The sequence below is a fragment of the Lissotriton vulgaris genome, chromosome 2_1, assembly GCF_964263255.1.
Source record: "Lissotriton vulgaris chromosome 2_1, aLisVul1.2, whole genome shotgun sequence".
Taxonomy (NCBI): Eukaryota; Metazoa; Chordata; class Amphibia; order Caudata; family Salamandridae; genus Lissotriton; species Lissotriton vulgaris.
The window spans coordinates 396,185,348-396,309,467 of NC_141687.1; the positions used below are offsets into that span (position 1 = coordinate 396,185,348).

General features: G+C 44.7%; 2 protein-coding genes across 2 annotated transcripts in view; both read right to left on the minus strand.

Moving 5' to 3' along the window:
• Window positions 1-6,466, minus strand: part of ALS2 (alsin Rho guanine nucleotide exchange factor ALS2) — a 1,343,724-nt gene extending 1,337,258 nt beyond the window's left edge. Inside the window, exon 1 of the mRNA XM_086955258.1 lies at window positions 6,363-6,466. The gene's annotated coding sequence lies outside the window, so the exon portion shown is untranslated. The remainder of the gene's footprint in view (window positions 1-6,362) is intronic.
• Window positions 6,467-50,704: 44,238 nt separating this feature from the next.
• On the minus strand, window positions 50,705-115,736 carry LOC147730445 (uncharacterized). Its single transcript, XM_086954067.1, has 3 exons — window positions 115,713-115,736; window positions 104,954-105,838; window positions 50,705-50,728 (listed from the first exon to the last, which is right to left on the minus strand). The coding sequence occupies exons 1-3, from the start codon at window positions 115,734-115,736 to the stop codon at window positions 50,705-50,707; spliced, it is 933 nt and encodes a 310-aa protein (XP_086810193.1).
• Window positions 115,737-124,120: the final 8,384 nt, after the last annotated feature.

Consider the following 124,120-nt stretch of genomic DNA (forward strand, 5'->3'; position numbering starts at 1 on the left):
GAAGAAAGTCACTGACGATAATGGAGTTGTGCACTACCAGGATATCCAAGCGATAATAATGAAGCTCAATCAGTTTCTTCGTTGCAAAAAGTCTTTATTTGATATAATTCGAAAATGTAAAAGCAACAGCCAACGCGTTTCATTCTTAGAACTTCGTCAGGGCAATCAATAAATTGCGTAATGATCGTCTCGATCTATCATGCCTGAGGGGTCGTGGAGTATGGCAATCTTTCAGGAACGTGCGCCGCCTTGATAAGGGCCACGTTATGGAACTGTTGGTCAATCGTCTCCACGAGGTGCCGGGTATCTCCTGGAACCTCCTTTGATAAACAACAGTCCAAACTCTTGAAATGTGGGTCATTTGAAAGTGAGGCGTTGCAACAGTAAATGACACAAGTTTAATTAATACCCAGATATCATTCTTTTTATGTCTTGGGTGTTTTTCCTCAGCCCAACCTGAACTGTGAAATCAATCCTGTGCTTTCAAAAAGAGAACCCTGAAATCTCCAAGTTCAATTGCCGTATGTCTGGAGGCGTTTAGTTCTCCATGCAGAAGGTTTCGGCTTTCACCCTATAGTCTAGTCAAATTAGTTTAAAAAAATGGGCTAACCTAGAACTAATTGCAATACAATTTCTGTGAGTGGATTATTTTCCGGAGAAAAAGATATAAAATGATACCATACATGGGCATATAAACAGTTATACCCTATATATCAAATAATGGGCATCCATTTTGAAAAATCCGCCATATTGGATTAACGCGTCATGATAGAGTGGTAGACTTTTCACCATCGTTTTCTAAGGAAAAATTTCAATAAGAATCCACTCACAGAAATTGTATTGCAATTAGTTCTAGGTTCCACAACAAATTGACTAGTCTACTACTTCCCCAGTGTGTATGTAAACTGTAACATAATCTTGGCGGACTATGCTGCACTATTAGATGTTTGTAACACTACTAATAGACCCAGAGAGCATATTTTCCAAAGTTAATATCCATTGCTATTAGTTATGAATACTAGACTTGCTTCCTCTCTCTTGCTCGATCTGCATCTTCTCTTTTTCTGTCCCACTTTTTTTCTTATATTCCTTTGCTTTTTCTGTCTGTCTTTCGCTCCATGTTTTCTTCCCTCCTTCCACTTTGCCATTTTAGCATACGGGTTAACTGCTGTGTCTGGCATGCATGTGTGAGTGTGAATGTTCTGCAAAGAATTCTAGTCTTTTAGTCTTACAGTTTCAGATTTCGGGTAATTATGGTTCAGTTCCACAAAAGTTGTTAAGCTCTGCCAACCTAATTGTTGCTGGCACTGTGCAGTGGGGGCGTAGTTAGAAATATGTTTTCTGATACTGGTGCTCTGCTTGTTGTCTTTGGGCATGGGAGGCCACATAGTAGTAGAAACTTTATTCGGTTATTATCATTAAAACAACCATAAAAGTACAGTTAAAAAAATCACATCTACAATATATAAAAATGATCACGACAGAGTAGAAATGGGATTACTAAATTTCATACATGAAATTATTTTCGGAATCTAAAAACATATTTTTAAAACACAAACGGACTTAACAGTTAATATGTTGTCTAATTTCTGAATGGCTAAAAAAGTAGGGCGACACGGATTAACTTTCATGATCTCAATATGGGCACAATCCATCTTTTCCTGGGAGTTGTATAATACTTACAAAATAACAGAATATGAATATCTGATTGATCAGACAAGTCATCACAAGGGCATTTACTAAGTTGCCTTGACCAATTGTTCATTTCGGGAAAACTAAAAAGTCTAGAAAAAATGTTTAACCTAAGACGAGTTTATAAAAACCTTTCAAAATCACTCATTTGTAGCGTAACATATGGTTGCATATAACTACTAGTCATTGTTAATTGATGAGCAACCACTGTCTTTTTTTTCATTTCAGCGTTCGCTCTACAATCTCCCAGGTACATCATGTACAGATTTTTAAGTTCTTTCCTGGGAACATGACACATCAGTAAGGGATCAACATAGTAATCATGGTGGCCTATATTTGTAAGGAACACCTTTACATAAGATAACCATCCCATCTTACTAGCGTTATCTAGACTCATCGAGTCCCTCAAAATGGAGCGGTGAAAAGCGCACTCCTCGGTGGTCCACACCCTATGCCACAGAAGAACTGGTTGTACCTTAATAATATCTTCTATATGTGGTTGGCCAAGTTCAGCGTGACAAATGTATGTAGGGACACTGTCCGGGACTGCTAAAAGATATCTCATAAAAAGGTTTTCCACCACCTGCAATGATTTCACGTTTACATATCCCCATATTCCTGCACCATATGTAGCAATTAACACAGGTCGCTCTATAAACGATTAAAAGTTCCCTGGTCGTTTTTTTGCCCATCATCTTACTAAAAAATTTTAAGGCCATTATGGATTTACAAAATATCAACCTCCTTGCCTTTATTGCACTTTTCCATAAACCAGAGTGATCAAACAGTACGCCTAAATATGGGAAAGTTGGGGTAAAATTGAATGGTTTAGAATTAATGTACATAACTTTAGTAGATTGGAATCACAAAGCGGAAGGGCATTACATTCTCAAAGAGCCCTAAGGCCTTAGCGCTGAGATGGATATGGCAGCCACAGCACGCAGCACATCCATAATTGTGTGAGAAATTCTGTTACTGAACATATTGCCTTTTTCAATAAACAAGTCCTAACACTTTCATGAAGTTTCAGTAACTTATATTATACAACTGCTCACCAAGCAAAAATTTACAACCAAAAATGTTATTATTAATCACATAGGCGAAACCTAATCCATTAGCCAATGCTTGTTTGCCCTCTCTTTGTTCTACCCCCTTCTTGGGGCTTCTCCAGCTCTTTTTCCCCCTCTGCCCCCGGACGCTGCTTATCTGTCTTCCCGTCTCCTGCGCTCCCCTGCATCCTTTCACCCCTGCTCTCTTCCCTCTTACCAGTATTGCTAGTGCGAAAGGTAATCTGGTCCTCCTTCCTTCTACTGCGACCCTCAAGACTAGCCGCCGCTTGCTAAGTTGCTGCGCACTTTACCACACAACACCAAGGGAGCGTTCTCCTGCACTTCCTTTCAAGTGTTCATTCACCTATCCCCACCCAACACTCAATACACCCACACAGTCAGCACCCAACACCCTACTCACTCATACTCACACAGACAATCACCAACACAATACTCTATACTCACATGTTTACTCCTCAACACCTGCTCACTCACCAAGCACACCTCATAGATCAGGCACCTGCTGCACAACAATGCCCCGGATCTACTGTTCCTCAACAAAACCTTGCAGAACCTGCACTGGCACCCAACATCGCCACAGTCATACCCTTACCGTCTCCGATCCCCCTCTGCCTCCCCACCACCATCTACAAGGTCGTCAGGCAAGACAGACTTTACAAGCCCAGAGACAGAATCGGATCATCCACAAGAATGCCATCAGCTGCACCACCTCTATAGACATTGGTTGTTCAAACTCCACATTACAGCCAATGTCACCCTAGCAGCACTTTGATCTACAGACCCACAAGACCGCACTCCAACTTCACCAACACCTTCACGAACTTCGTCGCACTACTTGCTTTTGACGCACGCCTGTACATTCTACTCAGAGACCTGAACTTTCACTTGGAAGACTAAGTAGGCCCCCAACTTGAAACCATTCATTGAAGACCTTGAAAACTGGGGCATCACCAATGAGTAAAGGGATCTACCCATGTCGGCAGACCTCTGCTGGACCCTACTTTCACCACCTTCTACAAAATCCGAGCCAACAAGCCCAAACCAGTCTCCAAGACAGGCCACATTCTTGTCAAGTTCAGCCTCCCTGTTCTGTTCCAACGCACATGCTCCACTGCTAGACCAGTCTGCCAAAACCGAAGCTGAATCACTGACCAGGATTGGAACACAGCTCTCAGTATCGACCAACCTGAACCCAGCAATAGCTTCCCTATATCCATCAAGAATCTCAACAACTGGATCCTCTGCTGCACAGACTCTCTGGGTTTCCTCAAGCACAGCAATACAATGGGATTCAGACCCCAGACCAGTTGGTACAAGGATGGACTTAGGCTGATGAAATGCTACTGCAAACAACCAAAGCACAGATCGGGAATAAGCCAGTACGACATGGACAGGAGCACATTCAAATGCACCCTGTGATAATACCAACAAATTATCCAAACAACCAACCACGCAGGCCTAGCAGATCGCATAGACACCAGCACTAACAGAAGCAAGAGACCTCCATTGTGAAGGACTACACCTCACTAGCGCCTATCTCCAACTCAGCACCCCCTTGCAGGACCTCTGCAACAATCTCTCTTAAATCTTCTGCAACTAAATCACTGCCATTTACAGCACCTTCAGTCCGCAGCCAGATCTGACAGAGCTTGTCAAATGGTTCCCGATCTCATCCAAAAAACCAAAGCTAACTAAATGGCCCTTCATCACCCCCAGATGAAACAGCAGCCACCCCATAAAGTCCATCCACTGATGAGCCCCATCGGACCCCTGCCCCCACTACAACTACTGCAGAGCACTTCAACCCAGCAGCACAATGCTCACACCCATCCGGAACAACTCCACCTCTTCCATGATCTTCCCAGATGCTTGGAAAGATGCAGCTGTACTCTCCCTACTGAAGAAACCCTCCTCTGACCCATTTACCATGCCAACTCAGACACCTGTGGCCTCATTTGTGGAGTTCGGCAAGGATCCTCAATGCATACATGATCACTTTGGCTGGCATCATATGTTTCCATTGACAACAACGTCCTATCCTAAGCTGATAAAGCAAAACTCATTCTCTCCCTCACAGGCAAGACACCCAGCACACGGAACAAGTTCATTGTCTGCCAGACCGAAATCTCTGACTGGATGAATCTCTGACTGGATGAAGACCAACTGTCTGAAGCTGAACACCAACAAGACCGACACTGTGATCCTCTGAAAGAAAACTTCATCATGGGACTCCACCTGGTGGCTGACAGAACTTGGACCCACACCAACCTCGACCACCCACGTCAAGAATCTCATCACTGATTGGAAACTTGACAAGACTGCACAAGCCAACGCAGACACCACCTCATCCTTCCACATCCTGAAGATGATGAACAATTTTTTTTTTAATAGATCCAATTAGCACCTGGAAAATCGTCATGCACATCCTCGTTACAAGTAAGCTCGTCTACAGGAACACCCTTTACGCCAGGATCAACAAGCAACTCACCAGAAGATTGCAGACTGTTCAGAACTCAGCGGCCAGAATCCCTCTCAAACTCCATTGCCGCACTCACATCACACCACACCTCTAGGAACTCCACTGGCTCCCCATACATAATCACAATTCAAATTCCTCACCAACACCTGCAAAGCACCACATAACTCCGGCCCAGCATACCTCAACAAAACAAGCGCATCTACTTCCACAAAAACTCCAGACACCTTCACTCAAGAGGACTCCTATTTGCACACATCTCATGCCTATGGAAATCCAGACACAGCGGTCGTGCCTTCTCCTATATCACTCAAAGCATGGAAAGACCTGCTACTACAAATAAGAGTCTTAGTTTAACTTCTTGAATTCCACAAAAAGCTGAAGACCTGGCGTTTTGCGCAGTCCCTGGGCCCTTGGTTTGGCCAGACTCACACCTGCTCAGCACCGAATTACCCTCCTAGAATAGAATGTGCTGTAAAAAGATACATAGCATAAAAAAGGACAAATATGTCAAAACATTCATGAATACATGAATGTAACAAATATATAAAAGAATGTGGCTCGCTCTTCATTTCTCAATACGTAAAATGCTCTAAAAAACGTATTAACTATAACATCTTTTATTAACTGACAAAAACTGCATTTGTATATGTGCCAACATTTCAAATAAGCGTGTATATGTATATAAGCATGCAACATTTTTGAAAAGGGATACGGACCCTTCCTCACCTTGCAAAGCCCGCGAGCATCCTTTAAGGCAAGATCAGCCCTGCATCGAAAATATGACAACAATAATAAAATAAAACGTGATACTTTCAGCCAGCCCTGACTATTTATTCAACTTCACTTTGCAAGTTGGGAATTTCTGAGGCGGCACCTACAATGACAAAAATCACATCTGCACATTCTTGAATGCAACAATTGAGTTGGTTAAAAAAAAACGTACTGGCTGATGGTGTGTCACACTTGGCACGGGGCCCCTTGGCAACCATGAATACGTGTAAAATCTAATGTGTAAATTAGCTAAAACGCAGTCTTAAATTCGAACTAGTCATATGAAAAATAGTAGAACTAATCAAGATCATGAAACAAAACCGGATCATAAATGTGAACAGTTTACATACCATATCGATCGCTAGTCCGCTAGTTGCAAGTACTGTCCATAAATGCAGCCTGATGCCCGTTATTGATAATTTGTGTGTACTATCAGCTACTTCCGGGTCGCATTACAGCCAATACTGTGGCTCAGCACAATCTGGAAGTCGTTTCGCATCCGTCATATGTAAGATGATATAGGATTGGAGTATTGAAGGCACCTCAGCCAATCCTAGTGCGCGGCACAAAATTCCGAAGTGTTATTTGGCTGTGTAGTCCGCACGTGCATTTTGTGGTATGTAAACACTTTCTGAGTAGTCCTCAGCGGTCGAGTAGCAAACGTGAACAACTGACAGACGACAGTTTGTTTTTGACTGTCTCTGCTGCCCTCCACAATTTTGAAGGGGAGGTGGGAGGTGCATACATGCCAACATTTCAGAAGAGCAAAGTGGGAGAATTAAAAAAAAAATCGGGAGAATGGGGCATTGAATCGGGTTAACGGCATGTATGGGCTTTGGAAGTGGCTGCTGCAGGATCGGACATTTGAAACGTAAATGCACGTGTTTTTTTTTAACTTTCAGATGCACGGAGCGCAATGGCAGGCAGAGAGAGGGTGATGCAAGTGTTGTGCACTGGCCTGGCAGGATGCTGGCAGTGCATGCACTCCTCCTCCCCCTCCTGTGTGGCAGCCCGGGCTGTAACAGCTTCCCCGCGCACACACAGCCGCCCCAGTACTTCACACGTCTTTAAAAGACCATTCCCTTGTTAATGACGCTTTGTTGGTTTTTCACCCCTTCTAGAGCCCCTGCATCGCCACTCTGAATATTGCTGGAAGAATTGGCACCTTACACAATACCAAACCCTGTCTGCTAAAACCCCCGAGGAATCGGGTTTCTGCTTGCAGGAATCGGGAGGCGGGAGACTAACCTTGAAATCGGTAGTCTCACGCCTGAATCGGGAGGGTTGGCATGTCTGGAGGTGGGTGGTGCGATGGAACGGGGGTCATCAGCAGCTTGGCAATACAGAGCAGGGCTGACCTCAGGTGAAGAGAGTGAGTGTTGTCAGGATCCCAGACAACTGGTCTGCGCGGCCGGATCATGAGGACTGGTACAATTACGACGACCATATTAACTGCAGCTTTCCGTTTGGGGCGCGGGCAGGTCGGTGACTAACATAAGTGACTGGCTTGTTTAGCACTCCGTGAAAGTGAATACAAACTCAAGTTTATAGTTTCAAAAACGACGTAAATAAGAGAACTATGATTGAATCTTAACACTTTGGTATGGAATCTCAACCCTGGTCATCTTCAGCAGTTCTTTATTAGGGTCTCCCACATTACAGTGCATGCAGGCATCTGGCAAACTCCTATGAAAGTTTGTGTACTGTTGTAATTGTATTTGCATTTATATAGTTGTTCCAGGCTACTGCTAGACCTCCATTCCAGCTATGTCAGCTGACGACCTCAGGGGTTGGAAGTGGAGACATACTTAAGTGGTCCCACCTTATTCACCGGACCAAAATCAGGAAGTAGGAGTGGACATAAGCCTACACCCACTAAGGATGGTATAAGTTATGGCCAGACCCACAATTCTATGTCAGAACAGGAGGCTCCGATTATGCTTTTCTCATTTCTTTAATGAAATGCTCAGCAGCCAATAAGATAACTAAAAAACTACATTTCCCATGAACACTAGGAAATAACCATAGAGTCTACAGTATAAATGGTCCCAAAGTTAGTCCTTCCTCCTCTTTCTTTGCTGCTCCACAGCCAGTTAAGTGCTTTTTCTGATATTTCATTACCTTTGCTGTGATTGCATTTTTGTTTGGTATTTTGCTTACTTCGTATGCTGTGCCTTTAACGCTTGCTGTACGCTGTGTGTAGCGTCTTTGTGGAGCGCTTCGGCTTTGTTTGCCTGTGTGCCCCTTGCCGTTTCTTTATCTTGCCGCTTGTTCGGCCGGTGTTCCCGGGAGCGTGTGGTCACCTCCTTGAGACCGGGCGCTTCTTTGCGCCCTTGTTTCTTTCCGTGGAGCGGGAGCAGGGGTTGCCGGCTTCTGCGAGAGCGCGAGCGCTCTCGAGCCGGGTTTCAGTGCAGGCAGCCGTGTCGCGCATGTGCACTGGCTTTTGTTCCGGTTTTCTCAATCGGCCGGTTTGAGGAAAAGTCGCTTCAGCGTCAACGCCCACAGCCTGCTCAGAAATTAACCCCGTTTTGACGCCGGAGCTCTATTAAGACTTCGGTTGTTATCCTGTGCATAGGCTTTGCCTAGAGTGTGTTGCTTAATATCAGCAAGCCTTACTCCCTCCACGTTTGAACTGTTTTGAGCCTGGTTTTGGCCTGCTCTTTTGGCTTGCTGTGGGGTTTACTACACTCCCCCTGATTTGTGTCATTGGCACTCCATATTTTTCCTGTCAGTCATCTTGTGGGCTTTAATTATACACCTTGTGTATCATGGAAGAGTACTATGGTGAGGATGATGATTGCTATTATGAGGAGGATGATTCCGGGTCTCTAGAACATGATTTGGTCGAAGAATTGGACAAGGGTGTCCAACAGTCGGTTAATAAAGCGCTGGTGCGTGCCATTACTCCACTTAAATGGCACTTGAATAGATATGCGCAGCAACAGGGTTGGTTGCCGGCTGCGAAGAAGTCCGCCAAATCTCCCGCCAATCCTCACAAGTCTGATTTCCATAAGTTGGCAAAATCTTTAGCGGCTGAGGCCTCCAAGTCGTCTGCGCCTCAAGATACTGATGAGTCTGATCAGGTGCATACCTCAGCTTCGTCTGACCATGATGAGGCTCCTCCACGGAAGCGAGTCTGCAAAGAACATTTTGTTGATGCTCCTGAGCGTCCCCCTGTTTTGAACTTAGAGCCTGCTGATATTCTTCACCCTCATTCTACCTCTTGGCTGCCTTCTCCAGCAGTTGCAGCGTATGTTCAAGCTCATATCCGTCAGCCCTTTGACTCTGCTGTTAGAGCCCGGCTCTGTTCGGAATGCCCGAGGCCTGATCTCGCTGATCATCTGGCGGACAGGCCGGAGGTCGATCCTATGATGGTGACCTACTTGAAAAAGTACGCAAAGGACCCCAAGAAGGGCCTTGACAGATCTTGGCAATCTTGCCTAGACAAATTGCTTGATTTGCTTGGTCCTTTGACCAAGATTCTGGATCTTGGTTTACAGGCCAAGGAGGCTTCGGCTCTTGTGGACCCGGATGAACTGATTGAATGGGCGCAGAGGGCTGTATGCCAATTGGGAAATACCAATTGTGCTATATCTTGCGAGAGACGCTGTTCTATTCTTCTTAAATTGGACCCTAAACTGGCGGAACGCTCTACATCTGAGTCGGGTCCGGAGGCGCAAGGCCTTCTGTTCGGTCAGCCTTTCTTGAAGGAACTGACCAAATTTGTTTCGACCTTTAGTGGCATCGATAAAGCGCAGGCTTCCTTGCGACGCTCTATGCGTCCGGTTTTTACCAAGGTTGGACGACATCGTGGACGCTCGTTCGGCCGAGGTTCACATCAACAGTCCCACAGAGGAAACAACTCTCAACGTGGAAGAGGGCAAGACTCCGGTTATTCCACCAGATCGAATTTCTATCCCTCCCGCAAGGGTAGAGGGAATTATGGAAAAGGCCGTTCCGGAGGACAGCAAGGCCATTATCAAGATTCCAACGCTTCAGGTGAGCCTAATTCAGGCTTGCGATGTGACTTTGGGGGGCAGGATACAGTTTTTTCTCGAAAACTGGCGCATGATCTCCAGCGATGCATGGGTGCTGGAAACAGTACAGGGGTTCAAAATAAAGTTTTACCAGCCCCCGCATCAGACCCATCCTCCCCCTCCTTTAAGTTTTTCCCTTCACGATCAGGCTTGCTTCTCCGAGGAAATAGACGTTCTTCTCCGAAAAGGGGCGATTCTTCCAACCGTCCGTCATCCGACGGGGTCTGCCAGCTCAGTCTTTCTGGTCGAGAAGAAAGGAGGCGGATCTCACCTAGTTCTCAACCTGAAGGACTTCAACGGAGGGGTGGTATACCGGCACTTCAAGATGGAGGGCATCCATCTCTTGCTGGATCTCCTGCGCGAAGGGGACTGGATGGTCCGTCTGGATCTCAAGGACGAGTATCTGTCGATACCGATCTTCAAGCCCCATCGTCGGTTTCTCCAGTTTCAGTGGCAAGGAGTTTGGTACGAGTATCAGGTTCTCCCGTTCGGTCTTTCGTCAGCACCTTGGTGCTTCACGAAGCTAATGAGACCGGTTGTAGAACATCTTCGAGCTCGAGGTGTCCGACTGATTATTTATTTGGACGACATTCTCCTTATGGCGGATTGTCCGCTCAGGCTTCTGACGCATCTGGAGTGGTCCATCGGTCTTTTGCAGTCTCTCGGTTTTCTAATCAACATTCCGAAATCGGTTTTGACACAGACTCAATCCATCGATATTCTGGGTTTCAAGATAGACTCGGTTGCTTGCCAGCTCCTCTTGCCTGGGCAAAAGATTCGTTACATCAAGAGGGAATTGACCTCTGTTATTTCCAGACAGATTGTGTCATTGAGGTCGTTGGCACGTGTAGTAGGTCTGTTGGCGTCTTCTATTCAGGCGATCTTTCCGGGTCCTCTGCACTACAGAGCAATGCAGCGTCTAAAGATCCAGCATCTCCGGAAAGGCCTCAGGTACTCGGATCAGATTTCTCTGACGGAGGAAGTGAGGTGGGAGATGCAATGGTGGCTAGACCATATGGAGGCCTGGAATGGTCGAGCTCTCTTCGATGCGTCACCGGAGCTAGTGATAGAATCCGATGCCAGTCGCTGGGGTTGGGGAGCCCGATGCGGTCCTGTCTCGACGGGGGGTCGTTGGTCCCCTCAGGAGTTATCTCTCCACATAAACAGTATGGAACGCCTAGCAGATTCTTTTGCGATCAAGTGCTTCTCTCCCCTTCAATCCAGTTGCTGCATTCTTCTCCGGATGGACAACGTGTCCGCAGTCCGCTATGTCAACAAGCTGGGCGGGACTCGGTCCAAGGTGCTGGCGGAGATAGCCAAGGATTTTTGGCATTTTTGCCTGCAGCAGAGGATCACCGTTATTGCAGAGTATCTTCCGGGTATCCACAATCAAATTGCGGATTGGCACTCCAGACATCTTCGGGATTTCAGCGACTGGAGGCTTCACCCTCGAGTGTTCCGTTCCATTCTTCGGCGTTGGGGCCAGTGTCACATAGACCTGTTTGCTTCTCGCCTCAACACGCAACTTCCGCTATTTTACAGTTGGAGACCGGATCCGCTGGCCCTAGCCACGGATGCCTTTCTTCAGGCTTGGCCATCGACTCTGTGCTATGCGTTTCCCCCATTCATGATGATCCCCAGAGTTCTGGCTTACGTCAAACGGTTTCGAGCGGATCTGATTCTGATTGCTCCACTCTGGAGGGCTCACGCGTGGTTCCCGGTTCTCCTGGAAATGTGTTGTGAGGCTCCTCTCCTTCTTCCCCAGAGGTGGAATCTTTTGCTGGATCCTCTCAAAGATCCGCATCCCCTGATTCTGTCCGGCTCTCTCCAGCTGCTAGCGTGGCGAATCTCGGGGATCGCTGGACGATCCCAGGCATTTCTAGCGACGCTTCCAAATTCATTAGTGAGGCATGGTCTCCCAATACTCACAAACGATACAAAGGTGCTTGGCAGCGGTGGTGTGATTGGTGTGCTCAACGGGAAGTTGATCCCGTTTCAGCGGATGTCTCTTTGATCATTAACTTTTTGGCGTCCCTAGCCTCTTCAGGTCTGGCTTATAGGACAGTCAATAATTTTCGTTCCGCTATTTCAGCTGGCCACATCCAGATTAATGGCAAACCTGCTGGTGAACACCCCTTCATTTCCAAATTGCTTAAAGGTATTCGTCTCTCGAAAGCGCCCACTCCTAAATATGTCTCTTTATGGGATGTTTCCATCGTCTTGCGGTTCTTGGAGGCTTGGCCTTCCAATCTGTTGTTGTCCCGTAAACAGTTGTCTGCTAAGTTGACCATGTTGTTGTGCCTTGTCTCTTGTAAACGTGTGTCGGATGTCCGCGCATTAGATCTTGCGGGCCGCAGTTTCACGCCTGAGGGTGTTACTTTTCGTCTTTTTAGACGAACTAAGTCTAATACTACTTTGATTACGTATCCATCTTTTCCCACTCATCCCAACCTTTGCGTTGTGCAGTGCCTTAAGGATTACGAAGTAAGTACTGCTTCTTTACGTTCAGATATGCAGGGTCAATTGTTAATTGCCTTACAGAAACCATTTCGCCCTGTCACTCCAGCTACTCTGGCACGCTGGGTGCGTTGGCTCATGTCCGAGGCGGGCATTGATGTGTCTGTGTTTGGGGCACATTCTGCACGTGGAGCGATGGCTTCTAAAGCGTTCTCCATGGGTGTCACCCTTTTTGACATTATGAAGGCCGCAGATTGGTCTTCTGATTCGGTTTTCAAAATGTTTTATTGCAAACCAATTGATCATATTGCTTCTGTGGTGGTGGATCAGCTTTGAACAAGCATAATCGGAGCCTCCTGTCCTGACATAGAATTCAAAATTTGCAAACATACGTGACAAGAATTTTCAATTCTATTAAGGACAAGTAGGCGAGGATTATCCCACCCATTGTAATTGATTTGCACTGTTATTTGCTGTACTCTGTATTGATGCCGTTGCAAATCTCTCTTATTCCTTGTTTCCCCCCCCTGGATTGCATTTTACTTTCTTGCACTATTGGGATATTATGGCTATATATCTCTTTCAGGTTCAGACCAGAAGTAGAGTTTGCCGATTCCATCCGCCTGAGTTTAATCCCTTTCCTGGTTCGGGGACCCAGAGTTCTTCTACTGCCTGCTTCCAGTTCCTTTGGATTTCTGCGGCGTGTTTGGTTCTGTTCCTATTGGTCTTCGTTGGATTGCATTCTGGACTTGACCTGTTTCCTCAACAAAGAAAGAGGAGGAAGGACTAACTTTGGGACCTTTTATACTGTAGACTCTATGGTTATTCCCTAGTGTTCATGGGAAATGTAGTTTTTTAGTTATCTTATTGGCTGCTGAGCATTTCATTAAAGAAATGAGAAAAGCATAATCCTCGCCTCCTTGTCCTTAATAGAATTGAAAATTCTTGTCACGTATGTTTTCAAATTTTGAACTCTTCATAAACTATCAAGCCTTCTGAGGCCAGGGGCTCAAGGGTGGGAGGACCGACTGTAATGACTGTGTGTGAACTACAGACTAAGGATGATCAGGATTACTGGTAAGTAACCAGGCGTTGTTCTTAACGTCCTCATTCCAGTCATTTACTTGTGAGGAATAACACAGGGATAGAATACTGGTAAGTAACCAGGTTTTGTTCCTAACGTCCTCATCCCATTCATTTACTTGTGAGGAATATCACAGGTATAGTGGCCAAGAATCACAAGTCATAAATACTGCCAAAAATTCAATTTTTAATATTAAATCTTTCTCTAATAATACTGATTTCAATAGTTTGTGATGAACACTACCTTCGCCCTTCTCCCTGAATATTATAATGTTTTAGGAAGGTCTGAGGAGTTCCTCAGGTTCCTGCTTGACAGATCTCTAATAAGGAAACCCCTTTAAACACCTCTTGTGGACCGGTCATTGATTCTCACTGGTGGAGTAACATTGGAAGGCTCATAAGCTATTGAATTAGTTTCTCTAATCCTCCTCCTTATACTAACTCCAGTAGCCTTACATCCCTGGATGACACTCCCAAAGGTAACAAAAAGCGAGTTATTTATCTGAAGCTCTTGGTACAATCCGAGCACATCAATACCGCCGCCTTTTTAAAAAGAAATTGTTATTGCCATTTTGCAATTGACCGTAATCGATACATTACAACAATATTCAATGGTGCATACTCAGTGTTAAGATATACATGAGTTGATTACCTTCCACATTAGTCAGAAAGTTTTGTCTCTCTCTCATTGACAACATAGCTGCAGAGAGATATATTACATATCACATTATCCTGGCCTCAGTCCTTTATTTACTAACGTCTGACAAGGATTCCTCATGTGGGGGCTCGCAGATGTTACCCCGAAAAGCATTCCCTTTGCCCCATATCCAAGTCCATTTTTTGGGGCATCCCCTGTGGACATAGACTGATTTCTCTATTATCATTGCGTTGTCCATGTCACAACACCATTGGCGAGGGTTAGGCGTCGGACTCGCTCCCCAGTGCTTAGCTATATTTCGCTTCACTAACACCATACCCAGTGTTGCCCAGTCTTGAGCCATATGATTGAGGTGTGTAGGCTCCCAAATGGTAAGGAGACATCTCTTTGGTTCTGGCAGAACCGTAAGTCAACACGCCTTCTTTATGTTGAGCGTATTAATACGCGTTTCCTCATGAATAGAGGGATTAGCAACAAAAACAATGAAGAACAATTTCCTGCTCCCTGTGACACAAAGGGGGTGTCTTTGTCAGAAAACCTGTGTCAGTTCTCAAAATTATTCCATCTTCCAGACCCCTCAAATCTGGAGGTCTAAACAATAAGTCACCTAATTCACCAAACCTTCTGACGATGAGACTGCCACCAGAAATGCCACCTTTCATGTATGCCATGTAAGCTCTTCCATAGATGAGCGAGTCTCTCACAACTGTCTAAGGAAAAGACTCCAAACTGGGAGCTGATTGGTTTCCGTCATGGACTTTTTGGATGTCTGAGAGTACTTCAGTCAATAAATGTTCACATGGATCACTGTTCAGAATAGGAAGACTTGCGAATGAAGCTTTGTCCATGACTCCTGGTTGGGATCATGGCTCCTTTTAAGTCTGTTACTGAGTAGGATTAAAGAACACATGAAGGTTCCCGAGCCGTTTGAACAAATCAAAACTAGGTCCCTCATAAGCTTTCATTTACTATTTCATATAGCTGTCCGAAAGCCCTACATTCTGGTGTGCTGTGGAAGAAATAAAGTGTGGGATCTTGGCCCTGAGTTTTCCAGCTAAAAGAAGATCACCAGAACCAGTCAGTTTCTGCTGTAAAGCATATCCCAATATTCTCTGAGGGCATGAAGCAGCTCCTCAGAGATCTGTTATTTATAAGTATTTGCAACCTCCTTTTTTCTGGGAGGCCCGAAAATGCTCCACATTATTATTACCCTGGAGGAATAACTGCATGTTTTTGGTATAATGAAAAGTCAGGTACTCTAAAAATATTTTGTAGAGTCATTTCCATTGATGGGTGAACCAATATTGTACTTTAATGTAGCTTGTTTGCCAAAAATTTGAAAAAACATTTGTTAAGAGCATGAATGGCTATTGCGGCTGAGGTGTTATGAACAACCATGACTTCCGGAAAATGGAAGGATTTGTCAGTTAGGACAAGGAAAGAATACTCTCCAGGGATGCATCAAAACACATGTATAGCACTGTCTTCCCATATGTCTTGTGGCAATCCTGACCATATAAGTTATGAAGGACTGGTTTTTTTTCTGTGTTTTGACAGACATGGCATGTTGCAAGCATATTTTCCACCTACCAGTTCATCGTTAAGTGGAATCATAAGAAACTTTCAGTGGCAAGAATATCTCTGGCTTTCATGAGCAAGGTTGATGATCTGCTTTATGAGAACATGAGGGATGATCAGACAATTGCCCTCAGAACAAGTTCTCGCTTGTGGTATGTAAACTCAATCTGGTCATTGTAAATGGTGATTCGTTCCTTGAGGTTACAGAGTATGTGTTCGTTCTGCCTTCTCAAGGTCTTGACACCTTCAGAATTCAATCCAGTCAATCACTGTTGAAAGACTGGGCCTTCAACTGAGATTTTGATGTTGTAATTTTTGTCTAAAGCCACATGGCAAGCTTGTTGTATAATGTATCTGAGATATTTCTCAGCAATTGATGACGTGCTTCTATGGTTGCTAGCACAAAACAATAAAAGAGGGCAACAAGATTTCTCTGTTTTCCTAGCCTCTGGGTGATTTTGAATCTGTGTTCTTGCAGTCTCAGGCCCCAGCGCTTGACGGATGAAGACATCTTGGGCTTTGGGTTGCCAAAGATAGGCAGCAGTACTTAGTGATCTGTGATGGTTGGAAATGGTTTCTGATAGATGAAGAAATAAAAATATTTCGAGGCCCATACAATAGCCAATCTCTCATTCTCAACCAGCGATTTGGCTTATGAAGGATTCATCAAACTCTGACTGGCATGTGTTGGGATGCTTCTAGATCTTAGTTTCTTTATGCTAGAATAGGGCCCAGTCTAAAAGGGCTGACTTCACTATAATATCTTTATGTAGACCAGTATCAAATTAAGGTAGGTCATCAGACTCTGCCGCGCATGATCTGATTCCCTCAATGGCACCTCTGTGATCATTGGTAAAGCTGACCTTTCCTAGATACCATGAAAATAACTGATTTTGCCCCAACAATGACACTTGCTTTCAGTAGTTGGGTATGTGCCAAAAGGAGTACAGCCACTGCGGTGGCATGTTTTCTACACGTCTTTCACAAAAGAGGCAGCCACACTTGCGTCATTCTGATGTCTTGGTTGAGCCATGACTTTATCATGGAATGGTTCTGTGCATGTTGCTTAGGCCGTGGTGAAAGTGTCTCCTGATTGAGGGGTTCTTGTAATAGCTTCTGTCTGAATGTTAACAATTCACAGGTGAAGAACACGAAAAAAGTGATGGATGGAATTCTTGAATTAATATCAACTACTAGTAATTATTTGGTCTACATCCCAGTCCATCGTTTATCTACCCACTATGCTACATTAGTGGAGACCTAGGCAAATGCTTAACTGTCAATAATTTGTGATCTGTGTGCTTCTACGAAAGTGTAATTATCAAATTTGCAGTGCTTGAGAAACTATTCCAGGCATGTGATAAATGAGTCAATGGACTCCACAGGCTTCTGATCTGTTGACTTGAAGATGTAGCAATTATAAGCAACATTTTTCTTTTAAAGGATATGGGACTATGTCATTCTCAGTAATCTGAAAACGTATGTTTCTCAAACCAGAATTTGCACAGTGCTGCTAGAATAGAAATACTTGTTTGCTTAGTCTCTTCAATTGTTTAGTCTCTTCCTGAACTAAACTGAGCACCAAACTTATTCTCTCCTTCCGTTAAGTTGGTACCCTCTGCTTACTATGGCCAGTATAGAGCTACTGCGCCCACTCCCTCTTCAAATTACAGCCCCCATGGCCTCACCTGTGTGTTAATTTTCCCTCCTTTCTCAACTCCATCCACTGATGCACTCTGTGCTGCCTCAACTTTGTCAAGCGAGCCCCCGCCCCTATTTCTTTTCATCTGGCTAATTGCCCTATGCACCTAGGTATGTGCCTCTCCACTGTTCTCTGTTCTTCCTTTTCCTCCATCCTTAACCTCGTGTTACAAGTATTTTGCTGCTGCAGTTTACTACCGAGTTGTGTAACATTGATACTTTGTGTTACTTTGTTTCATGTAAAGGATACTTGCATCTCTTGTCTGTTCTGTTGACCATAGTGGCACTGTTTGCTAGGCTAATGTTAAAACAATGCAAACATAATACACTTGTCTGAAGTTGGTTTATGAGACAGTATCTCTATACTAGTCTAGCAATATAAATGCTGTATATACTATGATATACTAATGGATATATAAACTGACTTGGACTATTATGACAGCAGTAACTTACATGCGACAAGTGTTCTGCTATTTGGTATTTTCTCCCTGCAGAAGGACAAGTTCAAATTCTCACGCTGGCCACACATCATGTTTTCCTCGGACTCGGGGGACTTGTCCTTGGACCTGGAGGGCACATATTTTCATATACTTGCAAGGTTTTAAGGACCAATTGTAGATCCCACAAGGGCTTTAAGTTTTTACATTGATCAAACGAAGGAACACCTTGAGGATGATCAGCTTTTTGTGGGGCTCTCCCGGCAAAGTAAGAGAAGGCTTTGCAGAGGAGGACGCTGTCCAAGTGGATACTCCTCTGCATTAAGATCAGCTGTGCACTGGCCAGGAAGCCATAATCAGAGCGTAAATGCAGAGAGACACCATGAGTAATAATAACAGAATAGGAGTGAGAAGCATCTACTTTGCTCCATGTTTGATGGGTGTCTGTTTAGCCTTCATCTGCCTTAAGTGTTCTAAGAATGATTAAACCAGAAAGTATCATCAACCACTTGTCAGGAAATATACTTACAATCAACAAGTCAACAAATTTACTATTACTTCTCCAAGTAGCACTTTACGTAATACCTCCAACAGGAACACCTCACTGTAATTCCTTGCAACAACATTTACAGTTATACACACCTTGATGCACCATGTTCCCAGAACTTGCCTCTCTCACCAGTATAGTAAAATCATATTTCAGTTCTGACTACAGACACTTCATGACTCCTCACAGTCTACCCCGACACAAGGCTTGTTTCTCACCTGTCTACAGCTTCCCTCCGTATTACCTCCATTATGTAGCTCGCCCATCTTTTTCTGAATTTTGCTGCAGCTTTGTCTCACTCGTGTCAATCCTGCTGCTTTCGGTTTTCTCTATCACTTCTTTTTCAGCTCAACCCCACTCATCCTACATAATTTTCTTAGCCCATCAATGCAGTCATCCTGAAGCTTGCTTTTTCCCTCCCACTTCATCTTCCACCTCTTTCCAACTTCTCCCCAATCCTTCAACTCTTTACATATATCACATTTCTTCTTTCTTCTGACCACCTCTCATTTTGCAGCTTTCATTGATTCCTCACACCCCTCGACTCAAACCTTAGTTTCCTCACTTCATTATGTAATGACTCCCCTTCTCTCTCTCCAGGTAGGCCTTTTAGCAAGCGGTGGTGTTTGGGGGGAGGAGCGCAATGCCAGAAGAAACTACTACTGTATAAAAGGGGTTTCAAAGTTGTACATGGATGTGCCCCCACAGAACGTCTTTTAAATAGCATGTTGAGTTGCAACTTTAAAGAACACACCATATTAAGTTGTTAGTATTCTACTTTACAACTATTTTAGATAATCGTTGGAGAAATTACTTTTTAAAGCACAGTGATCCAGGAAACCTGGGCATTTTCAGGAGCTGTCTTTCAAATGCTGTTTTGAAAGCACCCATGACCAATAAAAATTATAAGACACTCTTTGTCTCGCTGTGGTTGTGTGCACAGTGCTTCCCTGTTGACAGGGCAAGTGGATGCAGTGCAGTTTAAATGCTGCACAAGGCTCAAGCGACATGTGAAAGAAAAGCCCCTCTGTGAGAAGTTGGCCTGGTATATTATGTCCACTATTCTAGTGGGCACCTTGCACCAGTCCAAACGACCCTTATTGATGGTAGGTTATAAAGTCAACCTTATGGAAAGCTATCCTAGTGGTAGCTGTGGAGAGCAGCCTTCAGGCTAAGACTTGGAGATGAGTTAAGCAAGTTGTTTTACCAATTGTAATCTCTTGAATGATCAAATGGAGGCACACCACACAAGGTATATATCAAATATATATGTATTTATTCTAAACACAACCCTCTGGACTCTTTATGAGGTCAGAGGTAAAAGTACAATGCAAGGAACTTAATTAGCATACGATCAGTTGCACAGTATATGTTATGCCCTAGGGGCCTCACTAACCATATACTAAAATAGTGTTAAACGAACAAGTTACAAAGTTACCGTTTAAGGGTACTTCTAGATGAACTACGATGGAACCCTTTTAGACTAGGACACTTCGAGAGTCAAGACCCACAGGAGCACCGGAGTACTCGTGTTACCTCACCCAGGGAAGCCAGGTGCATAGGTGTCTTTTGGTGTCGGGTTTCGTCGTCGATTCCAATGGCAAGCTGTGAAGAAGTGCTGCAGGCGACCAGAGGAAAATTGTCCGAGTGGATCCAAGGGTGTATCGGAGATGTGAAGAACCTGAAAGCAGAGGAGACTGGGTCACTAACCAGTGACCGGGAAGGCGATAGGAAGATGCCAGCCGATGTCGGGTGATTTCAGGTGAGAAGGTGAAGCTTGTCGTCAAACAAGAGGGAGTGTGATCAATTGATCGAACGGGCACCAATTACCACCTCAAAGGGGAGGTGGAAGGTCCAGTTACAGCGTGTGCCCGTGTGTAGAGTACTCAAACAACAAGCGGGGTTGCTGAACTGTTCCTGGTAAGAAAGGAGACTGGCTGTACCGAAGGTGTATGTTAACACCCTTGGGCATCCATTAAATTGGACATGTTTGCCTCACACACCCCGAGGGATGTCATGCTTCATCATCGGCGGTTGCTCCTCGTCGGGGAGGCGGTGCAATCCCCGACGGGCTCACCTCAAGGAGGGGCTCTTTAGCGGAGATCTTTTTGTCCAGCTGCCTGTTGATGAAGTGTGGGTATGTGGGCCAGGGCAATAGTATCCTGCAATGGAAGGGTGAGGTTTAAAATATAGTAGAGGGTCCCGGAAAAAACTTTATTCTGGAGGTCCTCCTACTATCGTTAAAAGAGTGTAGTTTAGTTTGTTGGGTCACGGAGAGTTACGTGCTGTGTTGCAAACTAGACTAATGTGAAGGTCGGTCAACATGTTTCTCGCTTGGGGATTTCCCGCGATTCTTCAGGACCTGGTGGGAGTGTGGGTGGGGGGTTTAAAACAGGGACATGCTAGTGTCATGAGCCTTGTGTGCTTTACCTCAGGGAAATCCTGTGCCTAAAGGTCTTGGACTAATAGCCACCTGAGTTATCGGCGGGTCGGTACAATAGAAGTTGCCTATAGTTTAGGCTCAAGTTATCCGTGTCCATGCTGAGTCACCTACCCATCACCTATTCGAGCTCGGCGGTGATGGGTAGGTGACTCAGCACGGACACGGATAACTTGAGCCTAAACTATAGGCAACTTCTGTTGTACCGACCCGCCGATAACTCAGGTGGCTATTAGTCCAAGACCTTTAGGCACAGGATTTCCCTGAGGTAAAGCACACAAGGCTCATGACACTAGCATGTCCCTGTTTTAAACCCCCCACCCACACTCCCACCAGGTCCTGAAGAATCGCGGGAAATCCCCAAGCGAGAAACATGTTGACCGACCTTCACATTAGTCTAGTTTGCAACACGGCACGTAACTCTCCGTGACCCAACAAACTAAACTACACTCTTTTAACCATAGTAGGAGGACCTCCAGAATAAAGTTTTTTCCGGGACCCTCTACTATATTTTAAACCTCACCCTTCCATTGCAGGATACTATTGCCCTGGCCCACATACCCACACTTCATCAACAGGCAGCTGGACAAAAAGATCTCCGCTAAAGAGCCCCTCCTTGAGGTGAGCCCGTCGGGGATTGCACCGCCTCCCCGATGAGGAGCAACCGCCGATGATGAAGCATGACATCCCTCGGGGTGTGTGAGGCAAACATGTCCAATTTAATGGATGCCCAAGGGTGTTAACATACACCTTCGGTACAGCCAGTCTCCTTTCTTACCAGGAACAGTTCAGCAACCCCGCTTGTTGTTTAAGGTGAAGCTTGTCTCTTCAGCCACAAGGACCAGGAGGTGTCAAGGATGACCAGGAGCTGGATTCGAGCTGTCCCACGAAGGATCTAGTTGACTGCAGTGTCGGTATCCAGATTGGACCCAACAAGCCTTAGCAAACGCAATCCACGCAAGATATTGAGATGGGCTTCGGTGCAGACCAGCAAAGTCTGAGGAACTCCTCCTTTGGAGGGGAGTTGGAGCAAGCAGAGCAACCCGGAAAGCTAAAGAACATGAAGATTGGTCTTCGTGGGGGCTCACTAGCCAACGGACTAGGAACAGCGAATACGCGTTGAGCTGAAATGCACAAAGCGGGCCCACGGGACACTCGTGGAGTTTAGGCCTCTGAGCTTCGGTGCAAAAGGTGCTCAGGGCAAGTGCTTCAAATACCCCAATGCACAACTTCAGGATACTTCGGGAAGTAGGTGCAGTAGCAGAAATGCAGGATGTCCAGGAGTTCCGGTCCCACGTCTCTCGTGTCCGCCACAGGTCTCAGCTTTGCTGGGAGCGCATGTCAGCATCAGAGATGTCTGGGAGTCCTTGTCCTGAGTCGCAGATTCTTCGGAATCCGGCGGGAGCCTTAAAAAAAATGCAGACCAGCAAAGTTACTGTTGGTGCCTGTTCGTACAGTGTGTCACTCCTTGACCACAAGGGAGATTTCTTCCGTCTTCTAGTCGATATGGAATGTCGAAGTTCCAGGTATTATGTATCAGAGTTTCGTCCAGGGTAATCTAAAGTCCTAGGGACTGGGGTTCTATACTTACAGCAAGTTTAGGGGTTGGACTAACTCTAAGGTCTCTTCTATGGGTGAGAAATGTATGGAGCAATCCCCAATGGGCTCCCTAAAAAGGGGCTCTTTGTCGGAGATCTTCTATCCAACTGCCGTACGGTGAAGTGCGGGTGTGGGGCGGTTGTAGTGTAGATGCTGTGATGTGAAGTAAAATAGGGCTAGGAGTACCTAGAACGACCACATTTTATTCTGGGGGTCTCACCTTAGCTCCCTGTGGACCATCACCTTTTTCTTAAGCCTTGCTTTTAATACTTTTAATTTTGCCCCCATTAGGCGTTCTCGCTAGAACACATTTAACATGCCTTGGAGTCACCGTGGAAAACTGTTGTTGGTGTTTGTGAACAAATTGCTATAGTTGTACCTTTTTCCCTTATTTGCCTTTTTCTCCCTCACAGGTAGATCCAGGCAGGTTAAAAGAAGACTTGGGGTAAAAGTGTAATCCCTGATTAGCCTTAACTTTGTTTACATTATTCTTTGTAGATAGCATCTTTTTCTAAGTCTTGAAGAATCGCAGGGTCAATATACCAGTAGCGAGAAACATGTTGACCCACACACTTAACAAGAGCATATTGACACGCCCATTATCCATGACAAGTGCCTTTTTATACTGATTTTAATTAGGACAGGAGATACCCAGAATAAAATGTGGTCGTTCTAGGTACTCCCAGCCCTATTTTACTTCACATCACAGCATCTACACTACAACCGCCCCACACCCGCACTTCACCATACGGCAGTTGGATAGAAGATCTCCGGCAAAGAGCCCCTTTTTAGGGAGCACGTTGGGGATTGCATTACCGCCCCAACGAGGAGCAGCCCAGATGATGAAGCATGACACATGAAAGGGTGTGTGAGGGCATTATGATCCAACACATGGATCTCCACTAGAACCCTTTCTAGAGAACAGTGAGATCCAGCCACTAGGTGTCTCCAACCAGCTATAGTTTTTAGAGAGGAACAGCATAATAATTCCCTTTTGTATTGCTCTTCTTGAGGCATCCTTTATGCTTGACCTACCCACTCCTCTCTGAGCGGGAAATGCGCCTCTAGTCCCCTATTTCTTGTTTGAGACCATATACAGGGGCTCACAAGGGTGACCCAGTAACCAATCCGGTATGTACCTAAGTACATGGAGTCCATTTTATAGAGAAAGCAGATAGACTGGGGCCCTGAATAGCAGGGTCCAGTCCAACTAAGTCGAAAACCAGCAAAATACCAGGCAAAAAGTGGTTGGTAACCATATAGTCAGATTTCCACCTTCCTACACCCTCTTCCCCTTCACATGCAACAGGCTCCCATTTCTTTCATTAGTGTCCAAATGTCTATCCTCCATGTCAGTGCCAGTGTCTCCATATCCACGTGTCCCTTCGACAGGTTCATTAGTATGTGTAGCCATGTCCCAGTGCCAATATCCCCATCTCAATGTTGGTGTCACTGTACCAGTATCCCTCTGCCAGTGTCTGTGTCTTCAGGTGAGATTAACTGTGCCAGTGTCAGCCTCCTTTTGTCTATGGATGTGTCCCAGTAGTAGCAGCCGACGTCTCAGTGCCCATGCTAATGTTCTCGAGTCAGAAATAATATTCTAGTGTCTTTAGATCCATATCAGTGCTCCATTGTCAATATCTCTTCATCACTGTCGTCCCATTAGTATCCATGTGTCTCTGTCTCTCCGTATCAGTGTTGGGACTCTAGCGTCAGCACCTCCATGCTGGTCCTCTTGTCTTTTTGTCACTTCCTGGTATTGGTGTCAGGATCCATGTGTCATTTAATCAGCAATCATATCAGAAAGTGTTGATAAAACAAAATTTTTATAACAAAAGTATCAGAAAAGAAATAACAGTGAGCAAACTTAGAGTTCATTTGAAAAAGTGACATTGAGGACAAATGTGCCTAGAAAACGTAACACACAAATATTAATAAATCGACATATTTGTGCATCACATTTAATTGCTGAATAGACGGCTCACAATGTAGTAAGCATAATGTATTACTAATGGGGTCTGTTTTGATCCCTTCACAATATGAGATCATCCTGGGGACTCGAAGTAGAATGAAACAGGAGCGTGCTGGGGGTGGGGGAGAGATATGAAAAAATCACGAACACTTAATTCCACCACACACACACAAGTACAGACACAAGTTGCTCTTTCTCTACATAAACAACAAAGGAACAATTAATCTCACTATACACACACAGGCACAGACATTCTCTGCTCCTTCACTACACACACAACAAACAAACAACTAATTCCACTACACAGAGACAGACACAGACACCCGCTTTTCCTTTACTACATACACAAACAAACATCATGGATCTGAAAGCACTTGGCTGTTAACTGTGTAGCACACTGCGTGTCAGAAAGGAAAACAAATTGCCACTACTACCAGCTTCAGGAGCCAGCTGGCTGAGGGCCCTTCCCCACTGTTTTATAAATACAAGAGCAGGACTCGTCTGCTTTGATGGCTGGCCAGCTTTTACGCGTGCCAGGTTTGCGAGGATGTGTTTTCTTTCTCTTTCTAGTAATGTTGTTCTTGTGAACAGTAAGGATTCCAAGTTGGCAGCCAGATTCTCTGAGGAGAAACATCCTTTTCTGCGTCAGAGCCGAAGCATAAGATCTGCGCGTGCGTGCTCACCATAAAGCAAAACTATGATATCATGTAGGCATAAATTAGCTGGGAGGATCTGTTTGGGTCGGACTGGGACCCAGACATGCCTGGGCATCCCGGAAAAAGTGGCCTACACTCGTGTAAACTCTGACAAACCGGCTATAGGTTAGTCTCACGAGCAGTGATCGATTGCCCACCTCACCTATCCGATCCTGCCCTCTATATGTGGCACGCAAATATAAACAGAGCTTAACGGCACAAGGGCATTTCCGTCACTGGCCATGGCACACTGGTATCATAGTTAAACACGTTTTAAATATGTTATTGCAAGCAGATTCCGCAAAAATAAAAGAAAGGAAAAACAACATGCCTAAACATAGCAGCCATATGTTTGGCCGGTAGGTGTACTCTTTATAAGTATAGGAATGTAGTATATGGTGTTACGGTAAGTTGAATTGTGTATCTCTTTTGATATTTCTTGCCCGTTAATAGAATGTATTGAATTGGAGTGTTGTCTATGTTCCAAACTCGCTGTGCTTGTATTTTGTTCCTTGTCTGGAATGTTGCTGGCATTCGTACGATCCAGCTTACTACTCTAGTTGTGCTTTATTGTTTCTCTAAGATTAAAACCTTTTATCTTCAAGTTATTGGATCTATCCTTCTTTGAATGCTACAAGGAACCCTTTTAAGTTGTAACGAACATCCCATAAAAATATGATTTTTATTGGTGCAACAATACTGGGTACTGTTGAATTTGAACTACAATAACCTGTAGAATTATTTTAAACAAGCGAAGATGGCTTAAAAAACATGAAAAATGAAAAGAAAAAAGGCAAAGTAATTTATTTGCCGACCAATGCTGGCACTGAAGTGCCCTTCTTTCTAAGCTGATGTGCACATCTAATCTAGCAAAAGGCTGTCACTCACAATGCGAGAGAACCAATGACCGAAGGGGGCTCCATGCTATTTGTTGTGATGGACAGTGTTGGAACGGAAAAGTCTTCCGCATGGTAATAGATGTGCACCTGAGTGCCCTAACTGTACTGATATCTGGATCCCTAATATTGATTTTTGTTGTCATAGGCAAACAAGGTTCATGTGTGTGCGCCATGACATAGGCCTATCTCACAAAAAATATGGTCTTGTTGGATCAGGAGGGGCCTCAAAATTACTGATCTTATAGTAGTGGAAGGCTACTGTTTTCACCAGGAGCAGCGCAGCACGAGGTTGTGGAGGAGTGGTGGTAGGAGCGAACAGGTCCTTTTTAGGTTGAAACCTACCAGACAGCACAGCTGTCTGGTTGCAAAGACATATGGGGACGTGCTGAAAGCTTCCCTAGGAATGCACTCAAACCATTACTTGCCATTGGCTTTGTGTTTTGTAAATCACATTTGATTTTATCACTCTCAAAGAGTATATCCTGTTTACCATCTCTCTGATTGGCTCCTTTTATTCTTCCTTGAATGCTATCTTTCTGGGAACTTGTTGTAAATAACTGGAATCCATCAAAGATCTCTTCTTGAGAAATAGAGTAGATATTTATTTAAGCACAGATAACAAACATGTAGCCCCTCATCTGGCCAGGCTCCAACTGTCTACAGCTGGAACACCAGATCAACCAGAGTATGCAAGGAACATTGACAGTATTCTAGAAGTGACACAGAACTAATGAAGTTGGAAAATAGACTAATTAAGAACAACATAAAATGGTATTTACAACACATCTCTCTCCCTTGATCACAGAAACTAAAGTGAATGAGGGAAGTATGAAAAATTGTTAACAAATGTAATCATTCAGGTAAGCTGGAGGATGACGAGGACTTGAGCTCCTGACAAGAACATTGGATAAGGAAGAAGATGAATCCTGAGACCCAAGATCTTGAATTTCTGATCCAAGACTGTGTGAGGCATCATCATCACCTTCTTCCCTTCTATTCCCACAAGTATTACTGCCCTGTGTGGAAAGCATATAACCATTGCTATCTATAGACTTTTCATAAGTGTTTGTGTCTGACTTTGTACTACATTTTCGATATAAAGCAACCCTGCGATAGTTCCATTTCTCCCCATTTTCGAGAAGAACAAAATGTGGATAAACACACTTAACTGCAATTGGACCTCTAAATTTTGACAAACCTCTACAAACATGTCCAGGTTTAACCTTGACAAGATCACCTTTTGAAATAGATAGTGACGGTGGTTAAACGAATAAACGGGAAGGAAGATGGCCGCCTAAAGAGAGAGCTCCACTGTGGGCGGACCCCTGACGAGCTCTCTCCACCTACCTGAGCACCAGGATCCTCCTTTTTGTGTCCCATCGCCGCCGGAATCTGTGCAGTCTGCCCTGGTGGCTTTCTCCAGTGGAATGCGGCAGTGCTTTCTGGTTTCCGGCATCACGGTGAGGTAGCCGGCTTCTCCTCAGACGCGCCTCGGGAGTTGTGTGTCACTGTAGCCGCACCTCTTCTCAGCGCAGGCCACGCCTCCCACTACCCCAGGGCCAAGCTTCCTACTATCGCAGGCCCCGCCTCTTCACACAACGAGGTCGCGCTTCCATGGAAACTTGAGTAGCTTTGCATAGCATTGTGTGACTCCTTAACGCACAGAGCTTAAAATACAGAGAGGTTTCTCCTTAGTATTACCAGCGGTGTCCTTTTAAACAATTTTTGGGCAAATGGCTAATTAACTGCCTGAGACACATGAAGGCTCCCTACTAAGGAACATTGCATTTATCTTTATTTTTGCTCATTGACTTATTTGCGCTATGCCTTGCTGCCTTAATTCTGTTGCCTAATATGTCATTCTGTGCAGGAAGAGGTAGCTTTATCGTACCAGCCATGTATCTCACATATGTTACCTCAGCCTGTTCCTTCATAATGTCTCTACAAGCCATCTCATTTGGGAATTCTGAGTGGAATATGCTTATATCCTCTCCTGTGATACCTTCTCAATTTTCAAAGGTGCACTTTCTAAGCTTATGTATGCCTCTGTAATTTGGGCATTGTTTTCATATACCTATTAAAACTTTTGCAGTTCTGATCATTTTCATGATAGTGCTTTGCTTATGGTGTTCTTTTGGCGCAAATTGTTCACTATTCCTGTATTGTACCTGCTTTGAGTAACAGGATAAGATATTTCTGTGATAACAGTATGGTGCCTTCTCATGTTGCTGAGCTCCCATTATGCAACCTTTATAGGACATTAATTTTTTCCTTTACTTTGTCCTTTGATGCACCACTGTTTTCATCACTGCTTCATATCGTCATATTCCATCAATCTGTTTTTGTAGGCCACTGGTGCAACCGTGTGTCACGATGTCTAACAACAGGAATGGTAGCAGAACGTCTAAACAATCACTTTTCACTGAAGTGGTGAAACAACCTCCTAATTTGCCAGTGAAAAGTAATGTATCCTCATCGCCTCCTCTATCCCAAGTTGTAACACCTCAGACTGACAAGTCGTTATCTGATACTATGCAACAAATCTTGCAGGAACTTTCTGGGGTCAATCGTCGATTGGAGGGGTTAGATATCACTATGACATCTCTGGCTGCAGAAACAAAGTCAATTAGCAGATCTCACTACTTTTCATGCAAGGAATTCTAGATATGGAGAGCCGTCTGGATACAGTTCAGAGTTCAGATCAAGACCTCCTTTTTTTGCATAGCAAAATTATTGATTTGGAAGACCGCAGCCGTAGAGACAATGTCCGTTTTTTTAGGTGTCCAGAAAATATCGAAAAGCAGGACATGAAGTTATTTCTCTATAATACTCTTCCCAATCTGACGGGTATCTCCTTTGCTCTTCCTCTTGAGATTCAACATGCCCACAGACTTGGTCCTCCACGTTCAGATCCTTCTGCGCGGCCAAGACCAATTATTGCTTGTTTTCTTCGGCATGACCACACTCGACAAATTTTGTCCACGGCTCGCTCACGTGTCTCCTTTCTTTTTCAGGGCCATACCATTCATATTGCTGCAGACTTCTCGAAAGAGACGAACGAGCGACGGAAGGCATTTCTCTACATGCGGCCTCAACTGCATCAAATGGACATCAAATATGGATTGTTTGAACCTGCACGTTTTCGTATCACCAGGAATGGAGACTCTAAAGATTTTTATGTTTATGACCCTATACTTTTACAACAATTTTTGGACAACATAAAATCCAACGACATGGAAACTCAACCCTCTTCTTATGACCAGCCTCCATCATTTACTTCTTCATCTCCGAACTTGCCAAAATCACACTCAAACACCTTTAGTGATTTCAGACAACGGGGTAGAGATCTCACTCGTCTGCATCGATCTCAGGATGATGAGGCTTCTACTCTGCACTCCGCCTCCACCCTTACTGATGCACCACAGAGAGACAAGTCTCGATCTCCTCTCAAAAAGTCCTCAGATACTGGCTGAATGCTCTTTTCGGGCTCACTAGCCCAGTTCAATTATTCATTTTAATGTTTTGTTGCATTATATAATGTAGTTACTTCTGCTTCATCTCCCATATTGCATTATCGGTATTAATGATACTGTGTTATTTTACGTTCGCACTGGTTCGCTTTTGAAGTGCATTTCTTCCTCATATTGTATTGCTTATTGTATGCTCAGGTTATAGCAATTGCCTCTTTCATGTATTTCCTCAGTCCTTCAGATGCTGACTGAATTCTTCTTTATTGTTCAAATATTTATTATTGTACTTTCTTATTTCTTGACTCCTATACTAAATTCAACTCCCTTTTTTTTTCTTTCCTGTTTCATGTTGCGTTCTCTACTCTGATGTTATTCTGTAAAACTCACTTCTGATATATGACGTTGCTCTCTCACTCTTTCATTTTCTGTTCCTATCCTTTCTCATCATACTTTTCTTTTAGATGTTTTCTGAATATTTTATTCTTTTCTTATTCATCTATGTATTTCTATGATTTCTTGATATGGATGCTGCCTATGAAATTCGTGAGTTGTACAAACGTAACGCACTCACATGTATCCACAGGATAACAGTCTTAGTACATACTCAAAAGTGAATTCATGGAAGGTAAGGAGTGAACAGACAGAGAAAGGAAATATATTCAGAAGATTTATATTTACTTGCACAAACTTAGGGAGATAAATGCAAACAAATTAATTCAAGCAAAAAGTCATGAACAGAGATAAACAATATTTTTCTCTACAGTTCATAACTAAAGACATCAACTCCAAGTGTAAACAGAAAAAGTACCAAAATTAATTAATAAAAAAGTGGTTGTAAATTTCTTTCGGTCTAAGGAGCAGTCGTCTTGTAGACCATCATCAGGACAAAATATTCAAATGTTGTAGAAACTCCCTGGAATTTCGGAACAAGACCGTATCGATATAGCAAAACACGGCTGCAAATATGGGGCAAAATGTCGGCCAAAAGATGGAATCTTGAATGTAGAATAATAAGGCCACAGCAGTTGGCCAAGTCTTCGATCACTATCAATTTGATGAGCGTAATTAATTTTCGAAAAAGAACCTCGGGCGGCGTCCTCGCTAGGCTTGCAGGTTTTTCAGTGAAAAACCTGCAAGCCTAGCGAGGACGCCGCCCGAGGTTCTTTTTCGAAAATTAATTACGCTACTTTTTTGTCCTGATGATGGTCTACAAGACGACTGCTCCTTAGACCGAAACGTCGACACCCTCATCATCTCTGGAAACATTGCATTGGCACAAATTTACAACCACTTTTTTATTAATTAATTTTGGTTATTTTTCTGTATCCACTTGGAGTTGATGTCTTTAGTTATGAACTCTAGTCCCTAAGTTTGTGCAAGTAAATATAAATCTTCTGAATATATTTCCTTTCTCTGTGTGTTCACTCCTTACCTTCCATGAATTCACTTTTGAGTATGTACTAAGACTGTTATCCTGTGGATACATTTGAGTGCGTTCTGTTTGTACAACTCACACATTAGATCAACTATCTCTTTAAATAAGTCCCTTGTAGCAACCTTTGACTTCAACCATACAGTGCCCAAGCCTACAAGGGTTGATTGGGTTTCCCCTGCCTATAACACGCCTATGAAATTCAACTGTTTATTTTGCTGACTTGTATTATATGACATAATTACTTTTACTTCATATTTTATATTGCAGTATCTACTCTAATTTCATTGAGCAATTTCACGTTAGCAGTCTTTTTCGCTTCTACAATTTATATCTTCTTCTTATTATGCTGTTTAATGCATGTTAAGGCCATAGTAATTCACATGTTGCATTTCCTTTCTGCTTTAGTGTTCTCCTTCATTTCGAGATACTAGTATTAATCAATTTAACAATACATATTTAATATCCTTAGTTATTTACAGGGTGTACTTTATACTGGTATTTAATTGTTCTGTGTGTCGTAGGTAAACTTTGTTCCTTTCTTTCTTATTTTTCTCCTTCCTCTTGCTTTATATACTGTATCCTACAATTTTTCCTCTCTCCTTGTATTCCTTTTTTCTTTTTCATATTCCTTATGTTATATATTATGTCTTTCTTCCTTCCAACATTGTCTGTCTTCTTTTTTTGCAATCCTGTCTTAATCTCTTATCATAGTTATATCATATTATAGATGTCAATATTCTTATTTCATGACTTTATATTACATAGTAGTGTGTTAAGGCTTATTATGGTTGTCAATATGTTACACTCAATACTTTGCATTTTTGACATTTTCAATATATTCCATACTATCCTTTATTAATTTGCTTCACATTTTCTTTCTTCGGATGGGGTCCTGTCCCACGGCGTTGCTTTAGTGTTCCCAGACCCGCGGTTAACAGTCTCGGTTCCTTCTTTATTTTCCTATCTTATTTTTCTCCACTTCTTCTATCTTCTCTATTCTATTTATTCGTTTCCTTCTTTATTTTCCAATTTTATTTTTGTCCATTTCTAATATCTTATTTCTTTATTTCTTTCTACTTTTTCTATTCCGAATTTTTACTCTGCTTTTCTAAAACCTCTTTGCATTTCCCCCTTTTTTTTTATTTTTCTTTATTTTCCTTTCTTTCTTTTTTCCTTTTCTTTATATCTCTTTCTTATCAGTTTCTCAGACTTTTACACACTTAGGGGCCTATTACGATTGCGTTTTTCTGCTTCCTCCGGGCCGGTGGAAGCCACCGCCTGCCCGGAGGATGCGGAAAAACCGCAGCGGACCCACCAAAGACCCACCGCCACATTTGGATGGCTGGTGGGTCCTGGTTTCCGTCCGCAGCTTTTCCGCCGCGGTTGGCTTACAACCGCAGCGGAAAAGCTCTAATATGGTGACAGTGTCTCTCAGACACCGTCAGCCATATTAGGATGGGCTGTTTCAAATGCTTTTCCGCAGCGGGTTTTCCGCCGTGGAAAAGCATGTGTAACTTCACTGCGGGGGCCCGTTGCGGGCCCCCTGGGTGAAGGATGGGTGGGGGGTGCACATGGGGGGTACCTATGGTACCCCCCTGCATTTGTATGCAGAAATCGGTAGGCACCGCACGGAGCCTGCCGCTTTCTGCATACAAATGCAATGCATGCATTTTTACCATTGCGGCGGATGCAGCTTGAAGCCGCACCCGCCGCAATGGTAAAAATAGAGGATGTGACCGCCAGGGTGGCGGTCACATCCTAATTGCACAGGAGGGAACTCCGCAGGCCATGCGGAGGTTCCCTCCTACTCTATGGTGGCGGACGGACTCAGGTCCGTCCGCCATCATAATCGGCCCCTTTGTCTTTTGTTTTCCAGAGTAAACTCTTTCTTTCTTTCCCTCCTTATTCTATTTCTTATTCTTTATCTTATCCTTAAATTATTCTATTATGTCTTCTACTCATCCATTATCAGTGATTTCCTGGAATGTTCATGGTCTCACCCATTACATAAAACAAAAGAAAGACCTTTCATATTTGCACTCTAAACGTGTGGACATTGCTTTACTGCAGGAAACACATTTGGATGATGTTGAATCTAGTAAAGTCAGCAGAGATTGGGTCGGAAAAGTTATTCATAGTAGTGTTTCTAAATGTAGCGATTACGTTGCCGACAGGGCTATTACCATACCATTCATGAAGGTTCCGCTGTTTCCCAGGTTGACCTAATATGAGGGTGTTTGTCCTGAAAACTGCAACTACCAGCATGCCTAGGGGCAGGAACCATGAGGCTCAGGGCGGAACTTACTAAAGCACCTCCTTCACGCTGAGAAGGTGGTTGTCAATCAATCTGGTTCTCCGGGAATGGCGGATGGTGTTCCCCGCCGGATTTCAGCTTGAAGAGAGCAGCCTTTGTGGTCCGGGATGCTGTGCTGGAGATCCGTGTTATCTTGTAACCTGTAGCAGGTACTTTAGCGGACGGAGTGCAGGCTCGCCTCCTCCGCGTCTTGCATCGTGTTCCAGTGTGCTTTAAAGAAGAAAAGCCGCGGAGCAGTTTTAAACGCGCTGCTTCGCGTTTAGATTGCAGACAGCGGGAGAGATACGATATTGCCTCTGCACCCGTCTGATACTTAAGACGCGTTTCTTGCAATATTGTGCCTAGCAGTGTTAAGGGGAAGTAGCGCTGCTTTTGTTATCCTGCCAAGAGACTTGAGCCGTTTGTCCGATATCCGGCACGTACGTTGGATTGAACCCTGTGGATTAGTTGCTTCCTACAAGTCTCTAACCAAGTTCTATCATCAGGGGAAACAGTTTGTGTAAATTAGCGTTGTGCTTTTAACCATGCTTGCCTTGTCGGACAAGAACTCTTCCTGTGTATTACAACTAAAAGTGACATTGGAATCCTTCACGTTTCTTTTTCTTCAGATACAGCCACATACTGTGTTTGCGTTGTATCAACCCACAAACGAACTCTTTGGATTGGACAATATTATTTGCTTAACATTTTTTGTTGGTTTATTCAATGTTCATGGGGGCGCACCAAATAGAAGTCCAAAAAGATAGTAAGTAGAAACATTTCTTTATTTGTCTTTGTCCATCATTAAAATACAGATCATCAAGTAGTAAACAACGAATTCAGCCAACGCGTTTCACTCCCTACCAAGGAGTTTCTTCAGGGCTGAAAATACAATAAAAGAAAAGAACTAACATCAGTTTCCTGTGTCGTGAGTTCTTTGCACATATCCTATATCATAATGCATCTTTTTATAAAAATTGGAAAGTCACATATTTCTCCAGAAGAAGAAATACACAGTATACAAATAGAGGGAAAGACTACTCAAAAGATATTATAAGGCACTCAATACCAGTTCATATTGTACAATCATATTACAAAAGAAAGAACTTAGTGGTTATCCTAATACCACCTCTCCAAAACGTATACTACCATGTTAGGGGGACATTAGGAGAAATGGGGAAACCAAAAACCACAAATAGCTCATTCTTTCTCAGGAAGTTTTGTCGTTATATCACATTCTAAAATGGAAAGACCATCAGTCCAATTTTAAAACTTGTTTCACATTTTCAATAACAATGCATCGTTCTGTGTTCATTATCTTTTAGTCATGTTGCCCCGGTACCATATAGATACATGTTTTCATAGACTTCTCATACACAGTAAGTTTTTACATCCGATTCGGGACCGTATATCTTGGTTTCAGTAACAATACATAGTTCATTATCTATTCATATCATATTATTACCGTTTTGGTACACTCTTTCTTGAATATATCCCACATGTTGAGCTTTCACATCATTTTCCTATCCTTCACAGTATGGCTTTTATAGGGTTAGGGACAGCGGGGAGGAGTTGGGAGGAACAGGGACAGTATAACAGTTACTATTTTATAGAACTGAAAGTTTTATTTGATTTGTTATTTTATTGTTCTTGTTCCAAGAAATTGGACTTCCTGAATTGATTTATGGGCAACAACTACAAAGACTGGGAACGTGGAAACAATTAAGGGAAGACACAAACTGCACAGATATAAGGTATGCATAAAAAGAAACAATTGAAAGAAGTAATTCTTAGGACCGCCAAATATAAGGGCCTAAATACTCTTTTTGCTTAAACAGACTAATACAGGAATAACTAAAAGAACAGGACTGACCAATGAACTAGGTCGAAAACTGTGGAACTATTTGAATACAAGATATCAGAAAAAATTCCAGTGGTAAGAATCTGGTAAAATAATATAACCCTTCTTTTCCTTCCCTCCCCTTGCCCCACTAAACTATTACTTTTAAGAAAAGAACAATAAAATAACAAATCAAATAAAACTTTCAGTTCTATAAAATAGTAACTGTTATACTGTCCCTGTTCCTCCCAACTCCTCCCCGCTGTCCCTAACCCTATAAAAGCCATACTGTGAAGGATAGGAAAATGATGTGAAAGCTCAACATGTGGGATATATTCAGAAAGAGTGTACCAAAACGGTAATAATATGATATGAATAGATAATGAACTATGTATTGTTACTGAAACCAAGATATACGGTCCCGAATCGGATGTAAAAACTTACTGTGTATGAGAAGTCTATGAAAACATGTATCTATATGGTACCGGGACAACATGACTACAAGAGAATGAACACAGAACGATGCATTGTTAATGAAAATGTGAAACAAGTTTTAAAATTGGACTGATGGTCTTTCCATTTTAGAATGTGATATAACGACAAAACTTCCTGAGAAAAAATATGAGCTATTTGTGGTTTGTGGTTTCCCCATTTCTCCTAATGTCCTTCCATGTAAACTCTTCTGTCCCCCTAACATGGTAGTATACGTTTGGAGAGGTGGTATTAGGATAACCACTAAGTTCTTTCTTTTGTAATATGATTGTACAATATGAACTGGTATTGAGTGCCTTATAATAGCTTTTGAGTAGTCTTTCCCTCTATTTGGATACTGTGTATTTCTTCTTCTGGAGAAATATGTGACTTTCCAATTTTTATAAAAAGATGCATTATGATATAGGATATGTGCAAAGAACTCTCCACACAGGAAACTGATGTTAGTTCTTTTCTTTTATTGTATTTTCAGCCCTGAAGAAACTCCTTGGTAGGGAGTGAAACGCGTTGGCTGAATTCGTTGTTTACTACTTGATGATCTGTATTTTAATGATGGACAAAGACAAATAAAGAAATCTTTCTACTTACTATCTTTTTGGACTTCTATTTGGTGCGCCCCCATGAACATTGAATAAACCAACCAATTGATCTGGAGAGCACAGCAACGCCAAACAGCAGCTGGCGTTGGGGTTGGCAACACAAGCAAACACATATAAAAACAGGATTTAACTTGGAACTGGATTTTAGGTGCGGCATTGTAGGGTCCGCTGCTGCCTTTTGTATTAATACTAACATTTTTTGTTTTGAGAAAAAGGGAAGATTCACCTTGTTTAGCTGTAGGAATTCTGGTAAGGAAAGACAAAGCTATCTTGCATTTAGTTAGTATCATTCAGGAGAGTACAGGTGTTATATCTTCTGCCTTGTCTTCCCCTTCTGCAGAGTGGAAGTCCTTCCTGGTGCCTAGCAGTTCTTTTGACCAGACCTTGAGGGAACCACAGAGACCACAGCGAGTTTATTATTTTGTCCACTTCCCTTTTCCCCGGGGCACGAGTTCACGCAGAGGGTTTCAAGCCTCCTTTGTTGGGAATCGTGCCTGGGAGGAACTGGGAGGTATCTCTTCATACATCGTCTCCGCTGGTCACAAGGTTAAGGGTAGTGGCAATTCTTTATCCTTGAGCTACTGCCAATCCCGACAGATTGACAAGCCCAAGAATAAACGCCCGGCCTAGACGATGGATATCGAAGTCGTGTTGGCTTCTGTGGTGGAAATCTTGGCCGCTTTACAGCGAGAGGTACACACTTCTAGAACCGAGTCCCAGGTATTATATAAAGAGGTGGGCACTTTACGGAGAGAGGTAGCGGGGCTAACACGTAAGGGTACTGGAGGGGTTACTTATATCAAACCGGCTACATTGCATCCCCCTGTTTACACCACTCAAACGCCCTCTGTAGGAGCAGAAGGGGGTGGGTTCGCTATACCACCGCCTATCACAGTTCCCCCTACTGACCCTAACCACACCGTACATATCTTACAAAACATGGGAATCCCATTGGCACCCCCTGAACGATTTTTTGGGGATCCCCGGAAGTTTGAGACTTTTCTAAATCAATGCAGACTACATTTTTTATGTAAACCTGGGGTGTTTCAAGACGACTCAGCAAAAACGGCATTTATGATGTCTTATATGAGCGGAAACGCGGCGAACTGGACTATTCCATTATTGGAGAGGAATGACCCTGTGCTGCACAGCTTTTCTGATTTTTGTTTGGAACTCCGGAAACTTTTTGATAGGAAAGCCCATATGATGACCCTTGATAGGGAACTTTTAACCTTACGTCAAGGTTCCCAGGATCTGTTGACCTATATTACGTCCTTTAATAGACTGGTGGTTGAAACAGACTGGCCTCCTAGTAAACGTATTACGCTGTTCTACCAGGGATTGAGAGGGGAGCTTAAAGATGTCCTGGCACAAGTAGTGCAGCTTCCTAACACCTGTGAAGAACTCATTGATTTGACCGTCCAGTTGGACCACCGACTCCTTGACCGGAAAGGGGACAGGAACAGGGGAGATGGTCGGTATGTGTATCCCCGTTTCAGAAATCCCCTTGAAGATCGTCCCAAAGTAGCAGAAGGAACTGAACCTATGCAAATAGGAGGCATCTGCGGCCCCCTTTCTCAAGAAAAAAAAGAGAAAAGGCGAAGACTGAAACAATGTCTGTATTGTGGAAAAGGGGGACATTTCATTAAAGAATGCAGAGCAAGAAACACACTCCCTGGACGCCCTTTCGTGCCTCGTGTGCAGGCAATAGTACAAGCAGGAGAGTCGGCGGAAAACTAAAAAACCCAAATCAGGAAGAGATCTCTGCCTTGGGTTACCAAACATCTACGATCTCACCAGTACTTGACAATACACTCCATCCAGCTGTCGCCCACATGAATCTCAAGGTCACGCTATGGGTAACTTCCCAAGACGCGTTGGATATAGACGCTTTATTGGATTCCGGTGCTACCGGAAATTACATCGATCAAGAATATGCTATGAAACTCGGAATCGTCTGCGAGAAGAAGGAAAAACCTGAGTTGGTGAAGGCCGTCGACGGGACCGTTCTGTCCTCCGGTCCAGTGTTGTATCATACGTGTTCCATTATTGATGCAGACTATGCAAAACCATCAGGAATATATCCAGTTCGATCTCATCGATGCACCTCAATTCCGACTCATCTTGGATATGCCCTGGTTGACCCTTCACGATCCTAAGGTCAGTTGGGCGGCACGTACCATTACATTATCATCTGACTATTGCAAGGAACACTGCAAACGGGACCTTCCAGTCCATATCTCCCCTGGCATAACGCCTTCAGTGTGTCTGGCGATGGAAAGCGCCCCAGAACGTTTTTGTTGCGCCACCATTCTTCCTGAAGAGTACCAGGAATATCTCCCAGTGTTCAATCAAGAAAAGGCTACCACCCTACCTCTGCATAGGGTATATGACTGCCGTATTGAACTGGTCCCAGGAGCAGACATCCCGTGCAGTAGAGTTTATGCCTTGCCAGAGAAGGAGACACAGTACCTCAAGACCTATATAGTGGAGAATCTTGCATCTGGCTTCATCAGGCACTCAACATCACCAGCCTCATCCCCTATGTTTTTCATTCCTAAGAAGGATTGCGCTGAATTAAGACCTTGTATCGATTACAGAGCGATCAATCATGTAACAATCAAGAATTGATACCCTGTCCCCTTAATACCAGTATTGATGGACCAGCTGAAGGGAGCCCGCTTTTTTACCAAACTTGATCTTTGCAGAGCATATCATTTGGTCCGCGTCCAGAAAGGGGATGAGAGGAAGACGGCGTTTCGAACAAAATTTGGGTTGTTTGAATACAGGGTGATGCCCTTTGGGCTGTGTAACGCCCCTGCCGCGTTTCAGTTTTTTATGGACGAGGTGCTGCGAGGATGCCTGGAACCCTTTTGCATCGTATATATAGACGATATTCTGGTTTATTCTTCTACCTTCTCGGAACATGTGACCCATGTGAAAATTGTGCTCGGCAAATTACAACAAAATTCGCTTTATGCGAAACTTGAAAAATGCTTGTTCCATGCTCAGGAAGTCACTTTTCTTGGCTATGTCATCAATGAACATGGATTCCAAATGGATACGTCTAAAGTTGAGGCTATTACCAAGTGGAACACTCCTCAGAATGTCAAATCGATACAGAGCTTTCTCGGCTTTGCAAACTACTATAGGAGATTTATTAAGGACTTTTCAAAAATAATACATCCTATTTCAAGCCTTTTGAGGAAGAATACTCCCTTTGTTTGGAGCAAGGAGGCCGATTATTCATTCCGATTTCTAAAGAAACAGTTTACCCAGGCTCCAATCCTTCGTCATCCTGATCCACAAATGCCTTTTATACTAGAAACAGATGCATCTCAAAATGCTGTGGGTGGTGTGCTATCCCAAAGACATCCTGTGACTGGCCAAGTACATCCTGTTGCCTTCTTCTCGAAAAAACTCACGCCTTGTGAGATTAACTATTCCATCTCAGATAAAGAGCTTCTTGCTATTAAAAGAGCATGTGAGGAATGGCGTCATTATCTCCTGGGTGCAGCGCATACCGTAGAAATCTATACGGATCACAGGAATTTATTGTTTTTGAAAACTGCCGAGGCACTCACCCCACGGCAATTACGATGGACATTGTTCTTTTCAGACTTTGATTTTATCATCTAGTATAAGCCTGGGCCCCAAAACGGGAAAGCGGATGCCCTTTCTCGCATAGGTGAAACAGATGACCAGAGAAGATCCGATAACCTCGAGCCTCCTTTTATTTTAAAAGAGGTGAGCAATATGACCCCATCTGTAGCACTGCTGTCCTCACAAGATTTCTTGGAGGACGTGAAGATTGCCCTAGCAGATGAGAACTTGCAAGAATGGGTCCAGGAAGATCGAGAGAATTGCGTTGAAAAGGATGATCTTGCCTATCATGGCACGGCCCTCTTTGTTCCGAATGAGGCATTACGATAGCAAGTGTTGGCATGGGTCCACGATTCCACACTGGGTGGACATTTGGGAACGTATAAAACAATTGCCAGCGTGGAACGTTCCTTTTGGTGGCCCCGAATGCGAGAGGATGTACGACAATACATAATGAACTGTGCGATCTGTGCACAAGGAAAGGCGATCCATGCAAAACCTGTAGGACTTTTAAGACCTTTGCCTATACCTCCTCAACCTTGGCATATGCTATCAATGGATTTTATAGTTGAGATGCCACCCTGTGACGACAAGACCGTGATCTTGGTTGTTGTAGACCACCTGACGAAAATGGGACATTTCGTACCATTGGCAGGATTGCCCACAGCTGCGGAACTGGCAGAGATGTTTCTCCAGCACATTGTACGAGCTCATGGTATCCCTTGTGTTCTAATAACTGACAGGGGGACTCAGTTCACTTCTCGGTTCTGGAAGGCTCTTTGCAAAACACTAAACATTGATGCACAACTTTCCTCCCGTTACCATCCCCAGACAGATGGTAAAACCGAACGTCTGAACCAGACACTGGAACAGTACCTCCGATGCTTCACTCTGCAAAACAATCTGGACTGGACTACCCTGTTATGGATGGCTGAATTCGCTTACAATAATGCTGTGCACACTACTCTGGGTTGTTCGCCTTTTTTTTGCCTCCAGGGCTTTCACCCCAATTCCCTCCCTTTTGATTGGCCTGTTCGTTCTCCTGTACCCAGTATACATGAACATCATGCACATCTTAGAGCGGTACTTATAGCTGCAAAACACAATCTAGCTGAGGCACAATCCACTCAGAAAACTTTTGCCGATAAGAAAAGGACTTTAGAACCAGACTACAGGGTGGGGGATAAAGTATGGCTCTCCACTAAACATCTCCATCTAAAAGGGGTCTCCAAACTGAAACCGAAATATGTGGGTCCTTACCATGTGGTTGAGGTCATTAACCCAGTGGCTATGAAGCTCTCCCTTCCTGATTCATGGCAGATCCATCCTGTTGTCCATGTTTCCCTGCTCCAGCCATGTCCTCCCAGTATGAGACTTCCTGATCGACCCCTTCCTGTTGAGGTAGATGGTCAGGAGGAATATGAGGTGCAGGCGATCCTTGATTCCCGAATGGTGAGAGGCAGGGTTCAGTATCTGGTGGATTGGAAAGGCTATGGGCCCGAGGAGAGGACGTGGGAGCCTATGGACAACCTACATTGTCCTGAGATGGTGGCTCTCTTCCATACTTCGCATCCGGGTAGACCTGGGCGACCGCCGGGTCGGCTGTCCTCGGGAGGGGGTTCTGTAGCGATTACGTTGCCGACAGGGCTATTACCATACCATTCACGAAGGTTCCGCTGTTTCCCAGGTTGACCTAATATGAAGGGTGTTTGTCCTGAAAACTACAACTACCAGCATGCCTAGGGGCAGGAACCATGAGGCTCAGGGCGGAACTTACTAAAGCACCTACTTCACGCTGAGAAGGTGCTTGTCAATCAATCTGGTTTTTCCGGGAATGGCAGATGGTGTTCCCCGCCGGATTTCAGCTTGAAGAGAGCAGCCTTTGTGGTCCGGGACGCTGTGCTGGAGATCCGTGTTATCTTGTAACCTGTAGCAGGTACTTTTGCGGACGGAGTGCGGGCTCGCCTCCTCCGCGTCTTGCCTTGTGTTCCAGTGTGCTTTAAAGAAGAAAAGCCGCGGAGCAGTTTTAAACGCGCTGCTTTGCGTTTAGATTGCAGACAGCGGGAGAGATACGATATTGCCTCAGCACGCGTCTGATACTTAAGACGCGTTCCGTGCAATATTGTGCCTAGCAGTGTTAAGGGGAAGTAGTGCTGCTTTTGTTATCCTGCCAAGAGACTTGAGCCGTTTGTCCGATATCCGGCACGTACGTTGGATTGAACCCTGTGGATTAGTTGCTTCCTACAAGTCTCTAACCAAGTTCTATCATCAGGGGAAACAGTTTGTGTAAATTAGCGTTGTGCTTTTAACAACGCTTGCCTTGTCGGACAAGAACTCTTCCTGTGTATTACAACTAAAAGTGACATTGGAATCCTTCACGTTTCTTTTTCTTCAGATACAGCCACATACTGTGTTTGCGTTGTATCAACCCACAAACGAACTCTTTGGATTGGACAATATTATTTGTTTAACATTTTTTGTTTTGAGAAAAAGGGAAGATTCACCTTGTTTAGCTGTAGGAATTCTGGTAAGGAAAGACAAAGCTATCTTGCATTTAGTTAGTATCATTCAGGAGAGTACAGGTGTTATATCTTCTGCCTTGTCTGCCCCTTCTGCAGAGTGGAAGTCCTTCCTGGTGCCTAGCAGTTCTTTTGACCAGACCTTGAGGGAACCACAGAGACCACAGCGAGTTTATTATTTTGTCCACTTCCCTTTTCCCCGGGGCACGAGTTCACACAGAGGGTTTCAAGCCTCCTTTGTTGGGAATCGTGCCTGGGAGGAACTGGGAGGTATCTCTTCATACATCGTCTCCGCTGGTCGGAGGTTAAGGTTAGTGGCACTTCTTTACCCTTGAGCTACTGCCAACCCCGACAGATTGACAAGCCCAAGAATAAACGCCAGGCCTAGACGATGGATATCGAAGTTGTGTTGGCTTCTGTGGTGGAAAGCTTGGCCGCTTTACAGCGAGAGGTACACACTTCTAGAACACTATAGTCCCAGGTATTATATAAAGAGGTGGGCACTTTACGGAGAGAGGTAGCGGGGCTAACACGTAAGGGTACTGGAGGGGTTTCTTATATCAAACTTGCTACAATCCCGACATTAAACCAGATCCCGGCAACCCTAATCCTGTTCGTAAGTGTGGTGTAGCCATCCTTTTCCGGATGTCACTCCCCTTCACAATTTTCAAGACATGGTCTGATCCGAAGGGTCGATATGTTTTTGTCAAACTGAAACTTGGGAATTCTTTTATTTGTCTTGGCTCTATATATGCTCCACTTGGTACCAAGAAACAATTTTTCCTTAGACTGAATTGCCTTCTCACAGAAATAAATACCTCTCAAGTCCTCATTGGAGGGGATTGGAATTTGGCTCCAGATCCTGTCCTTGACAAAACAGGCTGCCTTGATACTGTTAATGCTTCAGATAGAGCCATTTTGCATGATATTCTCGACAACAATGGTCTTGTTGACCATTGGAGGCTTAGTCACCCACAGGATAAAGAATATACGTTCTTTTCTTCTACCCATGGCACATTTTCCCGTCTCGACTATTTCCTTCTTTCGCAAAAAGCAGTTCAGTTTGTTACAGAGTCGAGGATTTTGGAAGCAGCAATATCCGATCACTCTCCTGTTCTTATGTCTCTTGATTTAGGTCTCTCTAGACCAGGACGCAAACCATGGAGATTGAACATAAACAAATATAAAACACCTGCAGGTAAACTTCTGTTACAATCGCACCTCCAGGATTATCTTACTATTAATAAGGATTCAATTTCCTCTAAGAGAACGATCTGGGCAGCTGCTAAGGCGACCATTAGAGTTCAACTAATGCGCGATGCTGCTCTTATTAACAAGAACAACGCTGCTAAACAACTAGATCTTGAGCAAGACATTCAACGGCTTTCTCACTCATATGTTTCGAATCCTACCCTCCAGAATCGCAAATTGTTGGAACTGGCACGAATGTCTCTTAATAGTCTTTTTACTTATAAGGCTGAGTACGCCTTGCAAAAAATTAAAGGGCGACACTATGAGCGGGGGGAAAAAGCTGGTCGGTTACTGGCTGCGCAACTGCGCCAGAGGGAGGCCGCTATGGCGATTCCAGCCATTAAATCCAACGGTGGCGACGTGTTTACTAGACCCCAAGAAATTGTTGAAGAATTTGCTTCCTTTTATAGATCTCTTTATTCTCCAAGCACTCATATAGATAAAGTCAAAATTTCCAAATTTTTAGATGCGATACATCTTCCACGACTTTCAGATGTTGGTAGAGCTTTACTTGATGGTATCATTACAAAAGATGAGATTTCTTCTGCTATAACTGCCTTACAGTACCATAAAGCTCCAGGAGACGATGGTTTTCCTCCTGAATTTTTTAAATGGACAGGTCAAAGCATGGTTGACACCTTACATGCCGCGTTCAAAGAGGCCGTTGAGGAATCCTCCTTTGGTTCTCTTTCAAACAAGGCAATTATAGCTGTTTTACCAAAACCTGGTAAAGATCCTTTGTTGTGTGGCCGTTATCGGCCTATATCTCTCTTGAATTCTGATATTAAAATATTAGCTAGCATTCTTGCATCGCGTCTTCGTAAAGTTTTACCTTCTTTAATTCATAATTCACAAGTAGGTTTTGTTCCAGGTCGGTCATCTCGGAACCATCTCCGTACTTTGTCTCATACTTTATGGTCAGCTAAACACCTTGCAGACGATGCATTACTTCTTTCCCTAGATGCTGAAAAAGCATTTGATCGCATAGAATGGGAACACCTTTTTACAGTCATGCAAAGGTTCGGCTTGGGTGATCAATTTATAGATAAAGTACGTCTGCTCTATGATAGCCCATTGGCTCAAGTTAATTGCGGTGGTTTTCTGTCTACCCCATTTCCAATTCGACGAGGTACTCGTCAGGGTTGTCTACTTTCCCCTCTCCTTTTCCTCCTAGCAATGGAACCTCTGGCTGCAGCAATACGTCAATCTGCTGAAGTAGTAGGTGTCCCTCTTCCAATTGGCCATTCTAAAATTTATTTATATGCAGATGACATTCTTCTTACCCTTACTGATCTTCCGTGTTCTCTTCCCACTCTCCTCCAAATTATCAACAATTTCTCTTCTTTCTCGGGTTACAAGATAAACTGGGATAAAAGTGAAGCATTACCCATGTCCATTGGTACTACGAAAGCAGCAATATCTGGCTTTCCTTTTCATTGGCAAACATCCCGGCTTAAGTACTTAGGAATATTAATAAATAGAGGTTTGGATAATATGGTCACGGATAATTTGACTCCTTTAATCACGCAAATGCAAAGAGACTTTGATAAATGGAAAGCTCTGGGATTATCTCTTTGGGGACAAGTTCAGGCGGTCAAGATGGTTACTCTGCCATGGTTTCTTTATGTTCTAGGTATGCTCCCTCTTCACATTCCAATAACTACTCTTCGATCCATTGATTCCAAAATAAAACTTTTTATTTGGGGTACGGTCAAACCACGCCTTGCTTTGGCCAAATTAAAGGCTCATCAACTACATGGGGGTTTAGGTCTTCCTTCCATTGAGCATTATTCACTTGCTCTTCATATCTCACAACTCACTTTTTTTCTGCCCAAATCTAAAGATATACCTAATTGGGTTCCACTTGAACGTCACCTTTTAGCTCCTGGTTTAGGTTTGTCCCTTCTATATGGCACGGGGACCAGTTCTTCCGATCCTAAAAACCCTATCTTGTCTGCAATGCATAAATCTTGGCAGAGAGGTCATCGTATACTTAAATCTAATTTGCGAGTTCACGTTAAAGTCTCTTTATGGCTTAATTCAACCATTCGTATTAGTGGTCGCACTTTGTCCTGGCCTTTATGGCAAGAAGCTGGCATCAAATCTATAGATCAACTTTTTCATGCTGGAACTTTTAAACCCTTTTCCCAACTTAGCGAGGAATTTCATCTGCCTCCTACACAATCCTATAAATATACCCAACTTCAACAAGCTATCACGAAGCACTTAGGCTCTCCACCAGACTTACTCTCAGTCTCTCCTTTTTTGTCTTATGTGCAGTTATGGGGAAATCTTAAAGGTGTGAATTCTGGTCTTTATAAGACATTTCTGCATCCTCTTTTTTCACAGCCCCTCTCATTAGCTCTTCATTTGAAATGGCAATCCCGTTTATCAGTGGTATATTCCAATACTCAATGGGATAACATTTTAGAAGGACTGCATAAGGGGGTTCAGGAAGCTCGTCTCAAATTCTGTATTTTCAAAATTATCCATGAATGGCATTGGTCTCATGTTAAATTACACCAAGCTAAGTTGTTATTACATACTTCCTGCTGGAGATGTTCTGCTTCCGGATGTGATATTACACATATTATTTGTGAGTGTCCTCGTACTAGATCCTTTTAGCTTTTTGTGAGGAAGACATTGGCTTCTACAATGTCATTACCTTTACCTTTTACACCTGCCAACATTATTTTACACGATTTTCGAGGATTCCCGAAACTTTCTAAACCGCAAATTCATCTTCTTCATACTGCTTTGGCTACGGCAAAAATTTGTATACTACGTCACTGGAAATCCCCCTCGGCTCCTTCTCAGGGAGAGTGGTTGGTGGCAATGCCGCAAACAGCTTTCCATGAACGCACAATTTATAATTTACAAGGTCAGGCTTCTATTTTTCTCCAAATTTGGTCCCCTTTCCTGGAAACAACTGTGGGCGATGACTCTGCTCCTACTCCTTCTTCTTCTACACATACTGTTTCTGCTTAACTCTATTCTCGCTGTGATCCCCTCCCTCTTACTTTACTATTGATGCCTTTTCTCCTTCCTTTGTTCCACTTCTCTTCTTATCTGTTCTTTGTACTCTGGTAATCTCTTCCTTTCTTTACTTTTCCTCCTTTCTTTCTCTTCTTCTTTCTTTTTTTTTCTTTCTTTTCTTTTCTTTATCTTTCATCTATAGTATAATTTACCTAATATTCTACCTATTCTTACCACATATAGGATTATGGAATATATGTTAATTGTGTTTCCTCATACTTGTTATGCCTTATGTGAGTTCTCTTCTCATTTGTATTTTCTTCCATTTATCATACTATTATTCTGATTTATTACTACATTTGTATTCGTATTTTCATCTGTAAATTTTAATAAAAAATGTCAACACAAAAAAAGAAATAGATAGTGACACATTATCATGAACCACAGGTGTTGATTTAGGTAAATTACTTTCACTGATCCAAAATGGTGTTAATTTTGTGTTAGGAGACCTACCCGCATCAATTCAAAAGGTGTTTTTGAACCTTGTTCATGAGAAGTGGAACGATATGCCCAAACCATTTCTTGTACTTTCTCATTTGAAAACTGTCCAGAAGAACAGGTCATTTGAATTACACCCTTGATTAACCTTTTCACTCTTTCACAAATGCCATTACTTTGTGGGTTATAGAGACTTGTCTTATGATGAGATATGCCACAACCTTCTAAAAATGATTTCATCTTGCTAGAAATCAGTTGAGTTCCATTGTCTGTCACAAATACAGATGGAATTCCTTCATCAATAAATACTCTTTTAAGAAAATTGACAGTGGAATCAGTTGAAATTTCACTCACAAAACTCACAGTAAGCCACTTTGAGTAATTATCAATAACAACAATAGCAAATCGTTGGCCAAACAGTAGTTCAGACATTGTCCCAATGAAGTCTAGACTAATGCTAGGCCACGGTTTCTGAGGAAAGGATATCTTCCCACAGTCTTGACTACCCACAATTTTTAATCTCTTTTCACCTTCTTTACAAGAACTGAAAATTTGAACATGAGAAACAACATCAGAATCTATAGAAGGCCACCAAAAATTAACTTTGATTCTTCGCTGAGTGAAAGTTTGTCCTAAATGTCCCTCATGGGCTAAACAAAGAAATTGTGTCTTAGAGAATGAGGAGGAACAAACCTGTCTCCCCTCATAACTACTATACCTTTGCAAACAGACAATTCATCCAGTACTTTCAAAAACGGTCTAACAGAAGGTTCCATTGTACTCTCTTGCCTTGAACCAATTCTAATTAGATTAATGACTTTTTGTAATACTGCATCATTGAAGAAAGCAACAGCATCTTTCTCCTGAGACTCTGTCAAACTATTGTCAACTCTATTATTAATGGCAGGCAGTCTGGACAGACAGTCAGCTTGAATATTCTTCCAATCTTGAATAAATTGCAGATCAAACTGAAAATCTTGTAGCCTCGAAGCTAACCTCGCTAATCTAGGTGAACCTTTACCTGCCCCGCCAGGAGCTAACACATTCACCAAAGGCTTGTGATCTGAACGTAATATGAATTTGGTGCCCCACAAATAAGTTCTGAAATAGGTTGTTCCCCAGACAGCAGCAAGGGCTTCTCTTTCTATAACTGAGTAGTTAGATTCAGAGGAAGTTAAAGGTCTTGACGCAAAAGCTATTGTCCTCTCTTTATTGCCATGCTTCTGCAAAAGAATTGCACCCAAGCCAATACCACTCGCATCCACCATGAGAATTGATGTGCGCTTGAAGTCAAAAGGCGCTAAAACCTTTGCCTTGCATAACTCATATTTAATGAGATTAAAACATTTTGTATGTTCCGCTTCCCACAAGAATCTTACACCCTTCTTCAATAAATTTCTCAAAACCAATGTCTTACTGGAAAAATCTTTCACAAATTTTGCGTAAAATTAGATTAAACCCATGAAGGATCTAATCTGATCTTTATCAGCTGGACAAGGAGCTAGCTCAATGGCAGATAGTAGGTTTTCTTTTGGTCTGATACCATCAGCAGAGAGTACGTAACCCAAATACTCAATCTCCTTTACAAAAAAAGAACATTTCTCTTTCCTTAGAGAGCCCAGCCTCATCAATCCTTGTCAAAACTCGATTAAGCACATCATTATGTTCAGCTTCATTATCTCCAAAAACAAGTATGTCATCCTGAAACAACAGGAGTTTTGATATTCCTCTAAAAATTTCAGAAACCATCCTCTGAAAAACACTGGCTGCAGATATTAGTCCAAATGGTAATCTAGTGAACTGGAATGTCCCTTCACTTGTAATAAAGGCTGTGAGGGGTTTTGATTCCTCATGTAAACAAATCTGATGATATGCATGTTTGAGGTCCAATTTGCTAAAGAATTTGGCGCCCTTCAGTGTAGTGACTAATTCGCCTATGTTAGGTAATGGAAAAACATCAGCCACAACATTTTTGTTTAACGACCTAAGGTCAACACAAAATCAATTTTTTTAATCTGGTTTCTGGTTGATAACGACCAGAGAAATCCATGTAGAAGCCTCCACCGGTTCAATTATACCACCCTGAAGCATTTCTTCAATAACGCTTTTTACCTCTTCTCTCACAGAAGTAGGTATTTTTCTAGCCCTGTGCTGAGAAGGGATTGCGTTCTACTTTATAAGATTTTATGAACATAACCTTTCAGTTCTCCTAGTTCTTCTCTAAATACATTTTTGAACTTAAGTAAGATCTCATTGACACTAAAGTCATCAACCACCATGACCTGTTCCTCACCCCTTGATTGACAATTATGTGAAGATCGAATTGGTGCATCCAACCCAAAATTGCTGGACCATCCACCGATACATACACTTTCCCATATGTTTTTCTGTTCTTGAAACATATGTCACACTCAAAAGAACCAAGTATATCAATTTTTTCACCTTGATAACCTGCAGGTGAAATTTCGCTGGATTCAAGTAATCTATTACCCCAAACTTGATTTAACATAGAATTCTGGATGATAGTCCACTTAGAACTGCAATCCACCATTAAACAAATATTTTTTTATCAATCACAAAATTTGCTTTTGGTCTTATCTCTCTTTTCTCTTGAGAAACGCACACAGTAGAGTCCTCTAAGACTAAAATTGTGTTCATATCTCTTCTTATGTTATCCTGAACATCTACTAGAGCTACTGTACTCTTCGCTTTAACTTTACACATCTTTGTAAAGTGTCCTAATTTGCCACACACTCCTTGTTATTAGCAAAGCAAAATCTTGCACTCGAATTATGAGAGTAACTGCCACACCGCAAACACATCTTGTTTTGGCTAGAGACATTCTTCTTTTGCAATAAGTAACCTTTTTTCCTTACTACAGCTACAGCACCAGATTCTACATCACTATTATCACTGACAATGGAACTCTTGTCAGATATCTCAGCAATTTTTTGTTCTGAACCACATTTCTGTAATTCTCTCATACATTTTTCAGATTCTTCTACAACCTTTGCTAGGTCAATGGCAAAATTTAACAATGGATTTTTTGCCGCCCATAATCTCTCCTGAATCTTGCAATTGTTGCATTGTACAATTAATTGGTCACGTAGTAGCTCATCGGTCATATGAGCAAAATTGCATTTTACAGATTATTCTCGTAGGCAAGCAACAAAGTCATCAATAGACTCTTCATCTCTTTGTTTGTTTTTATAAAACTTATAACGGTTCATTACCAAATGTTCCTCTTTAGCCAATCTTACTTCAAGTCTGGTTACTGCTTCTTTAAATTCATCCAAACTAGTTTGACTGCCTGATGCTAGAACTTGAGGTAAGTATTTAAATATTCTCTGACCCTCTTTACCCAACGTGGTCATTAATAATGCTTTTTTTCTCTTTGGAGAGAAATCTTCACCATCTAAGGCCTCTATATAATTGTGAAACATTGCTATCCAATCTTCCCATGAGATATTGGGGTTCCCTGGTTCACTCAAAAACTGAGGTGGCAAGGCTACATTAACTTGCTGTGACATGCTCTTTCTCTTTTTTTTAAAAAAAACCCTTGTAAATATTGAATATAGACCACAAAGGTTTAAATATTAATATTAATATTAGCTTAAGTAATTATTGACTGTTGCACCTAGAAAGGAAAATGAAGTTAATATGACAAACAAGTAAAGAACTTCTTAATAAATAAACAATAATAAAGAAAAATGAGTTCCAAAACAGGTGATGAAAACAGCACTACAGAATGTTGTGCTGTTTGTCTCCAATATTTTCTTCTTTCAAAGTTCTTTACTTCGTCAGGTTCCTTACTTGGTGGAATGAATGCCGAATTGTCTTTCTTTTATTCATTTTGTTTCGTTACTTCGCCAAGAATTTGCTTGAATGCGTCTTAATAGTCAATCTATCATTATCTGAGAGGATCTTGGGGGCGTTACTCTTGCCGTCAATAATGGCCGCCGATGTCTTGACGCTTTACGCAGATGCGTGATGACAGTGGGCGTTTGTTGAGTGATCGGTTGCCTGGATACGCTTGACTACACCGAATCAGCTGACACAATACGTCACAAAATTACGTTGCTAAGTGACGGCAAAGCTCTCGAGCTCGATCTGCTGTACGCATCAAAGAATTTACGTTGCTGGGTAACAACAATGTTTTCCAGATCAGACTGTTACACGCTTCTTTCGTTCTCCGTTGCCGACACAGTCTCACGAGCGCTCTCAGGCTCAAATTGCTCGCGCATACATTCAAATTGCGCTCATACAAAATAATCCATAAAGTTATTAGAGCTTACCATTTTCTTCGCTCCTAGATAGTATAATCATACTACTTCAATGCTGTGCACGCAGTTCTCTTTTTCCTTGGGTTCTTGCACTGCTTGTAATCTGTAAGGGTCCGCTAATCAATACATTGATCCACTGCCTGGTCAGAAGTTTTCCTTGTGGCAAAAAATTTTGTAAATAACTGGAATCCATCAAAGATCTCTTCGTGAGAAATAGAGTAGATATTTATTGAAGCACAGATAACAAACACTCAGCTCCTCATCTGGCCAGGCTCCAACTGTCTACAGCTGGAACACTAGATCAACCAGAGTATGCAAGGAACATTGACAGTATTCTAGAATTGACACAGAACTAATGAAGTTGGAAAATAGACTAATTAAGAACAACATAAAATGGTATTTACAACAGAACTCCTTTTTTTTCTTCGTGAGGCACTCCAAATGAGTATATGTGTTTTCAATTGTTTCCCTTGTATGCTAGCTCATAACTGTAAACTTGCTGTATTTCTTTTAAAAGAATTCCTGTTTCCTATCTTTTTGCCTGATTGATTGTACTTATCTCTACCACTACCAGTTTATCAGTCGCACATGCCTGTGACAAACAATGTTCTGTCTACAAATTTCTTTATTTTAGTTAGTGCTCTTTACTAATAGTATGCCACTCTATATTGCTCAACTCTACACCACTCAACTCTAAGGCACTCCACTCCACTCCACCCACTTCTATGCCACTCCACTCTACAACACTCCACGCCACTTTACTCCACTCTGTGCCACTCCAATCAGCACTACTCCAGGAAACTTTACTTCACTAAAAGCCACTCCACTCTTCGCCACTCCACTCCATGCCACCCCACTCTACGACACTGCACTGTAAGCAACTACACTTCACTCTATGCCATTGTACTCCACTCTATGTCTCTCCATTCTACATCACTCCACTCTACAGTACTCTACTCCACGCCATGACACTCCATGCCACAACACTCTATGCCACTCTACTTCAAGACACTCTACGCCACTCAACTATATGCCAATCCACTACACTCTACTCCACACTATGCCACTTTACTCCACTCTACTTCACTCCACTCTATTTAACTCCACTCTACGCCACTCGACTCTGTGACATTCTTTGCTACTCCAAACCACTTAACTCTACTCTCCGACACTCCACTCTACAGCACTGAATTGAGCCATGTGCATCGCTGTGCTGATTGAGAGGGAGCCCGTGTGGAGTGAGGAGGAGGATACTGTGTGATAGGAGGGGCTGAAGCGAGAAGATTGCTGTACTGAGAGGGTGGTTGTCCTTGTGGCATGGTGAGCCAGAAGCCCGTATGCCAGGCGGGGCCACCGCTGAGGACTTCACTATGCGGAAGGGACTGGAGCCCATGTACAGAGAGGATACGGTGCCCCCGTAGGCCAAAGGGGGTTACCTGAAGCAACAAGATCTGCACCATGACCAACACCACTTGCCAGAGAAGTGAGGCCACTGTGGGAGTACTTGTGCACCGTTAACGAGGCGAGGGACCCATTTCAGGATCACTGCATTACCCCATTCCCCACTGTGGGATGGATCAAACACTTACTCTACAAGAAGGAGCCACAAAGAACCTCCAGCCGCTTCAGTGGTGCACCCGCTTGTGAGGAACTCTTCACCCGCCAGTGCTTAATTTGTGCTGGCACTTACTTATCAGGGCCGGGTCTATACATGGCAGCGTTTGCACGTCACATCAGCATGACTCCTTTATTGTGCAGATTGTTGTTGTTCTTGTCTCCAGACTGATTCCCGGTGAAGTGTTGCTGCTGTGGTCGCTACTGCCTAAGCCAAAATTCATATTATACGACGGCAGTCTCAGCCCTTGGTTCAGTGTTGCCCGTGGGCGGGAGTAGGGACACTGAATTGGGCTGGAATCTGGCTGGAGTTGGTTCTGCTGGCTGTGTGTGGCAGGCAGCCTGCGCATATTGTTTTCAGAGTGTCACGTGACGCCCTGGCCGCACCCCACCCATGAGTCATTGTCAGCCCGACGGCGTGGAGGAGCAGAGGCATATCCAGTTAATAGGGCAGTGACACGACCCCCCACTACGAGTAAACCGTAAGTATACCATTGCCATACCAACTCTGTTTTATTTTTTCGAGTGTGGTGGCATGACGCCGGTCACCGTGGTGGTATCTCCAGCAGTGGCTCCACAAGATTCCATGATGCACTACTGCAGTGCCTGTCCTGGCCTAGTAGCGGCCCACGGCCGTCGATCGTACACATTTGGAATACGCAAATTTGCAGATTCTTCACATGGTCTTAAGCAGCATCAAGGCAAAAGGGCCAAATAGGCTAGACTTTGGTTTGATTGAGACTTTGAGAAGTCACAGAGTCTATGGGTAAGTCCTGTTGTCCTGGTTCTCAAACAGGCACAGTAGAAATGTGATTTCATTTTGCGAGGCTTCCGTAGTAAGTGTGAACTTAATTTAGTGCCAAGGATCGGTTAAGTTAAGGCCTGCCCTGGGCTGGAATCTGGATTATTTAGTTCTGTGTGCGGCAGGCAGCGTGTGCAGATTTGTTTTCAGATTGCCACGTCTTGCAATTATTTTAATTGTCTAGTTAGCCACTGACTAGCTCTTACAGTTAAATATAATCAATTCGCAGCACGTTGGTGAAGAGAACGTTCTCTTTACAAGAAGAGCACAAAGCTGTTTTATGAACATAAGACATTTGCAGCAACGTGAAAACACAACCAGTCCTATTTGTAAGGTCCCTTTTTAGGTCTCGGCCTATTCCATTCCGCAGGAATGAATAGGACGAGTCTATTGCGGTGAAACCAAGAGTTATTTATTTATTTAGTATATTTGTAGAGCGCAAAACCTAAACTAAGCTCCCCAAAAAAGCGGATTTCCACGAGTGCATGTGCTCTCGTGCACAAGCTTTTGTCCGAGCCGCCTGCCTCCAAGAGCTTCACATCCAAGCCATCTGTTACTTCCCCAGCATGGTGCCGCCAGCAGCTTAACTTCAAGGGGTTCCGCTTCGCCCCCTGCTGCATCAAAGGCTTTCATTTCACGGACGCTGATTTTTTTTTTAGGCCCCTTCGGGCCACAGACTTGCTCCATTACTTGCGTCCTACTTTTTTATGTGATACAAGTCACATCATAAGTACAAGGTGGGGCGCCCGACTTTTATTTTGCTGTTTCCGTCATTGCATCTAAATATATGATACAAGTTTCATGCTTTTGGTAAAATGTATTTCTTTTCCTTTACTGCGCGCAAACACGCAGACCACAGCTTCTCTCTCAGTCAGTTACACGTTCGTCTATTCCACCCCCCCTTCCTCTCATGCACGCTCTTCCCTCTCCAAACCCATTACTCAGGCCACAGACTCCATTACTTGCGTGCTATTCTTTTAGGTGATACAAAATGCATGCTCTTCGCTCTCCAAACCCATTACTCAGGCCACAGACTCCATTACTTGCGTGCTATTCTTTTAGGTGATACAAGTCGTCATTGCATCCAAATATGTGATACAAGTCACACAAGAACCAACTGTGGCGCCCGACTTGTATTTTACTGTTTCTGTCTTTGCATCTAAATATATGATACAAGTTTCATGCTTTTGGTACATTTTTTCTTTTCCTTTACTGCGTGCAAACACCCAGACCACAGCCTCTCTCTCAGTCAGCTGCACGTTCGTCCATTCCACCCCCTCCCTCCGTCTCATGCACGCTCTTCACTCTCCCATTTTTTTTATCGCAAACCCCATTAATCAGGCAACAGACTTGTTCCATAACTTGCGTGATAGTCATGATTTTTCAAAAGTGACATAAGACCTACTCACTATGGCCTCTGCACCACAGAACATTTGTAACAAAGACTAACACAAAGCTCTGCAATTGTGTGTACCATCATGTTTTTGTTTCGTGGGGAGGGTGGGGGGTGTCTGGGGACGAAACCACACCAAGATACTGGAGTGCTTTAAGCTCAGCCATAAAGATTCTTATCTGTTGGCGGCCATCCGCTGTGAAATGCAAATCTGAGATAAAGGAAACGAAAAACACAACGGCCCATCCACAGTCACATCATAAGTACAAAGTGTAGCGCCCGACTTGTATTTTGCTGTTGCCGTCATTGCATCTAAAAATATGGAAAAGGTTTCATGCTTTTGGTACATTTCTTTTCCTTTACTGCGCGCAAACACGCAGACCACAGCCTCTCTCTCAGTCAGCTGCACGTTTGTCTATTCCACCCCCCCTCACTCTCATGCACGCTCATCGTTCTACTTTTTTTTAATCTCAAACCCCATTACTCAGGCCACAGACTTGATCCACAAATTGTACTTTGCTGTTTCCGTCTTTGATTTCAATTATGTGATACACATCTTAAATACAAAGTGTGGCGCACAACTTGTATTTTGCAGTTTACGTCATTACATCAAAATATGTAATACAAATCACATCATAATTGCAAAGTGTGGCAAAAGAATTGTATTTTGCATGTTTACATCATTGCATCAAAAAAATATACAAGTCACATCATAAATACAAAGTTTGTCGCAAGACTTGTATTTTGCTCTTTACGTCATTCCATCCAAACATATTTGACAAGTCACATCATAAATACAAATTGTGGCAACAACTTGTATTTTAATGCTTACGTCAAGACATCAAAATATGTGATACAAATCACATCATAAAAACAAAGTATGCCGCACAACTTCTAAACATTTACCAATGCTGTTCACTTTTTTAACGCAGGCCATTTAAGAATGACTTTCAAGTATGAACAAGTCCTAATGTTTCTCAAAAACGCCCACTGCTTCACAATTTTAACGACTACCAGGCCATGTCTCAGATTTCTACTCCCCCCCCCCCCCTCCCCCCCCCCCCACAGCAATACCAAGAGCTTATTGTACTTCCATCCTCCCAGTCTTGTTTTCTTCACAAGGATTACGTTTTTTTCTAGTGGAAAAAAAATTGTAATTATCTAGTACAAAAAAAGGAGGTGTTACTTTGATCACAATACCTACATTTACAACACAAGCATTTTTTATCCCTTGTTTTTCTGACCTTCTGCCCTCTCTAACACTCTTTTTTGTGCCTTTCTAGCCTCAGCATCACCACTTCATCACTCAGCGCTAACCCAGCATCACCACATTATCACTCAACACCACCACACAAACACTCATCAACACCACAGCACCACTAATCACCACCACAGCACCACTCACCACCAACACAGCAACACTCAGCACCACTTAGCACCACCACAGCACCACTCAGCACCACCACAGCATCACTCAGCGCTACCCAGGTTATAGGTGTCACACTTGCAAAAGTTATAACTATTAGCATTGTAAATGACAAATATATTACTTTAACTAATTTCAAAACAAAAAATTGTCATTTACAAAACCAATAGTTCAAACTTACCTATTGCGAGACCTATTGCATTGCAAATGCTTGTTTGTACTTGACTCCACCCCTAAAGCTGCGGGAAGGTTGTACAATCTGTGAAGATAACTTTGAGAATTACAAATGTGCGGTAGAGACATGTTAACAACCAGAGGGGCACACATTTGAGGCCTGGCAGGTGCCACAGCCTTTTGTAATCCCCTAATTTAACAAGTTAATATTTTCATGTTAAATTAATACCTATTATTAACATGATTTGAAGCCAAAGTATCATAAAGTATTGGTACATCCTGCTCTGCATCAGGCACTCCCTCCTCTCGGAATACATTATACGAAAATACCTTTAATGCAATTACAGTTGGAAAGTGGTCTCTTTGTCTTTCTCTCCCTCTCACACTTTTTTCACTATCTTTTACCTGCCCCTCCTTCTCTTTCCTTGCCCCTCTCAGTCTGTTTTCGCTCTCTCTTCATTTCTTCTTTTTTTACCCTCTCCTTCTTAATGGCCTTCTGTCTTTTACATGCTCCATCTTGATACTTTCTTTTATTTTTATTTTTCTGTTGAAGCCATTCCCGCTCTCTTTTATTACCTGCTTGTCATTCTCAGAACACCACAGCGTGACAGCATTTTAAGTAATCAAGCGCTGACTCCTATTTAGTTTTTATGTGAAAGACGATGTTGATGGAAATGGTGTGGCCCTCCCATGAGCCTGGTATTTTTTTCTGCAAGTCATTATATTGAAAGCATGGCAACGTGTTTTTGTCCAAACTGGCACGCATTAGGTCACTTAAAAAAAAATAGATTTTTAATCTGAAGTTTGGATACATCATCCCAGACAAATGATAGCCATACAAATTGCAGTAGCTTTCTCTTCCTAGATAGATAGATAGATAGATAGACAGATAGATAGTTGTTTCTCAACCTACAGCTTTGACTTTATTCTCATGTTCATGTTAGAACGTGGAAACCTTTATGTTCGCCAGATCTCAGTTTTTTTACAATATCAAAATCCATGCAAATCATTTTGAATAAAAGGTATTTGCGGGTTATCGTAGGGAGTGCAAAAATGGTTGCTAACACTATATTTTGTACTACTGTTTCATAAGAACCTAAGAGACGAGCACAGCCTGGGCTTACTCTGGTTTTGTACTCGCCTTTATCATCAACTATTGCTTTTTTTAAAGACTGCACTAGAGACAAATTTTTGCCCATAGCTTTAGTAAATGCACTCCTGCTTTTAAACATGGTGTTGTACTAGCATATCAGGCATTGCCAAAGTGCCAGTCTCAGTGTGCCTGACAAGCCTGTGTAACTCTTTTTAAACGTAGAACACCCGTTCTAGGTAACTTTCAAACTCACAAATCTGAAGATATTTAATCGTATGCAGGCAAGTATGCCCCCATGCATTCTTCTTAATGGTACAATTCAAGGGAGCTTCAGAAACAGATTTTGAAAAACTCAGACATCACTACTTCATTGTTCATTACTTTCAGTAAAATTATGTTTATTGTTGCATTTGCTTATGAGGAAGGCACTCTTGCTGAAATTCAGATTGGGTATTACATCTAACTTTAGCAGTGCCCATTGAGGATGTGGGTGAAGCCAATTGACTAAGTGGGTGGACCAGTGGAGGAAGTGGGTGGAGCCAGGGAAAAGTGGGTGTGGCCTCCAACAAACATTTGAGCACCTGGACTTCATATTTTACAAGGTAAGCACTAGTGCCCGCTGGATGCAGCCCGCTTGGACCTTTTGAGACAAACTCACCTCATTCATCTGTTGCTGCTCCAAGTGCTCATGGTAGGAGTGTAGTCTGGTATTCTGGACACCCCAAACCAGCAGGTGCGGGTAAGACTGATGTTGTGCCAGTTGGCCCTGGAAGAACTTGCTTGCTAGTTGCAATGTTGGAATAGTGTTGACTTTAAAATAGAGTCACAGTGGACTCTTGAGACTCGTACTACCAGCAAGTTTGCCCTGGGTGTTGCATATAGTGAATGAGGAATAACTACTATCACGAAAAGCGAGGAGGGAGTGGAGCCGGGTAACCACCTAAAGAAACACAAGAGCCCTGACCTCAGTAGGACTGTGTAGTTGTTTGTAAATGTTGTATTTATCCTTTGTGTTCTTACCGGTAGAAATAAAAATGCTTTTCTAAAAGTGAGTATGTACATTAGCAATGATTTATGACTGATATGGCGTGCATTTTGAACTGTGTGCCCCCTGGCCCTATGAAAGGGGTTCTGACAGACAGCCACAAAATGAGAATAATGATTGAACAGAACTAAGAATGAATAGGAGTAAGTCCGAGCCCCTCTATGGATATATGCATTTGTATTTAAAAAAAACTTTTTTTACATGAGGCATCAAGATATATAAAGCTGTTTCTAGGCCAGACCTAAAAATAGTTAAAAAAAGGAATTTATGGCGAAAAGACATAACTGCATTTTTTCCTGTTTCAAACTACACACAATACTGAATGGATGTTGGAAATGGGTGTCTGTAGTTATCAATGTTTTGCACCATTGTCCAAATAGGGACCCTTCCTTCTAATCAGTATAAGGGGGATACACTACTGAAATAACCCCTACTCACCTCCTTGGTAGCTTGGCATGATCAACCAGGCTTATCTCAGAGGCAGTGTTTAAAGCATTTGTACATAACCAACAGAAATACAGTGAAAACAATACAAAAGGACACCACACCATTTTAAGAAAAATAACCAATATTTATATGTGCAAACAAGATCAAAACGAGAAATGACCAACATAAAGTAATCAAAAATAGGCACTTTGCTAATATGACTTAAAAATGCAGTTCCTTGAAATTGTAGCTTCATCCGGTGCTAAAAGCGGTGCTGAAAACAACAGAATCCAACAGTTCCGGCCGACGGCATCGGTTCGGGCCGGTTGTGGAAACCATCACAGTTGCAGTGTGAAACATAGCAGTGGCGTACGGTGCCCTCAAGTCACAGTGCAGGCAACGACTCATGATGGTCATCCAGAGGCGTTGGTGAGACCAGGGCTGTGGTGCGGAGTGAGGCGGTGCTCGTGGTGGTTCTAACGGGTCACGGTGTAAGTGACAGTGCCAGTTGATGGGAGCTAGCGTCGGTCAGCCCAGATAGCGGGGTTGGACGGAGCGGTGCATCGTGTGACTTACGAGTGGTGCCCCCAAACGATGGTGCAATCACGGGTGGCAAGATCGGCGTGTAGCGACGTTGTCGTGAGTCCAGGGCGGTGGTGCAAAGTGCAGCGTTACCCTCTGAAGTGCCTTCAGGACACAGAGCCCGCAGCGGTGTCGGTGACGGTGTCAGCTGCTTTCCCCCTCTGTGGCAACTGAAACACATGGTTCAAGAGGCAGTAGCCAGAGGTAAGTGAAGTCTTTGCTGTCCCTGAGACTTCGTGAACAGGAGGAAAGCTGTATTTCAAGCCCTTGGAGATACTCAGCAACAAGTAAAGAAAGTTCAATCCTGTCATTTCACTGCCCAAGGCAGAAGCAGCAACTGAAGGCCAATCCAACAAAGCAACAGCACAGCAAAGGGGCAGTACTCCTCCTGGCAGTTCTTCCAGCTCTTCTACTTGGCAGGATCCTTGATTCAAGTGAGTTCTTAAGTTCTGGGGTCTGGGCCCCGATATTTGTACAGCATTTTTCTTTGTACTCTAAGGCAGAGAGTGTCTGTGCTCAGTCCAAACCAGTTTGGTCCTCTATGGCCCAGCTTCCTAGCCGGAGATGGAGACAGCATTGTCCAAGGCAGACCAGGTCCATTCAGGTGCAATGAAATCTCCTCCCACTACTCTAAATGCAGCCCAGGTTTAGTCAGGCCAGCCCTGACTCACACAAGAATGGCGGGACACGGTTGTATGAGGGAACAAAAAACTCCGGAACAACTTCAGTCTTAACAATGATGCCTTGTCAACAACTTAGTCTAAACCACAAATGTTTTAACAGTAACTGTTTTTTACAACCACTATGCCTTTACCATGATTGTCTTTACCCCAATAATTTTACAGGTAAGTATAAACCTATAACATATCTATTATAAACCTATATGCTGGTCATAAAATAAAGAAACATACAAAAAAATGTTTTAAAAAAACATTATGGAAGAGAAAGTGCACTTCAAAATCAATGCACAGTCAAAGCTCCAGGGGAACTCCTAGCTGCACAAATAGGATCTATCTGGTTCGACCCTATCCAGTAAAGCCAGGCTCTAGTAAATGTCATGATGACACATGACCAGTGCCTATTACATTAGGAGTCTCAAATTGAATCAAAGCAGCTCTATGTCACAAATCGATGATAAAGGGCCACTAACATCGCAAGTGTTTCTCAAAAGAGATCAGGTGATCTACAATCAGAGTAGCCATCAAAGTGCCTGGTCAAGTGACCACACTACTAACTCAAAACTTAGCTCATTGTCGGTCATGGGCTGCTTGGAAACAGAGACGTCCCCTACCAAAAAGGGGTGACCCTGGAAGAAGAGAAAAGGAAAAGCACCTTTGCCTGAAACAATATGAGCAAAATCAGAACAAGGAAGAGAACCCGCCACATACATATTGAGACGACTCAGAGTGGAAAGTGGAGAGGAGAAACAGGGATACCAGGATCACTGGGCTGTCCCAGAGAACACTGAAACAGGTGAATTGTAGCTCTGCCTTTCAACCCAGGTACACATGAAGCTCTTCATCCTAATTGAGTCCACCTGGCTGTTTACTATGTAGATGGGTGATGTACTCCGACTCTAACCTCCTCAGTATTCGTTCTCTGTCTCCCCCTCTCGTTCTTGCCAGGATCCTGTCAACAACAAAAAAGGAAATCTAGAGATTTTCAGTGTTGGGTCCATATAGCATATTGCAGTGTCTCGCCATTGGGTAATAAGCATCATTATTCCTGATAGCTCTCAAATGTTCCAATATTTTCTTTTTCACAGGAAAAATGGCGCTTCCCACCTAGCACAATACACAGACACATACCAAAACATATACCACAAAATCAGTATTGCAGTTGATAAAATGCCTTTTTTTCCATTTTCTGTCATTCGGAAGTGCCACCATTTTGACATTGGTACAGTGTGTGCATGCTTTGCACTTACCACACTTGTAATGGCCTGGCAGTTTCCTCAACCAGGTATTTCCAAGGGAAGAACTTGTCTCCTCATAGCAGTGCACAAGCATATTCTTGAGTGAGCTTCATCTACGATAGGATATCAGCAGGCTGGGGCTAACACATTTCCCAATAGTGTATTCCAATTTCACTAGGTGCCAATGTTTCCTAACAATAGCCCCTACTTCAGCAGATTTTGAATGGTAAGTGGTGACCTGCCCCACTACTTGTTCTCTCATCCCCTTGGTTTTAGGCCTAAGGAGAGTGCTCCTGTCCACCACCCTCTCTTTTTTCACTGCTGCCTCAATCACTTTGTGTGTGTACCCCCATTCACAAATCTGCCCACCATACCTATGCCACCCAAATGCCACACCCACCCTATGCCCCATAATTACCCTTGCCACCCAAAAACCCATTGCCAGCCAAAACCCTTAAAAATACCCATGCCACTATATATATATATATATATATATATATATATATATATATATATATATATATATATATATATTACCTACTGGCGGTCGCCAGTAGGTAGTTATAGTTAGGATTTTTTTCAATGTTAATTCTCAAAATTCTATTTGGAAAAACTTTGGCTTCGGTTGACGAATCTGCCTCAAAATTTCCTCAAAATGGCCTCGCGGCGCCCTGGTCCTTCCCTGAAAGTTTGGGGGGGGATTCGTCAAGCGGGGGCCGAGATAAAAGGGGGGCCCAAAACGCGTTTTCCCAATGTTAATTTCCATAGGGCGGTCGATTTCACTTTTAGCTCGAAGGGCTGAATGTATTTACACCAAACTTGGCAAAATTGTAGGGACTGGTAGCCCGATGTGCCTTTGCTATGTCTCAAGATATGTGCTCCAGTGGATTTTGAGTAATTTAGGTGCAAAAAAATATATATATCTATAGGCGCGCTCCGGTGCGCGCACCGGAGAGCGCTCCAGGCGCGACACTCTACTTGCGCGCAGAAAGCTGATTGGCTCTTGGGTGTCTGTAAACATTCTAAACAGTCTGGAGCGGCTGCCATCTTGTGTCTCGGTAGGATCGAGACATGAGAGGTGGTCAAAACAAAGGGGTAAAAGACCATAAGGGGGCAGAGTAGACACCCCCTGTCCCCCTAGGTTTGATGTGGGGGCTATTAAAGGGCCCCGCGGGGTCTCGTTTTTTTTTTTTAATTTTATTTTCGCTGGGAGAGCGCCCGGTACGCGCACCGGGGAGCGCACCGGAGAGCGTACTATGGGAAAAATAATCACCTTAAAAAAATGTTATGTTCATCAATATTTTTTTATTTTTTTTATTTAAGTACCTACATGTAGGTACCAATGCAGAGACTTAAATTTAATGTACACCATCTCCACTGTATATATCTTGCGTGTTGTTATAGAAGTTATTGTGGTATATGGAATCCATAACATAGTCTGTCAGGAAAGCAGAAACAGATCTTTTAAGCACTCTCTGAGAATTTCTAGGGGATCATGGGTAGTCTATCCTGATCCCTTATGATGAAAAAGAGGTGTAAAATATACATAGGAGATAATATAGTGGGAGAAAGGTAGTAACTATGAGTAAACTTAGTTTGTATCAGAAAAAAAGTTGCACAGTATACTATAAGTCTCATTTTATAATGTAATTATTTTGGTAATACTTTATGAATTACATATAAAAATGAATATTGTCTCACACAATTTAAAATTATTAAATATAAATTTATTCCTCTGATTCTTTTTCATAATTTAATAAAACTTGTAACATAATATTGTCTGGTATTTCCTCATAATTATAAGTACATGATTCCATTTGTTCCAAACATTCTATAAACTGTTGATCCAAAGAGTCATCCATGAAATCAAGTTCATCTTTTTGCTCTTCTGGTTTTTCCACCTTTACTTCGATAGAAGTTACATTTGCTTGATTTTCTCCTTCCATTTTCTTTCTGAAAATTGCATACAAATTAACTATATTAGTAGAGTTAGGGTACTGTATACCAGAGAAGCGTAACGCAATCCATAACTATTACAGAGAAGTCTATCTCTATCTATAACTATTACAGAGGGATAGTATATTACTAACAGAATATTTTTTCTGAAATTAACTTAAAGTGTACAACATACTTCCAAAATAATAACTTACCTTGGAGAAATCAGTTGAAGTTGTCAGTGTTATTTGTTTTCCAATGTACTTCTGGAAGCAGTAGTCAAAATGGCTGTGTTTCCCTCTCTTCTTTTATATATATTTTTGTACATAACCAATCAAATGTCAGGAAATAATCGTAGAAAATGAAAGAAACTTTTTAATTGGTTGTAAATTCTAACATTTCATATGTGTTTTTGTTATGTAATTTACCTCAGGATATTTAGACAGGCCTGTAGCCTAAATGTCTCAATGGAATTCCACCAAATTTGGGCAAATGGTAGGGACTGCTATGTAGTAAGGCTTATTCTATATTTGATGAAAGTGTCTCCAGTGGTTTTTCTGAAAATTACTTTCCCACCTTTTTTTATGGAGCGCTTACCGGTGCGCGCTCCGACACACGCACCGGCAGCGTAACGGAAGTCCTCCATTTTGTGTTTCGGTACAATCGAGACACAAGATGGAGGGCAAACAATGTTCGGTATGGCTAGAAGGGGGCACGGTAGAGACTTCTTGACCCTCTAGGTTTTCTGAGGGGGGCTTAGGAGGCTCATAAACGTAAAAAAAAAAATCTTTAATTTTTCGCGGGGGAAGCGCCTGGTACGCGCACCGGTAAGCGTACCGGGAAGCGTACTTTGGTGAAAAATAGTGAAAAGAGTTAGAAAAAGATAAACGTTTTGAATGATCAGAGGTAGGGTAGCTCTGAAAAGAGCTTTTGGGTGCTGTGGCTGATTTAGGTACCTACAAGTAGGTTCCAATGCACAGTCTTAAATTCAGGAGGAATATTCTATTTCCTTCATCTGAGAAGTGCACACCATCTCCTCTGTAGATGTCTTGCATGTTGTAACGCAAGTTATTATTGTATATTGAACCCATTCCATAGTCACTCATGTAAGCAGAAACAGATTTATTCACATGTTTCCGTGCTTTCTCAAATTGTGGACAAAATTGGTTGGACCAGTTCCATTTCTGTCTTTGGCATATATTTGAATATACCAAGGCAGTTTGTGGAAAAAGTGTCATCAATTGATGAAAGGTGTCCTTTAAGAGCATTTCCAGACCAACCCCAGTCATGGTGCCCAAATCATTTCCACCACAGTGCACTATTAAGAGGTCTGGGCTTGGCAGATGCAAAAATGTTTTCACCAATGGTATCAATTGATGACATTTTAATCCTCTCTGGCCAATCCACTTGATTTCCACATTTGATAAATCAAGGTTGTGATAATTTCTGCTTGTTGCATACCTTTGAGCCCAGTGGATGTAGCTATGTCCTATAATCCATACAGAATACATGATGTGAGAAGGTTCTGGTGCAGTCAGATGCAGCGTAGGAATGAAATGGCAGTTGGAACAGTAGGAGTTTACAAAAAAATTATTGTGGAGTTTCACTGCTCTTGAATCACAAGCAATGATTGGTGGATTCAGATAGTTGAAAACTGAAAGTTAGGGTGCATGGTTGTGTTGTGTGAAAGAAGCAATTTGAATGGTTAAAAAAAGTCACTAAAAGCTAGAATACCCTGGATAGGCTGGTGTATTGAGAGGTCAAACATCCTTGCTGAGTTAATTTGCAACATTGTACAATAAACTTTTGAACCTGAGAGTTCAGTTAGGAGGGAGTTGCTATGGTAACAGATAGAAAGATCTGAGAGGGGGAAGGGTGTTAGTTTGAAAATAGTGAGGGAAGACTTTTGATTGGTTGAATTAAGGCATATGTGTACAAAGTTAGAGATTTTCTATGCCAGTCTTGGTTTCAGTGTATTGAGTGCACACTTTTTGCTCTGTTAAAGAGAAATTGGTGTGTGTGTCTGACACTGTTTTCAATCTCCCAAAGCATTTGTAAAGGTAAGTAATGATTTATTTAATTTAGATAGAGACTTGTTTGCTCTATGGAGAATATTTGGAAGCAGATAGTTATGTTTCAGAAGTCAAATTGTATGCTAATTTAATTGGAACTGTCTGCATTTCTCTCTTCCTTCCACCACTTTTTATCTTTTTCATATTCTCTCAGTACCACTGCTTTAGTTTTCTTACCCTCTCTTTCTTTTTCTCCTTTTTTTTCGCACTCATTGTACTGTAGTTCACTCAGTCCGTCCTTTTGTTTTTCTGTGTACTTACTCTCTCACTCCTGTTTTATCCATCGTTCTATAATAACCTCATTCCTTTCATCCCTTCACTCTGTGACTTCACTTCACTCACTCTCAGTCATCTTCTATTTCTCTTTTTTATTAATAGTTTCTCATTCAGACTCCTCTCCTTTTCACTCATTTTCCTTTTACTTTCTTATCTTTACTGATTTTGTTTTGATATCTTACATTCTTTTAGTATCTTACTTACCTTTAGGAATTTGTTCTCTTTCTATTTCTTTTTCCTTCTTTTTTCTCAAACTACATTACTTTCTTTCTTTTTTTGTATCCTTCACTATTGCTTAATTTCTTAGTAAACTTTTGTAGATTTTTAAACCTCATGCACTGTTTCTTCTATTTTATTATATATTTTTAAGTAATTATAACGTGTTTTTCTTTTATCTTTCACAGATACAAGTTTTCATTAATTATATGGTAAGTGTGTTTAAAAAATGTTTTTTGTTATCACCTTTTGTTTTATTTCCACTATTTTTCTCTCACCCTACCTCACCCCTGTTTCTTTACTTTGCTTCCCTCACTTATTCTTATCCTCCATGTTTACTTCCTACCACATTCAACTTCTTTCAGTACCTCTGCTTATCCACACTCCTTCACTTACCTTTTTTACTGATTCACTTAGTTCCTTTGTGACACTCCTTCTTTTACTCTCTCTCTTCTTTCTCTCTGTTACTCCCCATGTCTTACCCTTATTCACTTATATATACCCTCTTTCACTCCTCTTTACTTACACTCACTGCTATTTTCATTCCCTCCGTCACCGCTGTTCCTTTTCTCTGGTTCCGTCACTATCTGTCATTCCCCATACTTAACTGTCCTTCCTTTTACTTTCATCATCCATTCACATTCTCCCAGAACCTCTGCTTTAGTCTTCTTCCTATTTTGTCTCTTCTTTTGCTCCCTTATTCTTTTTCTTTTTCTCAGTTACTTCCTCTTACACTTTTTCTCTGTCTTACTATCTATTACATAGTCCCTCTGTGTTCCTCCCTCTAGCTCTCTTTCTCTTAACACCACTCTCTCTGTCCCCATTCCTCATAGTCACTCCTTCTTACTTTTTTTTTTCTTTTTTTTTTGTTGGTGCGCTGACGGGACGCGCACCAGTACGCGCACTGGGGCATTCACCGGTACGCGCACCGGGAGCACACCAACAAAAAAAAGAAAAAAAAAAGAAAATATTATTTTAAAACAAAAATATTATCTTAATATACAATATAGGGTTCATTTTTAGAAAAACATACCTTTCTCAGCTATAGACATTTGCGAAAAAATAAGCTTAGAAATTCACTAAAAAGTACATAGGTATGAAGCCCTATATAAAGTTAGAAATTAGCAGTTAAAAAACCTATGAAATTCACAGAAAAAAACAAAGGTTTCACACCAGTTATAGTTAGGAATTAGCATTTAAAAAACCTTTGAAATTCACTGAAAAAACCAAAGGTTTCACACCAGTTATAGTTAGGAATTAGCATTTAAAAAACCTATTAAATTCACTGAAAAAAACAGAGGTTTCACACCAGTTATAGTTAGCTGGAAATTTTACTGACATAAAACCATTGAAATTCCCACGTTATAGTTAGTCGGACTCACTATAACTTGCGCATGCAATGCACTGCTGATGACATCACATATTACATCACTCATGACATGGTCAGTGACATCACTCATGACATCACTGATGACACCATCCTTGTGACAGAGAGACTGACCTCCTTTCACTGTAAAGTAACCTTTGAAACACATATTCAAAAAAAAACTAACATTTTCAAAAAAGTGGATATACTCATACCAGTTACAACAACCAATTCAGTAATTTCACCATCTATATACACATTCACACATTCACCAACAGTTTTATATAGTCACTCATACATATACTCACTCATCATATGTAGTAATACCCCTATTCATCCTGTTACACACCAACAGTCATCAAAAAGTTACTCACACATATACTCACACATGCAAATAAACTAATAAACATCCATTTATTTGCATATAAAGATTTACACACACTACCACCTTACTTCTAAGGAAACTTACACATATGTACTCTCTTAAACAATCACTTATAGAAACACTTTCTTATTTAAACAGGAACTCTTACAATCTCTCACTCTCACATATACTGACTTATATACATCAATACTCACATATACTAGATTAAAATATATCTTGTTACTGATAAACACACTAGTGAGACAGGCATTCAATCAGTAACACACACATACACACACTCATCCACTCATACAGTCCTGCACATATGCTGTTTTCAAAAAACATACAAACAGTGAGTCAGTCATTGATACATCTATGTGCTAAGTAACACCCCCACCAAACCATACAGACACTCATATTGATACTAAAAAAACATAAAATAACCCATATACACACACATGTAGCTACTCACCAACCCATCTAGCCACTTATACACAAAGTGAAAGACTGATACATATATTTAAATATTTAAATATTACTCGCCAATATATGTATTCACGAAGATACACTTAATAAGCCAGTTAACCAATCAATTTTTTTAAAAAAAACATTAATTAAGACAATAATTTAAACATTTATTCTTCCATCGACCTTTACATATACATATATAAAACATATTTTTTTTTCAGAAAGACACACATTCACTGGATGGTGTCATCAGTGATGTCATGAGTGATGAAATGAATGAATGAAATGAATGAAATGAAATGAAAATATATTTATTGAGCGCGATTGCTGCCCAAGGGCGTCCAAGCGCTGAGCTGAGCGGGGGAGGGCATTCCAGAGTTTGGCGGTATTCAGAGAGAACAGCCTACCACCCGACCTGGCTCTCTTCACTCTGGGAACAACAGCAAGGAAGGCCTCCATCGACCGAAGGTTCCTGTTTGGGTGATAGGGGATGACAAGGTCGTTATTAATGGGTGGGCCTGTTTTCCAGAAGGCGTGATGTGCCATGCATAGCGCCTTGAATGCTACTCTCTGCCTCACTGGCAGCCAGTGGAGACTCTTCAGAGCAGGTCTGGCTGACTGGGATCGTGGGATCTGCAGCAGGGTGCGCGCTGCACAGTTTTGTACGATCTGCAATTTCCGGAGGGTCATTTCGGGTGCCCCAACATACAGGGCATTGTTTGAATCCAGACGAGACTGAATGAGGCCTTGTACCGCCACCTTTCTAGCCTCTAAAGGTAGAAGCGGGAGGATCTTTCTAAGGATTCTTAGTAGGCCAAAACATGTGGCGGACAACTTAGTGGCCTGGGTGGAGAAGGAAAGTTTGTTGTCCAGCCACACTCCCAGGCTCTTGACACTCTCCTTGGGGGTGGGGGAAGGGCCTAGTGCACAGGGCCATAAGGCGGTGAAAGGCACTGGAGAGGTTGGGCCTAGGAGCATAAGCTCCGTCTTATCACCGTTCAGCTTTAGGGAGGAGTTGGTCATCCATCCCTTGACATCCTCTAAGCATTTTAGCAGATCTACGGGAGTTGCCTGTTGTTACCAGCAGCCAATGAGACCACTAGCTGGGTGTCGTCGGCGTATGACACAATTTTGATGCCGTACGGTTCGACGACACCCGCCAGCGGCCTCATGTATACGTTGAACAGCACAGGGCTCAGGGAGGAGCCCTGCGGTACTCCGCAGCTAAGAGGTTTCCTATAGGATACTGTCTCGCCGTCAAAGATCCGAAAGGATCTCTCAGACAGGAAGGACTCAAACCACCTTAGTGCGTCACCCGAAACTCCGATGTCGTGGAGACGGTCCAGCAAGGTGGTATGGCTGACCGTATCGAATGTGGCACTTAGATCAAGGAGGATCACTGCCACTGATCCCCCCCGATCCAGTACCCTTCGAGATTCTTCGGTGACTGCTAGCAAGGCGGTTTCCGTACCATGCTTCGGTCTGAAGCCTGTCTGGGATGTATGTAGCAGAGAGTGGTTCTCTAGGAACTGAACGAGTTGGGCGTTTATAAACTTCTCCAGGACCTTGCTAGCCCAAGGGAGAAGTGAGATGGGGCGGTAACTGGAATGATCATCGGGGTCTAGGCTGAGTTTCTTCAACAGCGCCCGCACCATGGCTTGCTTCCAAGCCATAGGAACTACGCACGCGGAGATGGACGAATTTAGAAGTTCCAGCATTATCGGCAGGGTGGCTTTAGATGCCTGCAACAGGACATCCGGAGGGGCAGGATCACCTGGGGAGCCCGACTTGACTTGGCGTGCCACATTGTTTAGGGTGTCGAGATCCAAAGGAAGGAAGTGCTCAAGGGAAGGCTGCTCAGGGTGAAGAGGCGGTCTGGGGAGGGGTAGGGCAGTCGCGTCCCGATTTGTGGCTACTGTTGGGAATGTAGAGTAGATTTTTAAGACTTTGTTATGGAAAAAGTCCGCAAGCTCGTTGCATTGGTCCTGGGTTTTATTCGGCGGGGGTGCAGTATTGGTACTGGTACATAGCTTTATTATACTGAAGATTTCCTTTGGCTTGGATTTAGCTTCAAGAATTTTATCTGAGTAGTAGGTTGCCTGGGCCATCCTAATCCCTTCTTTGTAAGCTTTGATCGCTTCTTTATAGGAGGCCTTTTTATCCGAAAGGAAATCTAATCGCCAGGCTCTCTCTCGTTGCCTGCAAAGGCGTTTTAGTTCCCTTAGGGAGTCGGAGAACCAGGGAGCAGATTTATGTATTTTCTTTGAGGAGGATCTGCGAAGAGGGAGGATCGAATCTAGCGAGTCTGTAATCCAGCCTACATAGTTTCCATTTGCCACATTGGGGTCTGGGCAGGGTGGTGGACGGGTAGCGTCCAGGTTGTGTAACCAGGCATCCAAGGGGAGCTTTGTCCAATTCCTCCTAGTAGTAGCTTGGGGTGGTAGCTGGGGGGCTTTTAGTGTAATCCAGGTAAACGGGACCAAAAAATGGTCCGACCATGGAAGGGGAATAGGTTGGTCGACCGTCAGACCGGGGCAATTGGTAAATATAGGGTCCAGTAAATTGCCCTTTTCATGAGTTGGGGCTAACACCAGCTGGGGCATTTGAAGGGCTCCAAGGTCGTCTATTAATTCTTTAGCGACTTGGTCTGAGGGGGAGTTAAAGTGAAAATTAAGGTCCCCTAGGACCGTGTGGTTGGCCGAGGCCAGAATTCTTTCCGCTATAATCTGACCTGACAACGCTGCTCCTGAGGCGGAAAGCCGGGAGAGCGCACCGTTTTTTAAAAATTGTACTTTGTGATTTCTTGTGCTTTTAAATTGAAAACTCACTCACCCAAGCCTCTCCTGCTTCAAGCGGCCCCTCCGCTGCCCAGAAACCGGCGTGCAAAACGCTTGCCAGCGCCTCGGCCGATTGACAGGCCACGCCCCCATCGGAGGCCACGCCCACCGCCCAAAGCTTAAAAGAGACGCTGCTCACCAGCCTCTCCACCTGACAACGCTGCTCCTGAGGCGGAAAGCCGGGAGAGCGCACCGTTTTTTAAAAATTGTACTTTGTGATTTCTTGTGCTTTTAAATTGAAAACTCACTCACCCAAGCCTCTCCTACTTCAAGCGGCCCCTCCGCAGCCCAGAAACCGGCGTGCAAAACGCTTGCCAGCGCCTCGGCCGATTGACAGGCCACGCCCCCATCGGAGGCCACGCCCACCGCCCAAAGCTTAAAAGAGACGCTGCTCACCAGCCTTTCCACCTGACAACGCTGCTCCTGAGGCGGAAAGCCGGGAGAGCGCACCGTTTTTTAAAAATTGTACTTTGTGATTTCTTGTGCTTTTAAATTGAAAACTCACTCACCCAAGCCTCTCCTACTTCAAGCGGCCCCTCCGCTGCCCAGAAACCGGCGTGCAAAACGCTTGCCAGCGCCTCGGCCGATTGACAGGCCACGCCCCCATCGGAGGCCACGCCCACCGCCCACTTACCCACTAACCCATAAGTATGTGCCTCCCCAGGAAGCGCAGCGGACGAGCGCAGCGGGCGCGCCGATTGCGCGCCGAAGGCGCGCCTAAGGAAAGCCCGTCTGCACCCGTCCGTGACCAGACGGGGCCAGGGGCCATAAATCTTGACTCCCACACTATCCTGGACAGGACTTACTCCTTGGCGGCCCTACTCAGCATAGGTAGTAGAGCTGTTGCCCATTGTACTCATATCTACGCTCCTACAGAGCTTCCCGCTCGTTGTCCCGCCTGCAAACATCCCTTCTGCAACATCTCTTCGCCGACTTTAGCACAAACATACCGCATGTTTGCGCTAAACTGCCGCTCACTACCCAAACATAGCACGCAGATTGCCATGCTGCTCGAGGAACAAAAACCAGACGCGGTCTTCCTGACGGAGACGTGGCTCACTGCTCATTCTGAGCCAGACGTAGTGCCAGCTTTACCTACAGGTTACCATGTCGTCAGATTGGACAGACCGGAAGGGAGAGGTGGAGGTCTGGCGATCATACTAAAGACCCAGTACCAATGCCGCACCTCAATAGAAACTATTCCTGAGTGCGAGAGCATGGCATTCTGCATAGAGTTTAATGCTAATAGCTCTTTTTCCGGCACCTTGATTTATCGCCCCCCAGAGTCATCAAAAATGTTCCATAGGTCTCTTCCAGAGATTATAGATGTCACTGACCATGTCATGAGTGATGTAATATGTGATGTCATCAGCAGTGCATTGCATGCGCAAGTTATAGTGAGTCCGACTAACTATAACGTGGGAATTTCAATGGTTTTATGTCAGTAAAATTTCCAGCTAACTATAACTGGTGTGAAACCTCTGTTTTTTTCAGTGAATTTAATAGGTTTTTTAAATGCTAATTCCTAACTATAACTGGTGTGAAACCTTTGATTTTTTCAGTGAATATATATATATATATACGCTTTCCGACTCCTTCATGTTTGACCATCTCACCTATGCATCCACTGTGCATGTTGGGATTTGGAGTTCGACACATTCTCCACGAACTCTGATTGGCCAGCCAATTGCCAGGGGGAGGAGATTCAGGTGCTGATTAAGACTTTCACAGGAGGAGTAAATCATGGACGGCATCCTAACAGCATGAGGCGCCGAAGAAGGCTCACTCGCCGAAATGCATCCGCCTGCGCTGGGACCCTTGAAATAAAGCTGTTTTAATCTGAACTCCCCTCGTGGTCCTTGTTTCTTCTCCTCAGAAAAGAACCACTTGCAATATTTCTGGGATTGCCAAGGCTCAGTCCAAAGACCCTGCAGCACGCAAAAGACCCGGAATAAACTTTGGCAACTCGCTGCTCGCAGCTACCTTTGCTCCAGGTTACTGGAATTTCCGGCGTTCTGCCAGCAACATCAGGAAGATGAAAGAGAGGACCGAGATATTAATCTCAATTGGGCACTCTGTCTGACATTTGACCGCCCCCACCCTGTTTGAAACCTGAAGACGCTGGTCGCTGCAGTTAGAGGGGACTAGGAGGAAAAACGGCCGTTTCATCTGCTCCTCGATCCGTGCCACTCACCTGTGAAGCTTGCACCGAGCCTACGCTTTCCGACTCCTTCATGTTTGACCATCTCACCTATGCATCCACTGTGCATGTTGGGATTTGGAGTTCGACACATTCTCCACGAACTCTGATTGGCCAGCCAATTGCCAGGGGGAGGAGATTCAGGTGCTGATTAAGACTTTCACAGGAGGAGTAAATCATGGACGGCATCCTAACAGCATGAGGCGCCGAAGAAGGCTCTCTCGCCGAAATGCATCCGCCTGCGCTGGGACCCTTGAAATAAAGCTGTTTTAATCTGAACTCCCCTCGTCGTCTTTGTTTCTTCTCCTCGGAAAAGAACCACTTGCAATATTTCTGGGATTGCCAAGGCTCAGTCCAAAGACCCTGCAGCACGCAAAAGACCCGGAATAAACTTTGGCAACTCGCTGCTCGCAGCTACCTTTGCTCCAGGTTACTGGAATTTCCGGCGTTCTGCCAGCAACATCAGGAAGATGAAAGAGAGGACCGAGATATTAATCTCAATTGGGCACTCTGTCTGACATTTGACCGCCCCCACCCTGTTTGAAACCTGAAGACGCTGGTCGCTGCAGTTAGAGGGGACTAGGAGGAAAAACGGCCGTTTCATCTGCTCCTCGATCCGTGCCACTCACCTGTGAAGCTTGCACCGAGCCTACGCTTTCCGACTCCTTCATGTTTGACCATCTCACCTATGCATCCACTGTGCATGTTGGGATTTGGAGTTCGACACATTCTCCACGAACTCTGATTGGCCAGCCAATTGCCAGGGGGAGGAGATTCAGGTGCTGATTAAGACTTTCACAGGAGGAGTAAATCATGGACGGCATCCTAACAGCATGAGGCGCCGAAGAAGGCTCACTCGCCGAAATGCATCCGCCTGCGCTGGGACCCTTGAAATAAAGCTGTTTTAATCTGAACTCCCCTCGTGGTCTTTGTTTCTTCTCCTCGGAAAAGAACCACTTGCAATATTTCTGGGATTGCCAAGGCTCAGTCCAAAGACCCTGCAGCACGCAAAAGACCCGGAATAAACTTTGGCAACTCGCTGCTCGCAGCTACCTTTGCTCCAGGTTACTGGAATTTCCGGCGTTCTGCCAGCAACATCAGGAAGATGAAAGAGAGGACCGAGATATTAATCTCAATTGGGCACTCTGTCTGACATTTGACCGCCCCCACCCTGTTTGAAACCTGAAGACGCTGGTCGCTGCAGTTAGAGGGGACTAGGAGGAAAAACGGCCGTTTCATCTGCTCCTCGATCCGTGCCACTCACCTGTGAAGCTTGCACCGAGCCTACGCTTTCCGACTCCTTCATGTTTGACCATCTCACCTATGCATCCACTGTGCATGTTGGGATTTGGAGTTCGACACATTCTCCACGAACTCTGATTGGCCAGCCAATTGCCAGGGGGAGGAGATTCAGGTGCTGATTAAGACTTTCACAGGAGGAGTAAATCATGGACGGCATCCTAACAGCATGAGGCGCCGAAGAAGGCTCACTCGCCGAAATGCATCCGCCTGCGCTGGGACCCTTGAAATAAAGCTGTTTTAATCTGAACTCCCCTCGTGGTCTTTGTTTCTTCTCCTCGGAAAAGAACCACTTGCAATATTTCTGGGATTGCCAAGGCTCAGTCCAAAGACCCTGCAGCACGCAAAAGACCCGGAATAAACTTTGGCAACTCGCTGCTCGCAGCTACCTTTGCTCCAGGTTACTGGAATTTCCGGCGTTCTGCCAGCAACATCAGGAAGATGAAAGAGAGGACCGAGATATTAATCTCAATTGGGCACTCTGTCTGACATTTGATCGCCCCCACCCTGTTTGAAACCTGAAGACGCTGGTCGCTGCAGTTAGAGGGGACTAGGAGGAAAAACGGCCGTTTCATCTGCTCCTCGATCCGTGCCACTCACCTGTGAAGCTTGCACCGAGCCTACGCTTTCCGACTCCTTCATGTTTGACCATCTCACCTATGCATCCACTGTGCATGTTGGGATTTGGAGTTCGACACATTCTCCACGAACTCTGATTGGCCAGCCAATTGCCAGGGGGAGGAGATTCAGGTGCTGATTAAGACTTTCACAGGAGGAGTAAATCATGGACGGCATCCTAACAGCATGAGGCGCCGAAGAAGGCTCACTCGCCGAAATGCATCCGCCTGCACTGGGACCCTTGAAATAAAGCTGTTTTAATCTGAACTCCCCTCGTGGTCTTTGTTTCTTCTCCTCGGAAAAGAACCACTTGCAATATTTCTGGGATTGCCAAGGCTCAGTCCAAAGACCATGCAGCACGCAAAAGACCCGGAATAAACTTTGGCAACTCGCTGCTCGCAGCTACCTTTGCTCCAGGTTACTGGAATTTCCGGCGTTCTGCCAGCAACATCAGGAAGATGAAAGAGAGGACCGAGATATTAATCTCAATTGGGCACTCTGTCTGACATTTGACCGCCCCCACCCTGTTTGAAACCTGAAGACGCTGGTCGCTGCAGTTAGAGGGGACTAGGAGGAAAAACGGCCGTTTCATCTGCTCCTCGATCCGTGCCACTCACCTGTGAAGCTTGCACCGAGCCTACGCTTTCCGACTCCTTCATGTTTGACCATCTCACCTATGCATCCACTGTGCATGTTGGGATTTGGAGTTCGACACATTCTCCACGAACTCTGATTGGCCAGCCAATTGCCAGGGGGAGGAGATTCAGGTGCTGATTAAGACTTTCACAGGAGGAGTAAATCATGGACGGCATCCTAACAGCATGAGGCGCCGAAGAAGGCTCACTCGCCGAAATGCATCCGCCTGCGCTGGGACCCTTGAAATAAAGCTGTTTTAATCTGAACTCCCCTCGTGGTCTTTGTTTCTTCTCCTCGGAAAAGAACCACTTGCAATATTTCTGGGATTGCCAAGGCTCAGTCCAAAGACCCTGCAGCACGCAAAAGACCCGGAATAAACTTTGGCAACTCGCTGCTCGCAGCTACCTTTGCTCCAGGTTACTGGAATTTCCGGCGTTCTGCCAGCAACATCAGGAAGATGAAAGAGAGGACCGAGATATTAATCTCAATTGGGCACTCTGTCTGACATTTGACCGCCCCCACCCTGTTTGAAACCTGAAGACGCTGGTCGCTGCAGTTAGAGGGGACTAGGAGGAAAAACGGCCGTTTCATCTGCTCCTCGATCCGTGCCACTCATCTGTGAAGCTTGCACCGAGCCTACGCTTTCCGACTCCTTCATGTTTGACCATCTCACCTATGCATCCACTGTGCATGTTGGGATTTGGAGTTCGACACATTCTCCACGAACTCTGATTGGCCAGTCAATTGCCAGGGGGAGGAGATTCAGGTGCTGATTAAGACTTTCATAGGAGGAGTAAATCATGGACGGCATCCTAACAGCATGAGGCGCCGAAGAAGGCTCACTCGCCGAAATGCATCCGCCTGCGCTGGGACCCTTGAAATAAAGCTGTTTTAATCTGAACTCCCCTCGTGGTCTTTGTTTCTTCTCCTCGGAAAAGAACCACTTGCAATATTTCTGGGATTGCCAAGGCTCAGTCCAAAGACCCTGCAGCACGCAAAAGACCCGGAATAAACTTTGGCAACTCGCTGCTCGCAGCTACCTTTGCTCCAGGTTACTGGAATTTCCGGCGTTCTGCCAGCAACATCAGGAAGATGAAAGAGAGGACCGAGATATTAATCTCAATTGGGCACTCTGTCTGACATTTGACCGCCCCCACCCTGTTTGAAACCTGAAGACGCTGGTCGCTGCAGTTAGAGGGGACTAGGAGGAAAAACGGCCGTTTCATCTGCTCCTCGATCCGTGCCACTCACCTGTGAAGCTTGCACCGAGCCTACGCTTTCCGACTCCTTCATGTTTGACCATCTCACCTATGCATCCACTGTGCATGTTGGGATTTGGAGTTCGACACATTCTCCACGAACTCTGATTGGCCAGCCAATTGCCAGGGGGAGGAGATTCAGGTGCTGATTAAGACTTTCACAGGAGGAGTAAATCATGGACGGCATCCTAACAGCATGAGGCGCCGAAGAAGGCTCACTCGCCGAAATGCATCCGCCTGCGCTGGGACCCTTGAAATAAAGCTGTTTTAATCTGAACTCCCCTCGTGGTCTTTGTTTCTTCTCCTCAGAAAAGAACCACTTGCAATATTTCTGGGATTGCCAAGGCTCAGTCCAAAGACCCTGCAGCACGCAAAAGACCCGGAATAAACTTTGGCAACTCGCTGCTCGCAGCTACCTTTGCTCCAGGTTACTGGAATTTCCGGCGTTCTGCCAGCAACATCAGGAAGATGAAAGAGAGGACCGAGATATTAATCTCAATTGGGCACTCTGTCTGACATTTGACCGCCCCCACCCTGTTTGAAACCTGAAGACGCTGGTCGCTGCAGTTAGAGGGGACTAGGAGGAAAAACGGCCGTTTCATCTGCTCCTCGATCCGTGCCACTCACCTGTGAAGCTTGCACCGAGCCTACGCTTTCCGACTCCTTCATGTTTGACCATCTCACCTATGCATCCACTGTGCATGTTGGGATTTGGAGTTCGACACATTCTCCACGAACTCTGATTGGCCAGCCAATTGCCAGGGGGAGGAGATTCAGGTGCTGATTAAGACTTTCACAGGAGGAGTAAATCATGGACGGCATCCTAACAGCATGAGGCGCCGAAGAAGCCTCACTCGCCGAAATGCATCCGCCTGCGCTGGGACCCTTGAAATAAAGCTGTTTTAATCTGAACTCCCCTCGTGGTCTTTGTTTCTTCTCCTCGGAAAAGAACCACTTGCAATATTTCTGGGATTGCCAAGGCTCAGTCCAAAGACCCTGCAGCACGCAAAAGACCCGGAATAAACTTTGGCAACTCGCTGCTCGCAGCTACCTTTGCTCCAGGTTACTGGAATTTCCGGCGTTCTGCCAGCAACATCAGGAAGATGAAAGAGAGGACCGAGATATTAATCTCAATTGGGCACTCTGTCTGACATTTGACCGCCCCCACCCTGTTTGAAACCTGAAGACGCTGGTCGCTGCAGTTAGAGGGGACTAGGAGGAAAAACGGCCGTTTCATCTGCTCCTCGATCCGTGCCACTCACCTGTGAAGCTTGCACCGAGCCTACGCTTTCCGACTCCTTCATGTTTGACCATCTCACCTATGCATCCACTGTGCATGTTGGGATTTGGAGTTCGACACATTCTCCACGAACTCTGATTGGCCAGCCGGGGGCGCTAGAGGGCGCGCTTGCGGAATGGCTGCCTAGACCTGCAGCTCCCGCTCCTTGGATAGTGATCCTACACTGATCTGCTGCCACGGGGGGCCGTGTGACCCCCAGAAACCCGGTCCCCGCATCACGAGAGTGCTCCCTGCACTCGACCGAAGTTTGGAGCGGCTGAGAGGCTCGGAGCCGGAGATACGGGCTCCAGAAGATTGCCCGACACCTGTCCTGGAGCGCACTAGAGAGAGACCCCGGCCACCGCAGCTACGCGACCCCGGGGCCCGCCACGAGGCGACCGGGCCTGCTTCGCTCCTCCGAGCCGGACCACTGTGCAGGCCGAGGGGAAGGCGGCGCTTCCCATCCTGAGTTTGGAATCCTCCTGAGCGCAGCTTTGCCAGACGCGATACACGACCTGCCTCCAGCGAGACGTCTGCTGCCCAGCCGGCGGCCGTGCCTGTCCCCGGAGCCGCGGCGGACCCGGAGCTGCGTGCGCTACCTGCCGGACCCGGCTTCAGCGGTAAGGGAGCGGGGCTGCTGAGACGGAGTGGAGCCCCCGTGCTACTGGCAGCGCTCCTTGCCCACGAATCGCCCCGGATCCTTTAGACACTGGCAGCGGGGACAACAACAGCCGAGAGGCCTGACTGCCCCTCCCCCAAAGTGCTACCTGGTGGGCTGCATTGCGTGTTGTGACGGCTGGCGGAGCGCACTCCCTGAAATTGGCCCGGAGGCTTGGCGCAAAGACTGGCGCTTCGACGCCAACACTACCTGACTGGTACCTGGGGCTGCTGCTGGATGCGCGGCGGGCGTCTGCTGCCATAGGACAATTGCTGGCCGCGTGGCGCTGCCTGTGTCACTGCGCGCTCTTTGAATCGCTGCTGGGCTCCAACCTTGAGTCACCCCTGGTACGCAGCCGGTTGCTGACCACCCGCTTGGCTACTACTATCCTTGCTATTCTATCTGGACCCTCACTTGTTTGGAGGTATCGCCATGGGGCGCCCCGACGCTCGCCAGCCCAAACTAAGCTTTGATAGCACTCGCAAGGGCCACACATCGACGTCCCAGTGAGCCACCCCCGCAGCCTGCCCCGCCTGATGCCCCTGCTGCGGATATTGCAAACCTGCTACAGGAAATGCGGCAGGGTTTCGCTACCGTGGTAGAGAAGGTGGATGGAGTCACGGCCCGGCTGGACGCCTTGGTCCATAAAGTGGATTGCCACGAGGAAAGCCTTACGACTGCGGAGCAACGGATCTCCGACAACACCGACGCCGCCGCGACCCACGCAACACAATTAGCGAGAATGGATAACCTCCTCCGTATAATCGCGGCAAAGAATGAGGACTTAGAAGCGCGAAGCCGCCGCAATAACATTCGCATTACCAATGTGCCGGAATCCACTGCCACGGGCAGAATGGAACTCTATGTGGAGAAATTGCTCAAGGGCTCAATCGGGGAGGACGCCTTCTCCTCACAGTTCATAGTGGAGAGGGCTCACCGATCACTGGCACCTATGCCCCAGCCTGGCCTGCCACCGAGACCCATAATCGCTCGACTTCTGAATTACCGGGACCGCGACACTGCCCTTCGAGCAGCCCGGACGCAGAGATCACTGAGGTATGAAGGCATCACCTTTTCCATCTATCCTGATTTTACACCTATGGTTCAGGATGAGAGACGCAAATTCCTTCCAATAGAAAAGAAACTGCGTGAAGCCCAGATAGACTATGCACTGTTATATCCGACAAAGCTGAGGGTTACTCACCAGGGCCAACAACGCTTCTTCACCAACCCGCAGAAAGCCGAGGATTACTTCAAATCCATCCGAAGGGCACGCAGGGGCGACCAGGCACCTGAGGACGATCTGGAGATCGATGATCTACCTCCTGAGCGCCAAGAGGATTAACTGCCTTCATGACCTTCGACATTTGGCAAAAACGTGCTTATCTACTGATCGGTGCTGACTCACCATTTGGTGGATAGGCAGAATCACGTGGATCGGACTTACTGGACATCGCACCCCCTGTGGTAACGTATACCAAGGACCACTTTCTTGGCCCTAGCCTCCACCAAGGGCGGTACAGACTGGAGCTGTGGGCCGGATAGTGGCAGCGCGCACCTTTAGATGTTCCCTAGTTGGGTATTCCCCGCTGAACAATTGTGTGTTTGGCTTTTTGCCACTCTGAAGTTGGGGGGGAGGGGTATGAGGGGGGGAAGTTCTTGGGGATTTCATGGCTACTGGCATGTTTGGGATGCTGGGGTGGGTGGGGGGGGTTCGGACGTTATGAGGTTACTATTGAATGGACGGTGTTTGCATATGCTGATGTGGTGTGGGGCTGGGCGCTACTGGTGCGGGTGTGACCCCATGCTTTGGCCCGCTTGGGCGCCTTTTTCTTTAATATCAATGTGCCTATGGCTGCGGTGAACTCGGCTGCGCGATTAACATGTCTTTCATGGAATGTTCGGGGGTTGAATGATGCTCGGAAATGCAGGAATGTTATCGCATACTTGAATAGACACCATGTACAAGTAGCTCTACTACAAGAGACACACCTGCCCGTGCGCAGGGACGCCCCGTTTGGACAGAAATGGGCGGGTACCCGTGCTTTTTCCTCCTATTCGTCTTATGCCAGAGGAGTGGCGATCCTAGTCGCCCGAGGTGTACCTTTCTTACACATGGGAGAGGTGGCGGACAAGGAGGGGAGATATGTTTTGTTGTGGGGGAGAATGGGACATGACACTTATCTGTTTGTCTCAATGTACGCACCGAATATTGACTCACCTGTTTTCTTTTCCACACTGTGGGGCAAGATTGTTTCCATAGGGGCAAGACACGTCATCTGGGGAGGTGATTTTAATCTGGCCTTGGTACCCTCACTAGATAGGGCGGATGGTGTTAATTCTTACAAGCCCCGAGCTAGGGAGGTTTTGGAGGGAGTAATGGAGGAGGGTGGACTATTTGACGCCTGGCGACAGCTACATCCCCACGGGCGGGAGGGCACGCACTTTACACATCACACCGGGACCTGGGCACGCTTGGATTATTTTTTGGTAACCCGGGACGTCACTGGGGAACTGTTAGAGGCCGACCATCTACCCAGGACCTATTCAGATCACAGCCCTGTTAGACTACAGTTCCGGGCTCCTGGGTGGGATAGTCCAAGACCGCAATGGAGGCTGAGCCCCGATACGCTCCTTGATGAGCTTTTTCGCACGGAGTTGGGCGAGGAGATCAGAGACTTCTTTCCTAGAAACAAGGGCTCAGTAGAATCAGTGGAACACATATGGGAGGCCTTCAAAGTCACTATTCGGGGATTCTGCATCTCTAAGAGCCATGGGGTCCTGCGGGATATTCTGCGTACCATTACCACATTGGAAAAAGAGTTGCATGCACTAGAGCTCCAAATGGTGGCGAGCGATGACCCACTCCTACGGGTTACCTTTAGGGACACATTTTCCAAGTATGAGGAGGAGGCTGCCAGGGAGGCGAAATACCGGGGCAAACACTGGGTGGCCCGGAAATACTGCGAGGGGGATAGGCCTGGTAAAGTGCTAGCCTCACTCACGCGCGCGCCACGTGAACACAACACCATATTAGAACTTATTGATGAGGCTGGCACTGTCACTAGAGAATCAGATGGGATACTGACTGCATTCACAACGCACTACTCAACACTATATACCTCAAGGGCGGAAGCTGATGCTCCATACGCTGACTATATGAACGACGTGGCGCTATGCTGGCTTAGCGATGGTGACAGGGAGTTCCTGGCGGCTCCTTTTGAACTCGAGGAAGTTCGCGAGGCCATTATGTCCTTACAGAATGGGAAGGCTCCAGGACTCGATGGCATCCCAGCCGAATTTTACAAAGCTTATATTGACATTATGGCACCCGTGCTTAACGAAGTCTTCACTGAATCGTTAGCTGACGGTAGGCTACCTCGATCTATGCGTGAAGTGGTTATCACCTCCCTTCTGAAACCCGGCAAGGCCCCTACTTCCTGTGACTCTTACCGCCCACTCTCCCTTCTAAATTGTGATGTGAAGATCCTTGCTAAGGTTCTCGCCACGAGACTATCACTGCTAATGACTAGACTCGTCCTGCCCGACCAATCTGGCTTCGTAGCAGGCAGATCCACTTCCCATAATCTATGTACCCTGTTTTCTCTGCTACGCTCTGTCCACCCTGATGTCCCAGTGGCGGCTGTGTTCCTTGACGCCACCAAGGCGTTCGACTCCGTCGAGTGGCCTTACCTTTTCTCGGTTCTGGGACGTATGGGGTTCCCTAAACTATTCTTGGCCTGGGTGCGCCTCCTCTACACGGATCCCACGGCGAAAGTACTGATCAATGGGAAGCTATCGCCACCTGTCAGTCTTACCAGAGGCACTCGCCAGGGATGCCCGCTCTCACCCCTATTGTTTGCAATCGCGGTCGAACCACTAGCATGCCGCCTCCGCCAATTGCACCGGGAGGGAGCGATTCAATGCTTGCAGCGGCAAATTGATGTATCCCTCTATGCGGATGACATCACACTATATGTCAAGTACCCGGAACTACACCTTAACCCCCTGCTCCGCGAATTCGTCCTGTTCGGTGGGCTATCAGGTGTTCATATTAACTGGGCCAAATCACAATTTTTTCCCCTTACTGATGCGGTGAGTGTTTTCCCATTAGATTATCCGCTGGTGTGGTGCCAAGACGATCTTCGTTATTTGGGGATCCGCGTCGCACGGGATAAAGATGAGACGCTTCGCTCCAATTATGGAGTGGCTATAACCAAACTGGCCGCTTCTGTCGACAGGTGGATCACGATGCCACTCTCCATGGCTGGCAGAGCCTCCCTTATTAAAATGGTGATATTGCCCCGCTTTTTGTACTTTTTCCTGAATATCCCCTATTACCCAGGGGCCTTCTTCTTCAGGACACTTTGCGCCGAACTGCGCAGACTTTTTTGGGGTGGCAAATCTCCCCGGCTAAAGTGGTCCACGTTGACCCTCCCCTACGACCAAGGTGGCTTCGACATCCCAGATTTCGAGGCATACTACCTGTGCGCACAAGCGCATTTTGCCTACCATTGGATGGCTCCTACCCCCTTCATGCCTCACGTAGCAGTGGAGGATTGGATAGCACACCCACTTCCGTTGAACGGTCTGATGCATTGTCCCGAGACTTCCATCTCTACAGCGACCACCTCGGTCTCCTGCACCCTGGACGCGTGGCGGCGAATCGCCCAGCGACTCCTCTGCGCGATGCCCTATTCTCCTAAGCTTCCTCTGGCCTATCACCCACAACTTACCTTGCTGTCGGAAATTGGGTTTCGCCAGCTCTGTAACAAACTGCACATCTCATTTTGGGGTGACCTGTTCCACAACGGAACTTTCAAAACGGCGGATCTCTTCTTCCAATCGCATGCCCACTCGCCCCTCGAGCTGTTTTACTATATTCGACTGCGCGCGGGGATGCGAGACATACTTCCGGATTACCCTACTGAACCTGTGCCCTTGCCTCCGCTACACCATCTCCTAGAATCTCAAGATGGGGCCCATTTGGTCTCTGGGCTCTACCGCCAATGTCGAGGAGCTGCCCCCCTATCGGTCTCTGCTGCCAGATTACGCTGGTCAGCGGAACTTGACACAGAAGTCTCGGACGATCAGTGGCAATACTGCTGCGCATTGACTTCCCGCATCTCTGCCAGTTGCAGATTGAAGATAATACATTATAAATACTTGCAGAGGGTCTACTACACCCCGGCCCGGAAACACAGATTCGGGCTGGCCGATAGTGACCGCTGTGAACGCTGCCGCGCAGAACACGCTGACTTCCTCCACTTAGCATGGTCCTGCCCCCAGATTGCTGACTACTGGCGACAAGTCATCGGGGCTGTTGTGCAGATGGTGGATGAGGAGATCCCCGCGGACCCCTTGGTGGCCATCCTTGGATACACAAAGCACATATCCAAGGAAAGCAGAAAATTCGTCGATATAGCATTCCTCCTAGCCAAGCGAAGTGTCGCCTGCCGCTGGAGCAGAGGCAGAGCGCCAAAGTTCAAGGATTGGCTAACTGACTTAACATATTGCCAGGATCAGCACAACACTTTTTCGGAATTATTGCCTCTCACGAGCAGACCTAGGAATATCTGGGACCCACTGGTACACTACCTGCTCAAACGCTTGGATGATGACACAACGTCGGGCGATGGGCTCACTGCCTCCCAATCCCATTAGCACTATTGTTCACCTTATTGCCACCTGGCTATACATGACACACGCTGTTTTCCTCCACCTGTGGGACCCCTGTGCCCCTGCAGTCTCCTCAGGGTGGGTGTGGCACTGGCCTCCACGGTACAGCCCCCTCGCCTCCCCCTCCTGCGACCGTCCTCCCTTTCCGACGCGCCACTGGATGTCCCCCCCCTCCTCCGGAGGGTGCTGTCCTGCATACCACTAGCAGCTCTGCACTTTCGCCCCACGGACTACCGATGCCTTAGGTCCTTGAATTCTGGACATTCACCGCCCCACGCACCAGCGCCTGGCGGTACCCCCACACTACACCACTATCATACATTGTAATCGCACTGTAATGCACCACTACCCACACGTAACCTCGTTGAAAAGTTGGGGTTTCCTCTTTTTCTTTTTCTTGTTCTACTCGTTACAAAAAAATTAGGAGTGAGATTCTCTTCTTGCTCACACAAAACCTGTTCGGCTGCAGTACATCCTTCCTTGGCCTGCCCCGCCGGACAGCGCTGTACAAAGCCTATTTCTTGTAATGTGCCGCCGGGCCCCCGGGATGCCGGCTTCAAGGCTGTGTATTGTTGCTCCACTATTGCTGCCGGCCTCCGGGTTGTAGGCACCCCAAGCTGTGTATCCTTATGTGCTCTTATCAATAAAGCAGTTTTGAACACCAAAGAAAAAAAAAAAAAAAAAAAAAAACTCTGATTGGCCAGCCAATTGCCAGGGGGAGGAGATTCAGGTGCTGATTAAGACTTTCACAGGAGGAGTAAATCATGGACGGCATCCTAACAGCATGAGGCGCCGAAGAAGGCTCACTCGCCGAAATGCATCCGCCTGCGCTGGGACCCTTGAAATAAAGCTGTTTTAATCTGAACTCCCCTCGTGGTCTTTGTTTCTTCTCCTCGGAAAAGAACCACTTGCAATATTTCTGGGATTGCCAAGGCTCAGTCCAAAGACCCTGCAGCACGCAAAAGACCCGGAATAAACTTTGGCAACTCGCTGCTCGCAGCTACCTTTGCTCCAGGTTACTGGAATTTCCGGCGTTCTGCCAGCAACATCAGGAAGATGAAAGAGAGGACCGAGATATTAATCTCAATTGGGCACTCTGTCTGACATTTGACCGCCCCCACCCTGTTTGAAACCTGAAGACGCTGGTCGCTGCAGTTAGAGGGGACTAGGAGGAAAAACGGCCATTTCATCTGCTCCTCGATCCGTGCCACTCACCTGTGAAGCTTGCACCGAGCCTACGCTTTCCGACTCCTTCATGTTTGACCATCTCACCTATGCATCCACTGTGCATGTTGGGATTTGGAGTTCGACACATTCTCCACGAACTCTGATTGGCCAGCCAATTGCCAGGGGGAGGAGATTCAGGTGCTGATTAAGACTTTCACAGGAGGAGTAAATCATGGACGGCATCCTAACAGCATGAGGCGCCGAAGAAGGCTCACTCGCCGAAATGCATCCGCCTGCGCTGGGACCCTTGAAATAAAGCTGTTTTAATCTGAACTCCCCTCGTGGTCTTTGTTTCTTCTCCTCGGAAAAGAACCACTTGCAATATTTCTGGGATTGCCAAGGCTCAGTCCAAAGACCCTGCAGCACGCAAAAGACCCGGAATAAACTTTGGCAACTCGCTGCTCGCAGCTACCTTTGCTCCAGGTTACTGGAATTTCCGGCGTTCTGCCAGCAACATCAGGAAGATGAAAGAGAGGACCGAGATATTAATCTCAATTGGGCACTCTGTCTGACATTTGACCGCCCCCACCCTGTTTGAAACCTGAAGACGCTGGTCGCTGCAGTTAGAGGGGACTAGGAGGAAAAACGGCCGTTTCATCTGCTCCTCGATCCGTGCCACTCACCTGTGAAGCTTGCACCGAGCCTACGCTTTCCGACTCCTTCACGTTTGACCATCTCACCTATGCATCCACTGTGCATGTTGGGATTTGGAGTTCGACACATTCTCCACGAACTCTGATTGGCCAGCCAATTGCCAGGGGGAGGAGATTCAGGTGCTGATTAAGACTTTCACAGGAGGAGTAAATCATGGACGGCATCCTAACAGCATGAGGCGCCGAAGAAGGCTCACTCGCCGAAATGCATCCGCCTGCGCTGGGACCCTTGAAATAAAGCTGTTTTAATCTGAACTCCCCTCATGGTCTTTGTTTCTTCTCCTCGGAAAAGAACCACTTGCAATATTTCTGGGATTGCCAAGGCTCAGTCCAAAGACCCTGCAGCACGCAAAAGACCCGGAATAAACTTTGGCAACTTGCTGCTCGCAGCTACCTTTGCTCCAGGTTACTGGAATTTCCGGCGTTCTGCCAGCAACATCAGGAAGATGAAAGAGAGGACCGAGATATTAATCTCAATTGGGCACTCTGTCTGACATTTGACCGCCCCCACCCTGTTTGAAACCTGAAGACGCTGGTCGCTGCAGTTAGAGGGGACTAGGAGGAAAAACGGCCGTTTCATCTGCTCCTCGATCCGTGCCACTCACCTGTGAAGCTTGCACCGAGCCTACGCTTTCCGACTCCTTCATGTTTGACCATCTCACCTATGCATCCACTGTGCATGTTGGGATTTGGAGTTCGACACATTCTCCACGAACTCTGATTGGCCAGCCAATTGCCAGGGGGGGGAGATTCAGGTGCTGATTAAGACTTTCACAGGAGGAGTAAATCATGGACGGCATCCTAACAGCATGAGGCGCCGAAGAAGGCTCACTCGCCGAAATGCATCCGCCTGCGCTGGGACCCTTGAAATAAAGCTGTTTTAATCTGAACTCCCCTCGTGGTCTTTGTTTCTTCTCCTCGGAAAAGAACCACTTGCAATATTTCTGGGATTGCCAAGGCTCAGTCCAAAGACCCTGCAGCACGCAAAAGACCCGGAATAAACTTTGGCAACTCGCTGCTCGCAGCTACCTTTGCTCCAGGTTACTGGAATTTCCGGCGTTCTGCCAGCAACATCAGGAAGATGAAAGAGAGGACCGAGATATTAATCTCAATTGGGCACTCTGTCTGACATTTGACCGCCCCCACCCTGTTTGAAACCTGAAGACGCTGGTCGCTGCAGTTAGAGGGGACTAGGAGGAAAAACGGCCGTTTCATCTGCTCCTCGATCCGTGCCACTCACCTGTGAAGCTTGCACCGAGCCTACGCTTTCCGACTCCTTCATGTTTGACCATCTCACCTATGCATCCACTGTGCATGTTGGGATTTGGAGTTCGACACATTCTCCACAAACTCTAATTGGCCAGCCAATTGCCAGGGGGAGGAGATTCAGGTGCTGATTAAGACTTTCACAGGAGGAGTAAATCATGGACGGCATCCTAACAGCATGAGGCGCCGAAGAAGGCTCACTCGCCGAAATGCATCCGCCTGCGCTGGGACCCTTGAAATAAAGCTGTTTTAATCTGAACTCCCCTCGTGGTCTTTGTTTCTTCTCCTCGGAAAAGAACCACTTGCAATATATATATATATATATATATATATATATATATATATATATATATATATATATATATACACTCTAATATAACCTTTGATACACCCAGTGTTAAATCCAGACTACCATTCTTGAAACCATTGACACACCAATACCAGTTACTACATACGCACTCACTGATTGCTAGGTTTACACACACATCCACTTATTCACCCATAGAGTCACTCATACATACAGTCACTCATCAATACAACACTAACATATGCACTCATACCCCTATACAGACACTCACACATGGAGTTACTCACACACCTAGTCAGTCATGCAAAGAATCAATTACACTTCCATTTCCTCAACTATACAGTTATACACACAACACCTTACTTATTCAAACATATACTAACACATACTTACTCTCTTATACAATCACTGATACAAGTGCACAATGATCCATACAGCCACTCGCACAATCACTGGCTCTCATGTATAGTAATTTATATATGCCAACTCTCACATGCACTGTGTTTTACATATGTACTTACTTGAACATGTAGCACTGAGATATCCATTCACTCACCAACACACACATGCACACAGTCAACCGCCCATACACATCTGTGAATTTCAAAGGTTTTTTATATGCTAATTCCTAACTATATAAGGCCTGAAACCTATGTTTTTTTCAGTGAATATATATATATTCTAAACTTCTAATCCACATTCACGAACTTCAAATGAAGCAGGCACAGACTTCATCGAGTTTTAAGTGTTGGCCATCGAGTATGCAGAGGTCACTGCCCCGTCCATGGCTCGTTTCGACCGCCGGCATGCAATCAAAAATTATATTTAAATGAAAGTATTTTGGTGAGTATTAAAGGTATTATGTTTAATATATATATATATATATATATATATATATATATATACATATATATATATATATATATATATATATATATATGTATATATATATATATATATATATATATATATATATATATATATATATATATATTCACTGAAAAAACCATAGGTTTCAGGCACGTTATAGTTAGGAATTAGCATTTACAAAACCTTAGAAATTCAATGAAAAAACCATAGGTTTCACCCATGGTAAAGTTAGCTGGACATTTCTCTCATACTAAACCATTGAAATTCCTCCGTTATAGTTAGTTCAGCTAACTATAACTTGCGCGCCTGCAATGCACTACTGATGATGTCACATATTACATCACTCATGACATGGTCAGTGACATCACTCATGACATCACTGATGACATCTCAAATGACATCACTAATGACATCATGTAGTGAATGTGTGTCTTTCTGAAAAATAAATATTTTTTATATATGTACATCTAAAGGTCGATGGAAGAATAAATGGGTAAATAAGTGTCTAAATGATTGTTTTTTTGTAAAATTGATTGTATAATTGACTTATTAAGTGTATCTTACTGAATACATGTATTAGCGAGTAATGTTTAAATATCTAAATATCTGTATCAGTGTCTCACTTTGTGTATAAGTGGCTGCATGGGTTGGTGAGTAGCTATATGAGTGTCTATATGGGCTATTAGTTCATTTTTGAGTATCAGTATGAGTGTCTATATGGTTTGGTGGGGGGTATTACTTAGCGCATAGATGCATGAATGACTGACTCACTGTATGTGTTTTGAAGACAACATGTGTGCAAGACTGTATGGGTAGATGAGTGTGTGTTTGGGGGTGTTAGTGAGTGAATGACTGTCTCAATAGTATCTTTATGAGTAACTACATATGTTTTAAACTAGTATATGTGAATATTGATGTATATACGTGAGTATATGTGAGAGTGAGAGTTTGGAAGAGTTCTTGTATAAGTAAGTATGTGTTTCTATAAGTGATTGTTTAAGAGAGTTAGTATGTGTATATTTCTGTACAAATAAGTGTAGTAGTGTATGCATAGCTAAATATGCAAGCAAATGGATGTTTGAAAGTTTATTTGCATGTGTGACTATGTGTGTGAGTAAATCTATGGATGAGTGTCTGTGTAACAGGATGTATAGGTGTAAGAGAACATATGATGAGTGAGTACATGTATGAGTGACTATATAGAACTGTTAGTGAATGAGTGGATATGTATGTAGATTTAGGAATTACTGAATAGGTTGTTGTAACTGGTATTGGTATCTCCATTTTTTGAAAATTTTAGTTTCTATTTTTGAATGTCTGTATCAAGGGTTATATTACCCTGACAGGAGGTCTGCCACTCTTTCACAACAATGATGTCATCAGTGATGTCATGAGTGATGTCACTGACCATGTCATGATTGATGTAATATGTGACATCATCAGTAGTGCATTGCAGGCGCGCGAGTTATAGTTAGCTGAGCTAACTATAACGGAGGAATTTCAATGGTTTTGTGTGAGAGAAATGTCCAGCTAACTAAAACATGGGTGAAACCTATGTTTTTTTTCAGTGAATTTCTAAGGTTTTTTAAATGCCAATTCCTAACTATAACATGCCTGAAACCTATGGTTTTTTCAGTGAATTTCTAAGGTTTTGTAAATGATAATTTTAAAATGTACTAATTATTATATTTCTTTCTTTTTATAGTAATTTCCTACAATTTTATTATAAATACTTATATTTATTTTATTTTTAAAGTTACATTTCATATTTTTAATGTAAAATAATAACAAAAGTAAATTCAAAAAGAATACACTGCTAGTAAAACTGCCTGGGTGAATTTGTAAGTGTTTGTTAGAGGCAGATTTGCAACACCCTTGTGCCTTTTTTACACTGCAGTTGCATCACTTTTCTGATGAAGCGGTGGTGAAAAAGATGCGCCATGTTTTGTGGTATTTAGAATGTGACGTATCTGGGCGGTGCGTCACATTGTAAATCCCTGTACCAGAAGGAGACATTCCTACATGGAGGGGCGTTCCGGCACAGGAACACCTCCTAAAAGTGGCTGACTGAAATCTACAAGATTTCACTTTGTTACTTTTGGGCTCATGCTGTGTCAAAACCCTGCACTACCTTGAAGCAGGTGTAAGGATTGACACAGCAGTCTGAGAATAGGTCCCCCAGAGCATTGCTGGAGATGCGGTGCACTTGCAACATAACTCAAACAATGCACCACCTTTACAGCACAGATACATCACATATTTGTGCCATTTTTGTCCCATGGTACACCGCATTGTAAATACTGCACATACATGGTGGTGGTGTCACGGAGCACAATAACTGACATATTCCTGGGGATTTGCCAGTTATTGTATATGTGCCCATTAGTGTTTTAATGTAGTAAATGGATTACTACATACCAATGAATGAGTCATTACAAAACTAAAACAATAGTGACAGTTTGGTGGAAGTGTAAGGATACAAACTAGTAAATTGAATGTATAAAAGACAAATTTGCAAGTACATAGAAGACTGCATACATCGTCTATAAGGGTTTGAAGCACTCTATGCCCTAAGGCCTATTTTATTGCATAAGTACTTAGGTAGTGAGTGGATGATTACAGTTCTGCAAGGAAAGAACCTGATTGAATTTATAACAGCCTCCGTTTTACCACAGTATACAGATAAACACATACTGCTGAATGGCTCACTACAATATTGAAACAGTAGTGTGAGAATGTTTGCTAGAAGTATAAAGATACAGATTGAGGAATTGAACGTATAAAACATAAGTTTGCTGGTGCATAGAACAGTGCATGCACAGTCTACAGAGGTTTGAAACAGCCTATGGACTAAGGCCTCTTTTAATCCATGAGTATCTAGATACTGACAGGATCATTACACTTCTGCAAAGAAAGATCCTCACTAAATTTATTACAGCTTCAGTTTTACCACGGTACAAAGGAAAAGAACATACTTCTGACTGGCTCACTACAATACTAAAACAGAAGTGTCAGAGTGTTTGCAGGAAGTTTAAAGATACAGACTGGGGAATTGAAAGCATAAAACACAAGTTTGCAGGTGCATACAAGACTGCATGTATACTCCATATGGATTTTAAGCAATCCATACCCTCAGACCCACTTTGCATTTTTTAAATCAATACAAACATTTAAAGAATATATAACTGAATCTATAAGTGCTTCACCTCTAGCACAATAAATACATTAGTAAATAGTGCTCAAACTTTTATTATTTTTAAACAATACATTTATTCTATTAACATCTCATAATTTAATACACATTCCAATAGAAGTTCATCAAATATGTCATTCAGATCAACTCCCTCCTTAGCAGTTTCTGAATTGATTTGATCTAAACTTTCAACATAATTTAAGGCTTCCAGAAAATCTCCATCAAAGCTTTCATCTTCGAAATCCCACCTCACGTCTGCATCACTAATTTCCCCTTTTTCACTGTCATTGCCTATGACAGATACGATTAGTTCTTCAAATATACTCAAAGTAATATCCAAAATCTCCTGAGTATGAGGCTGTTCTCTTTCCATAATCTTTCCTTTATGTTCTTGTCAATTTTATCACTGTTCGTAATATATATTACAAAACAACTGTTTTCACCTATTTTGGCCTACAAAAAAAGTATATAAATTGTATAATCTAATAACATTCCATTAGTAGAGTTTTAGTCCTTTGCAAAATTATACAACTATAATTACTTATAAGGATATCCTGTTCTTAGCTTTTCTTAAATTTTGAAAGCAGTCACTCCTTATGACTATAAGAAAAGACTCAGGCTGTTATATTCTATATTTTTAGTAGTGTATTTTACTATGTCTATTCACCTTACCCTTTCCAAAATAGTAAATGTGTTTTACTAAAATGGAAAAGATTGTATTCATTCTCCAGAATAACACTGTGTATCTGTGTATATTTAGACATCATTATCACACTACTTTTTGAATACTTCATGTGTTTACTCTATCTCTATTCCTCATCTATAACTTAGTCTAACCCTACTAATTACCTACCCCTTCCAATTTCGAACTAGCCTCTCCTCTAGTATTTATCTGCAACCTTGTAGCTTACGGTTCTTTATTGTTCTCACTGCTTATAACCTATAATTACGTAACATTCATTACCCTAGGCCTCTCAGTTTATTGTCTAATTTTTATATTATTAATTTCCTTGTGTTCTTCTACTAACTTTTCTTTATGCAGTTGCTTGTTACCAATTGTGTCAATTCTTCAATATCTTGTGTTTTTCATTAATGTTCCTTCTTAATTCAAAAGTCTTTCTACTATCCCTTACTCAATGTTTTCATTTTCCCTTAAGACCTAGCTTATCACGAATGTTATCGTTTCTTGTTTTAAGGTAGAGAAAATACATTGACTGAGTACATTCAATATTGTCTATAATGTCAGGTAAGTTTACTTACTCACTAACTTGTCAAACAACGTTCTTTAACTCTCACAGAAATATATCCACTTTCTCTTCACGAATGTCTAAGGAGCCGTTGGAAACGGGTCTGAACTCCGGAACGTCTTTGGTGAAGTGGGCACTCGTTAGTGAGCGCGCGCCTCACCAAGGATTCCCCACAAGTCTGTGGTAAATTACTAAATTGCTACAGCGTCTTTCAGCCGCGGCCCGTGGAGGGAGTTGAGATGGGGCAGGCAGGGGGGGGCGGGGGAGGGGCAGGGTGAGGGGTGATAAACAACGGAATGGATGATGTAAGTGAACAATTACATTAATAAAATGAATTTCGGGCCATATTATCAATAAAACGCAATAGATTATCGCCGCTTTTATATTCAGGAAAATTGCTGATAAAGCGGTGATAAGGGGCTTGATAATAGGCCTTTGTGAATTCCCATAACAGCCCAAGTTAACACCAGAACCTGGGCTGCTATGAGAATTTCCAAGGCCCTATTATCAAGCCCATTATCGCAGCTTTATCAGCAGTTTCCTGCCGATAAAAGCGGTGATAATGTATCGCCTTTTGTTGATAATATGCCCCTTCGTTCCGTGCCCTGCATCGCATTTTGCGATGCAGAGCGCAGGATACAAAATTCCTTTTAATAATGTAATTGTTTACTTACCTGCAATCATCCAGATTCCGCTGTTTATAACCCCCCACCCTGCCCCTCCCCCGCCCCACCTGCCTACCACACCACAACTCCCTCCACGGGCCGCAGCTGAGTCAGTTACTTGTACTTGCCTTAAGCATAATAAATAATAAAAAAAATTATATATTATAAAATTATCACCTGTGGAAGATACAAAAAAACACAATTACAATATATATTTTACATCACAAAATAATTTGTAAAACATTTCCTTTGCCTTTTTTGCTGTTCTCAGAATATATTGAATTTCACTACAAACAGTGAGTTCAATAGTACTCATCACATAACAGCAGGCAAAAAAAAGACAATCCATAAGGATATCTTAAAAAAACCCAGTCAACATTCTCAATAACAATATAAAAAATAGAAATAAAACATATCTCAAATGTTTTTTTCTAAGAGCAATTTCTTACGTAAATATGACACATCTCAAACAATCATAAAATAACAAAACATTATGATTCATTTTCTTACACTGTAAATAATGTTACTTACAAATGTATGCTGACAAAATACATAGCAAAAACTCCTTAATGGTTTCACACACTTTTCCTTATGGCCAAATAGTATGCATCAAGTCCTTTGTTTGGAAGTTGTTGAATAGTAATCCTGAACGTCCGCCTCCAAGCCTTCTGATCCAAACACACCGACATCATCTACGGGTCCACCAGGACTCATCCATCAGTCCGACACTGTTCAACATCTACATGGCGACCCTAACACAAGTAGCCCACCATCACAACTTCAACAACATCTCTTACACAAAGAATACCCACCCCTCACTGAACAATACGGTATCGCCTGCGATCACTTACATTTGCGCAGTGTCATTTCAGAAGCTGATAATTATAACGTAGGCTACGCATGTTATTAGACCGACTGTCATAGCGCTTGAAATTGTAGCGCCGCCCGCCCCGCTTTTTAATTGAGTGTGTTTGCTTTCTTCTACCAGCAACTGCAATACTTTGATTTCTCTCTCGGTGTCTCAGGCTGCCCCTGCCTCGCCTCCCCTTTGACCTCCATTTTGTATTCCGTGTTGTTGTTGTTCCCAGGCACGCCCCTCCTCCCCGCTACCGCCTCCCAGCTGCTGACCCTCCCACCCACGTTCATAGAGCTCGCCACCCCCTCTCTACCCTTGTGACCGCCCGGACTCGTTCCTGACCGGTTGCTCCCTCCTCGCTCCTCTCCCACTGCTGCTGCTGCCTGCCTCTCATTGCTACTGCTGCCTGCCTGCCCTGAGGATCATCGCAGCCCTCACTGAACAATACGGTATCGCCTGCGATCACTTACATTTGCGCAGTGTCATTTCAGAAGCTGATAATTATAACGTAGGCTACGCATGTTATTAGACCGACTGTCATAGCGCTTGAAATTGTAGCGCCGCCCGCCCCGCTTTTTAATTGAGTGTGTTTGCTTTCTTCTACCAGCAACTGCAATACTTTGATTTCTCTCTCGGTGTCTCAGGCTGCCCCTGCCTCGCCTCCCCTTTGACCTCCATTTTGTATTCCGTGTTGTTGTTGTTCCCAGGCACGCCCCTCCTCCCCGCTACCGCCTCCCAGCTGCTGACCCTCCCACCCACGTTCATAGAGCTCGCCACCCCCTCTCTACCCTTGTGACCGCCCGGACTCGTTCCTGACCGGTTGCTCCCTCCTCGCTCCTCTCCCACTGCTGCTGCTGCCTGCCTCTCATTGCTACTGCTGCCTGCCTGCCCTGAGGATCATCGCAGCCCTCACTGAACAATACGGTATCGCCTGCGATCACTTACATTTGCGCAGTGTCATTTCAGAAGCTGATAATTATAACGTAGGCTACGCATGTTATTAGACCGACTGTCATAGCGCTTGAAATTGTAGCGCCGCCCGCCCCGCTTTTTAATTGAGTGTGTTTGCTTTCTTCTACCAGCAACTGCAATACTTTGATTTCTCTCTCGGTGTCTCAGGCTGCCCCTGCCTCGCCTCCCCTTTGACCTCCATTTTGTATTCCGTGTTGTTGTTGTTCCCAGGCACGCCCCTCCTCCCCGCTACCGCCTCCCAGCTGCTGACCCTCCCACCCACGTTCATAGAGCTCGCCACCCCCTCTCTACCCTTGTGACCGCCCGGACTCGTTCCTGACCGGTTGCTCCCTCCTCGCTCCTCTCCCACTGCTGCTGCTGCCTGCCTCTCATTGCTACTGCTGCCTGCCTGCCCTGAGGATCATCGCAGCCCTCACTGAACAATACGGTATCGCCTGCGATCACTTACATTTGCGCAGTGTCATTTCAGAAGCTGATAATTATAACGTAGGCTACGCATGTTATTAGACCGACTGTCATAGCGCTTGAAATTGTAGCGCCGCCCGCCCCGCTTTTTAATTGAGTGTGTTTGCTTTCTTCTACCAGCAACTGCAATACTTTGATTTCTCTCTCGGTGTCTCAGGCTGCCCCTGCCTCGCCTCCCCTTTGACCTCCATTTTGTATTCCGTGTTGTTGTTGTTCCCAGGCACGCCCCTCCTCCCCGCTACCGCCTCCCAGCTGCTGACCCTCCCACCCACGTTCATAGAGCTCGCCACCCCCTCTCTACCCTTGTGACCGCCCGGACTCGTTCCTGACCGGTTGCTCCCTCCTCGCTCCTCTCCCACTGCTGCTGCTGCCTGCCTCTCATTGCTACTGCTGCCTGCCTGCCCTGAGGATCATCGCAGCCCTCACTGAACAATACGGTATCGCCTGCGATCACTTACATTTGCGCAGTGTCATTTCAGAAGCTGATAATTATAACGTAGGCTACGCATGTTATTAGACCGACTGTCATAGCGCTTGAAATTGTAGCGCCGCCCGCCCCGCTTTTTAATTGAGTGTGTTTGCTTTCTTCTACCAGCAACTGCAATACTTTGATTTCTCTCTCGGTGTCTCAGGCTGCCCCTGCCTCGCCTCCCCTTTGACCTCCATTTTGTATTCCGTGTTGTTGTTGTTCCCAGGCACGCCCCTCCTCCCCGCTACCGCCTCCCAGCTGCTGACCCTCCCACGCTCCACCCCCTCCACCATCCTTTAAATGCCAGATGGTCCCACGCGCAGCGTCCACGCGCTACGGACACGCCGAAGGTGCGCCAAAGGTAAGCCCGTCTACGCCCGTCCGCGCCTGGACCGCGCCCAGCGCCAGACCCCCTGCCCCTCGCGCTCCACAGCCCTCCCGCATTACCTATGATGCCGCCACCCTCCTAGCCCTTGACCCCGGTCGCGCCCCCAACTGCGTCCAAGCCGCTCCCGGACGCACCCATGGACCGTTCTCCTGCTTCTCCTGCAAATTTAGCGGCACCGACAACATCTCCGCTACGACCACACCACAGATTCCCGACCCCAACCACCTAGAATGCATCCTTCTCAACACCCGATCAGTCCACAGGCACGCCATTGACCTTTGGAACCTACTTGACACCATCTCTCCTGACGTCGCCTTCCTAACGGAAACATGGATGAACGCTTCCTCCGCCCCTGACATCACCATCGCTATCCCTGATGACTATAAGATCACACGCAAGGACCGCACCGACCATACAGGAGGTGGAATCGCTATCGTCCATAAGAAAACAATCCGCATCTCAACCAGCTCCGACGTCAACCTCGCCAACTCTGAACACCTTCACTTCCAGATCCACATCGACCCCAAGACCACACTCAGAGGCACCCTCCTCTACAGACCACCTGGACCCCGCGCAAAATTCAGTGAAGACATCACGGACTTCATCACTCCACACGCGCTCCCCTCCAAAGACTACATCCTTCTGGGAGACCTCAACTTCCACCTTGAAAAGATCAACGACCGCAACACCGCCACCTTCTTGGACAACCTCGCCAACCTCGGACTTAAACAACTGGTCACTTCCCCCACCCACATCGCAGGTCACACTCTCGACCCCATCTTCACCTCCAGCAACCATGTCTCCTTCAGCCACACTACGGAGCTCCTCTGGACTGACCACAGCTGCGTTCACTTCATCTACAACAAGCCGAAACCCATCAACCACCCCCAACCAACTCTGCAAAGGAACTGGAACAAAATCACCACAGAGCAGATCTCCACATCACTCCTTCAATCCTCCCCAGCCCTCTCTTCTAACGCCAACGAAGCCGCCTCCAACCTCACCGTTTGGTTATCCAACACCGCCGACACCTTAGCACCACTGAAAAAACGTCAACACAAACTTGGCTTCAAGAAGGCCTCATGGTTCAACGACGACCTCAAGAAATCCAAGAAACTGTGCCGCTCCCTTGAAAAGGCCTGGAAAAAAGACCCATCCACCAGCAACAAGGACGCCTTCAAAAGCGCCATCCGTACTCACCACCAACTGATCCGAAAAGCCAAGAAAACAGCATTCAAAGATCGACTTGACAACAACGCCCACAACAGCAAGGAACTTTTCAACATCGTCAAGGAATTTTCCAACCCCTCGGCCAACTCTAACGACATCACCCCCTCTCAAACCCTCTGCGATTCCCTAGCCTCATTTTTCCACAACAAGATTGCTGACATCCACAACAGCTTTGACAACCAACCCGGAAGGCAACCCACCCTACCATCAGCTGACCATCCTCCCCCCGTTAACACCCTTAACGCCTGGAACCCAATCTCCACTGAGGACACCATCCGCCTGATGAATTCCATCCACTCCGGATCCCCCACAGACCCATGCCCCCACCACATCTTCAACAAAGCAGACTCCGTCATAGCTCCGCACCTCCGAGACGTCATCAACTGCTCCTTCAACTCCACTACCTTCCCAGAAGACTGGAAACACGCTGAACTCACCGCCCTTCTGAAAAAACCAACAGCAGACCCCACCGAACTCAAAAACTACCGCCCCATCTCACTTCTTCCATTCCCGGCCAAAGTCATCGAGAAAGCTGTCAACAACCAGCTCTCCACCTTCCTCGAAAACAACAAATCACTCGACCCCTCACAATCTGGCTTCCGAGCCAAACACAGCACTGAGACCGCCCTCATCGCAGCAACAGACGACATTCGAACTCTACTGGACAATGGAGACACAGTCGCCCTCATCCTCCTCGACTTCTCTGCAGCCTTCGACACAGTCTGCCACAGCACCCTTTTACAACGCCTCAGAAACATCGGAATCCAAGGAAAGGCACTGGAATGGATCACCTCGTTCCTCACCGGAAGAACCCAGAGAGTCCGCCTCCCACCATTCAAGTCCGAGGCCTCTGAAATCATCTGCGGCGTACCACAAGGATCCTCACTCAGTCCCACCCTCTTCAACGTATACATGAGCCCCCTCGCGGCCATCGCCCGCCAACACAACCTCAACATCATCTCTTACGCGGATGACACTCAACTGATCCTATCTCTCACCAAGGACCCCAGCACCGCCAAAACTAACCTACACGAAGGAATGAAAGAAGTCGCCGAATGGATGAAACAAAGCCGTCTGAAACTGAACTCAGACAAAACAGAAGTCCTCATCTTAGGTAAATCCCCCTCTGCATGGGACGACTCCTGGTGGCCGGAAGCCCTCGGAAATGCACCCATCCCGACAGACCACGCACGGAACCTTGGCGTCATCCTGGATTCCTCACTCTCAATGAACAGACAAGTCAGCGCCGTATCCTCTTCCTGCTTTAACATTCTTCGCATGCTCAGAAAAACATTTCGCTGGATCCCCTCCGAAACAAGGAAAACAGTCACCCACGCTCTAGTCACGAGCCGACTGGACTACGGAAACACCCTCTACGCAGGTACCACCGCTAAACTCCAGAAGAAACTACAACGAATCCAAAACGCCTCAGCCAGGCTCATATTAGACATCCCACGCAACGAACACATCTCTGGTCACCTTAAAGACCTCCACTGGCTACCCGTCAATAAGAGGATTACTTACCGACTGCTTACCCACGCACACAAATCACTCTACGACATCGGACCAGATTGCCTCAACTTTCGACTGTCCTTCTACACCCCCTCCCGCCAACTGCGCTCTTCCAGTCAAGCCTTCGCCACTGTACCTCACATCAACAAAACCACCATGGGAGGCAGATCCTTCTCATACCTGGCTGCCAAAACATGGAACTCACTCCCCGCTTACCTTCGCCTCACCCAGAATCACCTAGCGTTCAGAAAGCAGCTTAAAACGTGGATATTTGACAAATAATCCACCTCCCCTTCCTAAGCGCCTTGAAACCCTCTGGGTATGTAGTGCGCTATATAAGTATTATGACTTGACTTGACTTCCTCACCAAGAAGCCACATACCACCAAAAGCAACCTCCACAACACAATGAAGGACGTCACCAACTACATAAAGAGCAGCACTGTGAACACAAACTGGCACAAGATGAACTTACTCATCCTCAGACCCCCCCGTCAGCCTCAGACAACTCCTGCTACCTGACTACACTGTGAACAGTACCAACACCTACCAACCATGTCCACAACATAGGATTCAACCTCAACTCCTCCCTCTCCATGTGTAACCAAGTTTACACCGTCTCCTCATACTGCTATAACACCCTCCACATGCTCCGCAACATTTACAAGTGGATCCTAACCAAAAGAAGAAGAACAGTGACACAGGCCCTCATCAGCAGCAGACTACACTGTGGCAAAACACTCTATACATGAATTCCAGCCAAACACCTACAACAACTACAAAAAATCCAAAAGACCTCCACCTGAGTGATCATCAATGTCCCCGGCTGCACCCACATCACCCACCACCTGATAAACCTACACTGCCTCAATATCAACAAAAGGATCACCTTCAAGCTCCTCACCCTCACTTACAAAATACTCTACAACACCAGACTAATTTACCTTAACAGCACTAATTCAAAAGGGTAAATTTTGATCTTAAAATTTTGCCTTTAAAAACATTAGGTAAGAATTTGGTAACTCTTTGGGCAAACGTTGCTTAAAAACTAATTTAGGACCCGTACCCTCCAGATATGCCCCGCCGCCCAACAACCCTAGACATGCAAGACCCCACATTTGAAATCACCAGAGATTCAGGTGGGGTTAAAAAAGGCCATGTTTATTCACACATTGTATAAACATGACAAGCAATAACATGCATATCAAAATCACAAGTTATAACATAACTACATTTATGAGCACATCAGCTCGGTGAGCATATCAGCTCCATGAGCATATCAGCTCCATCACCTTCCCAACCCTAAGGGAGGAACACCATCTGGTTCGCATCTCGCAACTGGGTATCCTACGCCAAGTGCCGTGCACCTGCCCCTTAGAGTGGTGGGTCCCGCCCTTCTGTCCTTGTCCGCCATTACCGGGGCCCACCTCTCGACCACCAGGCTGCCCGGAGTCGCCCGGGAGGCTCGAAATCTGTCGCCCTAGCCTCCCCAGCCGGTGGTCACTTCCTCCCAGTGGAGAGCTTGCCATATCCCCCCTCAGAGCTGGCCAATAGAGCCCGGCACGCGGGCTCCCATCCATCTTGTTTAGCCTCTATTTACTGATCGCAGGTCTCTTCTCCGCAGAACGCCCCTCAAACCATTAATCTAAGCGATGGGTGGGTGGGAATTTCGGAAAGCCGGCCTGGGTCTCGAGGATGGCCAGGAACCGGCGGGCAGTCAGGAATCCAGGAGTGATAGCGGGAACAGAGACCCCAGACACAGGGAGTTGACCCTAAATAGGCCCGAAGTCTCCACCCCCTAACCCTCGGGTCACGCGATATCGCCAGAGTGGAAATGGGTCGGTCGGACGCCGATTGGGCTGTCCGCCCGACCAATCACCAGAGACCAGGAGCAGGGCGGGGTCCGGAGAGGCCGGGTCCTAATTGCGCGCGTCGTGATTCTCCACGCTTGTCATAGGACCCGTACCCTCCAGATATGCCCCCGCCGCCCAACAACCCTAGACATGCAAGACCCCACATTTGAAATCACCAGAGATTCAGGTGGGGTTAAAAAAGGCCATGTTTATTCACACATTGTATAAACATGACAAGCAATAACATGCATATCAAAATCACAAGTTATAACATAACTACATTTATGAGCATATCAGCTCTGTGAGCATATCAGCTCCATGAGCATATCAGCTCCATCACCTTCCCAACCCTAAGGGAGAAACACCATCTGGTTCGCATCTCGCAACTGGGTATCCTACGCCAAGTGCCGTGCACCTGCCCCTTAGAGTGGTGGGTCCCGCCCTTCTATCCTTGTCCGCCATTACCGGGGCCCACCTCTCGACCACCAGGCTGCCCGGAGTCGCCCGGGAGGCTCAAAATCTGTCGCCCTAGCCTCCCCAGCCGGTGGTCACTTCCTCCCTGTGGAGAGCTTGCCATATCCCCCCTCAGAGCTGGCCAATAGAGCCCGGCACGCGGGCTCCCATCCATCTTGTTTAGCCACTATTTACTGATCGCAGGTCTCTTCTCCGCCACAAGGGTGGCCAAGGCCCACAGGTCTGACACCCTCCCCACCTGCGTTCAGAATAAATGACCAGAGTTCTTGGATAAACGTATCAGTTCCATAATCTGACAAATGCACCCCATCCTGGTGGTACATTGCTTCTCCGGAAATCATCCGGTGCTGGAGGTAGCGCAAGCGGCCCTTCACTGAGCACAACCTTGCTAGTTCGCCGTTCAATCGCCTCACCGAGACGTTCAAAGATCTTGGACGCACTCCTGGGCCCCATGCCCTGCCCGATATCATGCCAGGCCAGACTAGTTTCGTTGATGGGAACACATGTCCCAGCCAGGCAAACTCTGCTGGTAGGGCTTCCTTGACAGCCAAGCGCCCCCTGTCGACCATGTCGTTGCCTCCCAAATGCAGGATAATACAATCCGGCGATTTATGCTCTCGTGCCCTGAGCTCCTCGACGATCCGCCTCAAATGTCGGATCCGCATCCCTCCAACGCCATGCCATACGAATTCGGTCTCGCCCAATGCGGCCGGTTTCACCACCTCTCTTCGCTGCAAGCGCACCGCCGCGCGACGCACGAATGAGTGCCCGATTACCCATACCACGGAAGCGGGCATACTAATCAAAAAGGAGAGAGATGGAACCGTTAGACACTGCACACATATGCATCACAATAATTCAGGCCTTACATATCGTTTGTAACAATCTGAGGTCCAGCGACCTACACCTTTCACCATGGTGGGAGGCAGACCCGCCCCAGCCGCTAAAGTTGCGGCGCCAATCCTACAGGAATGAGAAGAATAGCCCGCTGCTCCCAATCCCAGGTTCCCCAGGGCCAACCCAAAGACTGCCTTAAATTGGTATTGAGACAGGCAATCCCAGTTTTCGTGGACGAAAAGAGCCGATCCCCCCCCTGCAGGCCGTCGGGCTACATACGCCTGCATACGGGATACGGGGCAGGCAGCTATCCCTGGGGCAGGCAGCAAATGGATGTTGGCCCCCTTCCCTGTTTGGTCTGTTTTGGACCGTCTCAACCGCACCACTAGGCCCCCCGGGGAGATGGAGATATCCTTGAGCTGCAGGCCCCCCCGTGATCTACTCTGGAAGCCCCCACAATCTCACCCAGGCGGATGGCCCCGTAAAAGGCCAGGCAGAAGGCCGCTCCCAGCATGATTCCCTCGAATGGAGACAAGCAAATAACAGGCAGTACCCCCAAAATATCAATCAAGGTCGGGAGATCCAATGGCCTACGACAGTCCCGCCGTGTCCCGTCTAATCGGGCCCATCCCGCTAAGGCCTTCCTGATCAAGAATGAAGCCCCAGGGTCCCGCTCCCCCGCCAATTTAACAAAGAAGCCTATCGCCGCCAGGGAAGCCCTAGCGTAGGACACTGTTTTGCCCTGATCCCGAAGAACCTGTAAAAAGGCGTACATCGTTTCAGTTGAGAAGACCCTCTCCCCACCCGACTTTTCAACAAATGCATTGTAAACATTAAACTGCGACTGATATGCGCGTTTGGTGCGATCACTCAGAGCGGCACCTACGAGCCCCGCTAAAGCGGGGCTCCAATTTTCCACAGTGACGTAGGGAACGTCGTCATGCGCTCTTCCGCCTGCTTGTGGAACCTTCGGAAGTCCTGCAACTTGGAACGAGACAAAGCGTCAGCAGCATGATTATCCACACCAGGTATATGTGCAGCTTTAAAAGTCAAATTCAATTTCAAGCATGCCAACACCAACAACTTCAGCAACCTCAGCACGTGTGGGCAAGTCGCCCCTTGTCGATTGATAACCTGAACCACTGCCATGTTATCCGACCAGAAGGTCCCGACCCTGTCCCTGAAGCGCTCTGCCCACACCGTAACTGCCACCCAGATGGGAAAGAGCTCTAAAAAGGCTAAGTTCTTAGTCAAGCCTGGTAAGTGCCACTCCACTGGCCAGACCGCCCCACACCAGGCAGGGCCCAGGATTGCCCCAAAACCAACACTACCAGCTGAATCAGTGTATAATCCTAACTCCTTACTGGACACTGGTGGCGCGGGCCACACTACCCGCCCGTTGAAATCTGCCAGGAAATCCCGCCACACCTTGAGGTCCTCCTTCACCCCTGCTTTTAACCTCACCCGGTGATGCTTTTGGGTAAGACCCACCATCGCTCTGGCTATAGATCTCGAGAAAGGGCGTCCCATGGGAATGATCCGCAAAGCAAAGTTCAACTGCCCCACAAGCACTTGTAACTGGTGCAATGTCACCTTTTTACACGCCAATGCTACCTCAAGGGCTAGGGAAAAAGCCTTTACCCTATCCATTGGCAACCTACATTCACCCGCCACTGTGTCAATTTCGATGCCCAGGAAGGACATGCACGTGTCAGGGCCGACTGTCTTGCTCGGTGCCAGCGGCACCCCAAATTCCTTTAACATCGCCACCAGCTGGCTTAGGGCCAATGCGCAGGCCTCCGACGATGCGGGGCCCATTACCATGAAATCGTCTAAGTAATGCACCACATCCGTACATCCTGACTTTTGCGAAAACACCCATTGCAGCTTGGAGCTAAACGTCTCAAAGTATTTGCAGGAGACCGCACAACCCATAGGCATACATCTGTCGTAGTAAAATTGCTGTTGGACCTGAAAGCCTAACAAATGGTAATCCTCAGGGTGTACCGGTAACAAGCGGAACGCTGACTCAATATCGGTTTTTGCCAGCAACGTCCCTCGGCCTAGCTCCCTCACTTTCTGAACAGCTGCATCAAAGGATGAGTACTTCACTGAGCACTCCGCCGGGTCGATGGCATCGTTTACCGATGCACCTTTTGGTGCGGATAAGTTATGGATCATCCTGAACTGACCCGGCTCTTTTTTAGGGACCACTCCTAAAGGGGAGCAGACAAAGTTCTCCCAGGGAGGGTCCGGGAACGGGCCAGCTACTCGGCCTAAAGCCCGGTCTTTCTCTACCTTTGTGGCCACTACTGCGGGATGGGTTCTTGCTGAAACTTGGTTCCTACACTGAGTAATAGGAGGGACATGCGATGCTGGTATACAAAAACCGCTGGAAAAACCTTCAAACAACATCCTGGCAGCTGCCCTATCCGGATACCTACCCAGCCAAAAGATTAGTTTCTCAATGTCAACAGGAGTAGGCAGATTAGACTTGGGGAGGCTTGATATCCTTAGGGGCGTTGCCCCCCCCCCGTTCTTTGGCTTTCTTATTGCATTTAGATTCAGGATGGGACTGGTGACCGCAGTAAGCGCAGGCATGCTTGAACTTGCACTGCCCAGGGGGCCATGTGCACCCCTTACCGTTGAATGACCAGCATGTACCTTTCTTCTCGCCCGGCCCTCCCTGGGAAGTCCGAAAGGGCAGCCTAGCCGGGAGTTCCCTATTGCTTACGCTCTCTAACCAAGCATTGACCTCAACCTGATCCCAACAAATGGAGGGGTTTTCTTCCTTCGCCCAGCGAAACTCCCTATCGTATGTCAGCCAGGCAGAACCGCCTTGAGTGGCATGCGCCTTAACAATCTTATTAGTATAAAACACCAGCGGAATCGCCAACTCTGGCCTTTTTTCCAACAACACCGTAACACAGACGTGAAAGCCGAACAGCCAGTTGGTTATAGTCTCCTCTATCCTAGGTCTCCGATCTCGGAAGGAGTGATCTTTCCCATCCCTGTCTTTGTAATCCTCCTCTCGCCTCTTCGGCCTGATAAGAGAGAATATATCTACGTAGGCACCTCTCCAAATCTTCTCTCCCATTTCCGTGCTCACATGCGTAGCCAACATCCCTGACTGAGACAACACGTTCCCTTGACTAGTTCCCACCTCGCTGCTCCTTAGCGTGGTGTCTATTTGGATAATATGTATCCAACATATTTGTTTTCAGAATATCTGTACTTTCTGGCTCTTTTTCAGCTAAATATTCAATTTCTTGTACAGATTTAAGAACTCGGTTTCGTGTTGCAGCAAGACCTAGACTCACCCAAATGATTCTTTTAGATTTAGAGTACAGACTTGCAGATGATAAGCGATCCGAGCATTCATACGCCCCAATTTCTCAATGAGATAACATCTTCAAACTGTAACTGTATAATTTCTTACTCAGACTCTTCTCATGGGAAATCTCTTCCCACATTTTCTTTATTTCCGTCTTTTCTGACTTTATTATGTACGATGTCACATATCAAGCAACAGTAATGGAATTGTCTGCAACATATTGAATATCCATATTAGCATTCTACATAGACAAAATGACTGAGTTATAGTCATTTATGTATTTTGACTCTTCATTTCTTCTTAAATTGTAAGTATTTTTTTGGAGACTTTCTTGTGATATTATGTCCCAAAGATTACATAAAACTGTTCACTCTTCCTTTCGATATTACAGGTCGAGGAAATGCAAAACGGCATTTGCTGTAGAATTTGTCCTTAGATTTGTACTTTCGATGACAGTATTTCCCACAACAATGGCTTTGGAATCGTTAGACTTGTTGCCTTAAGTCCTTATCTTGTGTACTTTTGGGTACTTCACATGTAGCATATTCTTCAATAAAAGACAACACAGTATCATCTGAGTCTGTTCCAAATTTTGCAGCATCTTTGATCCATAATAGGACAGGTATATGAGGAGCACCTCTCGCAAAAACATTTTGCAGATATACACCTGTTTTCAATATATGGTTTACTGCATAAGAAAGTCCAGACAAATCACTCTCAAACAAAAGATGAAACAAATACGGAATACATTGTCGAAATCTTGGATCTTCTGCATATAATCTTGATGTCTGGTATTCAGATGCAGGAATCTGCACAAGTCGTTCATCATATCGTCCTCCTTTTCCTGTAGGAAACAACTGAGGGAAACAACGAGCTTCCAAGCTTTTTTCCCCATACACTAATGGGACTTCCTTTTGCTTCTTTCATTTGAAATAACTCTATAGCATTCCCCATCATTTCTTTGGAATGCAATGGATGAACACTCTAATGTTCGTAGATTTCTTCAATTTTGGACACATCCACTTTTTCAATTTGTCCAGATGGCAAGTCACTATCTTTTTGTACAGTTATTTCTTCATCTCCCACATACATATTTTTGTAATATTGATTATTTTTTTACCAGATACAACGTTGCCTTTTTCACTTTCCAAACATCCACTAATTCTTGTCAGATTTTCTTACTCTTAGTAGGATCACCATTAACAAGAATAACTAAAGGTTCATACTCTACATTTTCTACACCAATAGTTTCAATATTTTTCTTTAAATCCAGAGGCAAATATACAACTCTTCCCTTTAATCCTCTCTGAAAATCAGAAGGAGGCAATTTTCCCGTCTAAGGCCCCATACGAACAATAGCCTGAAATGGATGCACAAATTGAATAAGAATAGACTCATAGGTATTTAAATCCATCAGTTCCGAAGGAATATTTACCAACTCAAGATTATTATGCACAGCTCTAGCAGGCATTTTGTTCTCATCTAATTTGTTGTAACAATATTTACAAATACGCTGATCAGAACCCAAATCAAAACAATTCTCTACCAACAAATACGTTGCAAAATCCTTCCACTCATTATTATTTTCCTTTTCACTTTTTAAATACAGATCAACAGTCCTGGTCTGATTTTTATAATGAATTCGTCGACAACAGATACAAGAAAAATTTGGTCTTTTACCTGAAATCACCTTAAACTGTATAATTTCTTGCTCAAAATGTTCTACACAGCACTGTCCTACTTTCTCTTCCACATTTTCTTGTATTAATCTCTCACTTTCTCCACTGTCTTCCTGACGACCAAAGTAACTAATCTGAATTTCATCACAAACATTTGTTACATCTGATACAGATCCACGCAAAAGAGCACTGTTCAACTTTTTTAACATTAGTGCTGGACTTTTCCTGTAATACAATGTTCTGACTAATTTCCTCATCTGAGTATGATGAACTGCTAACATCCTGAAATGGTGGAAAACACTTCGACATACTTTTTTAGAAAGACAAGCTAGAGAATGACCTTGCAAACAAGTATTTTCTCTCACGCTACAAGGGTCTAGTCCTTGCAACATCTTAATCTTTTGTTTAACACTTTTCTTAGAATAATTACGTAACAAATTGTGTAAAAAATCAATAGATTCTTGCTGCACACTGCAAATACTACTACAATTCCAAGTATACACTGGAGCTTTAGGACGTCTCCCTAAAACTTCACCAGCTAACACCTCTTCTGCATTTCTAGAAACAATTTTCTTTTTCTCAATAGGACAACCATTTCTAACCTCATACGCACGACCACTAGTGTCAACTGCATGCAACAAATCATTACTCTGAAGATAACTTTCTTCATTAAAAAAAGACTCAGAACTTGACCAATGTTTCCTTAACCCAAAAAACCTCACAAAAATTACTTCTGTTAATTAATCTTCTTCACTTACTTTTGGCCTTCATAAAATGGATTTGCTTATCTATTGGTTTAACTCTATTGATTACTAAAATAAACAATTTTCTTTTCAATTCCAAAGCTTTCTCAACTACATTTTCTATAGCTTTCTTCTTCTTATAAAATACTGTTTTTTCTTACATACCTTAATTTCTTTAATTAAATGTGTCACAAATCTATTATAAAACATTTGTTTCCTTATTTCCATAAAATGATTTTTCCTCCTTTTACTATACATAGTTTTGTCTGCACTTGATTTTCCATTATTCTTCTCTTTATTAGTTTTTTTTTCGTTGCTGATACACTAAAAACATTTTTCTCTTTCTGAACACTACTCTTAGTCTTTAATATTTTCCTCAAAAAGTGCTCCTGCTCTTACCAGGACTTTCTTTCTGTTTGTTAAGACATCTCTCTTCATGTAAATCTTCTTGATGACCTGTCTTCAAATACACACTTTTCTTTTGTTGCTTCCGCTTTTGGAACTTTGTTGGCATCATACAGTATTTTCAGTATCGATAAACACAACCTATAATAAAAAAATATATATATAACATTACAAAAAAAATCAAATATTCTATTATATTACTTACAAGAACAGAGGGAGGATTATGAGGACAAACCTCGGACTATAAAAATAAAAGGACTTACAACAAAAGAACAAGGAGTGTGAAACAAGGAAAATATAATAAAAAATGAGAGTATAAATAGACACTGCAATATAACGGAATAAAGAAACAGCTGCGGCCCGTGGAGGGAGTTGCGATGGGGCAGGCAGGCGGGGCGGGGGAGGGGCAGGGTGAGGAGTGATAAACAACGGAATCTGGATCATTGCAGGTAAGTAAACAATTAAATTAATAAAACAAATTTCGAGCCATATTATCAACAAAAGGCAATAGATTATCGCCGCTTTTATCGGCAGGAAAATGCCGATAAAGTGACGATAATGAGCTTGATCATATGCCCTTGAGAATTCCCATACCAGCCCAGGTTAACACCTGAACCTGGGCTCCTATAGAAATTTACAAGAACCTATTACCAAGCCCATTTTCACCGTTTTATCTGCAGTTTCCTGCCCATAAAACGTAGATAATTTTAACACCGGTCCTTAATAATATGCCCGTCAGTGCCATATTATCAGCAAAGGGCGATACATTAGCACCACTTTTACCGACAGGAAACTGCCACTTAAGCGGTGATAATGGTCTCGATAATATATCCTTGTGAATTCCCATAGAAGCCCAGGTTAACACCATAACCTGGGCTTCTATGGGAATTTACAAGGATATATTATCGAGACCATTATCACCGCTTTATCTGCAGTTTCCTGACGATAAAAGCGGCGATAATGTATCGCCCTTTCTTGATAATATGGCCCATAATCCCTTAATGTACAGAGACGCACAAAATTATATTAAACAAAGAAAATGCTATGTTTTGCTATGCTATGATATGTTTTGTTTTGTTATGCTATGCTTTGCTATGCTATCTTTTGTTTTGTTATGCTATGTTTTGTTGTGTTTTGTTATGCTATGCTATGTTTTGGTGTGTTTTGCTATGTTTTGATATGCTATGTGTTGTGTTTTGTTATGCTATGCTTTGTTTTGTTATGCTATGTTTTGTTTTGCTATCCTATGCTTTGTTTGTTATGCTATGCTATGTTTTGTTTTGCTATCCTATCCTATCCTATGCTTTGTTTTGTTATGCTATGTTTTGTTGTGTTTTGTTATGCTATGCTATGTTTTGTTGTGTTTGGTATGCTTTGCTATGTTTAGCTATGCTATGATAAGTTTTGTTTTGTTATGCTATGCTTTGCGATGCTATCTTTTGTTTTGTTATGCTATGTTTTGTTGTGTTTTGTTATGCTATGCTGTTTTGTTGTGTTTTGCTTTGTTTCGTTATGCTATGTTTTATTTTGCTATCCTCTGCTTTGTTTGTTATGCTATGCTATGTTTTGTTTTGCTATCCCATGCTTTATTGTGTTATGCTATGCTATGTTTTGTTGTGTTTTGTTATGCTATGCTATGTTTTGTTATGAGCTGGCACCAGTGGGAAGAATAGTGAGTCTGCACTGGTGAGCAGTGTGAGGATCTGGTACCGTTGGATAGTGCGAGTAAAATGAAGAGCCTGCATTGCTGCAGACGTGATGAGCACGCATTGGCTTGCGGCATGAGGAGACAACATTGGCTGGCTTTGCAATGAGTAGACTGTGGTTGGCAGTGGGAGAAGCTGGCATTGATGTCCAATGTAGGAGTGGGCACTGGTGGGAAGTGAAAGGCCTGGCACTGGTGCATGGTGTGAGTAGCATGAATGGGTGGGCAGAGTAAAGAACAGGAGGGCAGAGTAAGTACGGGTCTCCATGGGTAGTGTCAAGCGCTTGCACCGGTGCGCAGTGTAAAGTGCTGCAGCAGTGAACAGTGGAAGGGGGTGGGACTAGTGGGCAGTTTCTTCACTGGTGGATGCTTTTATAAGTTGGCACTGGTAAGCGATGTATCTGGCTTGCAAAGGTAGCCAGTGTGGGTGGGTCTAGGAAACGTAAGAAGCTGGCACCGGTGGGAGGATGTGTGCGGGTGGGCTGTGGCATGATCTGGAATTAGAGGACAAATAGGAGCTACCAAGGGTATACAATGTATGAGTTCACACTGGCATGGAAGCCTCAAGACGCTGCCTTCTGAATCAACCACTTTGTACAGGCAACAAATTCACTCCTAATTTTCAAGAGACGTATTTGTTATACAAGACAGAAAGTCCAGGAGAGACTGGTGACAACAGACCATCCCACTCGAAGAAAGCTACAGACAGGAGAAACTAGATCTCGACTTTGGCATCACGTTAATATGTACTTAACGTTTTTTTTTGTTTTGGAACAACATGCAATTTGCTTGTGTAGTTATGTATCTTTGGTGAGAATAATAAACATATGCACCCAGTATTTCTCTAAAAGATCATTTATACTGTGAAAAAATCCCGAGCACTGATTTTTGTTGTTGTTGTTAAGCATTGAGTTGCATGAAACAGGATGGGCACAATCACATCCTTTACGGACTAAGAAAGTGGAACAATTTCCTTACCCAGGCCCTACTGTTCTTGTATTATCAACATTGTCCACTTAGTGGCTGTTGGGATCTGGTTATCTGCTGTAGAATGCTCGTGCTGTATGTTCCCTGCGTGGAACAGAGAATGTTCCAACTACGGCAGTTGCTGCCAGGGAGTTCCCATGACTAGTCTTCATAAATTAATCTCCTACCAGACGACGTGTTGACATCCTTTCATTGGCGACGATCTGGGACGACCTCAGCGATTTTATTTCTCAAACTTGATGATTGATTGAAGAGGAAGGCCCAGAAAGCAGAGACCAGTAGAGACATGGTGAATGGGTTGCATTGGCGCAAGGCTATTTGTGATATGTTGTGGGCTGTGAGGACCACTCCACATGTCAGTATTGGGGTTGCCCCATTCACCTTACTTCGGGGAAGGGTAGCAGGCTCCAAACTGAATAAGGAATGGATGTCCAGAAGGGTGGTTGATACCAAGAAGCTGTCTTCCGTAACTGATGTCAGGGCTGCTGTTCAGTCTAGATATGACACCAGGTCGGCTGTGCGCCACCCTCTGGATGTTAAGGTCGGCGATTGGGTAAGAATCAAGAAACTGGGATTTTTTCACAAGGGAGAGTCTCGGTTCTCATCTCCTATAAGAGTGTCTGCTGTAAAAGACCATGTGGTGGTATTAACGGACGGAAGAGTTTGGAACAAATCCGCCATCTCCATTGTACCCAAACCTATCTTAGATGTGGTAAACAAAAATCTGGGGGCCCATTTTCCTCCTGTGGTTGCATCTACTGGTGTTCACGGGAAGGGAGGTGTTATTCTTTCTGATCATGCTCCTTTGAGAAGTGCATCTTCTAGGTTGAAATTTTTTCCTGTGAAATTTCTTGATTACAAAATGTCATAATTTGTTGAAATTTCGTGATTACAAGTTGTTGTAATTTGTTTCTTGCTTTCTGCTCTTGCCTCTAATTTCATCTTTATTTTCACGTTCTCTTTTCTCTGTTTTCTTTCTGCCCTTTTCTATTCCTCTTTTTTCCCATTGTGAAGAGAGGGAGGTGTGTTGGGATCTGGTTATCTGCTGTGGAATGCTCGTGCTGTATGTTCCAACTACGGCAGTTGCTGCCGGGGAGTTCCCATGACTGGTCTTAATAAATCAATCTCCTACCAGAAGACGTGTTGACATCCTTTCAGTGGCACTTAAGAGTCACTTCTTTAACTAAAAACAAAGTAATTCCTTTGATAACACAAGTTGATCCTGAGCACATAACTAACCATTGGTAACTATAGAGGAAAGATGAGGAGGACTCGGGAGTAGAAATCTCGAGGGAGTATGGATGGCGTGTGGTCTACAACTAATAGGTTGTACTTGTGGTCACAGTCCAGAGGGAATTCTTACTCGGTATTGGGGAGCTGGTAGGTGCACCCCTGGCCCGTGTCTTAGAACAATATTAGTCGACGAGTAGTGTGGGGAAAAGAACATCTTTTTTGGCTGTCTGGCGAGCTAATGCCCGACTCTGGAGAATCCCAGACCCCCAGCGGTGAGGTTGTGGTGGATAAAAGATACGGTTGCGGTGCACCATGGGCAGGCTGGCAGCCGCGGCACATGATAAAATAAGTGGTCGTGAACGGATACAGATTAGATTTCTCGCCTGTGCGAGTGACCCGGTCCCGGGACAAGTAACAAGAATGTACAGGAAAAATGTGGTCAGCACACCTCGGTGGTGTGCCCCCTGGCCTGTCATAACTCAATCCGGGAAGTCGAGGTAATTCCATCACAACCCTCATAAGCGAAAAGGGAACACCCACTTGTAAACAGTAGAGAGGGGTATTTTGGTGATGATGGTTGGAACTCTATCCTGTTTGTTCCTTTGTTCAATAGCTCCAATGAATGCCATTGAAAATGCATGCAATAGATGGGTACGTGCAATATGTCCTATCTATGAAATAAATATATATGTGTTGTTGCAAGCTTCGTTAATTAATTAATAAATATAAAAGAAAGCTGTTAAACTGTGTAAAGCTAAAGGTTTAAAAAAGTAATTAAGAAACAGGTGCCCTTGATGCTCTCGTGATTCACAGTAACCCATTGATAAATAAATAGAGTCCCACTGATCATTTGGAAAACAAGTAACCCGTACCCGGGTCTTGAAAGTGTGCAAACATCAATATAACACGTTCTATCTACTTCCTTGACCATTTTGAAAGTGCTTCAGCTCTCATAAGGAGTATAGAAAGTGCCTTTTAATACCAACCCCATATAATACAAATAATACAAACCTATTGGAAAAGATAACCCCTGTTGTCCACTGGAAAAACAAGCAAAGCAGTAAAGTGAGGGCTTCGAATGGCAAATGGGGATCATTTTTTGCGGCCGCTTTGATGTTCTCAGTGGCCGCGCGGCTCACTCAGAACATCAAAGCAGCCACAAAAGTGATCAGCAGGCGGACAAATGGTGCGCGTGCCCGGCGCACATGCACTGCACCCAACCCGCCTGCTTTGGGAGCATTTTTGAAAGCCCGACTAAATATCTCGCCATGCCTTAGACGAGAGCTAACAACAATGGAACTCAAGAAGACGATCCTAAAAGAGAAGGAAGAGGAGAAGGTAGAACTCCAGGGAAGGAACCTAACAACAATCTGTCCAAAGAGTTATTGAACTACCCCAAATTAATTAAGGGAGGTAAGCACACCAACGCATTGCCAGAAGAAGGAAAAAACGAGAATCTCAGACAAGGAAAAACAAGTGAAGAAAAGGGAGGAATAAAACAAACTCCATTCAGACTTTTTTCCATCCGATGGGCAAGACTGCAAAGGGATCTCTAGAACAAAGTAGCATCAACGAACCTCCATCTCAACAAGAGAGAATGACGGCATCTAACAAACCCTCAAAAAGGGGTCCGGAAGATAAAGATAGACCACCCTCACGTGAAAGCCAAGTGACCCAAAAAGAACGTGAGGCCAAACAAACAGAGCATCTTCCGGAAACTGCTCAGGTTAAAGTAAAGGATGAAAAAACTATGAGTACCATCTACAAAGAGAAAGTGGGGAATATAGTCTGGGCAGACAATACAATCCAAACAATAAAAACCCCAACTGCCCAAGCTAGATCGGGCTCGGAAAAGATAAAAAATGACTAAAACAAAAACGATAACGCAGGACCCTATAGCGATAATAGCTGCAAATGGGCAGGCAGACGCGGTCAACCAGTCTTCATATTGGAATACGGAAACGAGATCGGCAATGACCCCCAGCCACTTAGATACCCACAAGAGTGGGAAACACAGCCAAGAATGAAAACACACCAAGAAACAGCAAGGCGGAAAAATAGTGTTATTTATCCCGGAGTTTAAATCTAAAGGCCGGGAAGACACCCTAAATAGAGGCAACATTCTCCGACTGCTAACCTCTATTAACAACTTAACTGGCATGGTTACTCAAGATTTGGACTCTGCAGAAAGTGTGCGACTCAATCACCTATCAGAGCAAGAAATATCAAAAACCACTTGGACTACAGGGAAGACTGTGGAGAAGATTCTAAAAGAGAAGAGCCAACTAGAAGCATGGGGGATCCGTATAAAACCACAGTACAATGTTGGCTACCTGGAACCACTACTCCAAAAAGACAAAGAACATAACTGGGACCCCTTCAAAAGAGTTAAGAACAGCGGATCTACGAAATCAGTGCTGAAAGGAGCTCGGAGCACCACAGTAGAAACTAGGCACAGTGATAGCCCACGTAATCGGGGAAACAACGAGAACTTAACACCAGAAGACTGGTACTGGCTAGCAAAAACCATCAACAACAGGCGCACTGACCCATGACAGACCAATAAACAGGGAGAAGATTCTCCGCAACTAAAAGTCTGCTCCTGGAATATAAATGGACTAGAGTCAAAAGTCATGCTTACAGAACTACTGACGTACTTTCAGCAGTATGATCTAATCCTACTTCAAGAAACTTGGGAGGCAGAACCTCTCCACCTTCAAGGCTACAAGTGATATCACCTACCAGCTAGTAGAAGCTCAAAGTATGGACGTCTGAAATGTGGTTTAACCATGTACGCATCAATAAAAGCAGTAAGCTCAGGCAAAGAATTGATGATGAGATACACATCTAATAATGGGATCAACGCAATTCAGATGGAGATAGCAGGACCCAAAAAAATTAAACAAGTGGTATTGGTTAATACCTATATTCACCCCAGAGAGAAAAAAATTGGTGCAAAATCTCTAGTGTCAGAATTGACGAAGATCATGACAGCAGCAACGACACCACATTACATAATCTCAGGAGACTTCAACATTTCCCTCTCCGGGAAAAATGGTAATGACGCCGCAGAAGAACAACTACTAGAATGGGGGTTCTCGCCGCTGATTGAAAGTAAGTGGGGCAAACAATCCAAGGTATCTAAAATCCTACTGATGGAATTAACTAGTCTGGGGCTGATAGCATTAAACTGCAGATTCCCGGATGATTGCCCCCAAGCAGCAATCTACCATAACATGGTGACAAGCTCAGCAATAGATTATACCTTTATATCTCTTTCACTCCTCAATTTAGTAAGCGGGTTTAAATTGGAACAATGGACTGTAGCGACCACTTGCCTCAAGACCTTAAACTGGAGGTCCAGGGTACAGCACAAACTTTCTCAACTGAAAGCCAAGACTTAACAGTATCTTCAAACCAAAAGAGAATAAAATACAAAATAAAGGATCTGGAAAAATTTGTGGCGATGGCAAAAACTTGCTGGGAAGAAAATAGAATAACTGAAGGAGATAACATCAAGGCGTGGGAGAACTTCTTAGAAAACCTCAGCTCAAGCAATGCTAACTCAAACACAGGAGTAGCCACAAGCGGAATTAAGAATCATCAAAGTCTACCCATTGGAGATCAGAGCAAATAAAGAAAGACCCCTCTAACAAATCAAGCCCATGACCTGAGGCAAATAAAAAGGGAAATTAACAGATCAATTCACAAATTGCATCAGAGAGGCACTGACATCAGCTTACAGGCAGAACTAAGGAAAGTAAAGTGCAGAATGAACAAAACTGCTTGGCAAATAAGGCATGAATCTACAGAGAAGACATGGGCCAAACTGCTATACGACGTCAAAACTAATAACAGCGCGAGATTCTGGCGCACAGTGAACAACCTAGACAACCCAAGGGCTTATGAAATAAACTCACAGATAACAGAAGAAGATTGGGAAAAGTACCTGCAGCACCATTTTAACAAAAATATAGACGAAATATCTCAAGTCATCACGGCCTCTAATTTCGATCTCCAATCACAAAAGAACGTAGGAGAAGAGAATCTCTTGTTTTTCACAATCATACCGATCCAAAATCGAAATTCAAATGGCAAGAAAGAGGGTGCTCCGGGGCCCAATGGAATTCCTCCTAGTCTACACAAACAAGATCTAGACTACTGTGCCGAACACCTACGTCCCCTCTTTAAAAACATCCTGGAAGGGGGAAGAATCCCAAACTCCTGGAAAGGATCTATTATTTCCCCCATTTTAAAAAAAGGCAGAAAAAATCAAGCAAAGAACAACAGGTTAATAGCCCTAATTCACATGGAGGCTAAATACTTTGCAGGTCTATTACTGGAAGAACTCAAATGGATATCAACGAGAGGATTGATTCCTATTAACCAAATAGGCTTTCAAAGAAGTACAGGGACAACGACTAACATTCTTGCTCTCTCGTTATTGATAGACGCCTCAGCAAAAATCAAGAAGCCACTATTTTTCAGTTTTATTGACTATACGTCTGCCTTCGATGTCATCGACAGAGTCAAACTGTGGGCCAAACAATCAGGCAGGAAAATCGACCCAAAACTTTTGAACCTTCTAATCGCACTTCATTCCGACACATGGATCCAAATAAAACTAGGAACCGGTAACATCCTGTTGAGGAAACTAACGACCACCAAGGGGTTGAAGCAGGGATGTGTCCTTGCCCCGACCCTGTTCAACCTTTTCCTGTCTGATCTTTCAGCAGAACTCGGCAACTGCATCCACTATGCCCCAAACTTAGGTGGCCAAACAATATCAAATTTACTGTATGCAGACGATTTAATACTGATCAGCCGAACTCCAGTTGGCCTTCAACACCTTATAAATACTACAAGCAACTTTTCAGATAGAAACGGGCTAACGATAAACTTGGAGAAATCAAAAGTGATGATCTTGAATCGAAGGAAACTAGGACAACCTCGATGGGAACTTCAGGGCAAATTGTTGGAGGTGGACGATGAGTACAGATATCTGGGTATCATTTTTGACTGAAAGGGTTCCTTTGGACAACACAAAGCAACTATTAGAACAAGAGGGACTGCACTGGCAGTAGCACTAAAAAGAATTAAGCAAAAAATAGCAGGCCCTCGTCTATCACCTCTTCTAGAAGTCCTTCGAGTAAAACTGCTTCCTACCATCACCTTTGGAAGCAAATGCATGAGAGGAAGAGACAAAACAGTTCTGGATAAAGCAGTGAAAAAATCAATTAGATTAATTTTTAACCTCCCTCAATACATCTCTCCAGCCCAGCTAAGATTAGAATTTGGCCACCAAAAACAGCAAGTAGCATGGAAGGTGGCTTACGCTAAGTGCTGGTACAAAATAAAGGGAGCAGAGAACGGTTCTATGAACTCATACTTATCAAAAGAGATGAACAAAAACAAAGACAATCCAGCTGCTGTCTATCTACAAACGGCAATAAACTATCTAGCCCTGCAAGAGCTCTGGGAGATTAATGGCCCACAGAAAACCTTTAAGCAATTAGTAAACAAAACAGTAAAGTTATTGTCTTTGGAAGAAGCCAAATCTCCCCTTTCCAAAAGAGAACACAGTGGTTTGTCATCCAGAGTTACACAAGGGCCGCACCGCAAACCTACTTGGGTTCAGGATTCTCAAAGACTGCGAAGGAATCATATCTGAAACTGAGGATGCGAGTTTTACCGGTCAACCAGCACCTTCCACCTTGGCAAAAGTTACACACAACTATAAGCTGTAAAATCTGCGGCGAATCCAAAGACGATATCCTCCATTTGTTGTGCAGCTGCAGAGGCTTAGACAAAGAGCGCAAATGGCTATTAAAACCAGCCTGGAACTTGAGAGGGATCTGAAACCTCAGGCAAGCATTAAAAGCCTGTTTTGATGGAAGTGACGCCCAATTAGCATGCAGATTGGTGAAATTTGTTAATATTGCAAAAGCTATGTCAAATGTAACTGTAACATAACAGATCAAGCACAGAGATCTGGTTTTAAAAGGCAGAAGCTGCAACTCTTAAACTGCGGTTTTAACTGGAAATCATAATCAAAAACCAACGGAGCACAATGCAGGGCACTGAACAACGGACATAAACAATAATTATAACAGTTAAATCAGGTGTTTTTTATCTGCTTTTACCCCAGCCAATTGTTAGATAAAGCTTGTGATTTATAATGAACTGTTCTTACTGTAATGTGTACTGAGGTTCTTTTAACAAATGTATTGGTACATGTGACCTCATTTAAACGTACTATTTTGCAAAAATTTTAATTAATCATGCAATAAAGATTTTTGCTTACTTACTTACTTACTTTATCCAGTGATTGGCAGCAGATCTGCCATAGCCAAGGAGATAGTTCTGAATTAAATTCTTTCCATATTCTCTGCGGGAGAGGATCTAATGGCGAGCCAGAGGACATACTCAAAGCTAGTTTATTAAATATTTCCTCAGTGGGAATTTGAAAAGTCTCCAACCCTGCTTGAAGATACTATCAGTTACCTCTTCCTGTTGTTTTATCACCACTGTTGTAAATAGGTCTTTATTCATATCAAGATTAGTTTTAATATTTGAGTTAAGACCATCAATAATCATATTGATTTTCTCGTCAACGTGGAAGGCAATATCATCACATAGCTTTTGTGTTGCGCTGATCTTATTGCTCACACAGGCCGGATTGGACATGTCCTTCATTATGGTAAAAAGAGTTCTTGTGCTGTTAAGAGCCAACAGGATGGTTTTGGAATAGTAATCAGCTTTGGACCTGGCGATCATTTACTTGAATGAGGTCTGCAGTTGTTTTAAGATTTTTTTGTCTGAATCAATATATAGCTTTCTCAATTTTCTTTCTGCCTGTTTTACATTTGTTCTGCAACTGTTTCAGTTCTTCATTGTTCCAAGGGGCTGATGGTTTCTTCTTGTTCTTTAGCCTCCTAACTGGGAAGATCTGATCCAGAGTATAATTTATTTGATCACAAAAGATCTCATAGATCTCTTCCACCAAATTACTAGGTGCGAGTAAATTCTGTTCTGATGGTAACAGTACCTGCCTATTTTTCTGTAATTTGGCCCATTCCCTTACTCGATGGAAGATAGCAGGCTGAGCCACCTTGTTATTTATACTAGGTAGGACTATTGCAAAATGGATTAAAAAGGGAGTATGTTGACTCCCCTTATGTCCAGCTGCTTCTTGGCCACTTGGTGGCGAGAAAGCGATATATACTTTTTTGAAGGTACTATTGTATTTTATTGGTGTTTCCACAGCTAGTTAGGCAGACTTTCCCTTGACTCTGAGAGGGAACATATCTCTCTGCTGGACTTTCCTTCAGTGAGAAGCTTCATGCTGACCACTTCTACTATTTCCTTGGACGCCTATAGATGTTCCATTATATGCTGACAGCTTCTATGCTCCCTTGACAAACGTTGTCATTATTTAATCTTTTTAGGTTTCGACCTGGCCGGAGCACTGCGAAGCAGTGCCTCGCCCAGGCTAAAGCTTTTGTTTACAATATGGGGGACTTGAATCCGCCCCTTCTTCCATTGGCTAGCTCCATAAATGGAGGCTAGCCATTGGAAGACAGCGTTGTCAATCAGTCTTTCCCAGTCAAAACGCGATTCGGGGGCGTTTCCGTGTCTTTTTTTAAGTACCGCCCTCTCCTCTTCCCATTGGCTGGAATTTTACCTTCCAGCCAATGGGAAGGGGAGAGCATGGAAAACACGCCCCGGAATCCCTACACGCACTCCCATCCCACCCCGTCCATTCATTCCCCTGTCCTCGCCCTCCCTCTCTCCCTACGCCTTGTTTTTTTAGCCGTCTCTCTCCTGCCCGCTCACTGTCCGTGCCTCCTCCCTCCCGCCCGCCCACTGTCCGTGTTCGATGCCTTCATAAATAAAAGAAATAAATAAAATCCCCCTCCCTCCCGTTGTCCTGCCTTCTCCCTCCCGCCCGCTCACTGCCCGTGCCTCCTCCCGCCCGCCCACTGTCCGTGTTCGATGCCTTCATAAATAAAAGAAATAAATAAAATCCCCCTCCCTCCCGTTGTCCTGCCTTCTAACTCCCGCCCGCCCACTGTCCGTGCCTCCTCCCTCCCGCCCGCCCACTGTCTGTGTTCGATGCCTTCATAAATAAAAGAAATAAATAAAATCCCCCTCCCTCCCGTTGTCCTGCCTTCTAACTCCCGCCCGCCCACTGTCCGTGCCTCCTCCCTCCCGCCCGCCCACTGTCCGTGTTCGATGCCTTCATAAATAAAAGAAATAAATAAAATCCCCCTCCCTCCCGTTGTCCTGCCTTCTCCCTCCCGCCCGCCCACTGTCCGTGCCTCCTCCCTCCCGCCCACTGTCCGTGTTCGATGCCTTCATAAATAAAAGAAATAAATAAAATCCCCCTCCCTCCCGTTGTCCTGCCTTCTCCCGCCCGCCCGCACACTGTCCGTGCCTCCTCCCTCCCGCCCGCCCACTGTCCGTGTTCGATGCCTTCATAAATAAAATAAATAAATAAAATCCCCCTCCCTCCCGTTGTCCTGCCTTCTCCCTCCCGCCCGCCCACTGTCCATGCCACCCCCCGCCCGCCCACTGTCCGTGCCACCTCCCGCCCTCCCACCCACCCACTGTCTGTGATGCTGTGAGGAGAGGGGAAGGTGTGTGGGAGGGGCAGGCGCGAGACGGCGCGTGCCGTGCCTGGAGAGAGGAGCGTGGTGCGCGAGACCGGGGGACATGCACTTCTCCATCCCAGAGACCGAGACCCGCAACGGGGAGGGCGGGTCCTCCTACGTGGTGAGTGATTGGGTCCCTGAGGGCGCCCCGCGCCTCTCACCCCTCTGCTTTACTCTGTGCCCTTCTCACCCCACCTATCTCTGGCTGTCCCGCTGTCTGTCTGCGGGTGTTGTCACCCTCTCCTCCTGTGTCCAGCTGGCGGTGCTCCTTTTGATTTTGATTATCCTGCATCTCTTGTGCCTGTCACCCCTCTTCTTACCCCGCCCCCATCATGCCGGTACATGAGCATCCTCCTGTCTGTACCCCCACCCCCCTCTGCAGGGCCAGTCTCCCCTTCTGCCTACAATAGACTAGAGTCGACTCTGCACTGGCGTGGCTTCTGTTCTGTTGTGCCCGAACACCATGCAGCAGTCGGTGCCCACGTGTGGGCCACAGTGCCCGAGAGGCTCTCAGTACATCCCTTGGCGCCTACCTACCGACTGCCCCCAGTGCCACGTTAATGAGGCGGAGTCATCCCCCACCTGCCCCCCAAGTCTGCCCCGTTCGTCAGAGCATCAGATGCATTTTTAATATTATTTACATAGCGCTACCCGTACCCCCTTGTGGCCTGAAGCGCTTCCTCACTTCTTAAGTGGCTACTCCGTGTATGTCTAGCGCTTCCTGGCCCTGTCCTGGTCACAGAAGCGCTACCGTTTTCACTGACCCCCTGGGCGCTTTTCGTGGTGCAGGATTCGTAGCGTGTTGCTTGTACATTGGCCTCCGTGGGGTAATTGGGTGCAGCATGGAAGGTTTTGTATGTAGTGCTCGTAGCTACAAGTTTTATCTTTGAAATGCTGCAAAGAGTGAGTCATCTTATTATACAAACTCGGAGCGCAGCATTTTATTAGCCTCAGAAGGATGAAAGGCCCAAGTGGCTCCTCCAGCGTGTAAGCTGCAGGTTGCAGATACATCTCACTTTCAGGCGCGTTAACCCACTGAGCTATGCCGACGGGCTTTCCTGCTGTTTCTGTTTAGAGATCGGACGCCTGATGGTGAACTTTAACTGCAAGTCCTGCCTGGCTTCCTCCCGCCACACTGGCCCCCGGGATCTCACGGGCCGTTTACAAAATATGAACCAAACAATGCAATCCACTAAATATACGAATATACACCATAATGCACCTTGACACCGCGATCTTCGCCCTGCTCACCTGGCTCCGGCCTCCATCCGGAAGGCCTGTCCTGCAGTGCTCCGTGGGCCCCCTGCCGGGGCAGCCCCCCTCCTTCTGAGCCCCTCCCCCCCGTCACTCACCTCTTGGTGGGAGCTGATTTAGAGGCTGTTCCAGTATATTTACTGCGTTTCACTGAGTGAAACGCAACCGTTGACCCCGCGCACTCGCCAGGATCAGCAGGGGACGACCCTCACCTGGGAGGAAAGGAAGGAACAGGGGGCTATAATTACAAGGAAATGGCGCAGCGGGGTGTTGCGGCCAATTTAGCTGTGCCATGCCGCGTCATTTAAAACAAGCGCTGGCGTTGCCAATAGGTTTCGCATTTGGAAAGTTGGAGCTATTGGTTTTGTAAATGACATTTTATATTTATATATCGTTATTGGCATTGTCAATAACAATATATAAATATAAAATGTCATTTACAAAAGCAATAGCTCCAACTTTCCAAAGGCGAAACCTATTGGCAACGCCAGTGCTTGTTTTTAACCTGTGTTTTGATTAGAACAGGGAAGTTTCTTTATGGAACACGTTATTGTGACAGTCCGTTTTATTTGTGTTGTGGCTGTTACTATTCTGTATCTCATTTTATTACAATTTAACTTACAGGCACATTAAATCC

What these genes read in the sequence shown, in the direction of transcription:
- LOC147730445 (XM_086954067.1), bottom strand. Translation starts at nt 115,736, where the DNA reads ATGCCAGTTAAGTTGTTAATAGAG. An exon ending in CAGTTAAGTTGTTAATAGAG is followed by an intron (nt 105,839 to 115,712) that starts GTTAGCAGTCGG and finishes CCTATTACTCAG; the next exon opens with TGTAGGAACCAAGTTTCAGC. An exon ending in TTACCCAAAAGCATCACCGG is followed by an intron (nt 50,729 to 104,953) that starts GTGAGGTTAAAA and finishes TTTCCTTTCTAG; the next exon opens with GTGCAACAGTCAATAATTAC.